Raw genomic sequence first — 144,179 nt, 5'->3', positions numbered from 1 at the left:
CAAAACAATAGCACATAATGTACATAAACATTATATCATGATTAGTAGAGGCCGATCTTTGATCGGGCGAGCGGGGGTGCTCAATTCATGACCTTCCCCTCTCGTACCTAAGTTCCTGAGCCAAGGCAACTTTGGTGATAACAGACATGTCGCCTTTGGCACGAGTTATGGGTTTCCTAAATTTCCTCCAAAATAAAGTATTTAGGTAGCGACCTTGTATTTGGGAAAGCAATCCAATTTTGGCATTTTTGATCCTAAAATCAATTTTTCAAAAGAATTGCCGGATTTAGACATTTTGGTGTTCATCAATTTCACATTGCACTTGTGAGATTAGATTTAGAACTGCGGGAGTCCGAACTGTAGGGCTTCTTTCGAGCTTCCGAAAGGGGGCGTGAAAAAGTTGAGCCACAGTTGGGCCTACCTAGACTCTGATTTGTACTGTGCCTATAACCTCTCTGCTTGCATTATCATATGCCCGAATTACTTAGGCAGTGGGCACAAAGTCTGCTGGTTTAAGACCAATGGCATAAGCTGTGCGAGAAGGACAAACATTGATAACTGAACCGATGTCGACCAATACCACTAGTACCCATTTGTCTCTGGACTCAACAGATATATACAGAGGTTTGTTGTGAGCTGAGCCTTCCAGTGGCAGTTCTTTATCAGAAAAGGTTAGGGTTGGCCCAACACCACCTGGGAAGACTAGTCCCACAAGCTGTTTTGGGGTAATGTCAATGGATAGTTTGGCTTTGTCCATTGTTGATAGCACAGCTTGTCGATGCACTCAGGAGGCCATAAGAAGACCCCAGATCGAAATGTCAGCTTGGATTTTCTTTAGTTGCTTCAACACTGCCTCTTCCTTCAACTGCTTGTCTTTACGTTTCTGAATCTCTCTATCTTTCCTAGAGGCCTCAGCCTGGTCTAAGTGCGGTGGCTTAAAATACCACCCATTTCTTGTCATATGATCAATCTCTTCAGTGTACCACGTGTTATCTGGAAGGCACTCACCCAAGTCCTCGTCGATGTGAGCCAGAAGTAGATCGTCATCCTCTCCCTATACCCCTCCGACAGCCGACAAATAGTTGTCCGGCTCCGTTTGAATTACTTTCACTTCACAAGTTTCCCCCGCCGGGCGTTAAGCCATTATAGCTTCCTGGTTGTCTTCAACCCTCTCTTGTGCAAACTGCTTCAACGCAGCTTCCTGTTCTATGTCCACAATACTCACAGTGCCCAGTTCCTGAATTGAAAGTTTCACGCCGGTATTCTCCGGCAGTTTCTCCTTTTCATCGGCCATTTCGGCCACTACAGCAATTCTTGCTTCCCTTTTTTTTCGATTTTGTTTCAGTTCCTTCTTCTTTGTCGGGTTCATCACTCAACCAACTTGAGTTGTTCGCTAATCCATTCAAATCGAACCAGTCAATTTGCACATCCCCTTGATCTTGTTCGTCAAACAATTGTAGGTTGTATAAGTCCTCCTCTAGCTCTACCAGATCATCCAAACCTTAGCTCGGGCCATCCTCCCTAACCACATTGACCTCCACTACTGTTGGAAATACTACTTTTGGCTTGACTTGATCAATTGGCACAATGTAGCATCTTGGATCATACCCCCTCCCCCTAGACAAGTCCTTAGAGCACTCAGGCAGTGAACTTGTACTCTTCTCTAAGGCTAGCTTCCCTTCTACGCCAATTGTCACCACCACTGATTTAGGTTGCAATGGGGAGATGCCCATCATGCACAAATTTATACTTTCAAGAATGAATATTGTCGGTCTGGGTAGATGGGAAGGGGTAATATATACGTTGGGGTCGTAGGGAAGGGCCAGTGTATGGATTAGGTTTAGGTTGTGAGGTGGGGGAACTTGATTGTGGGCCGAGAGAGGGTTGGTAGTTGCATTTTCTTTTAGGGGTGGTGCAATCACCTTGTTGTTTATGAGGTCTTGAATCTCATGACGTAACCTGAAGCATTGGTTGGTGTTGTGACCGTGCTACTAGTGAAATGCACAGTGGTTGGCTAGGTTGTGTTTTGACAGAAGAGGATTAGGTAGCGGGCGTGGCTCTAATGGTTTGAGGTGCCTCTTTTTGATCAACACCTTCATGGCTTGAGATAAAGGCATGTAGAGTGGGGTAAAGGTCCTCTGGGATCGGGCAGTGTTGTTTGAAGTTTGTAGAGTTGTGCTGGCAAAGGGATTGGCGGTATTGGTTGTGGTGGTGACAACACTCATATAAGACGGCCTCGTAGCTGTGCTACCATTGGTGGTTGCATTGGAACTGCTGTAGACGTCCCCGAACGCCCCGGGAGGAACGAGCTCCCGTTCCGTTCATTTGGGGTCACTACAGCTCAGGACTCTCAAATTTGTCACGGTTCTAAGTCTGAACCAAAGAGTCCAAATCCGGCAAATCGTTTTGAGAAAAACAGATTTTGAAAGAAGTGCCAAACATGGACTGCTTTGCCAGATACAGAGTCGCCACCTAAATATTTTATTTTGGGAAATTTAGGAAACCCTGACTCGGTGCCAAAGGCCACGTGTCCGTCATCACCAAAGTTGCCTCGGCTCGGGAACTTGGGTACGATTGGGGAAGGTCACTTCGTGAGCACCCTCGCTCGCCCGATCAAAGATCGGCCTCTACTAACCATGATATCTATTTTTGAAAACTTTGTGTGTCCTTATTCCGGTTATTAGCCTAGGTTACTATGTGATGCACACAGCATACAAGTATAGACCAGGTCGCCTGGATTGGAACAAAACATCTCATGTTTGTTTATTTGAAAGGTGGTTTGCTACTCGCAAGTAGGCTTAAAACATTTGATGATTTATTCCAATTTAAGTAACCCAACCTTCACCCACAGGCATTCAGGCAGTTATATCACGTAAGCATATAGCCTCATGGTAAGCATGCTATTCATGGCAGCACTCACACGCATGCAAGGATGCTAAAGCATAAAACTCACCAAGTACTCCAAGCCAAAAAAGAAACTACATTAGAAATCATGCATGATCCTAAGTATACAGAAATGCCTAATGCAACACATGTAAGAATGCAAACTATAGCAGGCTCGGCTATTCTAAACATGGCATATGGAATGCTATAGCTAACATGTATTCAACTTGAAATTCAAATACAAATGCAGTTAGTATGATGCGTCGAGCCCGGTGCATGCAAAACAGATGAATGAATGCAAACATGCTATCATACTGTATGCTAATTGAAATATGCCCTAATCTAACCATCATAAGCAGGTAAATAAAAGGGAATAAAGACGTGGGGTTGGAAGACATACATCACACTCACGCACACTTATTACAGTTGTGCCCTCGCGTAGAGGGTCCGAATAAATAATACAGTCCCGAATAAAAGAATATTACAGTCCAAATAATACAGTCCAAATAATGTACAAATTCCTAATTAATTAACAAATTAACTAAGAAAATAAATAAAACTGGCATGCAAGCCAAGGACTGCCTTGCTTCTGATGGATGATGCATGTCCGGGTTGTCTTGCGCGGAAATCCACCGGGATGCCCCAATTAGCCTCTGTTTAGCAGTTATTCTTGGAAAGCGTGCCGAGCTCCGAAAAGTTGTTGATTCTTCATTTTGCTGCAACAGAGAGCAGGAAAGGGGCATAGCAATGTATTTTCACAGATATATGCATGCCTCAATCCTCGTGCCACCAATTTGGCATATTAAGGCATGATGGCCGAGGAGTCGAATTGCACAATTTAATATGGGATGAATGCACATGAAAACACAACAAGACCAAACTCCATCATGGATGATTCGGAGTGTCGGTGACTGGGGAATTGAGATACGTTCCGTCACTCGGAGTACGGAACATACCTCGTTTCCCGTGCCCGGGCTAACTCCTATCCCGAACACGATGCAATATGCATGATATGCATGAATGTAACTAAGATACAGCCTAGTATGCACAATGCTATGAAAATGAGATGTCTTGAAATGCGTGCACACAGGTACGCAAACCGAGAAAATGACATACGCAATGCAAATGACATGAAAATATGATATGGGCTTACACTAACATGAGAGAGCCTCAGCCACACTCACATAGGATGCCGATGGATGAAAATGAAGTACCTCGAAATGCGTGCACACGGGCACGCAAACCGAGGCAATGGCATATGCAATGCAATGGCATAGAAAATGATATGCAAACATGATAATGGGATTTCAGCACTGAAATGTGGGGAAAACAGCCCCGAAATAAGGCGAAAACACACCCGATGCATGGAATAGTCCCGAAACATGGACTTTAGCACCCGAAATGGCCTATAGCCATACCAAATATGCACAATACGGACATGCAATGAAGAGACAGTAGCAAGGCAGCCCAAAAATAAGCATTTTTCCAGTACAAATCATGGCCAAACAGCAAGCAAAGATAGGGCAACAATGGCATGCAAAAACAGGGGCCAAGAGAGGGCAATGAAACAAGTGGTATATGTAAAGCCCAAACTGAAAAATTCCCTTCTACAACACTAAAGAGGGACCAAAAATATGCACATTTACAGTTTATGGAAACCCCAAAATCAGTATACAAACATGCTAGAAATGCAATGCAAAATGAGGCTCAAAAGTGGCTATAACACAAAGTATACAAAATATTCAACAAACAGCCAAAGACCCTTAATAAAACATGACAAGGGGGTCAAAATATGGCTGTTTTCAGTTTGGACCAAAGTCCAAAAACAGCAACATCAGGGGCTGCCAAAACATGCAAAAATGGGGACCAAAAGAGAGATATAACATGAAGTGTATAAAATATACCTCAAATCATGAAAGGCCCTTAATTAAACATGAATAATGGGCCAAAATAAGACTATTTCTAGTACTGTAAAAAGGCCAAAAACCGAAGCATAATAGGCTTCCAAAACATGCAAAAAATGGGGACCAAAGAGGGATATAACATGAAGTGGCATATGGAGGTCCCAAACCATGAAAGGCCCTAAATGAAACATGAAGAATGGGCCAAAATAAGACTATTTTTAGTACTGTAAAAAGGCCAAAAACAGAAGCATAATAGGCTGCCAAAACATGCAAAAATGGGAACCAAAAGAGAATATAAGGGCAAGTATAGCATGGAGGTCCCAAACAGTGTTGATCCCTTCTTCAATGTTGAAGAGGGGCTCAAAATAAGCCTATTTACAGTTTACATTATGCTCCAAAACAGATCACACACAAGCTAAAAATACTACGCAAGATAACGGTATTTAAGAAGGATATTGAAGCAAGTGCAATATGGGGAGCTCAAACAGTGTTGAGCCCTTAAGAAAAGGTGAAAAAGAGCTCAAAAGAAGGCCACTTTCAGTTAGGGTCGGAGGTCAAAACAGCAAGCATATATGGCTAAGGAATGTTGCAAAAATTGGCTTAAAAAGAAGGAAATGGCAACTCACCCTTGTAGACCAATCTTTGGTTGCTTCTTGGACCAAGTTGCAGCACCTTTAGCCTCTGAGAAACCCTCCTTGTTGCTGGAAATGGAGTGGTGGTGATGGTGTTAGGTGGTAGTGAAGAAAAGGGGATGAAACTTGGGTGTTTTAGGGTAGAAATGATAGAAGGAGAGGGGATATAATGCAAGAGGCTCAAAGGATTTTTTTCTAACCTCTAATACAAATGCTGGCCCCTGGTTATATGGAACAAAAAGAGGGAGTAAAGGTGGGGAAAAGGTGGGGGAAAAGGAGGCAAGTTTTCCCCTAAAAAATATCCCCCGGATTGAGATATTTTCTGGGGGATACAGCTATACAGCTGTAAAGTGTGTATTGCAAGGAACATGGCCGGCCATCTTTTGGAGCTGCAGGTGGCCGGCCGGTCACCCCCCCTAGCCGGCCGGCTAGGGGTCAAAAAGGTCAAGTTGAATTAATGGCCGGCCACCACTTTTTAGGGTCCTCCCATGTGTCCTCAATACAACCCTATGGTTCAAAATTGGCAACTGTAAGACAGGAGGGACAACAAGCCACTTCTAGGGGGGGTCAAAAGGGTCAGGTGACATTAGTGGCCGGCCACCAACTTTTAGGATCCTCCCAAGTGTGTACATCACAAATATGTGGTTGAAACTTCAAGAAAGTGGCCCAAGGGTGTTCAACATTGGCCCGGAAGTGAGAAAAACGGGCGTCGGAGGGCGCCGGAGGATATATAACTGGTTGCTGAAACAATTGCTGGCCTCCCACCCTTCTACAGCCTTCCCGGTGATAAAACAGAAGTACCTGCCAAAAATGAACGAAAACCGATGCAAAACGAATGTTCGGGGGCCAAAACGCGCAGTTTGGGGTCCCGAAAATGGGCTGTTAAGCACCGAAAGTGGCATTCAATCGGGAAGTGGGTTTTTCAGACCCCAGTGTCCCTCAAAAGGGAGCAAATAAGAAGTATGCCAAAAAACCGGGGCAAACAGAGATGGTTAGGCGGTCCCGAACCGAGGCACACGGCCAACAATTCCGAAAAAAATCGGAAACCGGGCTCCGAAATGGGCAAAATGGCCTACGGCCACAAAATGTAGCCCACGGCCACTGAGAGATGGTCTACGGGACCTCTCTCTCCCCTCAGGACAAGAAATAGAGAAAACCGAGTCTGGTTCGCAAACCGAGGCAAGGCACAGCAGAGGGTTCGGAAGTCCGGAGGCAGGGCTCGCAGCCGCGACTCTGAGACTTCTGAACAAGCACAACATGCAATATCACCGAGTGCTCAACTGGTGACGTTTGAGTCTTAAGGTCGGTCAAAAATGGGGTGTCTACAGTTGCCCCTCTTTGACAGAACTCGGAAGTCATAAGTGACGGGAGTGAATGTCAAAGCCTAGAGACGACCCATTTTTGACAAGGCCGAAGACTTAGACAAACGTACAAGATAAATAGAGATGTGCCCGCAGGCATGCCCGCAGGCAGGGGGCAAAATGCAAAGCGATAATGCAGGAAGCCGAAGGTAACTCAAAGATCGTGCAAATGCAGCAAGCTGTAATGAAACAAGTATTCGCAAATAGATGCAACAGTTTTAAGCAAGAATGCAAAGCAACAACTACATTTCATGCAGTTAAGAATGCGGAGGATTATTCAATCCTCGCCACGTCTCACACGGAGAAGATACGATACCTGAGCGATTCGTCTGGTCGCACCAGCCTCAAATGAACCGTACATACAATATCGTGCCTGCAAAAGAGAGAAATTCAACAAGCACAACATGCTAACAAGATATATTCAATGTGATTCTGAAAGTTCGACACACGCAGTGTCGGCAAGTGAATACATCGCGATGCGAGAAAGGAACGTGAGTGACAAAGCATGCTCAAGCGCGGAGGTATGGTAATATCAAGAAAAGCGCACAACAATGCAAGTATGCTCATGAGAATGCAAGTTATGTGCATGATAGTGAAAAACGAGCATAAATGAAGGTGCCCGTTCGTTACGAAACAACGAGCACAGAAACGCGTGTTTCGGCGAAGGCGACTCGATCACGGCCTCCGATTCACTTCCTGGAAAGGTTACAACACATTCAAAAGGGATACGCCTTGATTTCAATGAATGATGATGAGACACATGTCAGAACTTGAAGCTGAAGTCCCGGCGGATCATTTCGCGACAGAAAGTGCACTTTTCTTGAACTTTTTCAGGTCCCGGGAACTCCAATCTTCCTCAAAATTTGCAGAGAGCTAGGTGGGCATGTGGGGAACATGGCCGGCCAGTTTTATGAGGGATGGGAGGTGGCCGGCCAGTTTTGCAAAAAGGAAATGGCTGGCCGGCTGGAAAAGGTGGCCGGCCGGCCATCTGCCCAAATCCGAGGGCATTTTGGTCCTTTCACCTCCTTTCTTTATGCTCTTTCATCCAAAGACTTTGAGCCTATAAATGCAGCCGAGAGGTCTTCTTCTCTTGTCTCCTACACCATTTTCTTCTCCAGATCTGAGTTCCATACGCGTTTTCCAACGCCCCACGCAAGTTGTTTTCGCGAAAATAGTCAGTTTCAAGCACTTTGAGCTAATTAAATTTTGGTTTCGGAGCTTCTTTTCTCATTTTCGCCACTTGAGGTGAGTTTGTCTCAATATTTGGAGGATTTTCTCGGGAGTTGACTTTTGTTGACTTTTTCATTTCCCGAGAGTTTACTTTTGTTGACTTTTTCCAATTTTGGCTCATTTTCGCTCATTTTTGCTCCTTTTGCAGATTTTCTGAAAATGGCGGGTAATTCTCCCCATGGTGGAGGCTTTCCGGGTGCCGGGGACGATTTTGATCCCATGAATTTGCCCCCGAGGGTCCGACCTTTTATTCCCGGGAGGTACGCTCCACCAGCACATGTCCTTCCTCGTGCCGTTTTCCGTCATTTCACTGATTTTGATAAGCGAGCACTTGGGGATCTGCTTCTCCGAGAGCCAGAGCATCACCTCTCCCATGAGGCTCGAGAGGTATTTACTTCATTTTCTACATTTTTCGAACATTTCGCACCTTTGCCATGCTTGAACACACAGTTTAGCTTATGACATAGTACTTTGCTTGCATCCTGAACATGTAGTTTAAACACTTGAATTTCTGAACACTCGGCTCATTAATTGATTGCGAACGCACAGTACACATTAGTTAAGAGGTGAACACACGGCTCAAACACTGATTTGTCGAACACACAACCCGAATTTGAAAGTGAGCACACAGCACTCACTGACTTAGAGTAGAACACACAGCCTAAACTCCGATTTTCTGAACACGCAGCCCAGATTGATAGTGAACACGCAGCCCACACTAATTGAGAGTAGAACACGCAGCCCAAACTTTACTTTCCTGAACACGCAGCCCAGATTGATAGTGAACACGCAGCCCACACTAGTTGAAAGTTGAACACGCAGCCCAAAATTTAATTTCCTGAACACGCAGCCCAGATTGATAGTGAACACATAGCCCACACTAGTTGAAAGTTGAACACGCAGCCCAAACTTTAATTTCCTGAACACGCAGCCGAGATTGATAGTGAACACACAGCCCACACTAGTTGAAAGTTGAACACGCAGCCCAAACTTTAATTTCCTGAACACGCAGCCCAGATTGATAGTGAACACACAGCCCACACTGATTGAAAGTTGAACACGCAGCCCAAACTTTAATTTCCTGAACACGTAGCCCAGATTGATAGTGAACACGCAGCCCACATTGATTGAAAGTTGAACACGCAGCCCAGATTGATAGTGAACACGCAGCCCACACTGATTGAAAGTTGAACACGCAGCCCAAACTTTAATTTCCTGAACACGCAGCCCAGATTGATAGTGAACACGCAGCCCACACTGATTGAAAGTTGAACACGCAGCCCAAACTTTAAAATCCTGAACACGCAGCCCAGATTGATAGTGAACACGCAGCCCACACTGATTGAAAGTTGAACACGCAGCCCAAACTTTAATTTCCTGAACACGCAGCCCAGATTGATGGTGAACACGCAGCCCACACTAGTTGAAAGTTGAACACGCACCCCAAACTTTAATTTCCTGAACACGCAGCCCACACTGATTGAAAGTTGAACACGCAGCCCAAACTTTAATTTCCTGAACACGAAGCCCAGATTGATAGTGAACACGTAGCCCACACTGATTGAAAGTTGAACACGCAGCCCAAACTTTAATTTCCTGAACACGCAGCCCAGATTGATGGTGAACACGCAGCCCACACTAGTTGAAAGTTGAACACGCAGCCCAAACTTTAATTTCCTGAACACGCAGCCCAGATTGATAGTGAACACGCAGCCCACACTGATTGAAAGTTGAACACGCAGCCCAAACTTTAATTTCCTGAAGACGCAGCCCAGATTGATGGTGAACACACATCCCACACTAGTTGAAGGTTGAACACGCAGCCCAAACTTTAATTTCCTGAACACGCAGCCCAGATTGATAGTGAACACGCAGCCCACACTGATTGAAAGTTGAACACGCAGCCCAAACATTAATTTCCTGAACACGCAGCCCAGATTGATAGTGAACACGCAGCCCACACTGATTGAAAGTTGAACACGCAGCCCAAACTTGAATTTCCTGAACACGCAGCCTAGATTGATGGTGAACACGCAGCCCACACTTGTTGAAAGTTGAACACGCAGCCCAAACTTTAATTTCCTGAACACGCAGCCCAGATTGATAGTGAACACGTAGCCCACATAGATTGAAAGTTGAACACGCAGCCCAAACTTTAATTTCCTAAACACGCAGCCCAGATTGATAGTGAACACGCCGCCCACACTAGTTGAAAGTTGAACACGCAGCCCAAACTTTAATTTCCTGAACACGCAGCCTAGATTGATAGTGAACACGCAGCCCACACTGATTGAAAGTTGAACACGCAGCCCAAACTTTAATTTCCTGAACACGCAGCCCAGATTGATAGTGAACACGCAGCCCACACTGATTGAAAGTTGAACACGCAGCCCAAACATTAATTTCCTGAACACGCAGCCCAGATTGATAGTGAACACGCAGCCCACGCTGATTGAAAGTTGAACACGCAGCCCAAACTTTAATTTCCTGAATACGCAGCCCACACTGATTGAAAGCTTAACACGCAGCCCAAACTTTAATTTCCTGAACACGCAGCCCAGATTGATTGTGAACACGCAGCCCACACTGATTGAACGTTGAACACGCAGCCCAAACTTTAATTTCCTGAACACGCAGCCTAGATTGATTGTGAACACGCAGCCCACACTGATTGAACGTTGAACACGCAGCCCAAACTTTAATTTCCTGAACACGCAGCCCAGATTGATAGTGAACACGCAGCCCACACTGATTGAAAGTTGAACACGCAGCCCAAACTTTAATTTCCTGAACACACAGCCCAGATTGATAGTGAACACGCAGCCCACACTGATTGAAAGTTGAACACGCAGCCCAAACTTTAATTTCCTGAACACGCAGCCCACACTGATTGAAAGTTGAACACGCAGCCCAAATTTTAATTTCCTGAACACGCAGCCCAGATTGATGGTGAACACGCAGCCCACACTAGTTGAAAGTTGAACACGCAGCCCAAACTTCAATTTCCTGAATACGCAGCCCAGATTGATAGTGAACACGCAGCCCACACTGATTGAAAGTTGAACACGCAGCCCAAACTTTAATTTCCTGAACACGCAGCCCAGATTGATAGTGAACACGCAGCCCACACTGATTGAAAGTTGAACAAGCAGCCCAAACTTTAATTTCCTAAACACGCAGCCCATGTTGATAGTGAACACGCAGCCCACACTGATTGAAAGTTGAACACGCAGCCCAAACTTGAATTTCCTGAACACGCAGCCCAGATTGATAGTGAACACGCAGCCCACACTGATTGAAAGTTGAACACGTAGCCCAAACTTTAATTTCCTGAACACGCAGCCCAGATTGATAGTGAACACGCGGCCACACTGATTGAAAGTTGAACACGCAGCCCAAACTTTAATTTCCTGAACACGCAGCCCAGATTGATAGTGAACACGCAGCCCACACTGATTGAAAGTTGAACACACAGCCCAAACTGATAGTGAACACGCTGCCCACACTGATTGAAGTCGAACACGCAGTTCATTCATTTCATTGGCACACAGCTCATTCATTTCATTGGCACACAGCTCATTCATTTTATTGGCGCACAGCTCATTGATTTTGTTGGCGCACAGCTCATTCATTTTATTGGCGCACAGCTCATTCATTTTATACTGACACATGTATTCATTCTGAATGCAGGTTGGTTCTCGCATTGTACGGGGGTATGGCTCCACCGCCGCGCGGGATTGGTACGTTGAGCTCCCGGAGGCTGTCCGGGATTTAGTAGACTTGGCAGGGTTCGGGGCCTTCTGCATTCGATTGTCACGTTGTCCTGCCAGGAGGACACTGATGGCGGCTTTGGTAGAGAGATGGTGGGACACCACCAACTCCTTTCATTTCTCTGCCACTGGGGACATGACTATGACCCCTCTGGATTTTGCGGTATTGACTGGCCTGGACATAGGAGGTTGGTCCATTCCTTATGACGAGGACATGGGCGAGTGGGAGGCCGCTTGGATATATCTACTGGGAGCTCGCCCGCCTGTCGACAGAGTCTCCGGGAGAGTTCGATACACTTGGTTCTCTTCTCACTTCCGGCGGGCGGAGATGGAGCCTGAGACTCCTGAGGAGACAGAGCAGTATGCCCGCGGTTTCCTTATGTTCCTCTTCGGGACTACTCTGTTTGCCAATAGAGGGAACACGGTCGGGCTATATCTGTTGAGCGCTCTGGTTGACCTATCACAGGTCAGCCGATACGGCTGGGGTGGCGTCGGCCTGGCTACCCTTTACTACTATATGAGTGCCACCTCCCGCGGGCAGGGAGACTTACTTGGCGGTTATTGGAGAGCCTGGGAGGTACTTTTCTGTCCCCTTGATTTACATTTCTACTCTTCATTACTTGTACATTGCACACACAGCGCACTTTACAGTCTGTATTTTGCCCTCAGCACTTTGTACTTACATTTTGCACTGCTTTTCTCAGTTATGGGTTTACGTATACTTCCCAGTATTAGCCCTAGAGTTCGAGACGGCAGGCCCCCCCATGACCCCATATTCACTGGTGTTCGAGGGCCCGCACCGGCCGAGACCCCGAGAGACTCTCCTTTATCTTCGGCAGTACTTTGACACTGTGCGGCCATCGGAGGTACTTCAGAACCCTCAGTTCTTCCCATTTTTATCTCTGATTTGCCCTGCACGTTCCTGATTTTTGATTGGTTTATTCACTTGTTATCCGCAGATTACATGGCAGCCTTGGGCACCCTTGGGCGATGGTCTCCGATTTCAGTATCCTGGAGGATCGAGCACCTCCCAGTACAGGTTCCTGCTCGAAGGACCTGTTGGTAGAGCATGGTTTCTGGGGGAACACTTTCTGCGCCAGGTATGCGGGTATACTTCTCAGGACCCTCCCGCAGCACCCCCAGTCAGTATGCGGACTGCTGACAGGTTCTCTCACTAGGAGGTAGTCGGCGCTATGCTGGGTAGTGATACCCTGTTGCACCTCGAGGAGGGGGACTACGCCACTTACCGTCATACATATTTGATGCCTCCACTGGCGGGGGCTCGCACCCCGATGACGAGGTCTGCTGGTACGTCATCTTCGAGCCAGGCCCGGGCTCGGGCTGCAGACGCCCCTTCTACTAGTAGGGCTGGTACATCGAGAGGTGGGGGTAGATCGGTTCCTCTGACTCCTCCGACTTATCCTCATCCTGGATGGCCGGACATGCCGTCCGAGTTGATGGGATGGCGTTTCGAGACTCCTTACCCGATTCCGCTAGAGCCTCCACTTCCTGACCATAGATATGTCAGGGATCCTGATTCACCACCGGTATGATTTATAGCTTTGATTTATCAGTCGGGTACTTGGACATTCATCCCTTTACTGATAGTTTTGCCTTTGTATCTGCAGCCTCCGGTTGAGTATGTGGACGAGATGCTCAGGGTGATGGCCGCACTTGAGGGCATGGTCCTTCGGAGAGAGACACACCTATCCGTGATGGGTGTGAAGGTACCGTTTATCTTTCTTGTATTTATCACACTTCTGACGACACACTGGTTTTGAACATTCTTCTACATTGTAGAGTACATCCGACACACACCCCACTCACATACTGTACTCGTATCTGATTTTCATATTTGAACTGATGTATTGAACTTTTCATTTTCAGATGCCTCCTGTATATGCTCAGCCGCGAGCCGGGCCACCTGGGCCTCCTTGGGGAGCTGGGCCATCTGGGCCTTTTTACGGAGCTGGGCCATCTGGGCCTTCTCAGGGAGCTGGGCCATCCAGGCTTTTCCGAGGAGCTGGGCCATCCAGGCCTTTCCGAGGAGCTCGAGGAGGGTCGTCCCGCAGACGCAGGGCACACGTTGTAGAGGCGGAGCCCGAAGAGGAGGAGGAGGAGGAGGTTACCGACCGCCAGTCAGAGACATCTGCTGAGGAGGGGGGCTCCGGTCTTGGTTCGGGGAACAGAGGCGAGGCTGAGGTGGATCCTGAGGACGACAGCTCCGACCCGGATGATGATGATGGTGCAGAGGTTGTCCCGCAGAAGAGGATGAGGAGTGCTTCTCATTCCCGCTCCCGAGGACATTGATGCTGTTGTTTCCTGCTTTATTTTTCTTTTTGCTAGTAGTTTGTAGCACTTTGCACATTGTTAGGCAGTTTTATTTTTTTTTGTAAAACTTGTACCTTTTTTCGTTGTAAAACATGATGGAATGAAACAGCTTTTGAAAAGGTGTTTGTATTTTTAAACTTTTAGCATCGTATCGCATCATTTTATTTTGCACAAAAATGAAATTGAATGGGAATGTGCATTGTGTAATCACCAAGTCAGGTAGTGAACCGACGCAACAAACTAAGCAACTCAACTTACTAAGATATAACAGAACCTTAGGAAGTTTACAACTCAATAAGCAAAATACAACAGTGTTGACAACGTAAATAAACAAGACTTAAACAAAGATTGTTTAAACAGAGAGCAATGACTCGAAAACCCGAAGCACGTCCGCTCGACAAACAACTCGATAAGCAAAACAACAACTCGATAATCAAAACAACAACTTGATAAACAAAACTCCACAACAACAAAGTGCACTTCGGACGATCTGGGCACCGGAACGCATCCGAAACAGAGGGAAATGAAGGCCTTTGACTCTCCCATTGGATGTAAATGTTTGAAACTTTCCCTCGAAAGGTAAAACAGGGCCAAGGAGATACACTGGAGCATTGCCGGCCACCTTTGGGAGCCGGCCGGCCAATTTTATGAAGAGGGGGAGCCGGTCGGCCAGTTTTGAAAAAAGAGAATGGCCGACCAGCCAGAAAAGGTGGCCGGCCGGCCACTTACCCCTGCAGCCACCCAAATTTTGACACGTGTCCTCCTGAACAGTGTTTTTCCCTCTATAAAAGCCTCAACTTCGGGAACATTCATTTCATCTTAGTTTTACACAAAGATGGAGGCGTTTCTCGCAGAAAATCTCACATCTTGGATCTCTTCTCTAGATGGCTCGGAAAAGTTGAACTTCCGGGGTTTTAGCTTGAATGCACTATTCACGCTGAGCCGTACTCCGCTACATCTCCCTTTTCTCCATGCCGCGGCAAGGTTCTGGAACCCAGTGACGCACGTCTTTAGCTTCGGCGGCCAAGAGGTATGTCCCACTTTCGAAGATTTTCAGGTTTTGATGGAGTCTGAATGCTCTGAAGTGATCTTGCCCCAGCTCCGTTTTGGCCATGCCCAGGCTTTAGGGCGGATGTGTGGGCTCATGGCGCATGATGCTCGATCTCTGATCTGCAGTGGGGAACTGGATATTCTCGGCTTGATCCATCGCTTTTCCAACACCGGTGACCGCAACAACCATTATTAGCAGGGTTTCCGGCAACACGCCCTCTGCTTGTGTTTGTTGTCTCACTTTCTGCTTTCCTCGGGCTTCAGCGGAGCTAGCATCCGTCTGATTGAAGTTGCCTAAGGCTTGAGAGAAGGAAAGAGCTGTATCGCAATGACCTTGGCTGAGACGCTGATGGGCTTGGATTCTGTCTATCGCCAGGAGACGACTAGGTTTGTTGGGAGTCCACTGCTACTGCAGGTAATGTTTCCCACCCAACCTTACATATATATTTGCTCACATCACTCGACCCTCAGGCTCAGTTTTTCTCACAAAACCCTTGTCTTACTTTTCTCTCATTGTACACCTCTCTATTCTTTATTCTCTTATTTTTCATCCCTCCCCAGGTATGGTTAATGGACAAGTTACAGGTTGTGGACTCTTGCCCGGCCTATTCAGCTCAAGGCTACTTCTTTCGGCAGCGCCTAGTCAATACTCTTGACGAAAGGTGGTGGTTTGATTGGATGTGCAATTTGTCCGCAGACCGTATTGCTTGGTGTTGTCCTTGGCTCAACCTCCCGGCAATGAGCTATAGTATGTCCCGGCTGATTGGGATCCAATTGATTGGTCTAACCCACTGCGTATTCTATTTTCCGTTCCGGTTCCTGCATCAGTTCGGTCATGATCAGACCTGCCCACCGGAGGGGATTGAGTACCCAGCTGCTTTCCCGATCCGGGGTGCACAGCTTGCCCGATATGCCACAGCATGGAGGACTAGAGAGCTCCTGGGTCCTGCTCCCACTTTCAGTTGCACTTTGTCTGACGAGTGCTTGGATTGGCTCAACGAGGAGGCACAGGTTGGGCCTAGCTTGGCATCAGACGCTTCGACCAGCTCTGGGAGGAGGCGCAGAGATACTTGACTCGACTATGCCCCAAATTTATTGCTTTATTAGTATTTTCAAGTTTTCTTTATGAATGTAATAAAAAAGCAACCTCGATTGTATGCAAGAGCAAGAGAACTCTGTTTTGAAATCAATGAAATTGAAGGTTGTGGTACTGAAAATTTTCCGCTTTGGTCCAAAAATGGTCTTAGTCGTAAAAAGATTAATTTGAACAAACTCAACTTTTATTAAAACTTTTCAAAACTATTTTCGATGTGGATCAGAACTGGACACGCCGAAGATCTGTCACTGAGATGCACAACCCCAGATCCCTGCAACTGGAAAGTTGCCCCTAGTCTGAAGAACAATGAGGCACTGCATGGCAACGGAAAGTTGCCCCTAGTCTGAGTAACTTTGCACCGTCGCGGCAACGGAAAGTTGCCCCTAGTCTGAATAGTATTGTACCGGAGATCGCGATAAATGCTGATGGATAAAGATGACTGAGATGATCAAAATGGACAGAGTTGATCGGGGAAAATTTTATGGCTGAACTTCAATGTGAAGCTGCCTACGTATCCCAAAGATGGGAATCAAGCCTTACGTAGTTCAGGCTAAGGTTCACTCGAGTATTTTCACTCTCCTTTTGCGCTCTAACTTTTGCCAAGGCCGCCCTTTGCGGGTTTTCAACCTTGCGAGCTCAGTTTTTATATTTTCCAATTTTTTGTGCTCTAACTTTTGCCTAGGTCGCCCTTTCGCGTTTTCGGCCTAGCGAGCCTCTCAAGGATAATATTTCTTCAACTTGTCCATGTTGATCGGTTGTGAAAACTCTAGGCCATCTAGATCCATCAGAACCACAACTCCACCTGACCAGATAGCTTTGATGATGTAAGGACCAGTCCAATTGGGTTTGAACTTGCCCCTTGGGTCGTGGATGGGAACTCGGTTATCTTTGAGCACCAAATCTCCTTCTTTCAGATTCCTGGACTTAACCTTCTTGTTGAAAGCCCGGGCAATTCTGCGTTGATAGCCTTGAATGTGGTACAGTGCTTTCAGTCTTCTTTCATCAAAGACCATGAGTTCCTCAAATCTGCTCTGCTGCCAATCTGCTTCGGCTATTTGGCACTCAGCCAATACTCATAACGACGGAACCTCAATCTCGATGGGCAGAACAGCCTCCATTCCATAGACCAATGAATACGGAGTCGCTCCAGTAGAAGTTCTGATTGAAGTCCTGTAGCCCCACAGAGCAAATGGCAGCTTGTCTGGCCAATCCCGGTAGGTTCCCACCATCTTCTGCAGTATATGTTTGATATTCTTGTTGGCGGCCTCGACCGCTCCGTTGGTTTGCGGCCGGTATGTAGATGACTTATGGAAAGCCACATTGTATTTTTCCAACAAGTCTATTACTTCCTTCTTGAAGTGGGAACCATTATCTGAAATTATCTCGTTTGGCACCCCGTAGCGACAGATGATGTTGTTTCTGATGAACTTTGCGACGCCTTCAACACTGCGTATGATTGGGCCTCGACCCACTTTGTGAAATAATCTATCGCTACCAGGATAAACTCATGCCCGTTTGACCCCTTCGGGGTAACAGCTCCGATCACATCAATTCCCCAAACTGAAAAAGGCCATGGCGAAGTCATGTTGTACAGCTTTGACGGCGGGATGTTCATGCGGTTTGCATGAATTTGACACTTGTGGCATCGCCGAACAAAACTAATACAATCCTCCTCCATGGTTGACCAGTAGTAGCCCTGTCTGAGGATCTTTCTGGCCAGCATTACTCCATTCATGTGTGCACCGCACTCCCCTCCATGGATGGCCTCCATCAGGCGCTTCGACTCTTCAGCTTCTACACAGAGCTTATGCATTCCCAGATGACCCCTTTTGTACAGCTTACCCCCGCAGATGATGAATTGAACAGCCATTCTTCTGATGGCCCTCTTATCCTTGGCATTTACCCCTAGTGGATACGTCTCCTTTTCCAAGAAGTTCTAGATGTCGTAATACCAGGGGTTGTCGTCTTGAGCCTCATCTATGGCGGAAATCGACTCATATGCTGGCTCAAACTTTTGATCAATAATGACTGGACGCATCCGGACTCTGGACGGGATGTCTATCATGGAAGATAGAGTTGCTAGTGAATCTGCGAACCTGTTGTTCTCTCTTACGAGGTGGGTGAAATTTAGCTTCTCAAACCGAGGAATTAACAAATCCAAGGTTTGGTGGTAAATTATCATCCTTTCCTCCTTGACTTTCCAGTCTCCTTTTGCTTGAGATACAACTAGGTTTGAGTCCCCAATGACGTCCAACCGTCTTGTCCCTAGTTCTAGGGCTGCTTCCAGGCCAGAAATACATGCCTCATACTCTGCTTCATTGTTCGAGACTTTGAACCGGAGCTTGAATGCTAAAGGGATACGGGAATCGTCAGGCGCTATCAGCAACACCCCTATACCATACCCATACTGGTTTGACGCTCCGTCAAAGTACATCGTCCAAGTTTCATCTTCGACGTGCAGAATGGCTTCATCTGGGAATAGGTACTCAACCGCTTCAGCCCCCTCAACCGGGTGGTCGGCAAGGAACTCTGCTACCACTCTTCCTTTTACTGACTTGCGCGTTACATACTTCAAATCAAATTCGGAGAGCAACAGCAGCCAACGAGCTAGCCTACCCGTAAGTGCTGGTTTCTCGAAAAGATATTTGATGGGATCGAAACGTGAAACCAACATTACAGAGTGAGCTAACAGGTAGTGCCGCAGCTTCCTGGTAGCCCATACCAAGGCCAAACAAGCCTTCTCCAGCGGTGTATAGCGGGTCTCGTAATCCAGCATCTTTTTGCTCAGATAGTAGATGGCCCTTTCCACTTTGTCTTCTAACTCCTGCGCGAGCATGCAGCCCATGGTAGTCTCAATTATCGAAAAGTACAATATCAACGGTCTCCCCGGCTCTTGTGGTGACAACACGGGCGGGTTCTGTAGATATTCTTTGATCTGTTCAAAAGCTGCTTGACATCGGCCGTCCCATTGGAACTTCCTTCCTTTCTTCAGGAGACCAAAAAGTGGTTCACAAGTCAAGGTTAATTTAGAAATAAATCGTCTTATGAATTGCACTTTACCTAGAAAGCCTCGCACCTCCTTTTCAGTCCTTGGTGGTGGCATTTCTAAGATGGCCTTGATTTTGGAAGGGTCGACCTCGATGCCCCTTTGTGTAATCAGAAACCCTAGCATCTTCCCTGCTGTAACACCAAACGTGCACTTCTGGGGATTCAACCGCAGCCGAAACTCTCTGATCCTTTGAAAGAATTTTTGTAAGGCGGTGTAGTGGCCCTCTCTTTCTTTGGACTTGACAATCATGTCGTCCACATACACCTCGACCTCTTTATGGATCATATCATGCAATATTGTAGTTGCTGCCCGTTGATAAGTAACTCCAGCATTTTTCAACCCAAATGGCATCACTCTATAACAATATGTACCCCACGGGGTAGTGAATGCAGTCTTCTCCCGGTCTTCGGGTGCCATTACTATCTGATTATAGCCTGAGAAACCATCCATAAACGAAAGCAAGGCGTGTCCTGCCGTGAAATCCACCAATTCATCAATGTGTGGCAAGGGAAAGTCGTCCTTCGGACTGGCCCTGTTCAAATCTCTGAAGTCTACACAGACCCGAATTCTGCCTTCCTTTTTTGGCACCGAAACAATGTTGGCCAACCAAGTTGGGTATTCGGATACCAGCAGGAAACCTGCGTCAATTTGCTTGGTGACTTCTTCCTTAATCTTGAGAGCCCAGTCTGGGCGAATCCTTCTGAGTTTTTGTTTGACAGGTCGGGCCTCGGGGTCAAGAGGGATCCGGTGCTGTACAATCTCAGGATCGATTCTAGGCATGTCTTCGTAGGACCACGCGAAAACATCTTTGAAATCTTTTAATAAAGCGACTAAGCGCTCACGTTCCTCCGAAGACAACGTGGACCCGATCTGGACCAGCCGCGGGTCCTTCTCAGTACCAACATTTACGGTAGTGATTTCATCCATTAAGGGTTTAACAAATCTTTCCTGCTCTTGATCAATTATCCGTTGCAAAACCGGAGGAATTTCTCCCTCGTTTTCATCAAAATTTTGAAAATCCTGATTTAAGCAATAAATCAAAGGCACAGAAAAATACTCAGAAACCACATCCACATCATTCTCATTAAATATTTCCAAGCCGTCGGATTCCTCTGTTACAACAGACTCAAAAGAAAATGAAAATGACGACCTAGACAGGACTGTGGCATCCGGGTTATCACCCCTAGGAATACCGGACTCAGACTCAGTCGAGCTGGAACCTGATTCCGACGCACAAGATTCGGTGGAATCAGATTCCGGCTCACTACCTGACCCGGTGCTGCTAGATAAAAAGCCTTCTTCATATTGCCAGATGAGAGAAGGTGCGATGGACGCATCCAAGATAGTCGCCAGAAAGCCCGCATCTGTTTCATCCCCAATCATAGAAACCAAAAAGTTATCCCCCAAGCACTCTTGGTCGATCGAAGGATCTAAAAGTAGACACGCCAGTGCTACCCCCATTTCAAGCTCGGTGCTCTCAGAATCCACTGCTTTACACTGCTCAACCTCAGTTGGTGGGTCTGTCTGCGCTTCGGCAACGTCATCCCCAGGTAATTGTAAGTTGAAGAAGATTTCGAAACCAGGCACGCGCTTCCTCTCCACATTCAGCCATGGTTCTGGGAAGCCGCAGAATGGAAAGTCTTCCCTCTCCCGGACGAAGCGTCCGTTTAGGGTACCCCAGATGGGCCTATGCATTAACTCAAATGGCTTCCCAGCCTTCTTTGCTCTGGCTCTTCCGACCATTTCTTTCCCCTTCCTCACCCAGTCCTCTTTGGTGGGCAGATAACCCAATCCAAAGGTGTGAGGGTTGTGTGGCACTTCGGCCGATGCCGCGACGCCTTTCCGGCCGCTTCTTCCTAATCCCATTCCGGGGATATGTTGTAGCTTGTTCATGAGGTAGATAGATTGAGCACTGACGTACATACCCTCATTCATAGCCATGACATTCTGCACCACTCGAGCCTCGGCCAAAGTGAACCCCGATAAAAACATCCTCCGTGCCGTGCTCGATCTCCAAGACAGGTGTGGACACTTCCGGCGGCGGATGGATTGATGAATTCCCAAAAACGATCGCTACCCTTTTCCCGTGAGGGTACTTTAGCATCTGATGTAGAGTGGAAGAGACTGCCTTGACCTGGTGCAACCACGGTCGCCCTAAAAGTAGGTTAAAGGTTGCGGGAACGTCCAAGATATGAAATTCAATGCTGTGTTGTCCTGGACCAACCTTGGTTTGAATTTTAACAGTCCCCATCACTTCTCTGCTGGTATTGTTGTATGCTCTGATCACTTGAGTAGTTGGGACGAAGTCCACGGGCTTCAACTCGATTGCATATGCCGTTCTGGTCGGGCAGACATTAATCGCAGACCTGGTATCAACAAGTACCACCGGTATCCACTTATCTCTACATTCCACAAAAATATAGAGAGGTTTGTTATGATTTGTGCCCTCAGGCGGTAGTTCCTTGTCCGAAAAGGTTAATGCCGGGGAACCTCCTCCCGAAAAAACCAGCCCAACCAGCTGTTCAGGCGTGGTGTCTATGGAGAGTTTGGACTTGTCCATAGCAGACAGGACAGCTTCCCTATGTACTCGTGATGCCATTAGCAGTCCCCAGATGGAGATGTCTGCTTGTATCTTTTTTAACTGTTTCAGCACAGCTTCCTCTTCAATCTGCTTCTCCTTCTGTTTCTCTGCTTCTCTATCCTTCCCGGATGCCTCGGGTTGGTCCAGGTGTGGGGGTTTGAAGTACCGCCCACTTCTCGTCATATGGTCAACCTCATCGAGGTACCAAGTGTCATCCGGTTGATTATTTCCCCAGTCCTCATCCGTGTGGGCAAGACATAAGTCATTGTCTTCCCACCACATTCCGTTGGCAGCCAACAGACACCTGTCTGGCTCCGGTTCAGCATTCTCTATCTTCGTGCTCGCAGCACTTTCAGTCCCCTCAGGGCCCTTAGCTTTCCTAATTCTCTCGGCATCCTCAAACTTTTCTCGTTCCAGCTGCATCAGTACAGCTGGTTGTTCAACAATTCCCGTATCCATAATGCCCAAGTCTCGAGCGAAATTCTTAGCACCGGCGCTCTCCGGCGATACCACTTGACTTCCGGCCATTCCGGCCACAGCTGATACTCCTGCCCCTGCCGGGCTCTGTTCTGGTTGGGCTTGCCCCACTTCATCTGGTTGATCCTCGAGCCATCCAGTGGCCTCCACCGATTCCTCATAGTCGAACCAGTTGATTGACGCATCCCCCGGTTCCTGGTCATCGAAAAATTGCAGGTTGGCAAAGTCCTCCTCTACGGCTGTCAGATCATCTGCCCCTAGCCCAGATCCATCCCCTCGGATCATGCACAGCTCTCCTGTCTCTGGCAATTCTATACCTAGCCCAATTCGGCTCGTTGATAGGATGTACTCGCTTGGATCATAGGCTCCCCTAGCAAAACTCTGTCCAGTCCCAGATTCAACAATCTCATTCTCTCCCGAAATCTGCCCTGCCCCATCTTCGATGGTCACCACCGTCGGTTCTGGTTGGGTTTTGGAGATGTCCACCATGCACAAGAAGTCAGTGCAATCGAGGAGGAACACCTCCGGCTTGGGTAGGTGGGATGGGGTGATATAGATACTGGGATCGTAAGACGCGACCCCAATTTGGATAAAATTGGGAGAGGGAGCTTGGTTATGTGGTGGGAGAGGGTTGGTTGTGACATTGGGTTTATCGGGAGGCGCGATCACCTGTTTGTCGATAAGATCTTGGATCTCATGACGCAATCTGAAACAACGGTCGGTGTCGTGACCGTGTTGTTGGTGATACGCGCAGTACTTTGCTGGGTCATGGGAGGGAGGGAGTGGATTCGGTAGTGGCTTCGGCTCCAGGGGTTTCAAATGCTTTTTCCTGATCAATACCCCTAGAGCTTTGGACAGGGGCATATATAATGGGGTGAAGGTTCTTTGGCCTCGAGGTTGGAATCTGGTGGTTTGTGTGTTGCTTCCGGACGTGCCGGAGAAGGGTGTGGCAGCCATGGGCCTTGGAGGGGGAGGGGGAGTGGTGGTGACCATACTGACTTCCGAGGCTCTTGTATTTGCAGCGCCACTCGGGCCCGCATTGTTGTTACGGTTGAAAGTCCTCCTCGGTTGTTCCCTATCGTGGTCAAACAGACCTTGTTTTATTGCATCTTCGATTTGCACCCCCATCTCGTGTAAATCTGAGAAAGTAGGAAAGAGGATTACAATCATTCTCTGCATCAACTTTGGGTGGAGATTGCGCACAATCATTCGGATTTGGTCCTTATCCGTGGGCCTTAGAGTCATCACTGACGCCTTTGCCCTCCATCGGATTACAAAGTCCGAGAAAGTTTCCTTGGGCTCTTGCCTTGTCATTTCGAGATCACGAGTTGTAATCTCGATCTGAGTGTTGTACGAATATTGCGCGACAAAGGCCTCAGCCATTTCATCCCAATTCTTCTTCACTTCATCCTCTAACTTTGCGTACCAGTGGGCGGCCACACCCGACAGGGTTCGGCCGAATAATGAAAGCTTCTGTGGTCGCGTTAGGCCCATTGGCCGCAAGATGTCTGAGAACAGTCGAAGATGGACCATGGGGTCCCCGGACCCGTCAAAGCGGTCAATTTGAGGCATTTTGAACCTATCGGGCAATGTTACGGCCACGTCGGTATATCCGTCCTCGATATCCGGGATAACCTTGACCCCCTGGGATTTCTTGAAGAGCTTCTCAAGCTTGCTCAATTTCAGAGCTGTATGATCAATCTCGAACTCGAAGGGAGAGTCCGGGTGATTGGGTGTATGGATCTTGGACAGTTGTGGCGGAAGCGGGGGCGGAGCTGGCCCCGTTGGAAGATTTGTGTCCTCTTGCAAGTTCTGAATATTTGGCACGGTGTTCTGAGTGGTTGGGGGAGCATTCTGAACGGTAGGTGTTTGCTCGGGTAATGGAGCCCCTGCCGGAGGAGGAATTTGGTGTGAAGCAGATGCCGCATTCTGCTGTTGCAGTCTGGTGATTAGTTCGGCCTGTTGGGCCATGATCGCGGCCTGCTATTTGGAGAACTCCACTTGACGGACGGCATCATCATGCATCTGTCTCATGCTCTCCTGCATCTGGCGCATTAGAGCCTCCATCCCTGATGTATTTTGCTGATCCATCTGTCTAACTGGTATGTCTATTTCTATAGCAGTAATTGAGGCCTCAGTCCTACAGTCCTCTGATGAAGTAACCCACTGCTCTGACAACCTCTGTTCTGACACACTGCGCTTTCTCGGCTTTCTTCTGGTAACGGGGGGTAGAGAATGGAACACTGGCTGTCCGTCGATTAGATCCTCAGATCGATTGAGTCGACGACCTCGTGTCCAAAATGCTTGGGGAATGCCTGCTGGGTTGGAAGCAATTGTGCTAGAACTGACCTAGCAAAAGATAAATAAAGCGAAAAGGAAATAAATAAACAGATAAACGGACAGCATAACAGTTTAAAATAAATGCATGACACACAGTCTGGCATAACAACACACAGTCGATAAGCTGAATACACACTGTCCTCAAACACTGGTTATTATCCCTGAATCACTGTTCCCAAGGCTGAATCTGATACCCGCAGATAACTGATTCTCAAATGCTGACTGATGCCCGCAGGCCTGATACCCACAATACTGAACTGATGCCTGCAGGCTTGATGCCCAAACTCATACACTGATACATGCATTCCTGTAGAGACGCACTCTAAAGCAAATAACAGATAAGTGAGAGCCAAAACACCCCTATGTTGGGGTAGGGTTTCCCTGTCCTATTTTGTCAGGAGCTAGGGTTTCACTACGCACGCAGCGGTTTCAAACAACCTATAAACGGGTAAGCAACCTGTCCTAGTTTGGAATGGTCACTATGGATCTGAATATGCACTAGGTCGAATGGTCAAAGAGGGTGCCCCGGTAAAACCGGGGTTTGTGTTCCCATACTGGCAGAGCCCACAACCGGTCAGCCTTATGGTCATGCCTTGACAAGACAAGCCTCCGGCAAACCGTTCAGGAATAGCAGATGGCAAACACGGTGTCCTAGGCGCACCAATGCAAATGCAATGCAAAGAAACACACAAGTGTAGTCAAAAACAGATATCATGAATTCGAGTCAAGTTCTCTAAATCCCCAGCAGAGTCGCCAGAAACTGTAGACGTCCCCGAATGCCCCGGGAGGAACGAGCTCCCGTTTCGTTCATTTGGGGTCACTACAGCTCAGGACTCTCAAATTTGTCACGGTTCTAAGTCTGAACCAAAGAGTCCAAATCTGGCAAATCGTTTTGAGAAAAACAGATTTTGAAAGAAGTGCCATACATGGACTGCTTTGCAAGATACAGAGTCGCCACCTAAATATTTTATTTTGGGAAATTTAGGAAACCTTGACTCGGTGCCAAAGGCCACGTGTCCGTCATCACCAAAGTTGCCTCGGCTCGGGAACTTGGGTACGATTGGGGAAGGTCACTTCGTGAGCACCCCCGCTCGCCCGATTAAAGATCGGCCTCTACTAACCATGATATCTATTTTTGAAAACTTTGTGTGTCCTTATTCCGGTTATTAGCCTAGGTTACTATGTGATGCACACAGCATACAAGTATAGACCAGGTCGCCTGGATTGGAACAAAACATCTCATGTTTGTTTATTTGAAAGGTGGTTTGCTACTCGCAAGTAGGCTTAAAACATTTGATAATTTATTCCAATTTAAGTAACCCAACCTTCACCCACAGGCATTCAGGCAGTTATATCACGTAAGCATATAGCCTCATGGTAAGCATGATATTCATGGCAGCACTCACACGCATGCAAGGATGCTAATGCATAAAACTCACCAAGTACTCCAAGCCAAAAAAGAAACTACATTAGAAATCATGCATGATCCTAAGTATACAGAAATGCCTAATGCAACACATGCAAGAATGCAAACTATAGCAGGCTCGGCTATTCTAAACATGGCATATGGAATGCTACAGCTAACATGTATTCAACTTGAAATTCAAATACAAATGCAGTTAGTATGATGCGCCGAGCCCGGTGCATGCAAAACAGATGAATGAATGCAAACATGCTATCATACTGTATGCTAATTGAAATATGCCCTAATCTAACCATCATAAGTAGGTAAATAAAAGGGAAGAAAGACGTGGGGTTGGAAGACATACATCACACTCACGCACACTTATTACAGTTGTGCCCTCGCGCAGAGGGTCCGAATAAATAATACAGTCCCGAATAAAAGAATATTACAGTCCAAATAATGTACAAATTCCTAATTAATTAACAAATTAACTAAGAAAATAAATAAAACTGGCATGCAAGCCAGGGACTGCCTTGCTTCTGATGGATGATGCATGTCCGGGTTGTCTTGCGCGGAAATCCACCGGGATGCCCCAATTAGCCTCTGTTTAGCAGTTATTCTTGGAAAGCGTGCCGAGCTCCGAAAAGTTGTTGATTCTTCATTTTGCTGCAACAGAGAGCAGGAAAGGGGCATAGCAATGTATTTTCACAGATATATGCATGCCTCAATCCTCGTGCCACCAATCACGCATATCGAGGCATGATGGCTGAGGAGTCGAATTGCACAATTTAATATGGGATGAATGCACATGAAAACACAACAAGACCTAACTCCATCATGGATGATCCGGAGTGTCGGTGACTGGGAATTGAGATACGTTCCGTCACTCGGAGTACGAAACATACCTCGTTTCCCGTGCCCGGGCTAACTCCTATCCCGAACACGATGCAATATGCATGATATGCATGAATGTAACTAAGATACAGCCTAGTATGCACAATGCTATGAAAATGAGATGTCTTGAAATGCGTGCACACAGGCACGCAAACCGAGAAAATGACATACGCAATGCAAATGACATGGAAATATGATATGGGCTTACACTAACATGAGAGAGCCTCAGCCACACTCACATAGGATGCCGATGGATGAAAATGAAGTACCTCGAAATGCGTGCACACGGGCACGCAAACCGAGGCAATGGCATATGCAATGCAATGGCATGGAAAATGATATGCAAACATGCTAATGGGATTTCAGCACTGAAATGTGGGGAAAACAGCCCCGAAATAAGGCGAAAACACACCCGATGCATGGAATAGTCCCGAAACATGGACTTTAGCACCCGAAATGGCCTATAGCCATACCAAATATGCACAATACGGACATGCAATGAAGAGACAGTAGCAAGGAAGCCCAAAAATAAGCATTTTTCCAGTACAAATCATGGCCAAACAACAAGCAAAGATAGGGCAGCAATGGCATGCAAAAGCAGGGGCCAAGAGAGGGCAATGAAACAAGTGGTATATACAAAGCCCAAACTGAAAAATTCCCTTCTACAACACTGAATAGGGACCAAAAATATGATCATTTACAGTTTATGGAAACCCCAAAATCAGTATACAAACATGCTAGAAATGCATTGCAAAATGAGGCTCAAAAGTGGCTATAACACAAAGTATACAAAATATTCAACAAACAGCCAAATACCCTTAATGAAACATGACAAGGGGGTAAAAATATGGCTGTTTTCAGTTCGGACCAAAGTCCAAAAACAGAAACATCAGGGGCTGCCAAAACATGCAAAAATGGGGACCAAAAGAGAGATATAACATGAAGTCTATAAAATATGCCTCAAATCATGAAAGGCCCTTAATTAAACATGAAGAATGGGTCAAAATAAGAGTATTTCTAGTACTGTAAAAAGGCCAAAAACCGAAGCATAATAGGCTGCCAAAACATGCAAAAAATGGGGACCAAAGAGGGATATAACATGAAGTGGCATATGGAGGTCCCAAACCATGAAAGGCCCTAAATGAAACATGAAGAATGGGCCAAAATAAGACTATTTTTAGTACTGTAAAAAGGCCAAAAACCGAAGCATAATAGGCTGCCAAAACATGCAAAAATGGGAACCAAAAGAGAATATAAGGGCAAGTATAGCATGGAGGTCCCAAAAAGTGTTGATCCCTTCTTCAATGTTTAATAGGGGCTCAAAATAAGCCTATTTACAGTTTACATTATGCTACAAAACAGATCACACACAAGCTAAAAATACTACGCAAAATAACGGTATTTAAGAAGGATATTGAAGCAAGTGCAATATGGGGGGCTCAAACAGTGTTGAGCCCTTAAGCAAAGGTGAAAAAGAGCTCAAAAGAAGGCCACTTTCAGTTAGGGCCGGAGCTCAAAACAGCAAGCATATATGGCTAAGGAATGTTGCAAAAATTGGCTTAAAAAGAAGGAAATGGCAACTCACCCTTGTAGACCAATCTTTGGTTGCTTCTTGGACCAAGTTGCAGCACCTTTAGCCTCTCAGAAACCCTCCTTGCTTCTGGAAATGGAGTGGTGGTGATGGTGTTAGGTGGTAGTGAAGAAAAGGGGATGAAACTTGGGTGTTTTAGGGTAGAAATGAGAGAAGGAGAGGGGATATAATGCAAGACGCTCAAAGGATTTTTTTTCTAACCTCTAATACAAATGCTGGCCCCTGGTTATATGGAACAAAAAGAGGGAGTAAAGGTGGGGAAAAGGTGGGGGAAAAGGAGGCAAGTTTTCCCCCAAAAAATATCCCCCGGATTGAGATATTTTCTGGGGGATACAGCTATACAGCTGTAAAGTGTGTATTGCAAGGAACATGGCCGGCCATCTTTTGGAGCTGCAGGTGGCCGGCCGGCCACCCCCCCTAACCGGCCGGCTAGGGGTCAAAAAGGTCAAGTTGAATTAATGGCCGGCCACCACTTTTTAGGGTCCTCCCATGTGTCCTCAATACAACCCTATGGTTCAAAATTGGCAACTGTAAGACAGGAGGGACAACAAGCCACTTCTAGGGGGGGTCAAAAGGGTCAGGTGACATTAGTGGCCGGCCACCAACTTTTAGGATCCTCCCAAGTGTGTACATCACAAATATGTGGTTGAAACTTCAAGAAAGTGGCCCAAGGGTGTTCAACATTGGCCCGGAAGTGAGAAAAACGGGCGTCAGAGGGCGCCGGAGGATATATAACTGGTTGCTGAAACAATTGCTGGCCTCCCACCCTTCTATGGCCTTCCCGGTGATAAAACAGAGGTACCTGCCAAAAATGAACGAAAACCGATGCAAAACGAATGTTCGGGGGCCAAAACGCGCAGTTCGGGGTCCCGAAAATGGGCTGTTATGCACCGAAAGTGGCATTCGACCACGAAGTGGGTTTTTCAGACCCCAGTGTCCCTCAAAAGGGAGCAAATAAGAAGTATGCCAAAAAATCGGGGCAAACGGAGATGGTTAGGCGGTCCCGAACCGAGGCACACGGCCAACGATTCCGAAAAAAACGGGAAACCGGGCTCCGAAATGGGTAAAATGGCCTACGGCCACAAAATGTAGCCCACAGCCACTGAGAGATGGTCTACGGGACCTCTCTCTCCCCTCAGGACAAGAAACAGAGAAAACCGAGTCTGATTCGCAAACCGAGGCAAGGCACAGCAGAGGGTTCGGAAGTCCAGAGGCAGGGCTCGCAGCCGCAACTCTGAGACTTCTGAACAAGCACAACATGCAATATCACCGAGTGCTCAACTGGTGACGTCTGAGTCTTAAGGTCGGTCAAAAATGGGGTGTCTACAACTGCGCACAAAAGGCCCTTGGTTTGCTCTTTCTCATCAGTAATCATCCCTTGTTTCATGGCATCTTCAATCTGAACCCCATCTCGTGGAGCTCGGTGAATGTGAACAAAGGTAGGATGATTATCTTCTGCAATAACTTCCCGTGTAGATTGCGGACTACCATCCTCATCTGATCTTTCTCGAAAGGCCGTGTGGTCATCATTGAAGCTTTGGCCCTCCACCTTGTCACTAATTTTGAAAAGCCCTCCTTCGGATCCTGGCGCGTTGCCTCAAGGTCACAAATTGTGCCTTGATTTACGTGTTGTACGAGTACTCTGCAACAAAGGCCTCAGCCATCTCCTCTGAACTCTGCTTCACAGAATCTTCTAGCTTTGCATACCATATAGCCGTTATTCCCGACATGGTCCGGCCAAAGAGTGAGAGTTTCTGTAGTCTAGTCAGGCCCATCGGCCGCAGAATGTCTGAAAATAGCTGAAGGTGAACCATGGGGTCACCAGAGCCATCAAACCGATCGATGTGTGGCATTTTGAACTGGTTTGGCAATGTCACTACAGAGTCGGTATACCCATCTTCTATGTTGGGGATAGAGTTCACACCCTACGCCCTTTTAAGGAGCTTCTCCAGCTTGTTAACCTTAAGCACGGTTGGGTCAACCTCAAATTCAAATAGAGCCTCGGTTGGATACACAGGTGCTTTGGAGCCTATGGTGGATTCGGCTCTACCGGATTGCCTTGATTTTCAACATGGGCAGTGGCTTCAGGTGCTGGGATACTCGTAGGAGGTGTATGAGATACAGAAGCCACTGCCAGCTGTGGTTATTATTGTTACAACTTGTTTATTACCTCTGCCTGACGTGCTGTGACCTCAGCTTGACGAGTAGCGTCTTGCTGCATGGTTTCAACTGTTTGCTAAAGGTGGCGAACCAGATCCTCCATGTTGACTTGGGGATATTGTGCCATCAGAATTGGCAAGTGATCTCATACTAGACTAGATATAGAAGACTGAGCCTGACTAGATGCAGGTGAAATGAGGGATGATTGTTGTGGAAATGGAATTGGTGAACTCTGCCTTATTCTCCTTCGTCTAGTAACCAGGCGGAGCAAAGTAAACACTGGCTATCCCCTAACAAGATCTTCGTCTCTGTAAAGCCTTTTAACATGGGTCCAAAGTGCTTGAGGGATATCCGAACTGTCCGAAGCTATCGTGTTATACTACCTAGCAAAAAGAAATAAAGCAAAAAGAAAGTAGTAATTAGAAACCGCACAGCACCTCAACTCAGCTGTTAACAACACACAGATGTAATCAAAGTTGTAGGACTGCACTCAATACTGAATTCTTTGCCAAAAAAAAACTGATACCCAACTTGCAATTGATACGCACGTTCTTGTACGGTTTCACTGTAAAGCACATACTAGTTAAATGAGAACCAAAACACCCCTATGAGGGGGGTAGGGTTACCCTATCCTAGTTTCGTCAGGAGCTAGGGTTCACTATTCAAACAATTCGGTTTCACGCATTCCTGCATTCAGGTAAGCATCATGTCCTAGTTTGGAACAATCTCTATGGCTTTTGATATGCAACCAGGCCAAATGGTCAAAAAAGGGTACCTCAGCAAGACTACCTAATATACCTCTCACACATAACATCAAGAAATGAAAGGTGGATCAAATGGTACGGCGGTAGTCCAGGTCTAAGGGTTGTGTTCCCATCGTGGTAGAGCCCGCGACCGGTCAGCCTTTAGGCAAACCTCCAGCAAACCGTCCAGGAATAACAGATGGCAATCACAGTGACTTAAACAAACTAATGCAAATGCAATGCAAAGAAACATATAAGTGTACATAAAATTTCATATCATGAATTTCGAGTCAAGTTCTCTAAGTTCCCCAGCAGAGTCGTCAGAAACTGTTGCTCAGCTTTTTCACGCCCCCTTTCGAAAGTTCGAATATAAGCCCTATAGTTTGGACTCCCAAGGTTCTGAATCTAATCTCACAAGTGCAATGTGAAATTGATAAACACCAACGAGTCCAAATCCGGTAAATTTTTAGAAAATCAATTTTGAATCAAATTGCCAAAAATGGACTACTTTGCTAGATACAGAATCGCCACCTAAATATTTTTGGTAAATTTAGGAAACCCATGACTCGTGACAAAGACCACGTATGCGTCATCATTAAGATTGTCTTAACTTGGGAACTTAAGTACGAGAGGGGAAGGTCATGAATATATTTGGCCACCCCTGCTCGTCCGATCAAAGATCGGCCTCTACTAATCATGATCTGAATCTTATTCACATTATATGCTCTTGTTCCAATTTATTTAGGCTAGCATTATTATGTGATGCGCACACACAAGTATAGACTAAATCTCAAGAATTAGAACACTTGATTTCATGCTTGTTTTGAAATTTTTTTCGAAATATATACCACTTGAAAAATTGATCGCATATAAACATTTACTCAAATTATTCCAATTCAAGCAACAAGCTTTCATCCACAGGCATTCAAGCAGTTTATCATTTAAGCAATTAGTCTCATGGCAAGAATGCTAAACATGACAACAATCACATTCATGCAATTATGCTAAAGCGAGTAAACGCTCACATAGTACTCCAAGCCAAAAAAGAAATGAGTTTGAAAAATGCATGATCCTAACTTATGCACTATGACTAATGCAACACATACAAAGAATGCAATTAAATAAGCTCGGCTACTAATATGGCATATGAATCAATTTGTTAACATGCGGTCTAAGCACGTATTCAAAGAAGTATTAAACTAACAATGCAGTTAGAATGATGAACTGAGCCCCGGTGCATGCAATACAAATGGATGCAAACATGAAGTATGCTAGACAAAACATGATGTCCCTAAACTAACCATCATAAGCTAGTAATAAAAAGGGAGAAAGATGCAGAGTTGGAAGGCATACACATTATTACATTGCACTCTCACGAAGGAGAATCCGAATAAATTAAGCTAACTAGCTAACTAATTAAAGCTAAGCTAATTATTACAAAATAAGTTAAATTAGCTAAATTACTTAACTAATTATTACAACAAATGAATTAACTAACTATTCTAGTTAACTAACTGATTACAAAATGAAATTGAATAACTAATTAACTAACTAATTAGTTACAACAGGTATCGAAATTAATTAGCTACAATTAATTAATTACAACGGATAGCTAAGCTAAATATTTAAACTAAAACAGGCTTGGAATGTAAGGAATGATCATGCGCGTGCTCGGTTTTCACCCAAAAAGCTATTGTTTTGCTTCCAGAGAGCCTCTATTGCACAATAGAATACCAACACTGTTGCCCACTTCCAGAACAGCTCAACTTGACCTAAAGAACACACTGCTGAATTTTGCATCAGTGGCCGGCCGGCCAGTGATAAAGGTTGCCAACCACCAGTGATGGCCGGCCGGCCATCAATGGTGGTTTGTCGGCCACTTACCGGCCATGGAAAGTGGCCTGCCGGCCACTGCTGCCCAGTTCTCCTTGCTGCAACAGAGGACAAACATAGCATATATATGGTATTTTCAAGGGTTTGTTTACACAACTCACCTCTCTTTTTCATAAACAAATTAAAGGAGTAACAAGTTTGGTTCACAAACTATCAATGGATGCAATTTCATTGCATGATGGCTTATGAAACCAAGTGTGCAAGTTCAATAAATGCAACAAAATGAGACTCTCAAAGCCACCTCCCTATCATGAAAGATCAAGGAAAGTGGTGACCTTGGAGACTTGAGTCATTTCATCACTAGCAAGTATGAAATGGTCAAAGTTCCATGTGTTCAATTAATGTTCAATTGAACACAACCAAATTATTATCTTTTACCATTTTAGCCTCAATTTTAATTACTTCATTTTAGGTTACCAGTCATTCTTTAATCAATTGAGTCCAAAGGGTGAGTTTAAGTCCTCTAGTGGAGTAAAGTACCAAACCAAGAGTTAACTTAAGACATGAAAGAGATGTCATGTCGTTGATAATGAACCCCCTAATGAATTAAACCATTAAGCATGACAACCTCAATCTCATGCTTAAAAGAACAAGAGGCTTGAAATAACTCTCAAAGCAAAACAAAAGCCAAGAAAGGAGGGAGGTTGCAGAGATTATTAGTGCTGAAAATGAGTGAGAAAAGCATAAATAAATGCTATCAACTCAAAGGAGATGGTGTCTAAGGCCTAGAACACCAAACTCATGAGGACTATTACACTACAAGCATGCAAAACAAAGCTGAAATGCAACTAACAACCCAAAGCAATGCTAAAATAGTCTAGAACAAGTCCTAAAACATGCTAGATTTGAGCTAAAAAAAAGCTAGATTAATATGTTAAAACATGGGACAAACTAGGCTAGTAAGCAAGACACAAGGAGGGAAGGCTAACCCTTCCAAATTTAGACTTTCAAACATGATTTTCGCCACTAAAAAAGCTCTGAAAATCAGTGTTTAAAAGGTTAGAAAAGTTAGTAAAAAGGTGGGAAACACAAAGGCAAAGGCCTCCCAAATAAAGTACAAAGAAGGGTAGAACACCCCTCAACCTTTAATGGCCTTAAGACCCAAGTTTTAGCCCAAAAATACAGAAGTTTTATAGCCCAAAATTAGTTGGAAAACAACAAGAATAATAGTAGAGAAAGCAAGTAAAGAGACAAAGCCTTATACCTCTTGAAGAGAAGAAACAATTCAAGCAATAAAACCAGGCAAACAACACCCTCAAGAGCTCAAACAAGCCTCAAAGACACCTCAGCTCAAATATGAAGAGATTTGGTTAATGGCGTATAGGCAAAGGTTGAGAATGTATAGGCTAAAGTGTAAAAATTTGCTAGAGAGAGAGGAAAAATTTTGATCTCAAAATTTTCTAACCTTCAAACGTGAGAGAGGGGTCTCCTATATATAGAAAACATGAATTCTCTACAAGGATATCCAGCCCTACACGTGGGTGCAGATGGATGCATTTGTGCAAACAGTTGGCACAACTGTCACAAAATATCTGCAATAGCTCAAAAGTGATGGCCGGCTGTCGGCTACTAGAAGTTGCAGGCTTAAAGGACCAAGGCTTGGACCAAGAATGAGACAACAAGGGTATAGGGTTTGCAAGGCTCAAAACTATGATATTCCGCTAAGGACTTCGAGCACTTGGTGAGCATATAGAATCATTATCGGGTGTGCATGCAATGGTGTCGAAGTCGTAAGGGCCATCAAAAATGGGATATCTACACTTACTTTGATCTATTTATTATTTATTTTTAACTGTAACATTCAATTCTTTATATTTTAAATCAAGTTATAATGTTACTCTTCCATATATTTACCGTTAATAAAGCTAATTGAATTTGTCATATGAGTTAAAAGTGCCAATACTTTTTTTTGGTCTCATTAGAATTCTTACACTCTTATAAAAAGACTCACTTTAATCATTTCACTTTGATCTCTTTATTTTTAATTTTTATTAATGGTAGATAGATATTGCAACTTGACTTAAAATGTAAGAAATTGATAGTTACAATTAAAAGTAAAGGAACCAAAGTATCCTCAAATTATTATTTTCTTTGTTGATAAATATTTTACCTTTACTTCCCTCTATAAATCCCACATTTTCAATTGCGGTTTCAATATAGTCTCTCTATTAATTGCTGTTAATATTTTTTACAAGAAAACACGTGGTCTTTCTACTTTCGTAGGTGTTGCTTTTTCGTCTATAATGCTAACCGCAATTGACAAAAGGGGTACAATATTAATACATAATTGAAATTATAAAATTTAAATTATTGCAATTGCATCTCGCTAAAATTAGAAAAACCAACGGTGTAATTTATGCTTATTTTTGTTATTTCTAACATGTTTGATTATGGAAGAGTTGATAAATATTATGCGAACAGAGATGACTACTTCTGGAGTTGTAGGCAACATGTGTTATGACAATTAAGTGCATTATTACTGGGTACTTACGTGTAAGTCCTAATAAGTGGACTTATTATCTAATAGGTCCTATAGGAAAAATTTGTTATAAAAAAAAGGTTACTAATTATAAGTTTTAGCGATAATTTATAAAAATCATGACAAAAAGTCACTAATTGTTAATTTTTAGCGACATATATAACAAATTGTCACAAAAAAATTATTTTTAACGACAATTTTATCAAGACTTATTTTTAATAGGACTTGATGGGAATTAAGTCCAATTATTAAGACCTATTAGTAGTTTACCTTATAGAGTAGCTGTCTGCTTTCGTTTTTTGTTTTAGTTTTCTGTTTTTATGTTTTGAAAAATACATATGGTTCCAATTCTAACTGGAATATTTGCTGGACTTTTGTGCAGAGTCACAAATCAATGTAGAGATAGGGCATGGTAAGAAGAGGCTCTTATTCATTTCCAATTCTCTTTTTAATAATTCCTCCATTTCTATTTTTAAAAAATAAAATAAAATAAAAGTCACTTAACTCCCAGGATAAGGATATAGTCTCAGAGAAGTCATGGTTCGCCTTGTGTTTTTCAGACCCAAAACAAACATTCAAAATAGGACCCTTTAAGCATTGATTAAGTTCTTCATTTTGATTAGAATAATGTTATATGTACTAATTAGTATACTAACAAATAATGTGACATAATTTTAGAAGTTTTGGATATTTACAATTTGTATAATAGGTATGGTTAGTAATAATGGCATAACACTAATTGGTGCACTAGTGTGTACATTAATTGGTGCATGTAACACCACCGTTTTTCATTAATATGTTTTTCATTATCGACTGAACTTGAACTCTCTGTTTATTTTTGCTACTAAAAAATTTATTCAGAGCTCCCGTTTGAAATTAAGTTAATTTTTAAAGTTTTTACTTCTTTTTCTTCAATATACTTATTAGGAACCTTGATTGTAAAATTCAACTCACAGAGATTATCTAAAATTCAATAGAAATTCAATCCGTAATCCAAAGAGCACCCACAGAAATTTATGAACAATTGAAGAGAATATATGATCCAAACAAAACAAAGGCATGACAAAATTATATATGAATAAAAAATGAAAGCAACAAAATTAGATTAAAGGCACAAATCAAAATTAATAGCAAAGTCCTCAAATTAAATATATATAATAAAAAAAAAGAAAAAGAAAAGGAGATAAGTGAATTCAATAATTATAAAAAAAAAATACTAGATTCATAAGTGAAGTTCTCAAATTATAAAAGAGCAATAAATTTTAAAATTAAATTCAAGGCACAACTTGGGGGAAAATGTCATGAACCCCACCTTACAAATCTCGAACGTATTCTGAATGAGAATTGTAGGGTTGATATTGAATTTATATACCGTGAGGTCCATGTGTTGCACTAGAAATCAAATTGATAAGATTTTGTAATTTACAAACTTGACCCAATAGTCAGTAAAAATCTTTAACATTGATGTTGTAGTAGCACTTAAAAATGTCACTAAAGTGTCGCTAGTATTACCATGGCATGTGTATCAATGACATTTGTTAAAAACGTTAAACGATTAAAAAATGTCACTAAAAGAATTATTTTGTGACACTTTCAGATTATTGAACTAAGAATCTATTGTATTTTATATATAATAATCTGTCTAAGTTGTGAATTGTGGTGATTTGTGCTAAAATTGATAATTTTGATGTGCTATAATTAGGAATTTTGATTTGTGATAATTTGAGATAAAATTATAATTTTGATTATGGATTTTCATATTTTTTTAAGCAATCTTGGAGAAATACTTCAAAAAGAAAAACAAAGTTAAAATTATCTCTTCTTAAAAAAAAATAGGGTAAATTACATTTAACTTCATGTGGTTTACCGAAAAAACACGAAACCCTCTGTAGTTTCATTTATAACACTTAAAATTTTTAAACTTAATACCAAATTGAAATATTTAACAGAACGTGAGTTTCACGAGCATAAAAGTGTAGTGCAATACTAGGCAACACTTTCTCCCGTCAAAAACATTACACTCTTGAACCAGAACACCCTTTCTCTCTCCCTCATTATATAAATATGCACCACCATCACCTTCCATGCAAAAACGCCACCATCACCTTTTATTTCTCCTCTTAACTCACCACCATCACCTTCTATGCAATACCACAACCAACGAACATCACCACCATCACCAACACCATTTCTGTGCTCTCTACAAAATAGTTCATACTCACTTTCTCTTTTCTCCTTTTACTTCTCACTACAACAAAAAAGGTCTATGGTGACAAAAACGCGTGACGAAAAAATAGTTCGTCTCCAAATATACATGTTTTAGTGATGAAAATAAGATTTCGCCTCCAATTGTACTATTTTTAGAGACGAAAACCAAATTTCGTCACCGAATGCTTAAAATCAAATAAAATAATAGGTAACGAAAATTTTATTCGTCTCTAAATTTTATTTTTCGTCACAAAACAATTTCCTGCCCTTGGAAAATTTGGTGGAAGATTTGGCGCCATTTTGGTGATGAAATTTGTCGTCACCATTGTAAAAAAATTTAGAGAGGAAATAATTTCGTCTCCAAATGTATTATTTTTAGAGAGGAAAACCAAATTTCGTCACCAAATGCTTAAAATCAATAAAAAATACAAGAAATCTAGGCTATTGTGATAAAATTTGGTGACGAATTTTTTTTTGTCTTAAAATTTAAGCCAAAGATGACGAAATATTAATTTTGTCGTTTGTTTTAATTTTCCTCAAAAGTATAGGTGACGAAAACAAAATTTTGTGTGCAAAAATGAGGCGCCAATTTCATTTGCATTGGCGCGAATTATTTTAGCTCATTGGAGACGAACATTTTTGTCACAAAATATAATTTTTTTTTGTGACGAACGTAATTCGTCGGCAATAAATTACATACCTATTAAACGATGTCGTTGCATATTTCCATTTATTAGGCGACAAATATATTTTTGTCTGGGAAGGATAAGTTATGGAAGACGAAAATATTTCGTCATCAATAAACACTCCATCATGCAAACAATGTCATTTCATCTTTCTATTAAATAGGCAACAAATATATTTTTGTTTCAGAAGAATAAGTTGTGGGAGACGAAAATATTTCGTCACTAATAAATTCTAATTGATTGCGTGACGAATACATTTTTCATCTCATAAAGTTAAGTTGTGGAAGACAAAAATATTTTATCACCAATAATAAATTCTTTGTTCTGGTATTGAAGGATACAAAAATATTTTATCACTAATTATTTCTCTTTATTAAAATGCCATGGTTTTGTGTTTCGAAGTATTGAAACTGTGACCCCAAGCGATACACTCTAACGCTTATCACTCATTTTCATGTACACGGACCTTGAAGTCGTGACCCAAGAAGACACTTTCTACAAACCCTCATTTCTCTCTCGCACTTGAGTCTACTCCTCTCTCACAAGTATTGAAGTCGTGACCCAAGAAGACACTCTATAAACCATTTCTTCTATTTCGCGCAAAAGCCCCTCTCTTCTGTCTCACACTTAAGCCCTTCGTGCATGCCAACATTGAAGCTATTATCCAATAAGGCACCCTATGTACGCAAGCACTTTTTCTCATTGTCTGAACCAACTCTACCCTTTCCGTCTAGAACACCTATTTCAGAAAAATCAAAGGTCAAAACCTCTCTCCACAAAAAAAAAAAAAAAAAAAAAGATAATTAATGTAGCTATTTTTTTGTGAGAAAAAATACAGAGGAACAAATAATAAAAAATTTGTAATTTTCAAAATTAATAGAAAACATTATCTTGTTTAGTATGGAGTTTTCAATAATTAATTTTTAAAATTTGGTGATAAAATTTATTTTCGTTTTAGAATGTAACCCAAACATGACCAAATATTACTTTTGTCGTTTCTTTTAATTCTTCTCAAAACTGTAGGAGACGAAAAAATAAATTCATTAGAAAAAAAAAGAGGCTCCAATTTTTTTTCTTGTTGGCGCCAATTATTTTAGCTCATTGGAGACGAACATTTTCGTCACAAATTTTAAAGTTTTTTGCGACAAAAGGAATTCGTCACCAATAAATTCGAAACTTATTAGACGATGTCGTTTCATTTTCTTATTTATTTGGTGACAAATATATTTTTTGGCTGGGAAGGATAAGTTATGGGAGACAAAAATATTTCGTCACCAATAAACTCTTCATGCTCATTTTATCTTTCTGTTAATTAGGCGACAAATATATTTTTGTCTCGGAAGGATATGTTTTGGGAGACGAAAATATTTCATCGTTAATAAATTCTCCATGTGTCGTGTTGCATTTTGAGTGATTGTGCGACGAATATATTTTCGTCTCATAAGGTTAAGTTGAAGGAGACGAAAATATTTCATCACCAATAAATTCTCCATCCCCATACAACGTTGTTTTTGTATTTTTGTTGATTAGGCAACGAACATATGAGTTTGAGACGAAAATATTTTATCCCTAATTATTTCTCTTTATTAAAATGTCGTCAGAAACTAAGAGATTAATCTCACCTTAATCACTTACTTTCACACACACACAAATACTAAAGTCGTGACCCGAAAAGACACCCGCTACAAACCCTCGTTTCTATCTCGCACTTGAGTCTCCTCTCTCACAAGTATTGAAGCTGTGACTCAAGAAAATAATCTCTATAAACCATCTCTTCTATTTCGCACTAAAGCTCCTCTATTCTCGCCGTTTGTGCATGCAAACATTATTATCTAAGAAGACATTTTGTGCAAAGCTATTATTCTTTCTCATAGTAAACCCCTCACCACAATATGAAAATAATAATAATAATAATTAAACAAGGAAACAAAATACAAGAAATCTAGGCTATTGTGACAAAATTTAGTGACGAAATTTTTTTTGTCTTAAAATTTAACCCAAAGATGATAAAATATTAATTTTGTCGTTTGTTTTATTTTTTCTCAAACGTATAGGAGACGAAAAAAAATTTCATCTGCAAAATTTAGGTGCCAATTTTATTTGCTTTGGCGCGAATTATTTTAGCTCATTGGAGACGAACATTTTCGTTGCATATTTCCATTTATTAGGCGACAAATATATTTTTGTCTAGGAATGAGAAGTTATGGAAGACGAATATGTTTCGTCACCAATAAACACTCCATCATGCAAACGATGTCGTTTCATCTTTCTATTAAATGAGCGACAAATATATTTTTGTCTTGGAAGAATAAGTTGTGGGAGATGAAAATATTTAGTCACTAATAAATTCTGATTGATTGCACAATGAATATATTTTTCGTCTCATAAGGTTATGTTGTGGAAGACAAAAATATTTCATCACCAATAATAAATTCTCTGTTCTTGTATTTAAGAAGACAAAAATATTTTTTCACTAATTATTTCTCTTTATTAATATGCTATGGTTTTGTGTTTCGGAGCACTAAAACCGTGACCCCAAGAGACACACTCTGACCCTTATCACTCATTTTCATGTGCACGGACACTCAAGTCGTGACCCAAGAAGACACTTCCTACAAACCCTCATTTCTCTCTCGCACTTGAGCCTACACCTCTCTCACAAGTATTGAAGTCGTGAAGCAAGAAGACACTCTGTAAACCATTTCTTCTATTTTCGCACTAAAGCCCCTCTTATACGTCTCACACTTAAGCCCTTCATGCATACCAGTATTGAAGCTATTATACAAGAAGGCACCCTATGCAAAACTGACTATTCTTGCTCATAGTGAAGGCGCCTCTTGCATAAGCACTTTTTCTTATTGTTTGAACCAACTCTACCCTTTCCGTCTAGAACACCCATTTTAGAAAAATCGCAGGTCAAAACCCCTCTCCACAAAAAAAAAAAAAAGAAAATAATTAATGTAGCTATTTTTTTTTTTTGTGAGAAAAAAAAAACAGAGGAAAAATTAATAATAATTTTTTAATTTTCAAATTAATAGAAAACATTACCTTATTTAGTATGGAGTTTACAATAATTAATTTTTAATTTTTAATCTATATGTTTTTAGTGAACATTTTTTAATATTATAATTTTTTGTTCTTTTTTTTTTTAACTTTTTAAATCCCTTTAATTTAGATGAGAGCAAATTGCAGCAGTTGTCCCGATACTTTAGTCCTTGTGTCATATAAATGGTATGTGCCATATCTATATCTATCTATCTATCTATCGATCGATCTATATCTATCTATCTATCTATCTATCTATCTATCTATCTATCTATATCTATATCTATCTATCTATCGATCTATATCTATTTATTTATTTATATCTATATATATATATATATCTATACTATATATTAAGCAAAGGGGGGTTTTTAACCCCAAGGCCTGTGGGAGCTTTAATCTCCTAATCCTAATTTTCTAATTTTTTGATTTAAAAAAAAAATCTCAACATTTATTGATTTCTCCCAACCCAACCTCAGCATTTATTGATGCAATATGATATGGCCCTTGGTTGCTATGAGAAGCTGCATTAGAGAGGCCCATGTATGCTGAAGCCTACTGCAACATGGGTGTCATCTATAAGAATCGTGGAGACTTGGAATCAGCTCTTGCCTGTTATGAGAGGTTATCTACCTTTTAAGAATCATGTTTGTTTTGTGTTGGTGCTTAAAAATATTTGGTATTTGCTGATGCGATGTACGCTTTATTTTTTATTTTTGATAAGTGCCATGTATGCTTCTTGCTTGTGCTTTCTCAGGTGTCTTGCTGTGTGTCCAAACTTCGAGATTGCAAAGAACAACATGGCAATTGCATTGACAGATTTAGGAACAAAGGTAGTTTTTGAGACCATTGCTGGTGCCAAAAATAATCATCATCTAGTCACATGCTAAACTGCATTCCATAGTTACCTGCAGAACTTTTGCTATCCCCTGACAATTTTATTATTAGCTTTGGTCTATGAAGCACCGACACACTATCATCTCATGTATTGTTGTCCTAGATGTCTGAGACACATACTTCCAAACATGTCACCGACTTGTGTTTGAGAAGCCAAAAACAGTATCCAATTTTTCTTTTTTAATTTTTTAAATTATGGACATGTGATGGACAAGACCAGACACATTGCTGGACACTTGCTTTTATTTATTTATTTTTTCCCTCTAAAAGAAAGAAATTTATTGAAAGAAACTGACCATTGGTAAAACAAACTCTCGCTGCAATTGATGCCAGTGTTATTGGAACCCTAGATCGAAGGCTTTAACAACCACAGTTAAAACCCTTGTTGAAGCCCTAGATAGAAGCACCCATCATGATTGAAGCCCTCGCCGAAGCCCCCATTGCGATCGTTGCCCTAGAATGACCACACCTGATTGTGATTGAAGCCCTTGCAAAAGCCCCCATCATAATTGATTTCCTAGATTGATGACACCTCATCAAGACCCAAGCCCTCAGTGGAGGGGAGGCTATAGTTGCTCGAGTTGAGCTTGCAGAGACACATCTAGAGACAAAATGTACAAATCGTAGTAGATGAGTTGTGAAAGGAAGTAGTCAAAGCGATCGTTTTGAATTTTTTTTTTATGTTGTAGACTCATGTGCTTTGTTGGCTTTGTTAATGTAGTAGATCCTCGACCTGGCCAATTTTTGGCCACATGTTAGAGAATAAAAATTCAATTGTATAATGATTATTTTAGACAGAATTATTTATTGAAAAAAGTGATTTTATTTAATTTATATAAAATTATATATGCATATATAAAATAAAATTTTAATATATTATTTGACGTGTATATGTCCTTTTGGAAAAGTGCTCTACATGTTCTAGTCCTACTTCTGGAAAAATGCCATATCTGCTTGTCTGTGTCGTGTCCGTGTCCCGTAACCATATTTTTTCTTAGGCTTTGATTTGTGACTCCTGGCAGTACTATGGTCAATAATTTGGATGGTCTAATGTTAGATTAGTTCTAGTTGATGCAATTTTTTGGTGATTTTGTGGTAAAACACATTTCATGTTTCTTCAATATAATTGTTAGTCTTCCATTCATCAATGACACATATTAGATCTATTTAGATGACACAAGTTGATGTCAAAAATAAATTTTACTTTTTAGTGTTCACCTATAGGGGTCTTGAGAAACAACATAGTGCAATAGTGCCAAAATTCCCCCATAATAAACATGGATTATATTAAGGAAGAAGGAGAAAAACTCCAAGGATCATTTGTAATAGTTTATCTTCCTGCAATATTAACCTGGTGCTTCTCTTTTCTCTTTTTTCTTTTTTGCCCCTTGCAAATAGCGTGAAGATGTAGCTTATAATTCTGACTACGGAACCCCCATCCACACTCATTGATCTTCTTCCTTTCTCCAGTGGTGATGATAACTCAGCTTTAGCACCTGAGCGGTAAGCTATTACACATTAATGGGATGCACCTCGGGAGGGACCAATATAAGTTGTATGAACTTACGACACATTAATGGGATGCACCATTTGTGAATTAGCCTTAAAATTAATTTTTTGTTCTCATAATCTCAAAAAAAGTCTGTTACAGAGATAAATTGTATAATTGATCTAATTGTAAATTAATGAGTTACTAATGTTTTTAATCTTTTGTATAATTGATTAATTACTAAAACTTTTAATTTATTTTTTTGCAGATTGGATTAGAGTGACATTTTTGACGTGCAACAATGATGTAATTTGCTTGAATGTTTATTTTTGTTTGATAAGGATACACATATTTTTTGGAGTTGCACTAGTTATTGTTGGATTTTTGGTGGAATTGAACAAGTTATAACTTTTGGATATTTTGTGGATATTTCACTATTTTATTGTATTAGGATGAAATTATTTGTAATGATGAATGGATATCTTCATTTTGTTAATTCGTAAATGTGTTGATAACAGGTTAGGTTAAGTTGTGATGGAATTGTTATATTCAACAGGTTTCAACATGAGCAGGGTCATATTTGTTGAACTAAAATTTAGATTTTGATAAAATAGGTATATAATGTGGAAAAAAATATTATGGAATTATTGACAAAATTTTTCATCCCTAAAGAAGGTTTTTTTTTCTCTTATTTAGCTTAGGTGGATGATTAATTTTGTCATGAATTCTTTATTTCGTCGCTAAATGAATTTGTTATGACAAAAAATATTGTCACATTTTGTCACTATTACCCTCAATGTGTGACGAATTTTTTTTGACATTATTTCATTATTTTTAATGATGAATTTATTTTTGTCTCTATTGGTAGCTTCTTTGACAAAAAATTTTCGTCTTCGTTTATATTAAACGTGACAATTATTTTGTCTCCATTTTTTATTTTTATGACAAAATACTTTTGTCTCTAATTTCTCTTTAAATGACAAAATATTTTGTCGCTAATTACTTCCAAGTATGTTCCCAACAGAATGTATTGGAGACAAAAAAATTCGTCACAAATTTATCATTTTTAATGATGAATTTGTTTTTGTCTCTATTGGTAGCTTCTTTGACAATTTTTTTTTTTGTCTTCGTTTATATTAAACGTGACAAAATTATTTCATCTCTATTTCTTATATTTATGACAAAATTTTTTTGTCTCTAATTTCTTCCTTTAATGAAAAAATATTTTGTCGCTAATTACTTACAAGTATGTTCCCAACAGAGTGTATTGGAGACAAAAAAATTCGTCACAAATTTTTCATTTTTAATGATGAATTTGTTTTTGTCTCTATTGGTAGCTTCTTTGACAAAAAATTTTCGTCTTCATTTATATTAAACGTGACAAAATTATTTCGTCTCTATTTCTTATATTTATGACGAAATACTTTTGTCTCTAATTTCTCCTTTAATGACAAAATATTTTGTCGCTAATTACTTACAAGTATGTTCCCAACAAAGTGTATTGGAGACAAAAAAATTCGTCATAAATTTATCATTTTCAATGACGAATTTTTTTTTTCGTCTCTAAGACCCTTTAGCGACGACCCTTTGGCGACAAAACGGGTGACGAAAAATGTTCGTCGTAATTACTTTGGGTGACAAAATATATACATTTTGGGACAAATTAGTTTCGTCTTTAAATCCCAAATTTGTTGTAGTGTCTTATCACCGCCAATTCTCTCTCTAAAAATTATCCAAACCCACTTTCTCTATTTTCTTTATTTTTATTTCTCTCTCATCACACCATCACCACCCACTAGAGCATCCACAATGGATGTGTTAAAACTGTGTGTTAAAGTGTGTTATATGACAAAAAGTGATAAAAGTGGGACCCAAAAATGTGTGTTAAGAGTTTGTTAATGGGTAAATTACACTTTGCACCCTTGCACTTTACATCAAATCCCACTTTGGCCCCTACACATCAAATTGTGACACTTAACCCCTTGCACTTTTGGTCAAGTGTCACTTTGGCCCTTCTGTTAATACTTTCTTGTTTTTTTTTTTTTTTTTTTTTTTTTTTTTTGTTTTGTTTTGAGGATAAATTATACTTTGTACCCCTGCACTTTACACAAAATCTCACTTTAGTTCGTACACATCAAAATTGTGACACTTAGCTCCCTAAAGAATAACTTCTATTAGCCTCACTATTAACAGAAGGGCCAATGTGACACTTGACCAAAAGTGCAGGGGGTTAAGTGTCACAATTTGATGTGTAGAGACTAAAGTGAGATTTTATGTTAAGTGCAGGGGTGCAAAGTGTAATTTACCCTTTGTTAATTTAGTAAGTGATAGTGAGTGAATGGTGATACAATAGGTGTGTTAAGATATGTGTTAAGAATATATATATATATATATAATAAACTATAAAATAATAGAAAAGTGTAGTGGGCCTCCACCTCACTACACTGTCAGTGCCTTCCTCTCTCTTTCTATAGTGCATCTTTGCTTGGTAAATAAGCCGGCCGACCATAAAATCATTCGGTCGACCAAAAACAACTTTGCAATTTTTTTTTTTTCTCTTAAAGGGTCTGGATGTCTGGGGGGATGACTGGCCGGACTTCCCTACAACACTTCCCTCTCTCTCCCATACTAACTAAAACGCTGGTTGCAATTAACACACTATTTAACATCTGACACTAACTATCACCACTAACATTACCCTTAATAGCTCCATTGTGGGAACAAAATGAAGTTTGGCTGGTCAAAAGTTTAACATCTGACATTAGTAGAGGTTAACAGTTCCACTGTGGATGCTCTTACCAACAAACACCATCACTATTTGCATTTTTTTTGTGATTCAAATTAATAACAAACCAAACCCATGGAGTCAAACAATTAACAAGTGTAAGCGTTTAGATTTTTAAAATAGCATTGATGGGATTCATACCAACAAAACCACTTTATCTTCTTCAAACCGCATGCACGAACAGACCCGAAAATATCAGATTTTCAAATTCAAACCCTTATATCTCCTTTGTCATAACTCCGTTTTGCCTCATTTTTGCGTTGTTGGACTCACCTCACTACCTAATTTTCGTATTACTCCTCACAAGCCTCGTTCCGCTATTTTCGCGTACTGTCAAAGCTTTGAAAATTGATCAAAAACAATATTTTTCTTTTCATTTTTCAGGCCCATTTTTAGGACTCCATAACTTTCTCAATTCTCGACAGTTTTACCATGTTCTTTCACCAATCTCTTCACCTTACTTTGTACTTCATCCTACGCCACCTCATTTTCTCACTTCTTCCTGAAATGAGTGGTTTTGATATGCCGAAAGTTGTCCGAAGCCAACTTCACATATTCCAAATAAACATCTCCAAATCTATTTCTTTCTTTTTCATCATCCTCCCTCTTATGTTGCTTCATCTATAGCACTTTGTGAAGGGTGGTTCTTGGTTTCGATGGAGCCAGGCGATGGTGGTTGATGAATGGTTAAAAATGTATAATTATTTTATTATTTTTAATCATTAAGATACCTTCATTAAATTAATTCCCTCACTTTATTTTTAATTATGAAGTTAATGATATAATTTTACTCTTTGTTGGATAATTCACAATAAGGATAAGGATTGGGCAAGATAAGGAAAAGAACAGGGAAAATTGAAGTCAAACTCAATTCTCAGCAATCACTATAAATACATGTTAATTTGTTGAGGAGATTGGAGGAATTTCGGGGAAAAAAAGCACCTTTTAATACATATTATTTCCCCCCTTTTTTTTTATGATATTCTAAATCTTCTTCATTAAGGTTAGGAGTGAAACCCCAATGTTTTCTTTGTAAACATTTTATGATTCAATCATGGTTTTCAATATCAGATTTTTCTAATTGATTGATTTATTCATTTGGGAAGAGTTTTTTATTTTGCATAATATCTTGTTCTATTATAGACTCCGGGCACGATAAAAGCTTGATATTCCCCGCGCATCAAATAATTAGATTTTTATGGTGTAATCAATTAGTGAAAGTAATTGATTTTTTTTTATTAATTTTTATATGGAATAATCGTTTTATCTTCCAATTGAAAATACTTTTTGTGTATGTTTCAATTGAGTTATATAAATTGAATCTAAAATATTTTAAAGAAAGCATCGGTGGAGGATCCTTGATGCTTTAGCACCCTTTTTATAATCACCTTGTTTTATCTTTTAATTAATTATTTTTCTCAAATTATTCAACCATTTCAAAAATTCAAAATCATATTTTTCTTTACTTTATTTGAGTGTTTGGTAATTATTTTGAACAAATTGGTCCTTGTGGATTCAACCTCGACCCCACCAAGTTATATTACTTCGCGACATCCTACACTTGGGATTGCAATATAAAAGTCGCAGCAGTGGTCGTGATGGTCTAGTGGTGACGACGGAGCTTGCAGTGATGGTAGTCGTGGAGCTTAAGGTAGTGGTGATGGAACTTGATTGTGAAAATGGGTGAAGGAGGTGGGTTTGGTATTGAAATGTGGTGGGTGGTGATATGGTGTCCACGGTGAGACAGAAGGTAGAGAGAGATACAAAGACTATATTAATCAAATGAAATTGTTGAGTGTAAAATATTTAGGGACATTTATGATTTTGTTTTACTTCTGTTACATCCGTTTGAAATTATAGTTTGGTATGAAGTATAGAGGGAATTTGTGTTTTTTAGACAAACCACAGGGGTTAAAGTATAATTTACACAAAAAAATAAATTAAAACTCATTGGGTCAATTACAAAAGTTTACAAATGAAATGAATATTTATAAATTTTTGGATTGGATTTATCTCATGTAAGGATCCCAACATGATAGAACTTGAGGGGCTCGTAGGCCCCAACATAGGTCTCAGTTATTTTGTAGGGCCCATAATGTGTAATATCCATGAAAAGTTTTGGGGCAATCCGATAATCATAATATTTTTATTTTATCACATTTGTCTATAAAAAAATAAATGGTCTATTTCAAAAGTATATTTGTCATCCCATTTTCGGACATAAATACAATAAAATAAAAAATTTATGATTATTGAATCAAATTAATTTTTTTATGAATACTATACATTGCGGGTTCTACAAAATAAACAGTTCAAATTATTGAAACTAATGCCTAACTTAGCCTAATTTGTACACAAATGACCCTCTCACCTATAAATCCCTCAAATTGTGTCATGTTAAGACCTCAACGAGAATCTTGACTCTAAATTTTTATACTTAATATTAGTTGAACAAATTATTATTACTATATATCTTCTTATTGTTGACCAGAGGAAGAAAAAAATTGAGCTTCTAATTAGCCCAAATGTTACTAGTTCTTCGGTTACAAAACCGGCCCGTGATGTCACTACCAATCATTTCCCTAAAAATAAAAAAATAAAAATTGTCTCTACCAATCACAGTTGCACAGCCGTAGGTGCAATTAGTAATTTGGGTAGGCTCAACTTGAACCATTCGAATCTAAGTAAAAAACTTTTTATGATTTGAATAATATATTTTTAATTTGGTATGAGTAGAATTTAAAATTTTAAATTAAATTAAAATGGAGTTGGGCGAAGATACCAAACAAGCAAAGCAACCCAAAATCCAAATTATATATATAAATGGAAAATTCCATGTTTTGAGTTGTGTACTAATGCCTCAGTTACAACTTTTATGATCTTTGGTTATGGCCTATTGTAATAATTTGGATATGACTTGATTATATACATATTGTGGTGTCAATTATGACTCATTGTTATATTAATTATAATTTTAATTTAGTTATGATTCAAAACGTCTTTAGTTATATCTCATATATTGTTTGATTATGAATATTTTTAAGGATTTAATTATGATATTTATGATAATAAACTTCACAAATGTCATAACTTGCATACGATACATATCTAATGTGCAAAAAATATTCAAAGTGAGACAGCTAGATTAACAATTGTTATGAAGATTTGTAAAAAGAAAACTTGAATAACATGAACTACAACATAATTAAAATATAGCTTGACAGACATTCTTTTAGATATTTTGCAGAAATTATTTTTGGTTTCTTTAATTTATATTACACAGATTCCTCCAAGTTCACCTGTTCATCATCTACAAAAACTAAACATGTTGCTACAGACATTTTTGCTGGAAGAATGGGCAATGGAGCTTCAAAATTAAGCACATGAATTGCTTGGCTAATTGAAGGTCGAAGATTCTGATCTGGGTGAGCACACCAGAGGCCAACAATCATCAAGCATTCCATTTCCTTCGAATTGAAATCTGGGCAGATCTTCGTATCCACCACCGCTTCCAAAAGCCTATTGGTGCCATAGAGGTCCCAAACCCACTCCACCAATACCATCTGACTTTCTTCGACATTTTGGTCAATGGGTCTTCTTCCACAAGCTATCTCCAATGCCACAATTCCAAACCTGTAAACATCTGATTCTTTGCTAGCTTTGCCTGTAACTAAGTATTCAGGTGCCATGTATCCCCTTGTCCCTGCCAAAATGGTCATTTGGTATTTTTCCCGTGGTCGACAAATCTAGCTAATCCAAAATCCCCAATTTTAGTATTGAAATTTGAATCCAACATGACATTGTTCGATTTTACATCTCTGTGCACCATGCATTGTTCCCATCCTTCGTGAAGATACAACAATGCTGAGGCCAAGCCTTGTGCAATTTTATACCTTACTGCCCATGTCAACACGCTTTTTTCATTGAAGAGATGGTTATCTAAGCTTCCATTTTCCATGAACTCATAAACAAGTAGGAGTTCATTTTTGTCATGACACCAACCAAGTAGTTGCACCAAATTTCTATGCCTCAACCGACTAATTATCTTCACTTCAGATGCATACTCCTTTATTCCTTGTTTTGATCCCTTTGATATCCTCTTCACAGCAACATAGGAATTTGATTCCCTCAAGAAACCTTTATAAACCCCACCAAATCCTCCCTCTCCAAGCTTCTGTTTGTCCGCAAAGTTATTTGTTGCATGAAACAATTCAGCATACAAAAACTTCTTTGGTCCGATACCTGCATCGAATTCATCGTCCATGGACATATCAGGGGCAATATTCTTCCCATCCTCTTCTGGTGCTCTACTTTTCTTCCACTTGACAAAGCCCAACAAAGCCAACCCACCAACCAAAGCAGATGATCCAACACTCAACCCCATAACTAGAGCATTTTTGTTGTTTCCACCCTTCTTTCTTGAGCTAGAGGTAGCATTGGGGCTTGGAATGAGAATAGAACTTGGACTTGGACTTGGACTAAGACTAGGACTAGTTGGCACATCAATTTGCAAACTTGAATTGAACGACCATGATTTAACAATATGATTCTCATACAAATCTCCTGTTCCGGCTCAGAAGCCTATTGTAACCCATTCTGGTAAGTGCTCCCTCAAGTCAACCAAAAAACTGAGACTAGTTTCATTTATGTTATTATCTTTGTATCCAGTGAAAACAACACTCAAATTTTTTGAACTAGAATTATAACTAATCCAAGCTTCATTCTCTTTCCCATACGTTATGTTAGCGTGCCATACTGAAGTAACATTAGATGTAATAGAGTTGATATCGATACCTACATGAGTTTCTGCTGGATCCCAAAAATTTGGAAAGGTATCAAACTCCACAGCAACAAATGCAGTCGCTCTGGGTGGGGAAATTGACAAGATTGGAAGACCCATGGCAGCACCATATGCATTCATCGAAGCAGAATTGTTGGGAAGAAGGGAGAATGCGAACCCATCTGCAAAAGTTGAGTTTCCTTTTGAATCAATTATGAACGAGAAATGGGTGTTAAAGTCCGCCAGTGTTCCGGAAGCTATGTCCCCAAGTTGAAGAGGATCTTTATATGTGGCTCGACCGGCTTTCCAAGTTTCCTTTGGAGGGATGATTTGGATGCCTTGGGTGGAAACAGTAGCTTGCCCTTCTAATATGATGGAGCTATTTGTTTCATTAAAATTGGTGAAGTTGAAGTTCAGTGCAGTTGCATGGAGAGGAAAGTAGATGAAGAAGAAGAGAGAACAAAGCATAATAGGTGATGGGAGGGGGTTCCATGGCCAAGAGTTGCAGACAGCCATAGCCTTGATTGTTTGTGATGAAAATTAAATCTTTGATGAGTGAATTTGACATATACATATATTAAACAACAATAGGAAAAAGGTCATTCATTGTTCCAAAGTCTTGTTAAAGTCTTTTGTGTATTGTTTCTAAATACATTTTTTCTGTAGTTATGTGGGGAAGGTAATCCATGTGGGGTCATTTGGAAGAACCAATGTTGTAATTATCCGTGTGGGTTTCTTTGACCAGGTAAACTTTAAAGAGATAAATATCTTGTTGGGACTTTGTTGAATCAGTCTTTGTGCACTGTTTCATTGCTTGCATCTTTAGAGGTGTTTTTCTTCCGGATCATAATCTGAATTGGAAGGTGGACTAAATCTATCATGGGTTTCGTTTCGTTTTCTCAAATACTTATGTATTTCATTTACATAAAAAAACAAAAAACAAAAAAGGTAATCATAATATATTTAAGGGTAAATTACAAACACACTCTCTGAGATTTACTTAAATTATAAATTACCGCCGTGGTTTTAGAAATTACATTATGCCGCTTAAGATTTCTAATTTCATAACAAATAGATCATTTTATTAATAAATCATCAGGTTAATTAATAGTTTTTAATAATGTTAAAATTTTATTTCAATTAATAATTCAGATAATTTTATTATTGTATAGATAAACAGTTAGAAATTTTATTTTTTCAATTAATTCTGTTAAATAAAAAATTCGAACAGGAGGTATTTGTAATTTTTCAAAGTATAGGGGGCGATTCGTATTTTAAGCAAATCTTAGGCGATTTATTTGTAATTTTTCCTATATTTAATTTATAGCATTTGTCACCAAAACAATGGATGGTTTGTTTTCAAAAATATTATTGTCATCCATTTTTTTTGAAACAACGTGATGAATCGAATAAATTACAATTATCAAATCAGCCTAATTTTTTGAGTGGATGAAACATATGAAGTGTTCAACAAAATGAAAGGTTCAAATCATCAAAACAAAGCACGTGATAGGTCCCACGAGTCCCAACAATACCTTTTAATAGAGATTATAGACAACATAGAATCCACCTCCTTTTTTAATTACAAAAAAATTCGATGACAAAATAATCATTTTCTTATGTAAAATTTCATTTGATTAGGTAAAGTTTTATTGGCTTTGCAGCTTTCACGATTATTTTGTCGTTGACCAAACGTGTGATAATTGTATTCTGATAAAATAATAATTCAATTTCATTTATTTTAGTGAATCAAAAACTGCCTATTAGTCTAGAATTTTAGGTATTATCTTTTATTTACACTAGTTCAGCTGTGTTTATAATTATTCTCTATTTTTTTTTTTTCTATTTTTCGTTGGCCAACTGGCTTCATCTCTCTGAATCATTGTGTTCCAATCTGTCTTGAAATTCAACTGCTTGATTGGTGTATCAAATACTGCCTATTGGTCTAAAATTTTAGGAATTATCTTTTATTTACACTAGTTCAGCTGTGTTTATATTTGTTATTTTTTTTTAATTTATTTTTTTTTTCTATTTTTCGTTGGCAAACTGACTTCATCTCTTTGAATCATTGTGGTTCAATCTGTCTAGAAATTCAACTGCGTGATTGGTGTTTTTCGAATTGATTTGGATTAGTATTTGGCCTCAACACAGTAAATTAAGATTTAAAAATAAAATTATTTTTTTAGGACAGAATATTTTAATTGATAAAAGTGTCATTACTATATTTTTAGCAAAAAATTAGAAATTTAGTGTTGAATTACTATCATGTTGGGACTTAAATTTTCGCGTAAAAAATTAAACAATTTTGGAACGAAATTATTTTGACACTACAAGTGAATTTATTATTGATTTTTTTTCGATAATTTGAATAGTTCATTTTGTAGGACTCTTAGTAATTTGAACTGTTTATTTTTTAGGATTCGTTTAGTAGAATATGCATACAAAAAATCAATATGATCTGACATTGATAGTTATATGTTTGAATTACATTTGTATTACAAAAAATGAATAATTATTTTTGAAATTATAATTGTCATCAATTTTTTGAAAATAAAATTTGTATGAATATTTTATTTAATGTGTTAAAATAGATTGAGATGTATATTATTGATTGATGTTTTTACAAGATTGTTGTATTGATTTGTATGTTACAAGCTATTATATAGGAGAGGTGTGAGGTAAGTGAGTGGTGGTAGTGGATGGTAGTGGAGGTGGTGGGTGGTAGTGGAGATGGTAAGTGTGTTAGGTTTAGTGGGGTGGATGTAGTGGGTTAGGTTAGTGGGTTAGGTTTAGTGTACATTAACAGCCCCCCTCAAACTCAAGGAGGATAGGAACTAACCAACTTGAGTTTGAAGAGAGTAACAAAACAGAAAAGTAAACTGATAAATAAAATAAAACAGGATAGGAGACACGGTATGGTCGTGTCAGACCGTTGTAGAAGACACGGTATGGTCGTGTCGGACCGTTGTAGCAGACAGTTTACGGGGTCATGTCGGACCAATGTAGAAGACAGTTTACGAGGTCATGTCGGACCGATGTAGCAGGACAGTTTACGAGGTCATGCCGGACCGTTGTTGAAGCTGTGGTGGTGCACCGAGGAGGCGACTTAGGGAGTGCGCCATGAGCGACTTATACATGATACTGGTATAACCCCCCCTCAAACTCAAATAGGTGTGAAGATAGAAACCTATTTGAGGTTGAAACAAAGGGATTGATAAAGCTGTCCGGTGTAGAAGACACTGTATGAGTGTGTATATAGGCTGCCCAAAAAATATACATGGATGTAGATATCGAGCCCTCAAAAGTCGTGCCCTCAAAAGGTGTGCCCGCACCCTCAAAAGGCGTGCCATCAAAAGGCGTGCCCGAATGCATCAAAAGGCGTGCCATGAAAAGGTGTGCCAGTTTGTCGGCGAGAAGAGGCGCGCGATGCGCGTGGCTGTCTCTGTGTCATGGTCTTTATAAACCGAAGCGGAGGAGGCAGAAACTGAGACAGAAAAACTGAGAGAAACCTCTGAAAAATTCTTCATTTTGCTGAGAAAGAGAGGTCGTTTTGCTGAGAGAGATAGTCTGTAACACTCTGTTGCTGTTGCCCAGAAAATGGCTTCGTCGTCCCGCGGGCTGCTTACCCTCTTTCCCGACCTCAAGGAGTCCACAGGAGAGAGAACTGGTGCGGTGGCCAGTGAACCTCAACCAAACACCGCTGGGTTTGCTCCGCTGAACTTTCCGATGCGGTCTGTGGAGCAAAAAATGGCGCTGCAGACGGATGTGGAGGCCAATCAGTATACGTTGAAGGCATGTGTGGAGTCCATGACGGCGGTCACAAACTTGTCGCACCGGCTGCAGAGTAGGACAAATGAGGTGCAGCAATTAAACGCCCAGCTGGCTCTGCTCCAACGCATGTATAAGGATGCGCGAGCAGAGATAAGCGTGCTAAGGGCAGAAAACAAGGAACTGAAGCGGAAGGCCACCGTGATGTTCCGATTTGGAGGGCCGCCATATGCTGCAGTGGAGGAGCAGGGAGTAGTGGTCATGCCCAGTGGAGTGGGAAACACGGAGGCAACACCGGCAAGGGCCGCCCATGATGGAGGCAAGAAGAAGAGACCGGCGGCAGAGTAGAGAAGAAAAATCCCGTCGGTGGATGTGGTTGGTTTGTTGTTTGTTTGGGTGTCGATTTGTTTGTTTGTTTGTTTTGTTTTTGTTTTTTTTTTTTTTTTTTTTTTTTTTGGTGTAAAATTATGATCAGGGCGAAGGCCCGATAGAAATAAAATGAGTTTGTGGAAGGAGGAATGTTGTTTTGTTTTTTTTTGTTTTTGTTTTTGTTTTTGTTTTTTTTTTTTTTTTTTTTTTTTTTTTACAACTTACTTGGTGCTCCATTTTTTTTTTTTTTTTTTTATTGTACCAATTCCTCCTCGAGGGTTGTGTTGTGTGGGTGGAGACTAAAAAGGTGTGGGTGGAGACTAAAAAGAAAATAATAAAGAAAGGTGGGTGGTGGAAACAATGATGGTGGAGGGACAAAAAAACAGCTAAGGTGGGAGAGAGGAAATAGAATATATGGAGAAGCTTTTACAGGTTGTATCAGAGAGAGAGAAGAAGTTGGGTGGGTGTGTGTGGTGATTCTTTAAAAACCATGCTGTTGGTTGCTATTCTAACCGAGAGTCAGAGAGAGTGAGTTGTGTCGTGCATGGAGAGAGATGTGCACCGTGTGTGTGTGTTGAAGCAGCTTGTGTGTCGTCTTCTCCGTAACCTGAACTCAAGCTCAATACGGTGGCCGGAGGCGGCGCAAGGGGACCGAAGGCGGTGGCGCCGCCGCTTCTGGCGGAGGACGGTTCATAAACCCTTGTGGGTGGTGGTGGGTCTTTGGTGGTGGAAGGAGGTAGGAAGTCTTGGAAGGTGTAGTATGGGCCGGTGACTGTGAGTAACGCCGTGAGGTTTACGAATGGTGGTGCCGGTGCTGGAGCCGGAGTCAGGCTGAATATTGGAGATTGAGGAGTTTGGGCATATGTTGATGGAGATCCCTCATAAGCCTTCAAACGACCAAGTGCAGCTGCTCCGCGCTTAGTCTTGTGAGGAATCATCCCACGAATGGTGTGCCAGAGTATCTTAGCTGGGGCTCGGAAGTGGATGGGGCCATGAGAGGGCTAGGTGTTCATGCGCTTGCAGAGAAAGCGGAGGTACTTCATCTTCTGGCGGACGAGTCCTCCGGAAAGGCATATCTCCTCGCACCTCACAACCACCACTTTCTGGCCGTTCAAGAGCTCTTTCGCCAGAATCGAAGCCAGCCTCCCCAGCATGTGGTGCCGAGCGTCCACTACATTGGAAATGGGAAAGGTATGTGTAGAAAATAAGCGGAATAGGTGGAGGTCCGGCGGACGGCTAAGGTGAGGTTGCCGCCCGCCGGTGAAGCGAAAAATATTAGGTTCTAAACCTGCTCTGATACCATGTTAAAATAGATTGAGATGTATATTATTGATTGATGTTTTTACAAGATTGTTGTATTGATTTGTATGTTACAAGCTATTATATAGGAGAGGTGTGAGGTAAGTGAGTGGTGGTAGTGGATGGTAGTGGAGGTGGTGGGTGGTAGTGGAGATGGTAAGTGTGTTAGGTTTAGTGGGGTGGATGTAGTGGGTTAGGTTAGTGGGTTAGGTTTAGTGTACATTAACATAATGGATCCTCAAAAATAAATAATTCAAATCACTAAGGTCAATTTAAAAATGAGCTTATCCAATCCAAACGTTTTCTCAAGATAACTTGGGAATCCAAATCCAAAAATCAAGTTTATGTTATGGTCCAATTACGGTGTGGACTTTTGGCCAATCCAACGAGATGTTTGGTTTCCATGGAAAACGAAAGCTAATGCTAACGAATACTTTTCAAAATAATATATGACTGCATTCATTTATTTGGAAAATTGACTCTTTAGTCGTCTTCAAATTCCAAATATAAGAATTGACCAATCCAACAAGACGTTTCATTAGTTCACGGTGACCGTGGGTCGCGGATCTAATTCTTTAAATCATATCTATGAGAAAATTGATAATTTTTCTTATATCGTGATTATTTTTTAGCAGATTTATTTTTGTTATTTGTAATTCGATTATTTATTTGGTTTTTTAGGATAATGTTATTTTTCTTTTTAATCTGTATATTATTTATTTATTTCTTGTTAATATAACTGTTTTTGTTTTTCATGATTCTCAAAAAATAAAATAAATAACGAACCACGACGTTTCATCTTCATTATTGGAAACGAAAGCCTTTCGTCGAAAGGTAACTAACATGCCAGTGGAGACACGAATATGGAGCTTAGATTTGTACCCCATCACATGACTCATGGTGGGTCCACGATATTAAGTTAGGTCATATTATAATATGGTGTGATTATAATTAGTATTGTAATATTATGTTAGAAATGTAATATAATTTTGTGTGTGTGTGTTAATATAGTGGTATTAGTTAATAAGGATTAATCTACGAAATTGAGTGGCTCAATTATTAGATTACTTAGCCAATTGTCTAATATCCACACAAAAAATCTCAAAATATTCTTATTAGTGAAGGTCTTTGGGGCAAAAAACATTTAACCCCCTTGTTGTTTGGTTTGTTGTAGATGACTCCTGACGTTTGAAAATATACAAGCATCTCTTCTATGATTCTGGATTAATTTGCAATCATTACATTGTCTACATCAAAAAGACTAATTTATCCTTACACTGACACACTCACCTCCCACACACCCGTCACACACATGCACTTTCATTCTCTCATCTCTTTTTTTTTTTTGCTCTCTCTCTCTGTGCAATACATATCATATCACATCACTCATCTCACCTTTTTAATTGAAAAACAAAACAAATTTGACTCAATTTTATATTAATAAAACACATATAATTTTTTATATATAAATTCAATTTTTATCAAATAAATATTATTAAAAAAAATATCAAATTTTTTTTTTAAAAATAAAACTAATATTTAACATATTTAACAAAAATTTAAATTAATAATTCAATAAATATATAATATAAACTTACATAATTAAAATAATTTGTATGATTTGAAATTAATGTAAAAAACAATTATTTAGAATTATTTTTGAATAGAAAAATATTATTTTTGTTTACTAAAAAAAACGTAAAGACTTATAAAAAAATATTAACTCAAATTGTAAAAAATTAATAATAATAATAATAATAATAATAATAATAATAATAATAATAATAATAATAATAATAATAATAATAATAATAATAATATCCAAACTACACAAATTTTAACTTAAATTGTATAAATAACAACTACTAATAAACCATACAAATAATAATAATTAAATCATACAAATTTTATTTTGTATTTTTATTAACTCAAATCATACAATAAAAATAATACAAATTAATATATAAAAAAAAGTTCACTAAAAATAATCAAAAAATAGTCACATATATTTTAGCATTAAAAATAGTTTCAAAAAATTATGTCTTGAGAAATCCAATTCATCATATTTGATTGAATTTTGTCTCCTATTTTTCTAAAAAAATAAATAAAACTAATTTGTAAAGAAAAGATCATTTTCTTATGATTCTATAAACAAAGTATATAATAAAGTGTAATAAAATGTAATCAAGTGTTTCCCCTCCAGTATTATTTGCAGACGACATTTCAATATTTCTAATATTGTATAATAAAGTTAAAAAAAATAAACAATTAAAATAAACAATAAAATTAAAAAATGAAAAAGACACTATAGAGTGGAAGTCAAATTAAACAAATAAATATTTGATTAAATAAATAAATAAATAAAAGATAAAAATATAATTAAAAAAATAAACAAATTAAAAATAATAAAAATAAAAAGGGAGAGGGAGTACTAATTGTTCCAGGATTGTTCCACTTTTCTCTCTAATTTGGGTGGAATATAACATCCATTTCATAGCATTGTCTTATAGTGAAAGATATGGTCATTTTGGTCTTTTGTTCAAACCATTTTTAGAGAAAAAGTTGTAAAACGGACCAATATATACAAATGGAGCACGTGCAGTCCACTTGCCGTTTGTTTAGATAGAAAATGTAATAGTTACAGATCAGTCCAAAACTATAAGGGAGGTATCCATATATTTCTAAACATCAAGGGGCCATCTACAATAACCCAAAATCACGAGGAGTTAAGTGCTTTTTGCCCTAAATTTTAATAGGCACAATAAAATAAAACCTCATTTTTATATTTAACCTTGAGCCTCAAAAAATCTTGAGTGGTTATTGGTTATATAAAAACTCTCGTTATATTGTTGTTTCTATTTATAAAGTAAAGGAAATTATCATTTTACTTTCATTTCAATGGAATTGAATTTCAATACTACCACCCCAAAAAGCTATACAAATGAAGGGGAAAAAAGGAACAGTTGCAGAAGACGAGGTGAATTTGTAGGAATTTGTGTTGTAACTGTAACATGAAGAAACCTCTCTAATCCGTTATTAAAACTTTTTCTATTGAATTTAAATTTAATAAATAGAAGTGAGATTGAATTATTTCATCAAACATTATTAAGTTAAGAGTGAGTCAAAATTTTCACTACAAATAAATCAAATCATTCATCAAATTTTTAAGGGTAAATTACACTGACACTCCTTGAGGTTTGATCCAATTGCATTCTACTCCCTGACATTATAAAAATTACATTTCCACCCTTATGGTTAATAGTCTTATTTCACAAACCTCATACTTATATAAAAGGTAACAACTTCTAGTACAAATACAGAGGAAATTAAGTTGAAAAAAAATAATAAAGAAAAGGAAAGGGAAAAAAAAATTAGAGGAAGTAAAGCAAAGTAAGAAAAGAGAAAGTGTATGAGTTCAATATTTTCATTCCATCTAATAATTACAATAACAGAAGAGTTAGTGTAATTTTCCAAACGTCAAAAAGTGATATGTATTAAACTCAAACCTCAGGGGATGTAAGTGTAATTTACCCAATTTTTAATTGTCGTATTTTTACTCGTACATTATACATCAATTATGGCTTCACTTTTTTTGGTTTGTTTTTTTGTTTTGTTTTTTCTATCTATAGTTTCTTATTATGTCGTCCAACTCTATGTTAACATTTGTGAATGTCTATTTGAATGTTTTCAAGCTAATTTATTTATTTTTTTGTTGCACAACAGGTGTTTGACAAATTTGCTAAATGAAGGTTTCTTTTTGTTCTCAGCAATCACTTTCCTTTTACTCCGAAAACTGTAAGTTCAGTTCTAATTTTCATAAACTCTGTTGTCTTTTTTTCCTAATTTGATGTTAAATATGACCAATATTAATATAGGATTACCATTTTTTTTTTGGTTAGTTTGTGTTTGCACTTTACATATGTGATTTTTTTATTATTTCATGAGATTTTTATTTTTGTAATTGAAATGCATCTTCTTGGATTCTTATTGAATTTTCTTGATAGTTGATTCTCATTTCAACAAGTTTGATGAGGAACAATGGATTCTACAAGTATAAGCTCTTAAAGTGTGGATAGCTTCTTGTCAACCAGCTCAAATTCCTGCACAAAAAAAAAAAAAAAGTAGAGTCACTGCAGGAAATTCAGCTTTTAGCGGCGTTTAAAAAACGCCGCGATAAGTGCCAAAAACGCCACTAATTCTTTTTGTGACGCTTAGCACCAAACGTCGAGGACGCGGCCGTCGCTATAGCATTGTGGCGCTTTAAAAACGTTGTTAATTTTTTATAGGCGGCGTTTTTAAAACGCCGCTAAATGTGATACATAAAGGCAAAGTGACGTCATGACAATTTTTAGCGGCACTTTAGAAATGTCGTTAATTGGTATAGGCGACGTTTTTTAAAAAACACCTCTAAATGTTATACATAATTACAAAATGACGTCCTGACAACTTTTAGCGACGTTTCAAAAACGTCGTCATAGCCTTTTTTTAATTTTAAAAAACTAACCGTTAACTGTGGGGTTTTGAAAAATGCCATCTTTATGTTTTTAATTGTTTTTTTTTTTAAATTATGCTAATTTTATGTGGTTAAACTAAAAAAATACATGTAATAAAATTGAAAAGTAACACTAACATAAAACAATGACTCCTATTTCCATTCAAATGAACATTTGTCAAAAGAGCCGATTATACAAAAAGCTGTCAATTAGCAAATATATCATTAATTCACTTTCTCATTTAATTTAATATCCAATCACCATTAACTAAAAAATAATAGGAAAAACATCAAGACAAACCCCATGAGTTATGATTTAATTTAATGTCTTGCCGTTATTACTAAATTCACTGAACTCAACTGATATAGCATAGAATCTGTAGTCTTCACTGGTCTAGATACCTGCATCAGAACATGGAAGCCAAATCAATAAATCAATAACTGTAGAAGTGTTAAACATAAGATCTACATTACAACTCACCATTTGTTGAAGAATGTTTTGTACCTGGAAAACAATTTAAACAAATCAGTCATTTCTGAGGCTTTGAAATAGCAGGAAAAGGCAGAAAAATAATTTATTTCTAGGCATTAACTAGAAATAAGCTATCAACCAATTCATTTTATTCTTCATCATATACTTCTGAAGCCATGAACTCTGGTGTCCCTAATTAATCTCAAAAAATAGATAAAAACTAACTCAATGATTTCCAATAATTGTGTCAATCAACCAATCACTCACACAGAAAGTTACATATCATCACAAAAAGTCATTTTACAACAGATAAAAAGTCATTCTTGTGTCTAATTACAAGAATGAAATGAAACATATCTGGAAAACTCACATTAATATTCCTACTCACATATTCCCTTGCCATGGTTTTTGTGAGGCCAAGTAGCCCTACCTTTGCAGCATTATAATTGGCGTGCCCAACGTTACCAACAAGACCAACAATTGATGCTATGTTGATTATCCTTCCCTGCCACATCAGCAATTAAGATAAATGGGAGATTGAAAAGCAAAAAGATAATAAATAGCTACCAAATAATTGAATTTTTTTTCTCAATTGTTTCTCAAAATATCAAATTTCTTTCTCAATTGTAAGCAACTTGTGATGCATTATGAAAGAGCATGAAATGAGGAGAGAATTGAAATATTTTTCCAAAAACTATTTCTGCTGCAAATTTGAGAAACAAACTTTCAAGTGGAAACGCATATAAAAAATAGGTTGAAACTAAAATCCCTACCCACCCCCCTGCATGTGGGAAAAAAAGTGTAGCTGTCTGGCAAATACATTTTTAATATAAATAAAATTGAGTCTCTGAGAAAGGAATACCTTTTTCTTTTTCATCATAATTTTGGCCTGCAAAGAGTAGTAGAAAAGCTGCTTAGATCCAACTAAGAGGAAAGCTATGACTGCCAAAACTGAGCTTAAAATCTACATGCTTGTGTGCATAGGTATACACCAGTGAGATTTAGATCAATAACCTTCTTCCATTGAGCAGTCTTCATTCTCATCAATAAACCATCTCTAGTAATACCTGAAACCATTGTTGATCAGTTAGTGGACTATATCTGAAACGGTTAATGATGGAAGAGGAGGTGGAACATTCAAGAACCTACATTGTTTATCAATATATCAACTGTTCCCCATGCATCAACCGCTTGTAGATGCGACAATTATGAAGCAAACTAAAAAATATCACCATATTAAACTAAATATATATTATAATATTAATTTTATTATCAGCATTGCAAAGCAGATACACCTGCACATTTCCCAGTAGCTTCAAGCAAAGCAGCATTGCAAGTCTTCAGCTCTATGGAGGTGCCTGAGAACATTGAGGCTGCCTCCTCTCATCCTCCGCTATGTCCCATACACCTGCACATTTAACTTTCCGTCAAAATTCTTAATGAACTTTTTTATATATTCTTATATAAATTATGTGAGAAAAAAAAAACTAATAAGACAGAGATAAGAAAAACAAAGGAAAAAACAAGTGAGAATAAGTATCTACACCTGTATAGTCCTACTTGCTTCCTGCACAAGTACATTCTAAAACTAAATAAATTAGATTGTTATTGAAAAGACATCTATTGTCAAGAGAATTGCTTTCCTTAAAAAGGGATATGATGTGATGATCGTTTATTTTAACTAACTTAGAACTCTCACCTAAAATCGTCCGAACAGCTTCTAGGTAGGAGGGATTTCTCTTGGGCCCTGGACCGGGCGATCTGTAACAGTGGCACAGAGAGAAGGCAGAAACAAAGGTTACTGATGCAAAGAGCAGCATAGCCAATGGGCCTGCAAATCTCAATTGTTAATAGGAACTTTTCAACTAATATCACAAACTACAAAAACATTTGATCAATTGAAACTATTAGTTTCAATAGTAGCTTAAGAATAGAATATTTATCCATCATAACAACTCCATTTAGTAACAATGGTTGGATCTTAAAAAAAACATTTAGTAAGTATCTATAAAAAATAAAAATAAAAAAGGAACCATTTGGTTTAGTAGGAAATAAGAAAACATGTTTCAGACCACCGATTTGATGAGTCCATACACTCTAAGACGGTGTTTGGTTCACTGAAATGAAGGTAGAATGGAATGGAATAATTATTACTTAGCATCCCATTAGAATGACCATTCCTTTATAATGTTGAATGATGATTCTATTTGAATGAATTTTCTACCAATTTTTTGCTCTAATTGAAAGCTCATAAACTCACTGCAATATTGAATTTGCACTTTCACAATATCTAAGTGTGCAAATGGTAGTATAAATAATATTTTTCTTATTTTCATAATTAGTACACACACCTCCAGAAGAGGTGCCTGATAAAGGAACACAAATCATAAGCAGTTTCTTAACATGACACAAAAAACTAATTCACGGATGTGCCTAATTCACAGAAAAAAATCAGCATCACGTAACAAACATGGCAGCCACAAGATCAGTTCTGATTCAAGAGATGGAACACAAACCATAAGCAGTTTCTTAACATGCTCCTCAAACATGACACAAAAAACTTATGCTATATCCCTCGCCATTAAACTGAACAAGCATCCAGCCCTGCACCTAAGCAAGTCCCCTCTCCAAGGTGGTTAGGTGCTTCTCACTGTATCAAGTGGAATACAAAGTGAAGACCATAAAAGATGAACGAGAATGGTGTGATAGTATTTTCCAGTGCTTAACATCATCAAAAATGGACGTATCAGCACAAAAAATTCAAGGATACTAGAGAATTCAAACTAACAAGCTAGATCCCCACCAGCCACCATTGGTTGAGGAAGTGGTGATCTTAAGAAAGCTATTCATAAAGGTAGTCTCCTTCTCGGTCAATGCACTGTGCACAATTTAATTTATTTGTCCCTCAATAAAAGTGGCACGTGCATGATTGAGTGTCTAGTCCACTATTTGTACTGAGACTTCAGAAGAAAGGGCATGAAATAAGAAGTTGAGTTTGAAACTCAAGAAAACCAATACGATATTCTAAATTTACATAAATAATAAATTCATCTTTTGGTCATTTAAACTTCACTAATCTAATTTCATTTGATAGAGAACATGAGAAAGAAAAAAATAAGTTTACCCTTACCAGCACCCCACCCAATCTTGATGCCAATGGTTTCTTGATAATTCCCGATGAATTGCAAGAAATGCACTTAAGTGAGAAAAATACCATATACAGCTCAATATAATTACAGTTATGTTGTTGAGAAATTAAACCATATATTGCTTATAATGTAGGACTTTGGCAAGCTAAGAGACCAAGACACATAAGCAGCTGATAATGCAAAGACAAACAACGAAGTATGTAATATGAAAAATCACTAAACTAACAAATTATAGTAATTAACAACTATTAGCTGCATGTATTACTTACTAGCATGAAATGTATTCAAGTGCATAATAAAATCTGAGAGGCTCTTAAATAATTTCTTACAAAAGGCCGAAGAAAATGAACTAAAGAAACAATGGATCTAATCAGTTCTTGGAAAGAGGCCACAGACACAGCTACAATTTACTCAACTATTTAATTGTAGCAACTGACAACAAAGGGCGGCACATAGAGCTTCAATTCCTAATTCTTTCATAAAAATAATGATTATTACAGAGATTGGTTGTCATGCAAGAAGTCAAGTAAAATTTCCTTCACCACATGTAGTTGGAAATATATTATAAAGGGAATACCAATATTAAATATTAAAAATGATCAAAATTGGCAAGTAAACCATGAATTGAACAGCACTGTGACAAAGGAGTATATATATCTGTGTATGCATTATGCATTTGAACAAACAATATATGTTATGTATTATGTATGTATTATGCATTTGAACAAAGGAGTTGTCACAATAAGAGCAAAACAAATCCAAATGCCTGAAGTATACTTCATATCACCAGAAAAGTATCACCTCACCATGGCTAGATGAAAGCCACACAGTTACAAAAATTCTAATAGGGAGGACCATATATCACGCGACTTACAAAAACTGTCATATCAGCAGTGCTTTGCTTTGGATCTTTAGAATCTTGTCCATCTTGTAAGAAAAATCAATGAGATTACTGATTGATATCTGACTCAAACTTTAACCTAAGTAAATCAATCTGATTGATATCTGATATTGTAATAATATATTATATAAAAAGGATAAATAGAAAATTTCTTAAGGTAGTACATGGTATAATATTAATATAGATCTTAAAAACCCTTATTTTCATATTACTCTCTGATTGGATAGAACTCAGATATCTGAGATGCCCAGCTCTTTCCTCCTAGGACAGCAGCAGTAGTGCAAAATGCTTGTCCTCTGTTAACGGAAAAACATAATCAGTCCAACATAATAAAAATTAAATGTCGTTTTATTACCTTAACTGTATTTTCAATGAACAAAACATGGCATTCAAACTACAAATGCTAATAAATTGATATCAATTCCCAAACAATGAACAAAAAGCTAACACAGAGTTGTTCAATTCAAATCTAAACAAGATCAAAACCAGAACAATCATGTAAACAAATATATTAGAACTTACCTCCAATGAGAAAGGGCTTCTTTTCTCATAGGAGTTGATTTTTTCCATCACTACCGATCAACAATTGGATCATTTGAGAGCTTGAAAATAAAATAAGGATGATTATTCAATCAATACATATATAAATTCATATATATACTTGTATAGGGAGATTTTTAGGAGAAAAAAAAAATTATCCGAAAAAAGTACAGATAATGTATACGCAGATAACGAGATTGTGCGAGATCGAGAGAGATCGAGAGAGAGGGAGACAGAGAGAGAGAGGGAGAGAGAAGAATCGATGAAACTGAGATTGGAAGACCAACCCTCAGACGGCGCTGATCTTGCACAACCTGTTTAGCACGGGCCCTAACCTCATATGGATCAATCTTGGATTGAGGGCGAACTAGAGCATATACAACTCATCAATCATTGAAACGAGAGAGACGGGAAGGAAGAGCTTCTGAGAGAGAGAGAGAGAGAGAGACGGTGGAGCTCACCTTAGGAGACAATGGTGTAGATGATGATGGAGACGATGGTGCAGATGGTGGAGACCGATCTGAATCTCTGAATCTCTGCGATGAAATCACTGAGATGAAATCGCTCTGAATCTTTGTGATGAAATCACTGAGATGAATCTCTGAATTGCTCTGATAAGGGTTTAGAGAGGGTTGAGAAGGAGATTTAGAGAAAGAAAGAGAGACAGTGGTGGAGCTTCGAAATCGCTCTGAGATTTAGAGAGAGAGAGAGAGAGAGAGAGAGAGCTCGAAAATTTGGGTCTTAGGTGAGTCTGAGATTCAAAATTAGGCTTTGAAAAGAGGAGACCAAGCGCGTGAGGCACAACACATTTGGAGGCGTTTAAAACGCCACCTATTATTAAACGGTGTCGTTTTGTTAAACAAATATGCGACGTTTTATAAAACGTCGTTAAATGTTAAAAAAAAGTGACGTTTAAAAATGCGTCGTTAAAAAAACACCGCCTAAACCTCTTTTTCCTGTAGTGAGTGATTTTGTGACAACCACCTCCTTAATTAAGCAAATTAATTATATTAATTATATGCTTATTGTTAATTATGTGATTTTGTGTTAATTGTGCCGTATGATATATGCTTGCATTGATTGGTATTGTCTTGTGATTGTGAATGCGGATATGTATGATTTAGACTTGTCTGCTCGTTAATTTTAACAAGTTAGAATTTAGAAATTAGATAGGAATTAGAGCCTAATTTATCTTAATATAATTTAATCAAGTGTAATTAAGACTATTCGATGATGAGAGTAATTTAATTTGAATCAAGTTGATTTTAATTTAGTTAGTCTAATTAATTTGAGTCTGATGCATTTTACTCATCAAAAGAATATAGAAGATAGAGCTAGTGGATCTTGTTGGGTAGTCTTACACTATACACGTAGAGAGAGAGGAAGAAAAGACTTGGTGAGAGAGCTCAGCTAGAGAAGGAAGTTAGGAAGAACGAGAAAGTGAAAGGAAACTTAAAATCTTCACCAATTAACCAATTAAGGTAAGAAATTTCCACCAAATTTCATGAAATTGAAACGCTTCCCTGGTAATCCTTTAGACTTTGAACTGTTTTAAGTAAAGATCATGATTAATTACAAGAGTAGGGGTGTAAATTGATGTTAGGAATTCATATGATCACATAAAGAAGGAATTGTGGATATTAACTTGAATTAGCAACATGCATGGCATGAATTCAAGACACTATTGTTTCTATGCATATTTGTTGCACAAGTCTAAGGTTGCGTTTGGTAGAACTTTCTAACTATGATTTGAGAGTATGAGTTGTATTTTGAGTTTGTGAGTTTTGAAATTATACAAAAACTTACAACTCATAACCAAACATACAATTCAAAATTCTATTAAAGCACACAAAATTTTTTTAAAAATTTGGAAAATATATTTTTTGAATATATAAAAATTAACATATCAATTGCAAAAATAAAAAATAAAAAAAAATTTGTTTTATTCCGGTCAATCGGCCGAACGACTGGTAGGATGTCCGGTAGGACATCAGGTGGGACGACCGGGTAGGCCAAATTTCAAAAAAAAAAAAAATTTGAAAATCGCGCTTTACAGAGAGTTTTCTGCAGAGTTTTGTGTTTGTTGTGGAAAACTAGTTCCAAAACTCAATCCAAACATGATGTTCCAATAGGGGGTAGAATCAGGATTTGAAAATCCTTCCAAACAGAGCCTAAAAGTTTTGAAAGGATTTTCTCATCAATTTTTAAATTTGAAGCTTTGAAATACATGGTTTATGTGTCTATGTTTTATTTGGAGTCTTGAGCTTTCAAATTGGCAATTTGGACATTGTTTACAAGTTTTGATTGTGTTTCATGATCAAGGCTCAAAGTCAAGCATGTTTATATGTTTTTGTTTTGTTTTTGGGAGGAAAACTCCATGCATTTTAAAGAATTAGAGCTCAATTTGTATTAGTTATGAACTTGTGTTTACACTTTAAGAATGTGAACTCCTTGCATGATTTTGAAGCTTCAATTGAAGTTATGTATTTTGTTCCAAGCTAAATATGTTTAATTCAAGGTGTTATGTCAAGTTTTTGGAAGTGAAATGCATGAAAATGGGCCTGATTTTGTAAAGGAATGCATTGCCCAAAACAAGAGCATTTTTGGACAGTTTTTCACCTAGCGCCACACGTGCGGCTTGGAGCCCCACATGTGCGAAAAATAGGGCAGATTTGAGGAACATTCTGCTTAAATTGTAGGTGCGAGAGGCACGCACGGAGATGGTCCCGCACGTGCGGTAGTTAGGGTGGTCCCGGTTTTGTTTTTGCTCTTCTTTTCTACCTTTCGGGCCTCCATTTGCATGGTTTTAAAGTGCATTCGTTCATGTGCATTTGCATCTCATGAACACAAATGAATATATAACGAAAGTTAAAACTGAAGGATTGAACAACAAATAGAAATTGATCAAGTAAACAACAAACTGAATAGAAATAGAAATGATTGCGCAAAGGAATGGCATGATTGTAATTGAGTTGTGCTTGAATCTGTTTGTTTAGGTTGAATGCCGCAATTTTAGTGCATTTAAGCACCTATATCGAGGAGCCCACTGTGAGTAACAATGTTGTAAAACTATGTTCAATTATAATTATTTTCTGATTGATTGACTATATTACTTTATGAAATGAGATTGTTTACTGAATGAATGTTGTCCTACTTTTGTAAACTGTACTCGTGGCATCCATAGCAACTGACTGTTATTGCTACTGCTACTGCTACTATTACTGTTACTGCTACTATTACAGAGATCTCTGTTAGTTCCAATTTGTGGAACTACTATTACTGTATTAATGGCCATCAACTGCTTGTTTGGTTCTTAAGACCTACTGAACTGTTCTGTTATAGGATGTACCACGTAAGACTATAATGATTTCATATGACACTAAAATGTATGAATACTGCTTATTGAACTGATTTATTACTGAAATTGATTGTTTCAATTGTTATAAGGACATCATTCATAAACCTTTACGCATTTGTTATTCACTGTGATTTAGCTCACGGTTTATTATATATGTAGGTGGCCAAGCACCGGAGCAAAATTAGCGGCGTCAACCTAATCCCGTTTTGTCAAGCCAACCTATTGTGCCTCACTGTAAGGTTTCAAACCGTTATTGTCAAGGCTTTTTGGGGTGACTTAATTCCATCCTTTTTGAATGATTATATGACGTCAAGTGAATGTTTTCTAACTTGTTTTTGGCTTGGGATTTAATTCTCTAACATGTCTTTTATTTTGTACTTAGATGTGTTTTGGATTTAAGTGTTGATTATATGTTTGGACTTGGACTTATGTGTATATCGGTAAATATATATAGAAGTTGTCTGCTCATTTAAGTCCTCACAGCTCTTCGGACATTATGTTTTAATGTTTATTGGCTTCTGCCGGCCTCTCTTATTGTATAATTGTTATTACTGTTAAGCCGGCCTTTGGTAATCATAAATTACTGGCCGGTTACGATGCTAAACCCTTAGGGCCGGGTTTGAGTCGTGACAGATTTTTCATAACAGTATTAAGATTTGACCAAATTTCAACAAAATCAAGAAGCCCCCAATTAATTTTAACTTTTATAGCATTTGTAAGCTAAAAAATTAATATTCAGTCTAACTAATTTAAGTTCACAATCTAAAAAAGGATATGTATGGATTATGTAATTTTGATTACTAATTATGGATCTAAAAATACGAGAAAAATAATATTTAATTGATACTTTGTTGTAACTGATTTAATTCTTATTTGGTATTATAATTTTAGATATTTATTTATTTGTTTATTTTATGGATTTTTTTAAATTATAAAGCAACAAAATCATATTTTTCTTTCTTTGAGTTTTTGTAATGGTTTCTTCATGTCTTAATCTATCAATGCAAGTAAATGTAATATATAATTTTAGTGATTTTATATTAAAGTATCATTTTTATAGGTATTAGCAAATAAAAAAAATTATATTCCTCATTTTACCAACAAAAAAAAAAAAATCGTGTGATTATGTATTGAGGGCCCCATTTCAAAAATTTGTGTAGCCCCTTCACCAACTCAGGGCCAGCCCTACACTTTTGCCAATAACCAAATCCAACCACTCCTTTCACTTATTTTTGAAACATATTTTTAAAATATATGTGGACACCAAATGTGTTTGTAATCTTTTTGTTTGTTTCATATTTTCTGTCATGAACAAAAATGGTACTGTAAATGTTACCGAACGACACCTACCAGTCCTTCCACATGAAACTGGTCTGTGATGCCACTACCTATCACAGTTGTAGGGCCATAAGTTGAATATTCAACATCAAGGTTTTGGTGAGGAGTCATACAAGAACAAATAAAATTTTAATATATATCCAGAAACAGTACACTGTGAAAATGACATTTGTCGTGCGTGATTGTTAAGACTATTGTAAGCTTGTGTTTATTATTGACAAGGGCAAGCTTCTACCTTTCAACATGATTGACAACTTGCCAATTAATTCTGTATTTCAAATGTTCTGTAGATATGCAAAGAATATTAAAAAAAAAAAAAGGGATAGTTGGATTAACAGTTGTTCTGTAGATATGTACAAAAATTTAAAAAACAAATAGCTAGAATTAAAACATAATTGACATATAGCTTCATGGTCATTCTTCCAAATATTTTGTAGATATACAATTAAAGAATATTAATAAAAGAAAAAAAGAAAGACACAACTTCAATCACATGAATCTTCAAACATTTCAACCAATGTTTATTTGTAGTTAACATTCAGATATATATATATATATATATCTTTGTGTGCTAAATTTTACACAAGTTACGTCTTTGTAGGGAAAAATGAACAAAAACCATCTGCAAACTTGGAATGTACTAATGGCACTCCGAAAATCCTCTTTTGACAAGTACACTTTATATATTATATGTATTATATTGACCATTTTATTACTTTCTATGTATGTATATTTAACATTTGATGATCATGAATGAACATCTATATTTGGTGGATACATTATTTAGTACCTATACAAATTACAACAATAGTAAGAACTGTGAAATTAATATTTAAGAACTTTGATTTTACTCAGCTCGAAAACTTAAATATTGGACTGCATACTTTTTGAATCAATATACTTTTGTATACAAAAGTGATGTAGATGGAGAAGAAGTTGGGGAGGATGAGGCAAACTTGGAGGAATCTGTGTTGTAACTATGGCTTGAAGGCTGCACTTGACCGTTATTAGCAACAGTAATAGAACCATAGGTTAAGAAACCAATGGTGAAGTATTCATTGGAGGAGCAGAATACGTTGCATTATACGACAGAATGGGCAATGGTGCTTCAAAATTAAGCATATGGATTGCTTGTTTAATTGAAGGTCGGAGATTGTGATCCAGGTGAGTACACCAAAGCCTAACAATCATCAAGCATTCCATTTCTTCTTGAACAAAATCTGGGCACATCTTTCAATCCACCGCCACTTCAAGAAGCCTACTGGTACCATAGAGGTCCTATACCCACTCCACTATTCTCATTTGACTTCCTGGGACCTTCAGTGTCATGACCCGAACCCGCCCCCGTGGGTTAAGGACATAACCGGCCAGTAATCATGAGATTACCTATGGCCTCAAACCAAAACAAATGTATTTTTAACAGAGATATAGGGGGCTAAACAGAAGCAGTTCAAAACTTTGTCCATAGAGCTGTGCTTACATGACACATCCATACAACCAAACACATATACATTAATAACTCACAACAGAAATGCAGTAGCATAAGTTCTGTACAAACAGGATCATTCCAAAAACTAAGTCAACCCATGAAAACTATATACAACATATACAAAGACTTCGCCAATATGACAACATAAAACAAAATGAAAAAAGGCGAAGGCGAGTCTCATGCGTGAGACACATGGGCTGACTCTCTAAAACTCGGTTGTTCCACACGGACTTTACTGGGGCTAGGTCTGGACCTCTCTTGGCTCACCTACAAACACATGAATGAGCGTGAGCGATAGTCCAGTGAATAATATCAAATGAAAAGATACAAACGATATGTAGAACAACCTACTCCGAACGGCCTTGGGCCCAATTCACATTTTAGATTAGCATTTATATACACAATTTAAGTCAAGTCACTGTGGTTCCAAACAAACTGGCCTTTGGCCCATTTATCTTTCATTCCTTTCAAAACGGCCTCTAGCCCACTCATTTATGTCAAAACGACCTTTGGCCCATCAATTCATGTCAAAACAGCCTTTGGCCCATCCATTCATGACAAAACGGCCTTTGGCCCATCCATTCATGACAAAACGGCCTTCGGCCCATTCATTCATGTCAAAACGGCCTTTGACCCATCCATTCATGTCAAAACGGCCTTTAGCCCATCCATTCATGACAAAACGGCCTTCGGCCTATCCATTCATGACAAAACGGCCTTCGGCCCATTCATTCATGTCAAAACGGCCTTCGGCCCATACATTCATATCAAAATGGCCTTCGGCCCATTCATTCATGTCAAAACGGCCTTCGGCCCATACATTCATATCAAAACGGCCTTCGGCCCATACATTCATATCAAAACGGCCTTCGGCCCATTCATTCATATCAAAACGGCCTTTGGCCCATTCGTTTATGTCAAAACGTTTGCCCATAATTCAAAAGGAAGTAAGCAATTGGACAAACGACAAGTTTCAAATATTGATATTACTCACAGTGATCGGTTGGTTGGTTTGCCCTGGAGCTCGACCCTACACATTTCATGAACACAAAAGGGTCACCAACAATTCAATTCGTTCTTAAATTCACATTTTCCTCTTTAGGCTTTATTCTTATCTCTTTAACTCATTTACAATGTTTAACACATGCCTAAGAGTGCTTGCAAGTGAAAGAGAACGGAAAACGAAACATAGAATGCGAAAACAAAATTTCAGAAGACAAGGTCCCCGCTCGAGTGTGGACTTCCCCGCTCGAGCGGACCCAAGAGGCCTGCAAAAGTACTGGTTGCATGAAAAATAAGCTCGAGCGCAAAATAGGGCGCTCGAGCGGAAGGCCTGTCTACAAAAGCTCCCCGCTCGAGCGTGAAATATCCCACTCGAGCGGACACCAAGTTTGCAAAAAGTACTGAGAGCACGTATTTCCCGCTCGAGCGGCCATTACCCCGCTCGAGCGGACATCAAAATTCTGGGTTTCTCAGATTGTGTTTTTGAGTTCAAATTCGACCTTCAAGCTAACAATTCTTGCATGCAATGGCTCAAATCTCAAATATAATCATACTAACATGGTATAAGCCCCAAATTACAACCTAATGAAGCTCAATTTCACAAATATATCACATGCATGGCTCATTTTCCACCAAACTCATTACCAACATAACAATTTCATGCATTCAACACTTACATCTTCATAAATTTGTACATGCATGTGGTATACTACTCTCATTCCCAATTTATAAGATGAAGAGATGGTCAAGAACATGATCTTCAACTAAAAACTTACATGCATGAGTTCTAAGACTTCAAATTCGACAAAACCAACCCATCTCATGCTCTACATCATCACACAACTTTAAACACCCAAGATTACACATTAAATTCATGAATTCAAGAATCAATGCTTATCTAGAAGCCCAATCTATGGTTAATTCTTGAACTAGACTTCAAATTTCCAAGCTTGAGTCAAAAATTACACAATTCTCTCCCTCTCTCTCTAACAGTCGGCCCCTCTCTCTTTCTTAGAGTTTGATCAGCCCAAGTGAAGATACAAGAGGGAATGGAAGGTGTAGTGCTCTTACACAACAAATCCCACTAACCAAAATTACAAATATTAACAATTTGAGCACAAAGGCATTAAATAAATCAATTTAATCTAACCCGAATCAATTTTCAATTAAATTTCACCGTAGGCTCTAAAAATTACGCTAATCATAATGGCGCAATTAATTCCGGGTTCTGTGGTCGACAAGGCCTTCAATTTAATTTTCAAAGCAGATAATCAAACAGATATTCCTACAGTGAACAAGTAGAATTTCAAAACCACATATATTCACATAATGGCACACAAAATCATATCAATCACATAATCATACTCAAATTAATGACCAATTAGCATACCACGGAACAGGGGTATCACAGTCTTCCCCCCTTTAGGAAGTTTGGTCCTCCAAACTTAGTTTACCTTCGTCAGGAAACAAATGTGGATAGTGTAGTCGCATTTCCTCCTCTTTTTCCCACATGGCATCCGTCCCATAGTGTTCTTTCCTTTCAACTTTCACCATTGGGATGGACTTGTTTCTCAGTTGCTTCACTTGTCGGTCAACAACTCGTTCCGGCCATTCAGTGTACTCCATATTTTCATCCAAAGCTACCTGGTGATAGTCAATCACATGAAGTGGGTCTTGGAGGTAACCCCTCAACATTGACACATGAAACACAATATGGATTTGTTTAAATCTTGGTGGCAAAGCAACTCTGTAAGCAACTGGGCCAAGCCTTTCCAAAATCTGAAACGGCCCAATGTAACGGGGCGACAACTTGCCCTTCTTTCCAAACCTGACTTGGCCTTTCATCGGAGACACACGGATGAATACATGGTCACCAACCTCATACTCAAGAGGTCTTCTTCGAACATCTGCATAATTCTTCTGTCGGTCCTGAGCTGTTTCGAGCCTTTGCCGAATAATCTTGATTTTCTCAGAAGTGTGTTGCACAATTTTAGGCCCAAGTAAAGCTCTATCCCTGACCTCTGTCCAACAAATAGGTGATCTACACCTCCTACCATACAAAGCCTCGTATGGTGCCATACCGATGTTGGAGTCAAACTATTATTGTAAGCAAATTCTGCAAATGGCAAGTAATCTTCCCAACTCCCCTGAAAATCCAAGGCACACATCCGAAGCATATCTTCCAAAGTCTGTATTGTTAGTTCTGATTGCCCATCTGTTTGTGGGTGGAATGCAGTACTAAATCTCAATTCTGTTCCCATAGCTTCGTGCAAATTTTTTCACAATCTAGATACGAATTTTGGATCTCTATTCGACATAATAGATACTGAAACCCCATGTAAACGAACAATCTCATCAACATCAATAGTAGCCAATCTATAAGCAGTAAATGTAGTTTTGACAGGCAGAAAATGTGCAGATTTAGTAAGTCTATCAACTACAACCCAAATAGAATCCAAACCTCGAGAAGTCCGAGGTAGGACAACAACAAAATCCATGGTCACATGCTCCCACTTCCATTCAGGAATAGGGAGAGGTTGAAGTAGACCGCCTGGTTTCTGATGTTTAGCTTTGACTTGCTGACACTGAAGACACTTGAACACATATCCTGTAATCTCTTTCTTCATTTTAGGCCACCAATAGGTTTGTTTCAAATCTCGATACATTTTATTATTACCCGGATGCATAGCAAATACGGATCTATGGGCTTCATCTAAAACCCTCTTCTTTAGTTCCGGGATATCTGGAACACGCATTCGATATCGAAACCTCAACACTTCATTCTCAATGCTATACTCTACCTTCGGATTTGTCTCAAATTCATCAATCACATTCTTGAGGAATTCATCCTCCTTCTATTTCTGTTTAATTTCTTCAATGATTGCCGGTTCGGCTATAATAACGGCTATCAATCCGCCCTGTTCACACATTACCACTTCAATTTTAGATTTCTCAAAATCTTGCAAGATCTCTTTCTGTTCGGTAAGCAACCAAGCCATACTCCCCATTGACTTTCTACTCAAGGCATCAGCAATTGTATTAGCTTTCCCAAGGTGATATCGAATCTCTAGATCGTAATCCTTTATCAATTCTAGACATCTCCCCTGTCGCATATTCAACTCTTTCTGTGTGAAAAAGTATTTCAAACTTTTGTGATCCGTGAAGACTTCACACTTTGCTCCATACAGATAATGTCGCCAAATTTTCAGAGCAAAAACGACTGCGGCCAATTCTAGGTCATGTGTTAGATAATTCTTCTCGTGTGGCCTCAACTGTTAGGAGGCATAAGCAATAACCTTTCCGTTCTGCATTAACACACAACCCAAACCTTTATAAGACGCATCACTGAAAATTACAAAATTCTCCGTACCTAAAGGTAGTGTCAAAATTGGTGCAGTGGTCAGTCTTGTCTTCAATTCATGAAAGGCTAATTCTCTTTCATCGTTCCACTCAAAAGGTTGCCCCTTACGGGTCAGTTGGGTAAGAGGTACAACTATTTTTGAAAAATCTTTCACAAACCTCCTATAATTCCCTGCTAAGCCCATGAAGCTATAGACTTCTGTCACGTTTGTTGATGTAGGCCAATTCATTGTTGCTTCTATTTTCTAGGGGTCCACCGAAATTCCTTCCTTGTTAATTACATGCGCTAAGAAAACAACTTCATCCAACCAAAACTCACATTTCTTTAGTTTAGCAAATAATTTCCTTTCCCGAAGTATTTGTAAGACAGTTCTCAAATGGTGTTCATGTTCAAGTCTATCTTTACAATATATCAAAATATTATCGATGAAAACTACAACAAACTCATCAAGGTAGGTTTTAAAAATTAGGTTCATTAGATCCATAAATGCTGCCGGAGCATTAGTCACCCCAAATGGCATAAAGGAACTCAAAATGACCATACCTTGTTTTAAACGCCATTTTCTCAACATCCTCTGCCTTAACTTTCAGCTGATGATACCCGGATCTCAAATCGATCTTAGAAAACACCTGTGATCCTTGCAACTGGTCAAATAAATCATTAATACGGGGTAGGGGGTATTTGTTCTTTATTGTTACCTTATTAAATTCTTGGTAATCGATGCACAAAAGCAAAGTTCTATCCTTCTTTTTCACAAACAACACTGGTGCACCCCAAGGTGAAGTGCTAGGTCTGATAAACCCCTTGTCAAGTAGGTCTTGCAACTGTTCTTTCAATTCTTTCATTTCAGCGGTAGCCATTTTGTAGGTAGTTTTAGAAATGGGCTGGGTGCCCGGCACAGTTTCAATAGTAAACTCTATCTCCCTATCTACCAATTCCCCTGGTAATTCATTTGGAAACACATCTGAAAATTCTCTAACAATAGGGATATCGTTCAATTCAGCATTCACAGATTGTTCAGACAGCACATAGCACAAATAACCCTGGCACCCTTTCCTGATCAGTTTACATGCTTTCATTGCAGATATTAAATAAGGTGGAGGCACTACCCCATTACCCATGAACACAATCTCTTTTTGTTCTGGTGGTTTAAACACAACCTGTTTTGTCACACAGTCAATGGTGGCACAATACTTGGTTAACCAATCCATGCCTAAAATTACATCAAAATGCCTAAAGTTCAAGGGCAACAAATCTACATATAGGATAGCATCCTCAACACACATTTCACAAAACCGGTATATAGATTCACACAATACAGATTCCCCAGATGGAGTAGACACACATAGCAGATATGGCAATAATTCTAAGGGTTTATTCAATCTAGATGCGAATGCATATGTCATAAAAGAGTGTGTGGATCCGGAATCAATTAATACAAAAGCATCCTGATTACATATAGAAATGGTACCTGAGACAACTACGTTGGCATTCCGTGTATCGCCCGAAACAAGCGCAAAAACTCTCCCCTGTCTCACGGCATCCCCAGTGGTAGCGGATCTCAAAGTATTTCCCAGTTTCGGGATCGATGCAGTGGAACTAGCAGCTATCTTTTCCCCATTCTGATTACAATCTCGGGCCATATGCCCTTGTTTCCCACATTGAAACAGGCTCCTGACACACGGTAACAAACTCCATGGTGCTTTCTGCTACAAATATTGCACATGGGAGCTGTGTCTCGGGAAGAATTTGAAGTATTTGAGGAGCCTGTATTTTGCTTCTTTGAAAATTTCTTCTTTGAAAAGAAGCCTTGCCTTTTGTTACTCTTCCATTCTGTTGTTGACTTGGTCCGTCTAGCTATGTTAGCCTCTGATATGATAGCCCTGTCTAGCACCCCAATGTAGGTCTCTAGCTTCAAAACATTCACTCTTTCTAGGATGCCACTTCGGAGCCCACCTTCAAAGTGTCTCGCCTTCTTATAGTCAGTATCAATTACATGTGGTGCAAACCTGGCCAATTCGGTGAATTTGGCCTCATACTCAGCTACGGTCATACTGTCTTGCTTTAGTTCCATGAACTCAGCTACTTTCCTATCCTGAACACACTGCGGGAAGTACTTGTCGTAGAAAATTTCCAAAAATGTTGCCCAATTAGCATCTTTGTAATTCTCACGCATCAACATTCACTATCTTCTTGCTTCGTCTTCTAGCATAAAGGTGGCTAGAAGCACTTTCTATGTATCCAAACACGGAAACACTTCAAACACCCAAGCTTCAGCTTTCAAAGGATCTAATCCACCATGGAACTATGGTGGTTTCATTTTCTTGAACTCTTTGGTGAGAGCTATGATTCGGTCATCATTCTGATTATCTGGCATGGGTGGTGCCAGAGGTGGAGGTGGCGGATGTGGTTGCTGCCACTGTTATTGCCACTCCTGTTGCTGTCTCAAAGTTTCTGCCATTCCCTGTATCAGTCTTTCCATCCTGTCCAGTCTGGCAGTAGAAGATTTCTCTATCTCATCACCTCTTGTTCTCACCATCTGATTAAACTTACATTATACTTCATACAAAATATTTACAAGTATGCATATATTAAAGAGCATACATATTCAAAATAATTTGCACAGCAAGCAAATCACAAACTTATAACACATAGTTGTTCACATTGAAACATTTAGATGCATCCTCGATACTATCAAATTCAAACTTATCACATGAATGCATCCTATATCTTTTCTAGACGCTTATTGCTCTTTTGGACAGGTGTGTGAGTTATTAACTCGTGCTCTAATACCATTCTGTCATGACCTGAACCCGCCCCCGTGGGTTAAGGACATAACCGGCCCGTAATCATGAGATTACCTACGGCTATTTTTAACAGAGATATAAGGGGCTAAACGAAAGCAGTTCAAAACTTTGTCCATAGAGCTGTGCTTATGTGACACATCCATACAACCAAACACATATACATTAATAACTCACAACAGAAATGCAGTTGCATAAGTTCTGTACAAACAGGATCATTCCAAAAACTAAGTCAACCCATGAAAACTATATACAACATATACAAAGACTTCGCCAATATGACAACATAAAACAAAATGACAAAAGCGAAGGCGAGTCTCATGTGTGAGACACATTGGCTGACTCTCCAAAACTTGGTTGTTCCACACGAACTTTACTAGGGCTGGGTCTGGACCTCTCTTGGCTCACCTACAAACACATGAATGAGCGTGAGCGATAGCCCAGTGAATAATATCAAATGAAAAGATACAAACGATATGTAGAACAACCTACTCCGAACGGCCTTGGGCCCAATTCACATTTTAGATTAGCATTTATATACACAATTTAAGTCAAGTCACTGCGGTTCCAAACAAACTGGCCTTTGGCCCATTTATCTTTCATTCCTTTCAAAATGGCCTCTGGCCCACTCATTTATGTCAAAACGGCCACCACTCATTTATGTCAAAACGGCCTTTGGCCCATCCATTCATGTCAAAACGGCCTTGGCCCATCCATTCATGACAAAACGGCCTTCGGCCCATCCATTCATGATAAAACGGCCTTCGGCCCATTCATTCATGTCAAAACGGCCTTTGGCCCATCCATTCATGACAAAACGGCCTTTGGCCCATTCATTCATGTCAAAACGGCCTTTGGCCCATCCATTCATGTCAAAACGGCCTTCGGCCCATCCATTCATGACAAAACGGCCTTTGGCCCATCCATTCATGACAAAACGGCCTTCGGCCCATACATTCATGACAAAACGGTCTTCGGCCCATTCATTCATGACAAAAGGGCCTTCGGCCCATTCATTCATGTCAAAATAGCCTTCGGCCCATACATTCATATCAAAACGGCCTTCGGCCCATTCATTCATATCAAAACGGCCTTCGGCCCATTCGTTTATGTCAAAACGTTTGCCCATAATTCAAAAGGAAGTAAGCAATTGGACAAATGACAAGTTTCAAATATCGATATTACTCACAGTGATCGGTTGGTTGGTTTGCCCTGGAGCTCGACCCTACACATTTCATGAACACAAAAGGGTCACCAACAATTCAATCCGTTCGTAAATTCACATTTTCCTCTTTAGGCTTTATTCTTATCTGTTTAACTCATTTACAATGTTTAACACATGCCTAAAGTGCTTGCAAGTGAAAGAGAACGGAAAACGAAACACAGAATGCGAAAACAAAATTTCAGAAAACAGGGTCCCCGCTCGAACGTGGACTTCCCCTCTCGAGCGGACCCAAGAGGCCTGCAAAAGTACTGGTTGCATGAAAAATAAGCTCGAGCGTGAAATAGGGCGCTCAAGCGGAAGGCCTGTCTACAAAAGCTCCCCGCTCGAGCGTGAAATATCCCGCACGAGCGGACACCAAGTCTGCAAAAAGTACTGGGAGCACGTATTTCCCGCTCGAGCGGCCATTACCCCGCTCGAACGGACATCAAAATTATGGGTTTCCCAGATTGTGTTCTTGAGTTCAAATTCGACCTTCAAGCTAACAATTCTTGCATGCAACGGCTCAAATCTCAAATATAATCATACTAACGTTGTATAAGCCCCAAATTACAACCTAATGAAGCTCAATTTCACAAATAAATCACATGCATGGCTCATTTTCCACCAAACTCATTACCAACATAACAATTTCATGCATTCAACACTTACATCTTCATAAATTTGTACATGCATGTGGTATACTACTCTCATTCCCAATTTATAAGATGAAGAGATGGTCAAGAACATGATCTTCAACTAAAAACTTACATGCATGAGTTCTAAGACTTCAAATTCGACAAAACAAACCCATCTCATGCTCTACGTCATCACACAACTTTGAACACCCAAGATTACACATTAAATTCATGAATTCAAGAATCAATGCTTACCTAGAAGCCCAATCTATGGTTAATTCTTGAACTAGACTTCAAATTCCCAAGCTTGAGTCAAAAAATACACAATTCTCTCCCTCTCTCTCTCTAACAGCCGGCTCCTCTCTCTTTCTTAGAGTTTGATCAGCCCAAATGAAGATACAAGAGGGAATGAGAGGTGTAGTGCTCTTACACAACAAATCCCACTAACCAAAATTACAAATATTAACAATTTGAGCACAAAGCCATTAAATAAATCAATTTAATCTGACCCGAATCAATTTTCAATTAAATTTCACCGTAGGCTCTAAAAATTACGCTAATCATAATGGCGCAATTAATTCCGGGTTCTGTGGCCGATAAGGCCTTCAATTTAATTTCCAAAGCAGATAATCAAACAAATATTCCTATGGTGAACAGATAGAAATTCAAAACCACATATATTCACATATTGGTACACAAAATCATATCAATCACATAATCATACTCAAATTAATGACCAATTAGCATACCACTGAACAGGGGTATCACATTCAGGTCAATGGGTTTTCTTCCACAAGCAATTTCCAATAACGCAACTCCAAAACTATAAACATCTAATTCTTTACTTCATTTGCTTGTCATGAGGCATTCCGATGCAATGTAACCCATAGTCCCTGCCAAAACTATTGTTTGTAACTCTTTTCCATGGCCAACAAGTCTGGCTAACCCGAAATCCACGAGTTTAGCATTGAAATTTGAATCCAACAAGACATTGCTTGGTTTGACATCCCTGTACGCCACACATTGCTTCCTTTCTTCATGGAGATAAAGCAATGCCGAGGCCAAACCTTGAGCAATTTTGTGCCTTATTGCCCATGTCAACAAACTTTTTTCTTTGAAGAGATGGTAATCTAAGCTTCGATTTTCCATGAACTCATAAATAAGTAAGAGTTCTCTTTTGTTATCACACCAACCAACTAGTTGTAGAAAATTTCTATGCCTCAACCGACTAAGGATCTTCACTTCTGATGTGTACTCCTTTCTTCCCTGTTTTGATCCCTTTGATATCCTCTTCACAACAACATAGGAATTGGATTCCCTCAAAAAACCTCTATAAACCCCATCAAATCCTCCCTCTCCAAGCTTTGGTTCCTCCGCGAAGTTATTTGTTGCACAAAACAATTCACCATATGAAAACTTCTTCAACCCAGTACCTGCCTCAAACGCATTGTCTATGGACATATCAAGGGCAAACTCCTCATCTTCTTCTTGTGCTATTCTTTTCTTCCACAAGACAAAGCCAAGCAATGCCACCCCACCAACCAAAACAATTGAGCCAATTGGCAATCCAGCCATGGTTGGTTGTAAGGAAAATCTTTGATGATTTTGGAGGTATATATGCTGTTAGACATGTAAAAATAGACTTATCCAATTACTTATCAATTAATTGTTCAAAAGTCATGTGATTTGTTGAATTGTCTTTGGGTATTGTTTTCAACCATAATGTTACACTTATCATCTTTTTTACAATAAAGCTCTTTTTATCTTTGTTGATAAAAATAATAATAATAATCTTTTTATTATACAAAAATAACTTAAACAAATTTAAAAAAAAAACTAATTATGTAAAAATTAAGAGAGATACTTTTAATTTCTAATTTCTTATTATTAGAACTTACAATAAGTTGAACCAAATAAATGCCTTTCGAGCATCCATACTTCAAAACCCAATATACGATGCTAGCAATCTCATACATAAAAACAGTAATCCTTTAAATGATTAAGGATTGAAGATGTTTTTCTTTAAACCAAAAAAAAAAAAAAATGGTGTCCAGTCCATTATCATTCTATTTCAATTTGGATTCCTTTCACATTCAAAATTACTTTTTCTCTGTCTCTCTGACGACGGTCACTATGGCCACTTAGACCATCTTTAACGATACCCCTTATATTTTTCTCAAATTTAGCTAAAATATGTCTTTTTTATTTTGGAAAATGAATCACTTTTTTAACTATCATCTCTGTAATCCTCTTTATTTTTTCCTGTGTATGTTTTAAATATTTTTTTTTATTAGATTTTATCAAAAATATTTTTCCCTACTTTCTTCTCCCCCTTCCACCATTTGAAGAAAATATGAGAGATGAGAGAAAAAAAAATCATTTAATTATAGAGAGTAATTAAACTATGCTCAATGTAGGGAGGTGAAAGTACAGTTCCTTTAATTGAAAGTTGAAGAGGGAGGGATTTTTATTTTTTATTTTTATGAAGAGTAAGTGGATTGTTAGAGATGAATTTTTTGTGTTCTGACTTTTAAATTAGAGACAAAATGGGAATAAGAGGCTATTGAAGATTCTCTAACAAACATAAAATTATTGCTTCAACAATAATGCCATTGAAAACTCTTTCCCTTCAACAAGGAAACCACTGACTTCTCTCTTTTTGGGCCTCATACTCTCTTCTCATCGAGTACATCAATTACATATTTTTTTTAGAGTATATACCCTACTAATATAAAAACTTACTATTGGAATTGATAACTAACTTATAGTTGGCTCAAATACAATAAAATATATTGTCCGAGAAATTTTTGAAATCAAATTCAAATTTGCCCACCATAACATTATTATTCATATCTACAAAACTGATGTAGATGAGAGGTAGCTGCCAGAGTATGTTATTGTTGAACACAGTAGAAGCAACATTGAAAACCTGAAACACCCAAGTCATCATGACCATCTTGAACCTTGAATGAAAGCAGGCCCTCTACCTAAATTTTTGTTCTCCTGCACCTAATGCACTCTTAGTTGCACAATCATACCTCAAGATTCATGTGTGTTAAAGATTCCCACCACATCATATAATCAGGAATTTGGAGTGTATTAGGCACAAGGGGAATAAGGATCGAGTACAGAGGACCCCTTAGCTTATGAAAGTGGTGGTTATGTTTAAACTACTAGGGTTTGGTGTGTATTAGGCACAAAGGGAATAAGGATCGAGTACAGAGGACCCCTCTATTTATGAAAGCGATAGTTATGTCTACAACGACAAAACTACTAGGATTGTAGTGTGCTTGGAGGAGATGGTATGATAACTAGCGCTAGAGGATTCTATCATAATCCTCTTGGGAGCCGAGTGAGTTGGCATGGGCATTTTTGATGGAAGGCTAGGCAATGGAGCTTCCAAGTCAACAACTTGAATTGCTTGCTTTATTGAAGGCTTGAGATTGTAATCTGGGTGAGCACACCAAAGCCCAACAATCATCAAGTATTTTATCTGCTCCTCGTTAAAATCTCCCAGTTTCACTTCTGTTGCTCCAAGAAGGTTTCCTCTTCCATAAAGCTCCCAAACCCACTCTACTAGCCTTTCATGACCGTCCCTAGCTATGAGGTCAATAGGCTTTCTTCCGCAGGCAATTTCCAAAGAAACAACACCAAAACTGTAAACATCTAATTCTTTGCTAGCCTTGCTTGTCATGACACACTTGGGAGCCATGTAGATGTAGCCTATTGTTCTGGCTAGGACCGTGGTTTTTAACTCTTTTCCATGGTCAACGAGCCTAGCTAACCCGAAATCTCCAAGTTTTGCATTAAAATTTGAATCCAACATAATGTTGCTCGATTTAATATCTCTATGTAGCATGCATTGTTCCCATTCTTCGTATAAGTACAACAATGCCACAGCCAAACCTTTAGCAATATTGTACCTTGTTAGCCATGTCAAGAAGATGTTGCCTTTGAAGGGATGAGAACCCAAGCTACAATTGGGCATGAACTCGTACACAAGTAGGAGTTTTTTTCTTCCTTGCACCAACTGAGAAGTCGCACAAAATTTTTATGCCTCAACCAGTTGATGATCTTCACTTCTGACGCATACTCTTTAATCCCTTGTTCAGTTTGACACCCTCTTGATAGCAACACAAGCATTTAAGTCTCTCAAGAAACCTCTATAAACGCCGCCAAATCCACCGTGTCCGAGCTTCTCTCCCTCCACAAAGTTTCTTGTTGCAATGGCTAATTCTTTGTATGAAAACTTCTTAGGTCCTGTTTCTCCTTCAAACTCATACAAAACATTGAAATCATGATCATCTTTCATTTTAACCTTGTTGTGTTTCCACTTCTTGAAGCTAAACCAAAGCAAACCCAACCCACAAATTAGAACACAAACACTTACAATAGATCTAGCTAGTACCCCTTTTTTGTTTGTTCTATTTCTATCCTGGTTGGCAAATGCTGGCTCCAAACCAATTGGATTCAACAAATTTGGAGCGATTTGTATATTAGAAGTAAAATTCCAAAAGTGAACAACTTGTATCTTAGCTAACACTCATGTCGTTACAGTGAAGCCCAAAGTAACCCACTCTGGCAAATACGTGCTAAGATCAACTATATGATACAACTTTTGCAGGATTATGATGTTTTCATCAAGATAATCGGTGAATGCAATACTCAAAAATTTTCGAACTAGAATTGTAACTAATTCAGGCCTCATTCATTTTCCCTAAGGGGATTCGACTCAACCATGTCACATTTTTTACAGATTTAATGGAGTTGATGTCGATACCTACATGATCTGAGGGTGAATCATATTCCGGGTTGTGATATGATATGTGTCGAACTCCACTACCACAAATGGATTGGACGATGAGTTGAATGCTAGGTTGAATACTTGTTCACGGCTAACAAGGCCTATACCGCAGCCTTCTTGAAATGGAATTGGGAAACCAACCAGTGCGAGGAAAAATGTTATTCCATTAGCATATGAGGTTTTATTTTGTGAATCAATGACAAAGGAGAAATGGGTATTGAAGTCTGCAAGTGCTCCTCTTGAGGCCTTGTCCCAAAGCTGCATCGGTTTGAAGCACCTGGCCTGAACCACTTGTCATGGTTTTTTCATTTTGGTTTAAGGTTGGTTGGATGACTTTGTTGAAAGCTGAAGCATCTCCATCATATTCTTTGTCATGAATATTCAGATTGAAGCTAGTAAAGCTAAAAGAGAGTTGAGCAGCATCACAATAAAGGACTAGTGTAATAACCCTGACCCCTGATTAATGTAATTCGTGCTTAATTATGCCTAACAATAATTTAGGAAGGATTTGGATCTTATTTGCATGTGTATTGCATTACTTATGTGTTCCTATCTGTTTGCCATAAAATGATTTGTTCATGTTTTTGACTTTAAACTGCGAATTGAAAACCTTATCAGCGTCCGAATCAGAAATCGACTTGATTTATGTGCTAGTTAAGATTTATATATTTTTATGGTAGGTTTAATTAAAATTCGGTTCAGAGCGATTAAATTAGATTAAATTATGTTAATTTATACTTGTTTGAGTAAATTACCAAAATACCACATGGTGGGCCACTATCTAAACCAATGTTTAGACTTGAATTAGGTGTTTTGTTTTCATCACTCTTCTCCATCCACAAGACCAATTCGAGAGAGAGAGAGAGAGAGAGAGAGAGAGAGAGAGAGGAAGAGTAGGAGAATTTGAGTTCATCAAGAATTTGGCTAGGAAATTTGAAGAATTGAAGAAAGGATTGTATAATTAGGCTCCTACACCTTAACATTCAAGACATAAGGTAGAGAATTCATCTTCTCCATTGTGATTTTGAGTTACTTCTTGCATGGTTCATGGTGAATTAGAGTTTAGATTCAAGTTTTGGTTCTAAATGTTGAATTGAGTAGGAATTCTTGCATGCATGTGTATATCATGAAGTTTGAGGTTGTTTTCATAAGAATTCTTGCATGCATGTCCACATTTTTGTTATAGTCCATGAACTCACCATGTTTTGAAGTTAAATCTTGCATTTGATCTTGTTTAAGAACTTTGGAGTTTCAAGGAACCCATACATGTGTTGAATTTGCATTGTTCTTCATGTTCTTGAAGTCTATTTGAAAATTATGTTTAATTGAACTACCTTTGGGTTTTGATTTTTCAAATTGATCTTCAAAACATGTCATATTATGAGTTTACAAGTGTTTCCCAGAAAATTAGCCCAAAAGGATCAAATTTGATGCATTGTAGTTGAGTTTTTAGCTTGAGGTTCGAATTTGGAAATTCTAGATTTTGGACTCACACTCGAGCTGGAAACTCCACGCTCGAGCGTACATACTGAGTTCATGCAGTACGCTCGAGCGGGTAAAATGACGCTCGAGCAGGAATTTCGTGTATCCAGTGCTTTGCCTATGTTTACAGTCTGCTCGAGCGGGGTAATGCACGCTCGAGCGAGGACTTGTGTCTCACGCTCGAGCGGGTATCGATCACCCGTCGAACGTGAATTTCATGTATCCAGTACTTTTACTGTAGCTTAAAGTCCGCTCGAGCGGAGTAATCCACGCTCGAGCGGATTCCTTTTGTCTGCATGTCCGCTCGAGCGTATAAGGCCACGCTCGAGCGGGACCCCTGTTTCAGCAAAATTTTGAAAAGTGTTTTAAAGCGATCTCTGCATCCTCATTCCATCCTAGGCATTCCTAGGCCATGTTTTAGACTCTATAGTGAGGGCAAGAGATTGGAAACACACTAAGAGCCAATGAAATAAGTTTTGTACAATTAGAACGTGTGTTTCAAGTGTGTATTTGTTATGTGTTATGTAGGTCACGTGCCACGTCCTGTCTGATTGATCTGCTCTATCTGTCTGTCTCCAAGCCTACTGTGAGTAATAACTCTGTAAAGTTATGTTTAACCTAAGTATTTTCTAACTGGTATGGTATAATCTGTTTTCTGAAATGCTATCTTACTAATGATGAATGAATGTCCAATTTTCTGAAAAGTATTTGTGGCACCCTTAGTTCACGTGGCCCTCGCCCGGGGGTAACAATACCACGGCCAATCTGTATGTAGCCCTCGCCCGGGGGTAACAATACCGCGGCCAATCTGCACATGGCCCTTGCCGGAGGTAACAATACCATGGCTACTTGCATGCAAGCTATGGACCTTTGTGGTCGTTGGTACCAACTATGTATGTGGGTCTTTGGACCAATCTGTTCTGATAGCTAATGGGTGTACCACGTATGATCTTATGCGAAATCTGAATATGTAAATGTATATGAATCTGTTTCTGTTTGAAGTCTGATTATACTCTGATTTAAATGCTGGATTCTAACTTGTGCTGGACATCATTCATATAACCACTTTACCCTGTTATTATTCATTGGGCATTCACTCACAGTTTATATTATGTATGTAGGTGAGCCGGCACATGGCCAGGGCCAGAGTTGACGGCCTTTTGTACTGTTTTTGTCAGCTAACCGTTGTGCCTCCCGAGGAGGTTCCGATTGATGTCTCTTGCCATGGCTCTTTTTTTTTTTGTATTTCATGTTAGTCTCTGTAACTGTTTGTAAAGTCAGATCTTGGGAAGTTCACTTCTGTAAATATTCTGTAAATATTGTGTATCTGGACTGGCATGTTTATATATCTATAAAAAAATTTTAAAATGTTCCGTCCCATGTATGTTATCACAGCTCATTGGACCATGTCTATTTTGTATTATTACTTCCGTAGCCCCTTATTATTTGTTAATCTGTTCAGAGGCCTCTGGTAATCCATGAATTACTGGCCAGTTACGGTGCTAAGCCTACAGGGGCGGGTTTGGGTCGTGACAGAGTGGTATCAGAGCACGTGTTCTACCGCACACACAGGTCCGTTTGAGCTTAGGATGTCCTAGTAAGAGTTAGGGGCATTCCATCTGCATGTGTGAGTGTGTGGTAATGCAACTGAATATGAAAACTGAATGTACATTTGAATCAAATAAATTGAAGGGAACGAATAAGATTATGCCTGTGTTTATTATCATTTGATGTCTGTGTAGTAAGATGGACAATGCAAGGGAAAGTGGTGAAAGTGAATCTTCGGAGGCCAGCATGGGCTGAATGGAACAGATGTTGGCAGCATTGACTAAAGCCTGGACACAACAATAGAGACAACAACCTTTGCCCCCTCCGCCTCCACCGACACAAGCCGAGGTAGATAATGCTGACATCATCAATCTGACGCAGAAATTTATTAAAATGAAACCACCAACGTTCTATGGTGGAATTGAACCTTTGAAAGCAGAGACGTGGCTACTTGAAATGGAGAAGTTGTATGAAGTGTTCCCTTGTACCGAAACTCAGAAAGTCCTTCTAGCCACCTACACTTTGAAAGATGAAGCTCGCAGGTGGTGGTTACTAATACAAAATGGCATTGGGAATATGACATGGGCACAGTTTAATGCTATCTTCTACGACAAGTACTTTTCCCAATGTTTCAGGGATCGGAAGGTGTCGGAATTCCAAGAACTTAAACAAGGAAGAATGGCTGTAGCAGAATATGAAGCCAAATTCACCGAGTTGGCACGTTTTGCTCCACATATGGTGGATACTGATTACAAGAAAGCACGAAAATTTGAGGGAGGGCTGGACCTAGAAATATTTAACCGAGTGGGTGTCTTAAAATTACCTACTTATGTGGAGGTACTTAATAGGGCATTGACGACAGAAGCCATGATAGCAGCTAAGAAACAAACTACAACACCAACAACAGAATAGAGAGGAAAGAGGACCGGATTCAGTTTCAAGAAAAGCCGGTCAGTTTCGAAGAGGCAATATACAGGATCCTAAGGCAGCTCTAGCCAAAGTAGCGGGTCTACCCCAAACTGCCCCGACTGTGGAAAGAAGCACAGGGGTGCCTGTTATCGAGCATCAAGTGTGTGTTTTCGCTGTGGCAAGACTGGCCACATGGTGAGGGATTGCCCGATGAGAACCAATGAGGTTAACCGTCCTATGACAAGTTCCACCGGGTCTGTTTCCGCAGCAAGACCAAATGCAAGGACCGATGTTAGAGGGAATACAAACAATGAAATATTGAGGCAAAGAAGAGTGTTCGCCTTAGTGCCTGGTGACGTACCCAACACCTATACTGTGGTGTCAGGTACACTCTCTATATATTCTCAAAATGCATGTGTACTGATAGATTCTTGTTCTACACATTCTTTTGTATCGCATGCTTTCTCCCGAAAATTGACTAGACCACTAGAACAAATGACATATGTGTTATTTGTATCCACACCGTCTGGGGATTCTATGATGTGTACCCATGTTTATCCGGCATGTGATATTATGATTGGTGAGATGGTGTTATATGTGGATTTATTACCCTTGGATATTAGTCATTTTGATTGTATTTTGGGGATGGACTGGTTGACTAAATACTGTGCTACCATTGACTGTGCAAATAAAATTGTTGTGTTTAGACCACCGGGTATGCCTGAATTTACTTTTATTGGGAATGGGGTAGTTCCTCCCCCGTATTTGATTTCGACTATGAAAGCTGTAAAACTCCTTAAGAATGGATGTAGGGGTTACCTGTGTTGTATACTGACTGCACCATCTGACAGTACTACTGTAGAAACAATCCCTATTGTTTGTGACTTTCCTGATGTGTTTCCAACTGACTTACCTGGGGACTAAGTTGATAGGGAGATTGAATTCACTGTTGAAGTGTTTTCGAGGACACAACCTATTTCCAAGACTCCCTATAGAATGTCTATCTCTGAATTGAAAGAATTGAAAACCCAACTACAGGAACTGTTAGATAAGAAGTTTATCCGTCCGAGTACTTCACCTTAGGGTGCTCCAGTTTTGTTTGTCAAAAAGAAGGATAGATCTTTGAGATTGTGTATAGACTACCGAGAACTGAATAAAGTGACTATCAAGAACAAATACCCTTTGCCCCGAATAGATGACTTGTTTGATCAACTTCAGGGTGCCCAAGTGTTTTCCAAAATTGACCTCAGGTCCGGGTATCATCCACTAAAGGTTAGAGCTAAGGACATAGAGAAAACTGCATTCCGAACTAGATATGGACATTATGAATTTTCAGTGATGCCATTTGGGATGACCAACGCACCTGCAGCCTTCATGGACCTAATGAATAGGGTGTTTAAATCATATCTGGATGATTTCATTGTTGTATTTATTGATGACATTTTGGTTTATTCTAAAGACAGGGAAGAACATGAGAACCATCTGAGAACCACCTTGCAGATTTTGAGAGAAAAGAAATTGTATGCTAAATTGTCCAAGTGTGAATTCTGGCTTGACAGTGTGGCATTTTTGGGACATGTAATCAACAACGATGGAGTTTCTGTTGACCCTCAGAAAATTGAAGCCGTTGTGGATTGGCCTAGACCAACAAATGTGACAGAAGTCTGAAGTTTTCTGGGACTTGCAGGTTACTACAGGAGGTTTGTGAAAGACTTTTCCAAGCTTGCCCTGCCATTGACTCAATTAACTTAGAAAAATGTGCTATTTGACTGGAATGAACAAAGGGAGGCAGCTTTCCAAGAGTTGAAAACCAGGTTAGTGACTGCACCAATCTTAACTTTGCCTAATGGTACTGATGGGTTTCAAGTGTATAGTGATGCTTCTTATAAAGGCTTGGGGTGTGTACTAATGCAAAACGGAAGGGTGATTGCCTATGCTTCTAGACAACTTCGACCTCATGAAAAGAATTACCCAACACATGACCTTGAATTAGCAGCTGTGGTGTTTGCTCTGAAAATATGGCGCTACTATTTGTATGGGGTAACTTGCGAGGTGTACACAGACCATAAAAGCTTGAAATACTTCTTCACCCAAAAAGAATTGAACATGAGACAGAGGCGATGGTTAGAACTAATCAAGGATTATGACTTGCAAATCTTGTATCATCTAGGAAAGGCTAATATCATAGCAGATGCCTTGAGCCGAAAATCCGGTGCAAGTTTGTCATGTTTGTTGTCCAACCGAAAAGAATTGCCAAATGACCTAGAACAAGATGGGCTGTTATCTGCTATTTCTACTTAACCTGCTATTCTTGATGAGATCAAACAAAAACAATGTGAAGATGAATACTTGAAAAAGATCATAGAGGAATTTAATTCGAAGCCAAGGCTAGGATTTGTGTTTGAGAATGATGTGCTGAAATTTCAGAACCGTCTTTGTGTACCCGATTGCGATGATTTGAGGAAACGTGTTATGACCGAAGCTCACAGTAGTAAGTTTGCTATGCATCCGGGGAACACGAAGATGTATCATAATTTGAAACAAAATTTTTGGTGGCCTAGAATGAAGAAGAGTATTGCAGACTTTGTGGCTAGATGTCTACATTGCCAACAGGTTAAAGCTGAGCATCAATGACCCACTGGGTTGCTACAACCACTCCCAATACTGGAATGGAAATGAGAGCACATTACCATGGACTTCATTGTGGGATTGCCTCGTTCTTCTCGAGGTATGGACTCTATCTGGGTTATAGTTGACTGTTTAACTAAGTCTACCCATTTTCTGCCTGTCAAAACTATTTATAACACTGATAAATTGGCCAATATCTATATGACTGAAATTGTGAGATTGCATGGAGTGCCAGTGTCTATTGTGTCTGACAGGGACTCAAAGTTTGTATCGAGATTTTGGAAGAGTTTGCAACAGGCTTTGGGGACTGAATTGAGACTGAGCAGTGCCTATCACCCACAGATAGATGGCCAAACTGAATGAACCAACCAAACCCTGGAGGATATGCTCAGAATGTGTGTGTTAGACTACCAAGGGAATTGGGAGACCTACTTGCCATTAGCTGAACTTGTGTACAACAACAGTTACAATTCAAGCATTACAATGGCTCCATATGAAGCTTTGTATGGAAGAAAGTGTCGTTCTCCGATATGCTGGGCTGAAGTAGGTGATAGACCTTTGTTGGGACCAGAACTTGTGCAAGAAACAACCGAGAAGGTGAAATTGATCTAGCAACGTTTGAAAACTGCACAGAGTCGGCAGAAGAGCTATGTTGATGTTCGAAGAAGAGATAGGGAATATGAAGTTGGAGAGCATGTGTTCATAAAGGTGACCCCGATGAAGGGTCAAACTCGGTTTGGCGTTAAGGGCAAGTTGGCACCAAGATATGTTGGACCTTATGAAGTTCTCGAGAAGATCAATCCAGTATCGTATCGGGTAGCCTTGCCTCCAATAATGGAACATATGCATAACGTCTTTCATGTATCGATGCTACGAGAATATTTGAGAGATCCACTCCACGTCATTGAACCGACACATGTGCTTTTGAAAGATGACTACACTTATGAGGAAAGACCTATCCAGATTGTGAACCGTCGGATCAAAAGGTTAAGAAATAAAGAAATACTGTTGGTAAAAGTTGATTGGCAAAACCACGGAGGAACCTATGCAACTTGGCAAACCGAGGAAGACATGATGAAGACATATCCGGAATTGTTCCCACTGGACCCAATGTTGATTCAGAATGAAGGTAATTCGAGTTTGGGGGACCAAACTCTTTTTAAGGGGGGAAGACTGTAATAACCCCGACCCCTGACTAACGTAATTCGTGCTTAATTATGCCTAACAATAATTTAGGAAGGATTTGGATCTTATTTGCATGTGTATTGCATTACTTATGTGTTTCTATCTGTTTGCCATAAAATGATCTGTTCATGTTTTTTACTTTAAACGGGGAATTGAAAGCTTTATCGGCGTTCGAATCAGAAATTGACTTGATTTATGTGCTAGTTAGGATTTATAGATCTTTATGGTAGGTTTAATTAAAATTCGGTTCGAAGCGATTAAATTAGATTAAATTATGTTAATTTATACTTGTTTAAGTTAATTACCAAAATACCACTTGGTGGGCCACTATCTAAACCAATGTTTAGACTTGAATTAGGTGTTTTGTTTTCATCACTCTTCTCCATCCACAAGACCAATTCGAGAGAGAGAGAGAGAGGAAGAGTAGGAGAATTTGAGTTCATCAAGAATTTGGCTAGGAAATTTGAAGAATTGAAGAAATGATTGTATAATTAGGCTCCTACACCTTAACATTCAAGACATAAGGTAGAGAATTCATCTTCTCCATTGTGATTTTGAGTTACTTCTTGCATGGTTCATGGTGAATTAGAGTTTAGAGTCAAGTTTTGGTTCTAAATGTTGAATTGAGTAGGAATTCTTGCATGCATGTGTATATCATGAAGTTTGAGGTTGTTTTCATAAGAATTCTTGCATGCATGTCCACATTTTTGTTATAGTCCATGAACTCACCATGTTTTGAAATTAAATCTTGCATTTGATCTTGTTTAAGAACTTTGGAGTTTCAAGGAACCCATGCATGTGTTGAATTTGCATTGTTCTTCATGTTCTTGAAGTTTATTTGAAAATTGTGTTTAATTGAACGACCTTTGGGCTTTGATTTTTCAAATTGATCTTCAAAACATGTCATATTATGAGTTTACAAGTGTTTCCCAGAAAATTAGCCCAAAAGGATCGAATTTGATGCATTGTAGTTGAGTTTTGAGCTTGAGGTTCGAATCTGGAAATTCCAGATTTTGGACTCCTGCTCGAGCAAGAAACTCCACGCTCGAGCGTACATACTGAGTTCATGCAGTACGCTCGAGCGGGTAAAATGACGCTCGAGCAGGAATTTCGTGTATCCAGTGCTTTGCCTATGTTTACAGTCTGCTCGAGCGGGGTAATGCACGCTCGAGCGAGGACTTGTGTCTCACGCTCGAGCGGGTATCGATCACCCGTCGAACGTGAATTTCATGCATCCAGTACTTTTACTATAGCTTGAAGTCCGCTCGAGCGGAGTAATCCACGCTCGAGCGGATTCCTTTTGTCTGCATGTCTGCTCGAGCGTATATGGCCACGCTCGAGCGGGACCCCTGTTTCAGCAAAATTTTGAAAAGTGTTTTAAAGCGCATCTCTGCATCCTTATTCCATCCTAGGTATTCCTAGGCCATGTTTTAGACTCTATAGTGAGGGTAAGAGATTGGAAACACACTAAGAGCCAATGAAATAAGTTTTGTACAATTAGAACGTGTGTTTCAAGTGTGTATCTGTTATGTGTCGTGTAGGCCACGTGCCACGTCCTGTCTGATCGATCTGCTCTGTCTGTCTGTCTCCAAGCCCACTGTGAGTAATAACTCTATAAAGTTATGTTCAACCTAAGTGTTTTCTGACTGGTATGGTATAATCTGTTTTTTGAAATGCTATCTTACTAATGATAAATGAATGTCTGAAAAGTATTTGTGGCACCCTTAGTTCACGTGGCCCTCGCCCAGGGGTAACAATACCGCGGCTAATCTGCATGTGGCCCTTGCCCGGGGGTAACAATACCGCAGCTAATCTGCACGTGGCCCTTGCCTGGGGGTAACAATACCATGGCTACTTGCGCGCAAGTTATGGACTTTTGTGGTCGTTGGTACCAACTACGTATGTGGGTCTCTGGACCAATCTGTTCTGATAGCTAATAGGTGTACCACGTATGATCTTATGCAAAATCTGAATATGTAAATGTATATGAATCTGTTTCTGTTTGAAGTCTGATTATGCTCTGATTTAAATGTTGGATTCTAACTTGTGCTGGACATCATTCATATAACCCCTTTACCCTGTTATTATTCACTGGGCATTCGCTCACAGTTTATATTATATATGTAGGTGAGCCGGCACATGACCAGGGCCAGAGTTGATGGCCTTTCGTACTGTTTTTGTCGGCCAATCATTGTGCCTCCCGAGGAGGTTTCGATCGAAGTCTCTTGCCGTGGTTGTTTTTTTTTGTATTTCATGCTAGTCTCTGTAACTGTTTGTAAAGTCAGATCTTGGGAAGTTCACTTCTGTAAATATTTTGTAAATGTTGTGTATCTGGACTGGCATGTTCATATATCTATAAATAAGTTTTAAAATGTTCTGTCCCATGTACGTTATCACAGCTCATTGGACCTTGTCTATTTTGTATTATTGCTTCCGCAGCCCCTTATTATTTGTTAATCTGTTCAAAGGCCTCTAGTAATCCATGGATTACTGGCTGGTTACGGTGCTAAACCTACAGGGGCGGGTTTGGGTCGTGACAACTAGTAATAGAAAGAAGATGATGGAGAAGAAGATAGTCATTGAAGGAGAGCAATGGAGCTTCTAATTTTGATCAAAACAATGTGTCCTACTTTTTATGGGACTAGCTAGCACTCATGTTGGTAGTAATACTAACTAAGGATTACTTTTCAAAAGATTAGAACAACAATAAATTTTAAATTTTGGTAAAAGACTTGTGATCGATCCAATATTGACATTACCAATCAAACAAGATGTTTCTTCCCCATTAAAAAAAGAAAGGTAACATGAGACACAAACCACTGGAGCTAGACTTTTACCCGTCACATGAGACATAAACGATTGGAGCTAAACTTTTACCCCTATTGTGAGTTGGAAAAAATATTAAGACTGAAATTGGCGTATAAAATTCAACTGTAAATGATTTTGATTTTTAAATTTAAGTCTTAAAAAGAAGGAAAATTCTATAATACAAATCTCAAAATGGGATATATATCATATGCCCAATGATGACGTTTGTAGGATGTTTGTGGTTTTTTGGTATGATTTATTGTGATGTTAGTTATGATATGATTATGACTCATTGGGATATTGGTTATGACATGTAATTATTAAAATCTTTTTTTCGATAAAAAATAATCAAAAGTCACAAACATCATAACTGAAGCATATGATACACACCATTGTAGGTGTGTATTATAGTATTTCCCATCAACTTATTCATGTATAAAAAAGTGATGCAGAATCTCCCTCATAGGTTTTTGTATATATTGATGAATGTATAAAATAAAATCAATAGAAAAAGTATTGAAGCAATTGAAAAAATATATATATAAGAAAATATTTTTTAATAAAATATATTTGAAATAAAGAGGGGTTGTCGGAGTGTATAATAAAAAAATGACAAGTCAAAATAATAAAGTAAAATTTTAATTAACAATTTTGACTAGCATTGTTGTTGATGCTATAACAAACATAACATTATTGTTCAACAATAATACCACAGAAAACTCTCTTCAACAAGAAAACCATTGAGTAATTCTCATCTCATCAGGTACATCAATTACAACTTCATTTTTGTAGTATTTCTGATCTATAGTTTCTTATGTCTTCCAGCTCTATGTTGAGATTTGTCACTCAATGCCTATTTAAATGTTTTGAAACTAATTCCTTTTTGTTGTACAACAGGTGTTTGACAAAATTACTAGATAAGGTTTCTTTGTTCTCTGCAATCACTTTCCTTTCACTCCCAAAACTGTATTCATTCTAATTTTCATCAACTCTATGGCTCTTTTTCCTATTTTAATGCTAAATATGACCTTTATTTAATTAATGTTTACCCATTTTTGGTTATTTGGTGCTTGCACTTTACATAGTTACATGCAATGTGAATGTGATGTGATTTGACTATTACATTAGATGCCTATTTTGTTAATTTAGATGTATCTTCTTGGATTACTGATGTGAGGATAGCTCTTGTTAATCAGCCCAAATTCCTAACAAAAACAACATAGTGAACTTTCATAACAATATTAGGATAAGATAGTTACACACTTCAATACAAAAGTGCACAATCAGCTTCTTAAGTTCACATTATTTGTCTAAATTTTATTGGCATAATGTTTGGACCCCTTAGGATGAACTTCATGTAGTTTTTTTTTCCACACATTTCTATGGATCCCACTCCTATGTCCATTACCCCACACAAATGTATGGTTTTCTTGGGGTTGTAGACTCGTATAGATTTGCTGCTATATGGAAGGCGCTAATACATGATGTGCCTATCATTGGAAAATATCCATATTATTAGAAAAAATACTATTTGTGACCATCCACTTGTCACCGTGCCGCTACTAACAATATTTGTGATGACTACTGGTGTGGGAGCATGATTTCTTCCATTGGGTTTGCTCTGTGGTGTTCCTTTGTATTTGGTTCATGTTTAATTTGGTTGGTTTCTCAACAACGGCTGTCATTTCTTCGTGTTTGCATATGATTTGCATGTGTTCATGTGCCAACCTAATTGGGATGTGTTAACTTCACCATGATGCTGTTCTGCACCTTGGTGTTTTTATTGACTTAATCTTTGCAAGTTGCATTTATAAAATTATCTTTTTTGCTGATAAAAAAATAATATTTGTGATGACAAACAATAATATATGCAAAGACAGTTTGTTGTCACAAAAAGTAAACCCAAATGTTAATTCTTCAGGTATGAACTTGCTCATGATGCCATTGCGCGACTGTATGTTGATAACTTTTTGACATCAAGGATTTGGTAAAGAGTCATAGAAGAAACAGTATACTATGAAAATGCCATTATTTTGTCAGTCAACATAATTGAAAATTTGCCAATTAATTATGTACTCAAGATGTTCTGTAGATACATAAAGTATATATAAACACTACAAGAAATAACACCTTTGCCGACCAAAAAATTGGTCGTTAAAAGCCCATTTTTGGTCAGCAAAAGTTATCTGCGACCAATTTTTTTGGTTGCTACTTTGGTTGCCAATTTAGGGTCGGCAAAAGTAATTCACAACCAAAATTTTTGTTCGTCAGGAAAAGTTGGCTTTGCCAACTAAATTTTTGATCGCTAAATATATCATTATTGCGACTAATCCATTTTGTCAGTAAAACACTTTGGTCGCGAAAGTGATATTTTCCTGACCAAATATCTTAGTCGCCAATTGTCACATTCCACGACCAAACAGATTAGTCGCCAAAAGTCGAGGAATTGCCGACTAACAATTTAGTTGCCAAAAGGTAAGGAATTGTCGACTAATGATTTTAGTCGCAAAAGTGTAGAATTTGCCGACCAATTTTTTAGTCGCCAAATCTCTTTTTTTTTCTTTTCTTTTTTGTTTTAGAGCAATCAATTTTTGTTTATAAACATTCAAACCAATATCGAACAAAATTCATTCAATCCAACCGCAATTAAGGAACAATAACATTTAAAAAAGAAAATGCTTAGGAACAATAATTAACAAATTTTCTTTCTTATAACTTTACTAAATCATCAAACAATAATTGAATTCCATTTAAAATAAAGATGAAAATATGTAACCGTAGTGCAGCACATGGCATATTCAAGTCAAATTGAATTTAGTAAGCATGTCTTCTCAAAAGCTATTTCCTCTTTGAAGTCCAACATGACACAAAACTGAAATTCAAAATAGTTAAGTTTTGGATGTGTGAGGGGGAAAAAAAAAGAGTAAAAATGATGGCACTTGCTTGGTCCCCCAAGTTATTTTCAATTCTTTGTTTCCATGTTGAGACACGAGCAGCCAACTCAGTCTGTTTCTCAGTTTCAGCAATGCTAGCAAGGAGAGCATCCTAAATTCAGGAACACAGGTTACAAAAAAATTACTGCTCCAACAATAATCAAACAAAAGGTAGTAGACAAATTATGCAATATAACAATCAATTTTCATCATATCACATGTCAGAGAAATCTAATCTTATTAGGTGAGATCGACAAAGATCTTCTAGGCTGGCTTGAGAACTTGGATCTTCATGTTCATTGGTTTCAAAACAAACACCACCATCATCATGCTGCATAAATATCAAGAAATGAGCAATGCAACATAAATGTCGATTTTGTTATTGCCAGCTTCGTGATGTAAATATATCTGAATATACTAGAGGTCTGCCTAACCTTTTCAGGCTGCAGAGGTGCTTCTTCATACTCGTATGCATTCTCTGGCATGTCAAAATCAGATGGACCAAAATCTAAGCCTCCATTATCATGATCATTGTCTTCATTGGGATCACAAAATGATTCACAAGTTTTACGTCCTTCATGAATAAGTGAATTTCTTAACTGTAAATAAAACATCAGGCATCATTGAGTGAAGCCAAATATCTCTGCACTATTTAAAACAAATTGTGTACATGGCACGTCAACACTTTCATATACGACTTTGTCTTGCAAAGTACCACCCAATCTAATTTTCAAGGGAGAGAATGTTGCAATGCAATCAAAGTTGTAACTTATTTTCAATGCCAAGAAAATGCAATTATTTAGAGTGTTTATAACATTTACAAAGTGTTTGTAACACCCTCAAAATAACTACATTAAACCCATCAAATAAATATGCATTGATATATAAAAGTCCCACAACCTTACGTTCATCAGAGTTTCATTACAAAAGTATTACATGTTAACAACAAAAGCAAAATGCCCTACGGGCTTACAGCTTTCCAAGTTAACACTTGGTTACAACAAAAGAGTACTAACCCATTTACATATTTAGCCCTTGGCTTGAATTTACATGTAATACATCAAAAATAAAACGACAAAAGTATGTCCGCCTCTAGCCTCCCAAGCTATGTCCTTGGAGGTGGCATGCTACCTGTACCTGAAAATGATATTCCCATATAGGGTGAGCCACAACCCAGTAGAAATACACTAAACCAACCATGAACAATGACTAAAAGATTAGCAATTGATAGATGGCCAACACTGATACATTCACATAAATCACATATTTATGTCATACGACTTATGAGTCCAAGTTACTTTTCATTTTCCCTTTTTCAACAGATAAGCATATTAGCTCTATCATCCTCTCAACAGATATGTATAAAAACTATATCCCACATTCACAGATAAGCATATAAGCTATATCCACATTCTTAACAGATATGTATAACAACAATATCCCACATTCACAGATAAGCATATAAGCTATATCCACACTTCACAAAGATAAGCATACAAGCTCTATCTTCACTTCTCTAGACAAGCGTATGAGCTATATCTACGGAGTTCATCCCCTATCTCCTCCCAACACTATCTGGTTTAGAGGTACATCCCCATATCGTCCCCTAAACCGCGAAGTACATCCCCCATCTCCTCCTCTACGCATAACGTATACAAACACATTGGTTCTATATACAATCACTCAATACATACAATTAATGTATTCTATCAACCGTCAAATTTCATGACACATTCCATTGATTAGTTTCCGTTTGCCTAATCATCATGCATTGTCTACAACAATCACGACTATCCTCCACCGATAGCCCAAAATAATTATTTCTAAACAGAAAATAAATGCACAAATGGATATTCAATCAACATTTCAATTCGGTGAGTGATAAATAATTCAACTACACCCTTTTTCCCCATACATTCCCAATCTCAACAATTCCATTTCATTTCCTCATTTCTCACGATTAATTATCTCAATTAATCAAACAATGTAATTAGGTCATTTTCCATAATTACCATCCCAACCCTTAGGTCCCATTTTCATCAAGGATTCAACATTTATTCCATTTCTCTATACCAAACATGCTTCTAGGTTTATTATAAATAAAACCCCAACTTTTGTAAAATAACACAAAAGCCCCAAACTTTCACAAAATTACCAAACCAACCCCAACATCTCAAAATACCAAAATTTAAAGACAAAATCCATAGAGAGGAGTAGGATATCCCTACCTCAAAGTTTGAGCTCCAAAGGAGATGAAGACCAAAATCAAAATGCTCCAAAGACCAAGATTCTCGGATGAAAACGACGCCCTCGACGATCAACACGACTTTTACAAAGGCCGAAGGTGAGGAACTCACCCTAGCTAGATCAAAATCTAGAGAGAAAGCAAGATTTTGGAGAGAGGAGCTCTCAAAATGGCTTTTAGAAAAAGTAAGAGAGAGAAAGAAAAGCAAAAAGTGATTTGAAATCACCCAGCGGATAACTCATATACGCATGACCCGCTCGAGCGGAGAACACGACGCTCGAGCGCCAAGAACAAAAATCTGGACACGCTCAAGCGTAATAAGGCCCGCTCGAGCGCCAAGACACAAGAATAAAGCACTTCCGCTTGAGCGCGAAAACCAGTCCGCTCGAGCGTGGATTTCCCCCTCCCAGAACTTATACTCTGGAAGTACTACCCGCTCGAGCGCCCACCGACCCGCTCGAGCGCCACCGCTCGAGCGTAAACAAACCTGCTCGAGCGCAAAAATCACATCTGCAGAAGTTTTGCAGAGACACGAAATACTGGAAATGTGTAATCCCCGCTCGAGCGCAAGAAGACCCGCTCGAGCAGACAGGCCAAAATCTGGGCAACTAGTTTTGGTTTCTAAACTCAACCAACCCATAACAAACCTGCCCAACACATCCTATAACTCAAATACGAAGTAAAAAGGATGTAAACAAGATAATAATCAATTACCAACATCCACGGACACATGTTCGGATCACTGTTCAACAAGGGTAAACCCGGGATCGCTATAACCTCCCCCTCTTAAAGAATTTCGTCCCCGAAATTAAGCACAAGTTTTCAAAAACAAGTTTTCCTCCATTTTAAACAATGTTACATTTTAACATTGAACAATTCGACCCATTACCGGTCACCCCCTCCCTTAAACAAGAGGCATTTCACAATATGTAAACAACTTATGTACTTTCAACATGCATCAACATTACGCATTTCCTTTCCAATTTCAACAACATATTCAACATATATAATGTTACATTCAACTTCCACATGAGGCAAGTTCCAATAAACCAAACATTTTCAATGTTCCACAACTTAAGACATATATAAAAGCTCTTAAGTTCAACAATAGTTCAAAATCTAAATACAAGATTACATATCAACGAACAAGTCCGGATATTTTTCGCAGACTTCCAACTCACGTTCCCAAGTGGCTTCCTCCACTCCGTGATGTTTCCACAAGACTTTCACCAAAGGAATGGTCTTGCCACGCAGGACCTGATCCCGCCTATCCAAGACCCGAACCGGTCTCTCCTCATACGAGGCATCCTCATCTACCTCTAAATCGGTCCAATCCAATACATGTGATGGATCTGGCTCATACTTCCGAAGCATACTCACATGAAACACGTCATGCACTCCGGACAACTGTGGCGGTAAGGCGAACCGATAAGCAACCTCGCCAATCCTCTCAAGGATCTCAAAAGGACCAATAAACCGAGGGGCTAACTTCCCACTCTTCCCAAACCTCATCAAGCCTCGCCTAGGTGATATCTTTAGAAAGACATGATCACCTACCTCAAACGCCAAAGGCCTCCTCCTACGGTCAGCATACGATTTCTGACGACTCTGAGCTGTAACAAGCCTCCTACGGATAAGCTCAACTTTCTCCGTCGTCTCCCTAACCAACTCCGGACCTAACAAAGGTGCATCACCCACCTCGGCCCAACATACTGGAGACCTACACGGTCGGCCATACAAGGCCTCAAACGGTGCCATACCGATGCTAGACTGAAAACTGTTGTTGTAGGCAAACTCTACCAAGGGTAAGTGCCTCTCCCATGTCCCACTGAAGTCCAGGACACAACCCCGAAGCATATCCTCGAGGATCTGAATAGTACGCTCGGACTGCCCGTCAGTCTGAGGATGATAAGCCGTACTAAAGGTCAACTTAGTGCCCAAGGCACTCTGTAAACTCTGCCACAACCTGGCGGTAAAACGAGGATCTCTATCTGAGACGATCGTCACTGGGACCCCGTGCAATCTCACTATGTCCAGAATATACAAGTCGGCTAGATGATCTACCAAATCTCTCACGCGCATAGGAATGAAGTGCGCTGACTTAGTCAACCGGTCTACAACCACCCAAATAGCATCACTACCCCGCTGATTCCTCGGAAGACCTACAACGAAGTCCATAGTGACATGCTCCCACTTCCACTCGGCAATAGGCAAGGGTTGCAACAAACCCGCTGGCCTCTGATGCTCGGCCTTCACTTGCTGGAAAGTAAGGCACTTCGATACGAAAACAGCCACATCCCTCTTCATACCCCGCCACCAAAACTGGCGACCCAAATCCTGATACATCTTAGTACCCCCCGGATGCACCGCAAGGCGCGAATGATGAAACTCTCGGAGTACTTCCTCTCGGCAAGACTCCGGCACAAACAAACGGTCTTGGTATCTCACACTCTGGTCGGGATACACCGTCAAACCCTTCTCAACCTTCCCACTGGAGATCTTTTCTCGGAGGGATTCTACCTCAAGGTCACCTTTCTGTGCCTCTAACACTCGTGTCACAAGTGTAGGCTGCGCAACAACAGAAAACAAGGCCGCAGCATCAACGGATTCACTCAGAAGTAAATCAAACTCCCCAAGTGCTCCCAACATCTCCCATTCTCGGATGGCTATACTAGCTACATCACTAATGGATTTCCTACTAAGGGCATCGGCCACAACATTGGCCTTTCCCGGATGATAGTGCAACTCAAAATCATAATCCTCGATGAACTCCATCCATCTCCTCTGCCTCAGATTCAAGTCTCTCTGTGTAAACAGATACTTCAAACTCTTGTGGTCCGAAAACTCCTCGAACTTCTCACCATAAAGGTAGTGCCTCCAGATTTTCAAGGCAAAGATCACAGCCGCTAACTCTAGGTCGTGTGTAGGGTAATTCTTCTCGTGTATTTTCAACTGACGTGAGCCATAAGCTACCACCTTCCCTTCTTGCATCAACACACAACCCAAACCCTCTCGTGAGGCATCACAATAAACCGCATAACCCAACCCTCTCTCCGGAATAATCAACACCGGAGCGGTGGTCAATCTAACTTTCAGCTCTTGGAACGACTTTTCACAAGTCTCACTCCACACAAACTTGACTCCCTTCCGAGTCAGTCTAGTCAACGGTAACGCTAACCTGGAGAAATCTTTCACAAACCGACAGTAATACCCAGCTAATCCCAGAAAACTGCGGATCTCAAATACACTGTTAGGCTGTGCCCAATCCTGCACTGCCTCTACCTTGGATGTATCAACAGACACTCCTTCCCCGGATACCACGTGGCCTAAGAATTTGACTTCCCTCAGCCAGAACTCACACTTCCCAAACTTGCATACAGCCTATGGGCTCTAAGCAACTCAAGCACCACTCTCAAGTGTTCCTCGTGCTCCTCCTCAGAAGGCGAATAGATAAGAATGTCGTCCACGAAGACAACCACAAATCGATCTAAGAACTTCCGGAAAATCCGGTTCATCAAGTCCATAAAGACTGCCGATGCATTGGTAAGCCCAAATGGCATCACCAGAAACGCATAATGGCCATACCGCGTACGGAATGCCGTCTTCGGAATATCCTCTTCCCTGACCCTCAACTGGTGGTAACCCGATCTCAAGTCTATCTTAGAGAAACAACGGGAACCCTTCAACTGGTCAAACAAATCATCTATACGGCGCATAGGGTACTTATTCTTAACCGTAGCCCGATTCAACTTCCGGTAGTCTATACACAACCTCAAGGCACCATCTTTCTTTTTAGCAAAGAGGGCCGGTGCTCCCCACGGTGAAACACTAGGGCGAACAAAACCCTTATCTAGCAATTCCTAGAGCTGAACTTTCAACTCAACCAACTCTGCTGGAGCAAAACGGTAAGGTGCCATAGAAATCGGCGCTGTGCCGGGCACTAGATCAATAGAGAACTCTATCTCTCGGTGAGGTGGCAAACTAACAAGGTCTTCGGGAAAGACATCCGAATACTCACAAACCACCCTCAGCAATACAATCTAGGTCTCATCACACTCACCACTCTCAAAGCTAGCAAGTAGACCACTAAGCTCAGTTCGCCCTCGCGAATCATACCCCGGTGGCAAAACACTACCAACCCGGTCTCCCAAGAAATGGAACCACTCCCCGCTCAAGGTACATAACGTGACCCTCCGGCGGTAGTAATCGATAACAGCCCGGTATGACGATAGCCAGTCCATACCCAAAATAACATCAAAACCCTTCATGGGCATGACAACAAACGGAAAAGGAAGCCTATAGTCGGCGACCTCTATATCACAACCTCTAACACCCTGTTTCAGGATCAACTCACCACCAAGAGGTGACACTACACAAATAGGAGATGCTAACTGTGCTAACTCCAATTCCAAAACAGATGCAAATGCAATAGATACAAAAGAATGAGATGCACCCGTGTCTGTCAACACATTAGCAACCGAGTTGCAAAACAGAAAAGTACCTCTCACTACCAATGGAGCTGGTACTAAATCCTGCGCGGTAACAGCATACACGCGCCCTGTAGGCCCCTGGTCTACCTGTTCACCTCTAGGAGCATACGACTGTTGCACTGACTGGGACGACGAAGCCCCCGGATTGGCCCTCGAGGCCTGCACAGACTGAGCTGGCTGAAATCCCTGCGTCTGTCTAGAACCCGACGCTCCCGAAGTGGCACTCAACTGCGGGCAAAACCTCTTCAGGTGCCCAGGCTGTCCACACTGATAACAAGACAAGGGCTGCCCCCTGCCCAAACTCTGACTCTGCGGTCTAGCTGAAGAAGAAGCAGCTCTCTGACCCCCACCCTTCTGCGGACAAACTGAAACCTTGTGACCCAACTGGCCACACTTGTAACAAGCAAACTCCCCCTGATTGCCTCTCCCCGAGCCTGCACTTGGCACTGGAAAGGTCGATCTAGAAACTGCTCCTTGAGACTGCTGAGGGTTATAACCCCTCTGCCTCCTGCCATCACCCTGGCCATCTTGGCTCCTCTTGGAGCCCCTCTGCTCTTCCTCCTCTTCCTGCATCATAATTTCCATATGAGCAGCGGCATCTACCAGGTGTCTATACTCTCGGATGTAAGACCCACCAACTCTCAACTTGAGGCCCCGCCTCAACTTCCGCTCAAACTCATAGCAACGGCGTTCCTCAGACGCCACCAGTTCAGGTGCAAACCTGGACAGACTGGTAAAAGTAGCCTCAAACTCTACCACTGACAAGCCCTGCTGTTTAAGCCGGCTAAACTGATCCCTCAGCTTCTCCCTAGCTGCTGCAGACAAAAACCTCTCCTGAAAAGCATTCACAAACTCCTCCCAAGTACCACCAACACGAGCCTTCTCGTACTTCCACCATTGACCCGCATCTCCCTTCAGCTGGAAGGATGCCAAGGTCACTTTCAGTGCTCCGTCCTCGATGCCAAGCATCTCGAACGTCTTACTCATTTGCTCTAGCCACTCATCAGCCTTCAGTGGCTCCTTCGGATCCCTGACAAACTCATCCAGATTTGACCGGAAAAACTCCCTCTTCAAGAAAGAAGGCCCTGCCTCAGCTGCCTGATTCCCAGCTCTAAGAATACCCAAGGCTCCTGCTATCTCTCTGGCCAAGGCACCCATGGCCTGCTGACCCACTGGCTCGGCCACATTGGCCTGACCAACTCCCTCTTGCACTGCCGGAACCTCCTCCGGTAACGGTACCTCCTGCCTCGCAGGCCTACCACGCCTAGCACATCTTCCTCATCCTGACATCCTAATAAAGGTAATACAGAACGTTAGCACATTCATAAATGTGCCGAAACTAAACACTTACGTCCTAATGCACGGACAACTGTAATTCACTCCACGTAAGCACATAAACACATAAGCACTTACGAATTTCATTTTCGGATAATGATAGTCCCGAGGCGTTACTAGAGTTCCGGTTAGAAACAGCATTGATCAAGTGCTTTTCCAACAAGACTCCCAGAAACCCAAGGATCCAATCAACATCCAAGAAATTAAATCCCATACCCACATAGTCACATAAGCATGTTATCAATTAAGCACATAGCATATGACACTACATCTAAGTCTCTATCAAGCGAGACAAACCCATTGTGATCCTAATCACTTCCCACGTACCCAAAGTATTCGAACCCGGTACGCTCTGATACCAAGTTGTAACACCCTCAAAATAACTACATTAAACCCATCAAATAAATATGCATTGATATATAAAAGTCCCACAACCTTACGTTCATCAGAGTTTCATTACAAAAGTATTACATGTTAACAACAAAAGCAAAATGCCCTACGGGCTTACAGCTTTCCAAGTTAACACTTGGTTACAACAAAAGAGTACTAACCCATTTACATATTTAGCCCTTGGCTTGAATTTACATGTAATACATCAAAAATAAAACGACAAAAGTATGTCCGCCTCTAGCCTCCCAAGCTTTGTCCTTGGAGGTGGCATGCTACCTGTACCTGAAAATGATATTCCCATATAGGGTGAGCCACAGCCCAGTAGAAATACACTAAACCAACCATGAACAATGACTAAAAGATTAGCAATTGATAGATGGCCAACACTGATACATTCACATAAATCACATATTTATGTCATACGACTTATGAGTCCAAGTTACTTTTCATTTTCCCTTTTTCAACAGATAAGCATATTAGCTCTATCATCCTCTCAACAGATATGTATAAAAACTATATCCCACATTCACAGATAAGCATATAAGCTATATCCACATTCTTAACAGATATGTATAACAACAATATCCCACATTCACAGATAAGCATATAAGCTATATCCACACTTCACAAAGATAAGCATACAAGCTCTATCTTCACTTCTCTAGACAAGCGTATGAGCTGTATCTACGGAGTTCATCCCCTATCTCCTCCCAACACTATCCGGTTTAGAGGTACATCCCCTATCTTCCCCTAAACCGCGGAGTACATCCCCCATCTCCTCCTCTACACATAACGTATACAAACACATTGGTTCTATATACAATCACTCAATACATACAATTAATGTATTCTATCAACCGTCAAATTTCATGACACATTCCATTGATTAGTTTCCGTTTGCCTAATCATCATGCATTGTCTACAACAATCACGACTATCCTCCACCGATAGCCCAAAACAATTATTTCTAAACAGAAAATAAATGCACAAATAGATATTCAATCAACATTTCAATTCGGTGAGTGATAAATAATTCAACTACACCCTTTTTCCCCATACATTCCCAATCTCAACAATTCCATTTCATTTCCTCATTTCTCACGATTAATTATCTCAATTAATCAAACAATGTAATTAGGTCATTTTCCATAATTACCATCCCAACCCTTAGGTCCCATTTTCATCAAGGATTCAACATTTATTCCATTTCTCTATACCAAACGTGCTTCTAGGTTTATTATAAATAAAACCCCAACTTTTGTAAAATAACACAAAAGCCCCAAACTTTCACAAAATTACCAAACCAACCCCAACATCTCAAAATACCAAAATTTAAAAACAAAATCCATAGAGAGGAGTAGGATATCCCTACCTCAAAGTTTGAGCTCCAAAGGAGATGAAGACCAAAATCAAAATGCTCCAAAGACCAAGATTCTCGGATGAAAACGACGCCCTCGACGATCAACACGACTTTTACAAAGGCTGAAGGTGAGGAACTCACCCTAGCTAGATCAAAATCTAGAGAGAAGGCAAGATTTTAGAGAGAGGAGCTCTCAAAATGGCTTTTAGAAAAAGTAGGAGAGAGAAAGAAAAGCAAAAAGTGATTTGAAATCACCCAGCGGATAACTCATATACGCATGACCCGCTCGAGCGGAGAACACGACGCTCGAGCGCCAAGAACAAAAATCTGGACACGCTCGAGCGTAATAAGGCCCGCTCGAGCGCCAAGACACAAGAATAAAGCACTTCCGCTCGAGCGCGAAAACCAGTCCGCTCGAGCGTGGATTTCCCCCTCCCAGAACTTATACTCTGGAAGTACTACCCGCTCGAGCGCCCACCGACCCGCTCGAGCACCACCGCTCGAGCGTAAACAAACCCGCTCGAGCGCAAAAATCACATCTGCAGAAGTTTTGCAGAGACACGAAATACTGGAAGTGTGTAATCCCCGCTCGAGCGCAAGAAGACCCGCTCGAGCAGACAGGCCAAAAATCTGGGCAACTAGTTTTGGTTTCTAAACTCAACCAACCCATAACAAACCTGCCCAACACATCCTATAACTCAAATACGAAGTAAAAATGATGTAAACAAGATAATAATCAACTACCAACATCCACGGACACATGTCCGGATCACTGTTCAACAAGGGTAAACCCGGGATCGCTATAGTGTTTTCATACCTTTGATGGCATTCAACAAAATTGGATTGCTAAGATCCTACAACAAATAAATGAACAAGTAATAAGGAGACAATATTCTCAAGAAATATGTTCTTTATTTTACTAACAACCATCTTTACCAAAAGTCAGTTTTATTGAAAATGATCTCTATGAACATTTTAATAGATATTGAGAATATTGATGATGCCATTGGTAATTGCAGGTATTGTTATGATTTTGTACACAACATGCTGTGAGATGAACCGGCAATAGAAAACAGCCTGCCAGCAAGAGGGGACTATGATTCCACCTAACAGGTAAGACATATTTTCTCTTTATAAAGGGCACTAAAATCATTTCATTTCTATATATTTTTAGCAATTGGACCTTCCTTTATGGTTTTTGATTTAGCTTATAGTCGTATTTTGGTGAATTTCAAAATGTGTTTTGTAGAAGACTATAGAATTTGATCTAAGCATTGGTTTTTCTGTATTGCAAAAATGATGAATTTGTATTTTTTATTTACAAATTCAATATTTTGCCTAGGTATCAAATAGATTGTGACCTACTATTCAAATTGTTTATCTCTTCCACGCTGAACAATCATACTGGAAATTCAATCTCGAAGTCAGAGTTGTTTATCATAAACTAGTCTGAGAAAGAAGAGAGATCTCATATGCATAATAAATACAGAGTTCGATGATCAAAATAATTATGAAGTGGCATCAAGTGGTCAATGGTCATGAGTGATATGTTTATCGCTAAGAAACCATGAAAATAAAAATAAAAAAAGATGGAGCAAGTTATATGAGTACATGAATGTTTCTTGGTAGTTATTTATATGTTCTTTATTTTTTCTTATTATATATTCAACAACTTGACATTCAAAATCAAATGTAAAGATACACCTATTTTGAAACCCTCAAGGGTCACCCCTCCTCATCCCCTCAAAAGGGTCCCTTTTTAGCTTCCCTTATTATAAAAATGAAAAATAGGAATAATATAGTATACATGCACATCTTAACCACTTCTGAAATAGAAATTTGGAAACTCCTTGAAAATAACACTTTGCAATTCTTAATTACAGCCTATTGATTCTTAAAATATTATTGTTTCTTTGTTTAGATAATGCTCTGCACGGTCTCCAAGATGGTGCAACTTTCTAATATTTTCTTGACAATCAAACAGCAAATATCAAATAAAAGAGTATGAAAAATACATGTTTCAATGCCTACCACCTTGGATAAAAAAATTTCTTATTTTTTAGGTGAACCTTAATATATAGGAACAAGTACGTACTGGCAGCTTATTTTAAGTCAATGTCATAACATAAGGCAGTGCTGAGTGATGGTAAAAGTAGATGGCATGCATGTGATATCCATTACAAAATTGTTTCATGTCAATTTTAGTTGCTCTGCTAGAGGTTAAAATGACAAGGTTGAGAGATATAAAGACCCAAAACTCTTTGGTAACTCAATATACCATAACCAAACAAACATAAGAAAGAAAAAAAATAGGACATAAATTCCCCTTCCCTTTGGTTGGCAATAAACAGGACATAAGCAATTTCAGAATTCAAGCTTGATTCAAATAGGACATATGTTTTACAATCAGTAGGACCCAAAAGTATAAAGATTTAGTCCTTAACAATGATTTATCCAAAATACTAAACAAAATATACATTATTGCAAGGAGGGAGGCCAAGGTCAATCCTCTTGGTTGGAAAACTAACCAACCATGAGAAGGACAAGTCCTAGTTTCTGTTAGATTCACATTAATAGCTTTAATCAATCTCCATGTTCTGCAATCCATCAAAGATGAAGATGGATACCCTTGTGCCATTCACAAGTTTCATAATTCATAAATAAAAACTCAAAGCTACACTAGGCCATTAGAAAACATGCAATGACTAAAGCTGCTTCAAAAGTTGCTACAACAAAATAAATAACGGACTAGATGTCTATCAACAGCTATTTATCATTTGATCAAGTCATTACAAGAGAAAACAACAAAATAAATTTGGGCCACGTGCAGCTTTTTCTAAACCAGTGACTTATGATATGTAGTACAGTTTTGAGATGATAGTTTTCTGCAAGGAATCTGATGTAATATATTAGATTGTCTCAATTGACTAATAGATGTTAGTGGATATATGCACAAAGGATATCTCAGACCTCTCTCATCTTTTTAATATGGAAGAAACTATGAATACTTAAATAATAATATGTGTGATATTACACTAGATTAGATTCTCCCTGCTGTACTCAAACTAAGGATACATTGTTTTACCCATAACCAATAAAACTCCCTGGCTTTGGCATTTTATTATTTTTTTAATTTCAGGTAACATTAGCTATACCCTAAACTAATAAAATCTACATGTTCTAACTATGAGACAAAAAAGCATCCTAGGGAACAAAAGTGAAAAAATGGAAGCTTTACGTGCAACATGTAGGTGACTATTCAACCCTATCAAATGCAAAATAGAAACACATATTCAGTCCAATGTCAATCTCTTAACAAGAAGATAATCTTTTCTCAAGAAATATACATAGTATTTTGGAGGGAAAAATAAAATAAAAAAGTCAAGAATCAAACCTGTGTGTGAATGAAAATATAATTCCCTTTTACTGATTTCATTCCAACATATATGAATCAAAATAGAATTCAATCTTCTCAGTTACTAGTATATGCTACAACAATGAAAATTAATGAAGTTCCTCATAATAGCTAAATAACTTGGAGTCAAAATGAGGGCAGATGGGGGAAGATGTGTGCTTGTGCCACTTTTTATCTCCATTCGTAGAGCAATGTATCCTCTATAGAAGCAGCAGAGAAATCAATGAAGCTGCTTCTCTGCTCCTTTCTTTCTTTATTTATGCTTCTCGTGTCTAACTCACAGAACTTAACAAGACTTAGACTTGTAAGACTTTCTTGACGGGGTACGTAAGACAATATGCAATCATGTTAAAGTACGCAATTTGAAGCTAACTTAATAAAAGTCAAGATATGCGCATTCCTAGAACTCTACAACAAATATCCCACCGGTAACAATGTTGTTTACATGTTCACTTTTTTCATTTTTATTTTCCTCCCTAGTAAATTGCTACTAGAAAGACCTCTTTGAAGGAAGTAAATCTAGATTGCTAAAAAGATTATAAAATGCAAACACAATGATTTTTTCCCTGGAATGTGTCTTTGCATTTGTACCAATATCAATTACTAATTTTATGTATGTTTCTTAGCAATTTGTTAGGTGCGTAAGCGTAATGAAAAAAACAAAAGAACTTAACAATGATTTAGAACTAACGCACTATAAAATCAATTTCACAAACCCTAAACACACAATTAACACATAAGAATCATATCAATGGGATTAGGTAGGATTCTAATTCATTGCCATCACCAGTAACATCTAAGCAATCACCTTCAAGCACAACTAAATTTGCTAGAGGCTTTGCAAAGTGATTCAATTGAGCATCTTATAAAAAATGAGACAAATAAATATATATTATAAAAAATGCATATGTAAAGAACATATCTTTACTAGAGGCTTTCCACATTGACATGAAACGGTCTGACTATATGTAAAGGACATATCTTCTATTTTTTCGTACCTTTGTTTTTAAAATTTTCACAAAACATCGAATCAAAACACATATAACTCACCCTCTGTTCCATATGACCAAAAAATTCTTTTCCATCGAATTCTTTTCAATTTGTGATCCGTAAGAATATTTGGTTTTAGAACCAGGGAATTTGAAGTGAACCAATGGCATGATGGAAAATAAGCTGTAAATTAGGGTGGTGAAAGTAGTATCTACACTGATTTTTTTTTTTTTTTCATTGCATAACTCAGCAGAATGAGAACAAAAACCACACTACAAGGTCAGAAAGGAATTTAAGATTTCTCATCAACCTATCAGATTCTGAATAAATTCCATTTCATCAACAATTGAAAAATAAGATTTGAAATATGCTACTGAAGTTGATTCAGCCAAACTCCAATTACCAATTTGGGTAGAAGCTCAAAAGCATTAGAAGGAATTCTAGCTCTATCGACCGTCCAAGGTGCATCAACCGATTTGTTGCTATGAATGTCCTTTGCTCCCGAAGTTATGATCTCGTTCAACCTAGCCTGATGACAGATAAAGAGAAATAACTGCTAAGATAAGGAAATAGTAGCAAAGCAATTTTCAATCTGGAATTGTTAAGACGTGAAACATAGAAACAGAACTTTATTTGATCAGAAAATATGGTTTGACAATCACAAATATTCTTTTCAATTTAGTTATGGGAATATCAAATTTCCATCGAATTCTTTTCAATTTGTAACTCAATTGGAGTTCAATCGCTTCAAAACAAAATACCCACTACACACAATTTCCATTAGAGTTCTTCAAATTTGATTCTGAATCTGAATTACATGAACACACCACACAAAGGGCAGAGGAAGAGTAATTTAACTCACACAGAGATATGATCTGATCAATTACATATACAGATAGATAGATTATAGAGAGAGAGTACCAGGATCGAAGGGGGTCTGAACAACCAACTCATTTTTCTTTGTCAGAGAGATGGGAGACGGAAAGCCCTTGCGAGATTTAGAGGCCAGAGAGCTGCCTCTGCAGATTTAGAGGCGACAAACACCTACCTGAACCCAAATCACAGAGGGAGACAAGAAGACAGAGATACAGAGAAAAGACTGAACACAGAGAGAAAGAGAGAGAGAGAGAGAGAGGGGGGTTGTCGGTTGAGTGTGGTCTGAGGATCTGTGTGAGAGAAAGACAGAGGGCGATGGCGATTTACGACGGTGGCGATGTGCGACGGACGTGAGCAATGGTGGTGAGGGACTTCGGTGAGCTAGAGAGAGTGGGCACCGATTGAGAGAGACAACACAGAGAGGGAGAGGGCGGACCAACATAGAGAGACGTAGGGAGCGAGCTAGAGATGGGAGATTAGGGTTTTTTTAATTTTTTTTTCTATTTTCCTGGTATAGAACGACGTCGTTTTAAAATCGGCGACAAAATTTTTTTATCGCAAAAAAAACTTCAATTCCCCCCACCACATTTCAAATTTCCCCCCCAAACTTTTGGTGACCAAAAAACCATATTAGTTGCAGAAAAGGTACTTTCGCCGACAACCTTTTTTAGTCGCCAAATCTCAATCAACGGTGACTAAAATATTAGTCGCTAAAAGTACTAATTTGGCTACTAGTTTTTCTTGGTTGCAGAAAATAAGTTTTTGGCGACTAAATTTTTATTCGCCAAAGAATTTTTTTTTTATTTTTTATTTTCCATACGGCGACTAAATTGTTTTAGTAGCCAAAACTCAATATACGGCAACTAAAATATTTTTGGTTGGGAAAAATAAGTTTTTGGGGACTAAAATTTTGGTCGCTAATTTCACAACCAACTTATTTTTGATCTTCCACAACCAACTTATTTTTTGGTCGCCAAAATGTGACCTTTCGGGACCAAATTTCTAGTTGGTCACCAAACGCATATCACTTTATGCGACCAACTCATTTTTTGGTCCCCAAAATATGACCTTCTACGACCAACTCATATTTGGTCACCAAAAATAATGATCATTCGTGACTAATTAATATTTGGTTGCCAAAGGTAACTTTTAGCTACCAACTTTTATATTGGTCGTAGAAAGTGGTCACTAAAAGTGCAAATTCTTGTAGTGAAATTAGACAGCTTGATTAACAGTTGTTCTGTAAATATGTTCTTGCTTGAATGATAATGTAATTGAAATATAGGTCGATACATTCTTTTCAGATATTTTTCATATATACAATTAAAGAATATTAAAAACAAAAAGGGACAACTTGAATCTTAAAACATTTTAACCAAATGTTCATGCTTAACATTTAAATTTATTATTTATTTTTTTCATATCTTTGGGTTTTAAATTTTACATAAGCTACGTCCATGTAGATTGAATGGCAAAGTGACCTTGAACCATTTGCATACGTCAGATGTAGTCAGGGAAAAATCCTCTTTTGATAAATATATGTTATATGAATAAAGGTTGAGACCCCCTTTGGGGGTCACCCCCTTGACCCCCTTTAGTTTTGATTGGTCAATTTTTCCTTTTTTTTTTTTTTTTCTTCTCACCCAATCCCCAACCTCCATGTGTGTGAGGGGGTTATGGGGGTGAGTGTTTTAAGGGGGTCTAAATCAATGCCCATGTTATATATAGTTGTAATTATTATAAGAAGCATTATATTACTTTCCAAGTATATTTAACATTTGATAATCATAAACAATATATATATATATATATATATGGTGATAAATTCAAAACAAACACTAGAATACATGGGTACAATACATACTTACACATGGTACCAATATTAAAATTGGCTAGAAGAATTGGTAACTACTAAATTGGCTAGAAGAATTGGATCACCATATGTGACGCCCCAAATATCGCGAACTTCAGAGAATATATTATCAATTAAATACAGGGTTTATCTAAGGTTAAGAGTCTAGGAAACGACACTAATGAATCCTATGCCAATAACCAAGTAAGATCCCAGATCGCCGGAGGAGTCAAGTTAGCCTCCCTTCTAAGTCCAGCTTTCTTAGGTAGTGCACCACCCTTTTGATAGATCTTAAAAGGCATTGATGCAAGGTCTCATAAGCAACGCAAACATAGGCATAAGATTACAAAGTAAATAATAATTACAGCATCTCAAATTTTAAATTTACAAAACGAGTTCCATTACTATTACAATCCAAAAAGAATAAATAAAAGCACAATTAGACTAATGAGCGAAATGGTTCCAAACTTTCTCTAAGGAAAACTTAAGTCCTCAAATGTCTTTGACTCTTCGTTGGCTTCATACGTTTCTTCAATACCTGGCATGAAACGCCATGAGCTTTGAATGCCCAGTAAACGCACACACATCTCATCCCTTTTTCCCAATCCAATACACCATCACAATTATAACAAGCAAGTAATGAAGCATGACAATCATTCAATAATAAAGGATTACAAGGTTAGATGTTAGAAATCTAGAAATCCCCCAAAGAGACTTTGCCCTCCCAGCCACAAGAATCGGACACGGATTATTTGGTATGCCCCCTCTTTTGCTGCTTTGTTTCAAAACTAACCTCGAATGCCTACCAACGGTTATATACCGCGTAGCGCCAACCGCAGGGCCTCAAAAGAGACGGTAATAATGGACCTTGCCCAAATCCCTCCTTACACCAAATACCTAGGGTCCGAATACAACCGCTCCGTTCAAGGGTTCCGAAAACCACTTGCGCAAGATTTTAACTTCCAAATAGGGAACGCATCCCGTCAACCAATCAATATCTTAGTAATCTTGTCCAAAAATTCGCAACCCATTAACACCCATTAAGTTTCCCGTTTGAGTTAGATAATTTAAGTCAAAGTTAGGACATGCTCTTGAAACAACATCTATTGCACAAGTTTGAACAACTAAATAGTACAAACATAAGGAAATAAGGTTACAGCACATGAGGTTTACATATGAAGATAGGCACAAGTAGCTCTAGGCATATTCAAGTAGTTAAGGGAATAAATTCACACATGAATATAATTTCTAGATTTGCATAAGTGTGAGCACCATCGAAGGATTAAAATGAAATACATAAACCTATGACATGTGAAATATCATATCAAGACATGATCATAAATTAATAAGCATATTCATGAACACAAGAGCATAAAACACTAATGAAAACAAAATTTCCAAATTCAGTACTACCTAAAGATTATACTCAAAAGGGCTATTTCAGATTTTTTCCAAAGCCCGGCCTTTCTATGGTTCATAGGGAATTTTATCTAGTTTTCATAACATTTTTCGGAAATGGAATAGCTTTTCCAGATTTGTAGTTATTTCAGAAATACTCCAGCTCTGTCTAGATTCGTCAACCATTACGAAAATCAGATTTTCTCACAAACTGCTCACTCGTTTTCAATGAAACCAATTTTCCTTGAAAGATAACTCCTTAAGAAAGATTTTGACATAAAATGGAGTCTAGAATATTTTTATACATTTTTCAACAATTTTCGTAAGGTGGCTGTAAAATAGATTTTTCTGGCACAGTTCTTAAAAATAGAACGTTGGTGAGAAAAGAGGTCAGCTAGGGGAAAATTTCCACTTATCTTGTGATGAAAACATGCTAAATAATATGTAGTAAACTCATAAATTTAAGGTGAAGGTGTGCCTTTGAAAATTTTGAGAGATTGATAGGGAAAAATATAGTCCTATACCGATTAAGAGAAATAGAAGAAGGGTAGAATCAAGGCTCAATTCCTTTCATTTTTGACACAAGAATACCATTATAACACATCTGAAAATACCATTTTAAACTTCTAATAACATGTATTTGAAAAAGGAAAATGGAAGAGAGAGTTGTGTTGTGGTTTGCTTGAGGGTTGTTGGAATTGCCAGCAAACTTTTTCTTCTTTTCCTCTCTTCTACCAAGCTCACCCTCCTTCATTTCTTCTCTCTCAGCTGAATATAGTGTGTATAAGTGTTGTTCTTGTGTGTAAAATTCTAGGGGAGGGGTTGTTTATATAATGAATTTGGTGCAAAAGGTCCTAAAGGCCCCTTGGTTGGAATTGGATTGGATAGTTTGGATTTAGTTTGAATTCAATGCGATAGTGGAGGATTAAAGGTCTTAATTATGTTCCTAAATATGATCTAGTTAGGATTTTCCTCCTAATCAAACCAACCTAGTTGCTTATATATATGTATATAAAAGTTTGTACCAAGTCAAAGATTTTTCTTCCTTAAATCATGGAAAATTGTCTCATAGTACATTCAGTACACTTACAATAGTGATGGCTAGCCGTGTGATGATGAATTGATGGACTTATTTTATATTTTATTTTTATTTTTTATTTTTATTTTTTGTGTGTACAATTGTTGGAATTTGTAAAATAAAATGTTTTTAAAAAAGATTTTAGGATACAAGTGTATATACAAATATATAATGGTACTTGTTTTGGGGTCAATTTGTGATTAAATAAAAATGTGAGGGCTTGGGCTCAATTAAAGTATCTATTTCAAGTGTAGAGTTAATAAATTAGTGTTAGAAAAAATAATTCGGTTTGTATTATCTTGCTTTGAATTTAAAGGTAAATAACCGAACAAAAACTATGAAAATCGGAAGTTAAGGTTTAGAGTGATTAATCTAAAATTTGAGAGTTAAATAATTAATATTAGAGTGTTAGAAATGATTTCTAAGCTTCCAGGATCGATTAGGGTTTGTATGGGTTCGTCCGTGATGCGTTTTCGGTTCTAGGGTTTAATTTGCGAATAATCAACGAATTGAGGGATTTATTATAATAACTCAAAATTTAGGGACCTAATAAGGTTTACAAAAGTTAGGGGTCTCACACCATAGTACATATTAATTAACGTATTCGTGTATACAAAAGTGATGCAGATGGAGAAGAAGCGGCAAATGATAAGGTGACCTTTGAGGAATTTGTATTGTAACTATGGCTTGAAGACTGGACTTGGTTGCTATTACAAACAGTGGTAGAGCCATAGACCAAGGATAATGCATTCATTGGAGGAGCTAAGTATGTTGGCACAGACATGTTTGCTGGGAGAATGGGCAATGTAGCTTCAAAATTAAGCACATGAATTGCTTGCCTAATTGAAGGTTGAAGATTGTGATCTGGATGACCACACCAAAGCCCAACAATCATCAAGCATTCCATTTCTTCCTTAACAAAATTTGGGCATATCTTGGGATCTAGTGCAGCTTCAAGAAGCGTGGCAGTACCATAGAGGTTCGAAACCCACTCCACCATTCTCATCTGACTTTCTGGAACCTCCAAATCGATAGGTTTTCTTCCACATGCTATCTCTAATGCCACAACTCCAAAACTATAAACATCTAATTCCTTGTTCTCTTTGCTTGTGATTAGGCATTTTGGTGCCATGTAGCCCCTAGTTCCTGCCAAAATAGTTGTTTGAGAGTCTTTTCCAATATCGACAAGCCTAGCTAATCCAAAATTCCCAAGTTTAGTTGAATCCAACATGACAGTGCTTGATTTTAAATCCCTATGCACCACACATTGTTCCCACTCTTAATGTAAATAGAGCAATGCCGAAGCTAGGCCTTAAGCAATTTTGTACCTCATTGCCCATGTCAACAAGCTTTTTTCCTTGTAGAGATGATAATCTAAGCTTCCATTTTCTGTGAACTCATAAACAAGTAGGAGTTCTCTTTTGTCATGACACCAACCAAGTAATTGCACCAAATGCCTCAACCGACTAATGATCTTCACTTCAGATGCGTACTCTTTTATTCCTTGTTTTGATCCCTTTGATATCCTCTTCACGGACGTAGGAATTCAATTCCCTCAAGCAACCTTTAAAAATCCCACCAAATCCTCCCTCTCCAAGCTTCTGTTCCTCAACAAAGTAATTTGTTGCACGAAATAATTGTAATCTTGACCATACAAATAGATTTGTTGAGTTAATAGAATTATTCGAAATAGTGGACTCCATATTTGAAAAAGTGTATTGTCCCCATTTAAGATTGTAAGCCCTTTTACTTTTGACCAATGAGAATGTGTTTTGTTTACAAACATTTTGGAAGGTGAAGAGTATATCTTGGGACTTTGTTGTCATTATACTATATATAAAGAATTTTATTACAAAATTAAATACAATTTTTTTATTGGATAAAATTCAGACATTTTAAAAGACATATTTCATATAAAATGATTAAGTATCCTTAAATTTTTTTTATAAAATAAATAGGCACAACATTTTCTACCACTAAGGTAGGCCTAACTCCTATTATAACTCACATTGTGTTTTGTGACATGAGATTCACTATTATTCGAATATGGTGTGTTTAAGAAGTGTTGTGATTGATGGAAGAGATAAGACATATGATTTTGTATTAGGAGATGGGTAAACAATAAAGAAACTTGAGAGACTTGATCCCAAGATAAGGAATAACCAGTTACGAGGAAAGATGTGCTCATACATTTATTTGGAATGTGACCAAATTTCCAATGTAGACTTGACCAAGCCATTTGCTAGTGGTGATAGGTCACAACTGGAGCAGAATTTTTTAATTTATTACGTAACTTCATTCAATATAATTAAAAAGTATAAATTTTTTTAACAAATTAAATCATTTATTTTTAATTATTTTAATTAAAACTCTCAACTCTTAAAATGTTATCAAAACAGTAGGCCACATTATTGTTTTGATCAAAATTAGAAGCTTAGCAAATGGTAATCGCAATGGTAATGTAAATGAAATAAATGAACAACTCATTTATGTAATTTTGTAGTCTAATTGCTACCATATGAAATTTGAACTCTCATTAATTGATAATTATCTACAGCCTTGTGAAACACAAATCATTACAAGAAGAAAAAAGCTAATGCAGCTATAGAGAATGAGGTGAATTTAGAGAAATTTGTGTGGTAACTATAGTATTAGCTTGAAGACTAAAATCGACCGGTATTGGAAAAAGTAATAGAGCCACAAGAAACCAAAGACGAAGGAGTATTCACTGGGAGGCGTAACGTATGTTGGCACAAGCATTTTGGTAAGGAGAATGGGCAATGAAGCTTCAAAATTAAGTACATGAATTGCTTGCCTAATGGAAGGCCGAAGATTGTGATCGGGGTGAGCACACCAGAGCCCAACAATCATCAAACATTCCATTTCTTCTTGAACAAAATCTGCATATATCTTTGGATCTGGTGCTTCAAGAAGCCTATTGGTAGCATAGAGATCCCAAACCCACTCCGCCAATATCGTTTGACTTTTTGGGACCTTCAAGTCAATGGGTTTTCTTCCACAAGCTATCTCCAATGCCACAACTAAGAAACTATAAACTTCTGATTCCTTAATAACTTTTCCTGTAAGTAGGCATTCAAATGCCATGTATCCCTTGGTCGCTGCCACATTAATTGTTTTTGCATCTTTTCCATGGTCGGCAAACCTAGACAATCCAAAATCCCCCAATTTAACATTGAAATTTGAATCTAACATCATATTGCTTGATTTTACATCTCTATGTACTACACATTGATCCCATCCTTCATGTAGGTAAAGCAATGTAGAGGCCAAGCCTTGTGCAATTTTGTACCTTTTTGCCCATGTCAACACGTTATTTTCTTTGAAGAGATGGTTATCTAAACTTCCATTTTCCATGAACTCATAAACAAGCAGGAGTTTTTTTTTTGTCATGACACCAACCAAGTAGTTGCACCAAATTTCTATGCCTCAACTGACTAATGATCTTCACTTCAGATGCATACTCCTTTATTCCCTATTTTGATCCCTTTGATATCTCTTCACAACAACATAGGAATTCAATTCCCTTAAAAATTCTTTATAAACCCCACCAAATCCTCCCTCTCCAAGCTTCTGTTCGTTCCCGAATTTAATCGTTGCATGAAACAATTCAGCATATGAAAACTTCTTTGGTCCGATACCTTCATTGAATTCATCGTCCATGGGCATATCAGGGGAAATCTCCTCATCCTCTTCTGGTGCTCTACTTTTCTTCTACTTGACAAAGCCAAACAAAGCTAACCCACCAGCCAAAGTAGCTGATCCAACAGTCAACCCTACAACCAAAGCATTTTTGTTGTTTCCACCCTTCATTCTTAGGCTAGAGGTAGCATTGGGGCTTGGAATGAGAATAGAACTTAAACTTGGACTTGGACTAGGACTAGCTGGCACATCAATTTGCAAACTCGAATTGAACGACCATGATATAACAATATGACTCTCATACAAATCTCCTGTTCTAGCTGAGAAGCCTATTGTAACCCATTCTGGTAAGTGCTCCCTCAAGTCAATCGAAAAACTAAGACTAGTTTCAATTATGTTATTATCTTTGTATCCGGTGAAAACAACATTCAAATTTTTCGAACTAGAATTATAACTAATCCAAGCTTCATTCTCTTTCTCGTATGTTATGTTATTGTACCATACTGCAATAACATTAGATGTAATAGAGCTGATATCGATACATAAATGAGTTGTTGGTGTGATATCGAGTGGGTCCCATTGCCAATTCTGAAAGGTATCAAACTCCACAACAACAAATGGAGTCGATATGGGGAGGGGGGGAAATTGACAAGACTGGAAGACCCATGGTAGCACCATCTGCGTTCTTCAGAGTATAATTGTTAGGAAGAAGGGCGAATGCGAACCCATCTGCAAAAGTTAAGTTTCCTTCTCAATCGGTTATGAACGAGAAATGGGTGTTGAAGTCCGCCAGTGTTCCGGAAGCTATGTCCCCAAGGTGAAGAGGAACGTTATATGTAGCTCGACCAGCTTTCCAAGTTTCCTTCGGAGGGATTGGATTCCTTGGTTGGAAACATAAGTTTCTCCTTCTACTATTATGTCGGGATATTGATGTGTTATATTAAAATTGGTGAACTTGAAGCTAAGTGCAGTTGAATGAAGAGGAAAGTTGTAAAGGGTGATCACAAAGTAGAAGAAGAAGAAGAAGAGAGAACAAAGCTGAATAGGCGATTGGTGGGGGTTCCAAGGCCAAGAGTTGTAGATAGCCATAGCCATAGCCACAGCCGTAGCGATGGTTGGTTGTAAGGAAAATGAATTCTTCATGAGTGCGTTTGATCGTTGGAGATTGGACATTTATTGTTCCAAAGTCTTTGAAAGGTCCCTGTGTATTTATTTATGTTTTAGAATGTATGTGTACATGTTTGGGTAAAAATTTGGGTAAAGATTGTTTCAATGCAATCTGATGGTTTATTTGATTAATTTGAATGTGATGGAATGAAATGAAATGAAATGACATGGTAATTTTTGTTTTTTTATACAAATAATTATTTTTTTTAAATAATGAAAGATGATTTTATTTGTAATATATTTGTTATTATTTTTTTTTTCTCTAACTAAATATGAAAATAAATATTTTAAGGGACAATTTCAAACAAAATTCAAAGTTTGATCCTTCTAACAAAATAAAATTGTAATTTTGTTAATTTAAACCTCAATTTTTTTATCGCTTATTATTGTTAAGTAAAACATACAAAAAAATGTTTTAATTATTAAACTCAGTGTAGATGCAACGCCCTCAAAATAATACATAAAACCCATCATTTTAGACATGCAATAATACAAGAGAAATAAACATCTTTCCATTAATCAGAATGGTTCTTACAAAAGTATTACATGTTAACAACAAAAGCAAATGCCCTATGGGCTTACAGCTTTCCAAGTTAACACTTGGTTACAAAAAAGAAGAGTGCTAACTCAATACATATTAAGCCCTTGGCTTGCATTTACATGTAATGCATCAAAAGAAACAAACAACAAAAGCAGTCTGTCTGCCTCTAGCCTCCCAAGCTATGTCCTTGGAGGTGGCATGCTACCTGTACCTGAAAATGATGTCCCATAAAGGGTGAGCCACAGCCCAGCAGAAACACACTAAACCAGCCATGAACAATGACTAAAAGATTAGCAGTTGATAGATGGTCAACCCCGATACACCCACTTATATCACATTTCAGTTTCATGACATTTAAGTCCATATTACATTTCATTTTTCATTTCTTTTTCAACCTTGAGTTTGACAACCAGGCCCAAAACTTAGCCAAATAACTTAATGAGAATAAGACTCATCTTTAAAACACTTTCGAAATTCATGATTGTAGACACCCCATTTTTGACCGTCCTCAAGACTTGGACGTCACTGTTTGAACACTCGGTGATTATCCTTGTTTGTGTTCGTTTGGAGTTCCCGGAGGCCTCGGCTCGCGCGCCTTGTCTCAAGATCTCCGAACTTGACCGTTTAGTGTCTGGTTTTGCACCAAACACTTGCATCTTGCCTTTGAGAGGCAGGTTGGGGCTTGTAGACCATCCCCACCCATCACCGGCAGTGGCTAGATGCCACCGGCTGGTTTTTGCTGCCACCGGCAATTTAGTTTGCCGGTCGGCACTATTTGTTGCCGGTCAGCACTTTTTTGTGCCGGTCGGCACTTTGTTTGGCCAAGATGGCATTTTTTGCCGGCCGATTGCTGTTCATCTGCTTTTGTAGATATTTTAGGACAGCTGTATTGATTTTGCTCCCCTCCATACACGTGTATGGAGGGATCTCCCTCTTGCAAAGCTTGTTTGATAAGCTTTACAAGAGGCATATAGAGAGAGCTCTCTCTAAGGAAAAGGAGGAAGGGCTTTAGACATTTTTGAGGAGAGAAGACAGAGGAGAGCTCTGGTTTTTCCTAGGGTTAGGGTTAGATACACAACCTATCTCTCTTTTCCTCTCATTTTGCATACTAGGTGTTTTGTGCCTTACTATTGCACACAAACACCTAGTGTTTCACCTTCCTCTAGGAGCTGAGGTTCTAAAGAGTGTGTTTTGAAGTTTTGGTCTTAGATTCAAGCTCAAGGAGGCCATTGGAGCATCTTTGTTGAAGAAGGCTACAAGGGTGAGAAACTAGTCCCTTTTTCCCCCTTTTTTGCATTGATTTTTCATCTATCTTAGAGCTGTTTTTGTGATTATTGTATAACATAAAAAAGTTCTATTTTTAAGCCCTCTTTATTGTTTATTAAGAGTGTTTTGTTGTTTGAGGGCTGTTGACCACCCTTAGGCCTCAAAAGGCCTCATTTTGAGCCATTTTGTGCTAGCTCCGGGATTTTGGTGTTGAGGTCTATTCACCACTGAAATCTTGAGGGATTTCAGTGGTGAAGATGATGCTTTGAAGTCCCAAGAAGGAGAGGGCCACCCCCTCTCCTTGTTGTCCTTGAAAAGGGCACATTTTGGCCTCTTAAAGAAGCCTATGCTTGAGTGTGTGTTGAGCATGTTTGGTTTGTTTTTCATGCTTATATATCCATGATATAACATGATTTCAAGTTGGTTTTGGAACCTTATGCATGTTTAGCATAGTTGCCATGTAATGCCTTATTTGCGCCTTAACATGTTCTAGGTTGTTAGCCTTTGTTGGAGCATGTTTTAGGCTTGCATTTGTGAAGATTATGTGCTTATTTTGCCATGTTTTAGCTCTGTCCATAGTCGTTTGGGTTGATCTTTGCATGCATTATATAGCTCCTTTGCATTTGGGCTTGTTGGCCTTGAGTATGTGCATGTGTAGCATGCCATCTTTGCATTGTTTTGGTTATTTGGAATCATTCTACATGCTATTTCAGTCCCATTTCCATGCTCGTTTGATTGCCTTGCATGCCTCTTTAATGCTTTGAAAGCATGTGTTGCAATGCTCCATGTTTTGGCCATGATGTATGCCTTTGTATTTGGGCCACTTAGATGCCATCTAAGGAGTCTTTTGGCTTTGTTTTAACATGCTAAAAATCTGTTTTTAGTTGTTTAATGCATGCCATGTTTGGTCATGATAAGTGTAGTTCAATGCCTTATCGACTTGCCTTGAACACTTGGACTTTTTGTTGCATGCTTGACTTGATTTATAATTTGATTTGGCATCATTTTATAACATGATTTCAAGGCTCATGTTGCATGCTAATTTGTCCATGTTTCCTTCTTTCAAGTGTGCTTGAATGTTGTTTGATTCATGCTTAAGTGTTGGTCGTTATGTGCATGTGTGTGTGCATGCCATTTAGCTCTCACTCTTTAGCACTTTTGGCTACTGTTTTAGGCCTATTTTAGAGTCGCCTAATTCATGTTTAAGTCCATCTTTGCACTCATTTGTATTGCCATATGCATGCTTGTATGCTTGCATAAGTGCATTGCCATGTCATGTTGCATTCCTAGCTTGTATGCCTAGGTTGCATTGCATCTTGCATGCATGCCTTGTTCCTTGAATTGGTGATAGGAATAGGGCCTAATTTGTTTGATTGATTTGCATGCATTTGAAATCAAAGTTGCATACTTGGTTCCTTGGGCCATCATGCATGGAAATGCGTGATTGGTGGTCCGAGAACCGAGGCACATGTCCCTTTGAGTCATCACAATGATAAGAGACATGGTTGATGCATACATGCCTTGAAATATGCTGCCATGCCTTGTTTTGCCCTTTGTTGCTGTGAGTTGCAGGTTCTGCAGGAATACTCTGCCGACCGGCAGTGTAATGTGCCGACCGGCACAATTTTCTCTGCCGACAGGCCCTATTTTGTGCCGATGGCCATACTACACTGCCGGTGGAAGTTTCATTCAGCCGGTGATAATCCCCTCTGTCCAAGGATGCATTCCTGAGGCTTTGACAGCCTCCAGAGGAGGAAAGGAAGGAAAACAGAGGTAGCTTGCGCATGGTGGCGCGTCTCCCGAGACGCTTTCCTGCTTTAATTAATTAGTTAATTTGTAATATTAATTAGCTTGTGTAGTTAATTAATTTGTAATATTTATTTGGTCCCTCCGAGTGAGGGCAAATCTGTAATAAGTGTGCGTGAGTGTGTGTATGTCTTCCAACCTCACTTCTTTCTTCCCTTTTACTTACCTGCTTTGATGGTTAGTATTAGGGCATGTCTAATTCAGCATACCTTATGCTATGCATGTGTGCATCCATGCATTTGTATTGCATGCATTAGGCTCGGTACATCATGCTAACTGCATCATTACTTCAATTCCCAAATTGAATATGTGATAATTGTGCATTTTCACATGACATGTCTAGGATTAGCCGAGCCTATCTTAGCGACATTTTGTATGCGTTGCATTAGGCAATTTAACATGAACTAGGACATGCATGTTTTGCTAACTAGTTTACTGTTTTGGCACGGAGTACGATGTAAGTATTTCCGCTTTAGCATCTCGCATGTGTGTGAATGTTAACATGACAGTATGCTTGCCATGCGGCTAGATGCTCATGTGTTAAACTGTTTTGAATGCCTGTGGGTGAAGGTTGGATTGTTTGAGTTGGAAGAACTCATTGAAATCCGTGTTTTAGCCTACTTGCGAGTAGCAAATTCCAAAGCATTTTCAAACCGAACGGATATGCAATGTTTATTTCCAAATTAGGCAATCTAGTCTATACTTGTTTGCTGCGCGCACAACATAGTAATTCTAGGCTAATAAATGGAATAAGAACACATAAAGTTTTCAAAAACGGATATCACGGTTAGTAGAGGCCGGTCTTCGGACCGGGCGAAAGGGGGTGCTCATAGCTGACCTTCCCCGATCGTACCCAAGCTCCCGAGCCGAGACAACTCCGGTGATGACGGACATGTGGCCTTCGGCACCGAGTCAGGGTTTCCTAAATTCTCCCATAAAAAATATTTAGGTGGCGACTCTGTATCTGGCAAAGCAGTCCATGTTTGGCACTACTTTTTCAAAAATCTGTTTCTCAAAACGATTTGCCAGATTTGGACTCTTTGGTTCAGATTAAGAACCGTGACACAAATCGAGTCCGAACTGTAGCGCGAGGCCCCACGCGGGCGCTGTTACAGTTTCTGGCGACTCTGCTGGGGATTTTTAGAGAGTTTGACTCGAACTCGTGATATCCTGTTTTGATCTCATTTATGTGTTTCTTTGCATTGCATGTGCATTGGTGCGCCTAGGAACACAGTGTTTGCCATCTGCCATTCCTGAACGGTTTGCCGGAGGCTTGTCTTGTCAAGGCATGTCCATAAGGCTGACCGGCTATGGGCTCTGACAGTATGGGAACACAAACCTCGGTTTTACCGGGGCACCCCTTTTGACCATTTGACCTAGTGCATATTCGGATCCATAGTGACCATTCCAAGCTAGGACAGGTTGCTTACCCGATGCTAAGTTGTTTGAAAACCGCTGTGTGCGTAGTGAAACCCTAGCTCCTGACAAAATAGGACAGGGAAACCCTACCCCCAATATAGGGGTGTTTTGTTCTCTTTACTTGCTATGTGCTTTTAGAGTGTTGCTCTACAGGAACGCACATGTCAGTTTGCAAGTCAGAGTATCTAACCTGGGAACACCAGTATCAGTATCAGTTGTGAGAATCAGTTATCCGCGGGTATCGGTTCAGTTTTCGGGAACAGTGATTTCTGGGAACAGTGATCAGCAGTAGGGTACAGTTGTGTAGCTACACCCGTGTTTGATCAGTTTGGGCTGAAATGCTGTCTGTTTTTCCTTTCAGTTCAGAGAGTCGCAGAGTTGAAACAGAATAGCCAGTGTCCCCCTTTGCTGAGGCAAGATTTATGGCGGCACAAAGTTCAGAAGAAATTGTGGTTATGGCAGCTGTATCGGAGCAGGGGACCGCTCCGCAGAGTGAGGCCAATATCAGTATGTCACACCCGCCCAGGATGCCCGTTGTGCACCCGGTCTGGGCTCCCCAGTTATACCAAGCTCGTGAGCCCACCGCCTTCGAATTGATGGGGATGATAGGCGATCTCCAAAGGTCTATGGCAGACCTCGCCTATGGAATGTCGGCTTCACCGCCAGCGGCGCCGTACGCCGGGAATTTTGTACCACAGGAGCCCCCGCTACTGGGGCGGATTGTGATAGAGCTCAGCCAGCCAGAGGTGGCTTCCGGCTATAGCCACGACATGTCAGGACCAACCCCGACCCTTGATCAGGCTGAGGCCAAAGGAAAGGACAAGGCAAAGATAGACGCCGACCCCATTGAACAACTGCTGTGGGCAGTCGAGGCTCTGAAGGCCGGAGGGATGAACAAGCAACAAACATCTGCAATAGTGACCAAAGCTATAGATGATGCTTTCCCCGCTCCAACCAAAGGCAATTCAAGCCAGACAGAAAACCGGGATGGGCCCTGTCATGCCCAGACAATTCCTGTAGCTCCCACCCCTACACCGGGAAAGGTTCAAAAAGCCAAGGCAGCGCCAGCTGATCCTTTCGCCAGCGCATCTGGCAAGAATCCTCAAACTGCAAAGTACCTGCCCCGAGGGCGCAGGGTCTTTCATGACCTCCACATGCCTTTGTCTAGGGCATTGCTAATATTGGCGAAGAATGGGCATCTTAAGCCTTTGAAGCCTCGGCCACTCCCGAAGAATCTCCCCGCCACGCATGATGCTACCTTGTACTGCACGTACCATCAACAGTCCGGTCACAGTACCGATGGATGTTCCCGCCTTCGTCATGAAGTGCAGGATTTGATTGATAACAAGGTTATCCTACCACCCACCTCAGGCAAGCCCGTCACCACTCAGTTGTTAGATTTCGAGGGCTCAGATGCTGCAAGTATGTAAAGTGAATCGCCTGCGGGCAACATTTGGTACATTTTTGATGAAGCGTCTGGCACGCATTTTTGAGCATCGGTGAAACCGAGTTTTTTTTGTAAATCCTGGCTTGGATGTCGAGTCAGTCTTGTGTTTTGAGTCTGTCTCTTTGTCTTGAGTCAGTCTTTTTTTGCTTAAGGGTCTGTCTTGTTGTATCGAGTCAGTCCCCGTTGTATATAATACCAGGTGATTCTGGGGTTGTTGCCTCGAACACCGTTTTGTTTTGTAATTATCTGTTTTTGTTTTGAGTCTGTCTCTACCGAGGGGCCAGTTGCACCAACAAAGCCGATTGAAACAGCTGTTGCTATCTCAACCTTCATGCTTGCTTTCAGCATAAGGACCAGAGAATTTGAATGGGCTGACAGTACATCTCGCCTGCTCTCCTGCGCGCCAAACTCATAGCATTAACCTAAGTTTTTCAAAAAAAAACTTTTGAACACTGCGGTGATGAAAACGAAGGGGAAGGAATTCCTCGGGTTTTGCAAAATTTTGATCATTTTGAGAGAAAGAGAGGCGTGCTAAGCCTTTTTATGCATGAAATCATGCTTGTCGGCGTGAGTACTGAGAAGGACCCTGGCCTGATCCAGATTGGTTCCACACTATCTTCGGCGCGAGCGATTTGTCGCTTTCTTAAAAACTTTCAAAAGCAAATGTTTTATGCAGCCCTGCGAAGACCTGTGTGGAATCGCTCTTGGGATTGCGCAGCCTAGGATCGCTCTCAGCCTCGAGATTCCACCTATTTGTTTTCCGAGTTTGAACCAGTTCAGAATGTTCAGAAAGTTCAACGGACAAACGCCATGAAAGGCCCGTGTGGCCAGTTTTGAGGTAGCCTTCTATCAAGAAGCATCAAGGCCGAATCAGAAGGAGTAGATCTCGCCGGGAGAAGCTCGTAGAGTAACCCTGATGGATTCTCCGCAAATCAGTGCAACAGCCGTTCTCCTAGACACAGAGAGGCTTCAATTTCAAGAAACCATTTGGCATGGACTTGCTACACTTTTACCCTTTGAGAGGCTCGCTGGGCTGAAAACCCGGAAGGGCGGTCCAGGCAAAAGTTAGAGCAAGAGAAAAATACAAAAAGAAAAAAAAAGAGAAAAAAGGAAAGAAGAAAAGAAAAAAAGAGAAAAAAGGAAAGAAGAAAAGAAAAAAAAAAAGAAAAAAGAAACGAACAAAAGAAAATGAAAAGAAGCTCACAAGGTCGAAAACCCGCATTGGGCGCCTTGGCAAAAGTGAGAGCCAAACAAAGTGAAGGTTAAAATACCCGAGTGGACCTTAACCGGAACTACGTAAGGCTTGATTCCCATGTTTGGGATACGTAGGCAACTTCATCATGAAGTCCAGCCCCCAACGCTTTCATAAGCGTCTCAGTCCATGCAATGGTTTCGATTTCATCCCAAAGTCCAGTGGCCAACGCTCCCAAGGCGACTGTGTCCATATATGTGTTGTGACCGTCTTCGTCATCTCTGTGTCCGCGAGTTCGACCACCGCCAATGAAGACTGTCTGCGGACTGCTGCGGCACCATCCAAACAAGGGGCAACTTTCCGTTGCCACGAGCCTCTGTGAGCCGCCTTTCAAACTAGGGGCAACTTTCCGTTGCCTCCCACCCCCTTCAAACCAGGGGCAATTTGCCATTGCCTCCGATCCGAGGTCGCGCATCTCGAAGAGTAAGTTCCATGCTTGTTGAGCATCAGCTGTTTGAAAAATAGTTTTTGAAAATTTTTACTGAGGTTGACTATTTTCTCGAAAACTATTTCATTTTCCAAAACCGGACCATTGTCTTGGACCCAAAAGGAAAATTTTCAGTGCTCATAGCCTGACTTGCATGTTTTTCAAATCAAAGATCGAACAAGTACGTTAATCCGACCCTCGTTTTGATCAAAACCGTTTTAGTAGAAAGCAAAAACGAAAAAATGGTTAAAATGATGAACTAGGGGCACAGTTGAGTCAGGCGCTCTCTTTCCCCCGTCATCAACGTACTTACCAGAAGAGCACTCTGCCTGCCGGAAGAATAGCTGTGAGCTAACGGCATCGGGCGTGAACCCACACCTTGCTATTTATCCATCAATCACCCCGGGGAGGGATGAAAAATGAGAGAATGAAGAATAGAGAGGTGTAAGTTGAGAGAAAAGAGAGGAAAAGGGTTTTGAGAGAAAATCCGAGCTTGAGAGCCGAGTGATGTGAGAATCACAAATCAGAAAGGGTGGGAAACAATACCCAGATTGAACTGGCTCCTCGTGGTCCGAGGTCTCCCATCTTTGGTTACGCGTCTGTGTGTCGTGTCTCTTTCATTTGACGGTCTCGTCTTTTGTTTTGAGTCTCTCCCGAGCGTGTCTCGTTGTGTTTAGGTCGTGTACCTCTTTGTTAAAGTCCTCCCCGCTGTGTTCAGTGGTAGGCTCGATATCCCGGTTTGAAAAACCCTCATTTGATTTCAAAAATCATTTATGCTCAGAATGCTGTGCCATTCTCTACATTCGAGCGTGTTTCGACTCCAACCGGTTCCGTCTTTGAGCTCCGTCTTGTCAGATTGGGTCGTTTGTTTGGAATTCGCTGTGTGCATGATGAATCGAATGCTGTGTTATGGGCTGTAGGCAGATTAATCCCCAACAGAGTAAGGGCTGTGTGTCCAGAATCAGGCAGTGGGTTGCTTGGGTTATTTTGCTGTTGGCTGTTTAGTTATCCGATTATTACAGTGCAAGTGTTCAATTTTCAGATAACCAATCATTCCATTTACATTGAGGTGTAACATGATGAGATGCGATGCAATGCATGAAATGTGTAAATGTAAACACTTTTTCAGATAAAAAGTCCGTTTCATTTCATTATCTTTTCAAATGTACAAGCTTTGGAAACAAAACCTGCCTGCGGCAGTACAAGGTAATCTATCTACCAACCAAAAAGAAAAGTACAAGGAAAGAAAGAAAAGATAGCAAAAATCTGCATCTATGTCCAGCGAATCCAAGGGCTGTCAGTCCGTCCTGATCCTCTTCCTGGACGAGGGTCCAGGAGCATCAACAGCGTCGTCATCAGAGCCCGAGCTAGAGCCGTCTCCGGTCTCCTCCTCCGATGACCCTGCCTCCGCCTCTGACTCCTCGTCGTCATCATCGTCCGGGACTGGAGCTCGCGAGCTGCTCCCGACGTGAGTACGCCCACCCCTAGTGCGGGGAAATATCCGGCCCTCCTAATCTCTCCCCCGAGTAGGGACAGCAGGTCTAGCTGGAGCACCTCCCGCCATGGGAATCTGGAAAGGAGGCTGAAAAAGTGCACAAAAGGGAAATGCATCAGTATGCCGTGAGCAGTTTATCAGTGCAGAATGCAGTGTGTGAGCACAGTGTGTGAATGCCGTGAGCAGTTTATCAGTGCAGAATGCAGTGTGTGAGTACAGTGTATGAATGCTGTGAGCAGTTTATCAGTGCAGAATGCAGCGTATGCAGTGTTCAGATACTGTGGGATCAGTGTATCAGGTGTTGTGCCGTGCATCAGATTATGCGAAGCAGTGTATGAATGGTTTGAGGCCAGTGTCAGAAGGACATACCGGTATGCTGTAGACGGCTAGGAGGTCAAATGTCCCCTGGAGCATCCCCATCATCGAGGCATTCAACGCCAACGACTGACGGGTGTACTCAGAAGAAGCCTGCAAAGGTATCAGATGCATTAGTATTCTGTGGAATATCAAGTAAACTGAAATGAAATAACTGTACGAAGTGCAATGATACATACCGGCGGAAGGTCGGGGATGTCAGTGAACTCATGACCAGCTGGTGGAGGGGCGAAGGGGATCTGATAGGTCGCCCCACCCTGCCCCTGGAAAGTCAGCACAGCAGGAAGGGCAGGCCAGCCCGCTCCTCGTCCTCCTCGCACTCCGCCCCTGCCACGGACCCGGGCCCTCCTCGAAGATCCAGCCCCTGCTCCTGCTCCGGCCTCAGCCGCCGATGCCACAGGCCTGGCCCCCTCTGCTCGACGGCCGCTCAAAGGACGCATCAGGTACGTCCGCACGTACTCCTGATAGTCTCCAGTGCCTCGGAAGCCAGCCTCCTCCCAGCCGATGGAGTAATCATCCAGCTGCTCAAGGGTCAGCCCCTCGGTCTCCCTCATCTCTGCAGGAGGGTGAGCCGGGACTATCTGCTCAGGTAACCCGCGGGTCTGGCGTAGAAAACGCTCCCCCAGGTACCAAGCCCACAGACCGGGCCCTCTAGCAAGATCCGAAAACGCGAGGTCTCCTCAGCACCAGGGAACCGACCCCGCATCGCCGACGGCAAGGAAGCCCATGGCTGCCAAGTGATCTGAAAATGGCAGACAGTTTGTTATCTACTGTTATTGAAATATGCAGTGGGAAAGCGAAGCCTAAATGAACTGAAAGTAAAGCATACCTCCGTGGGGGTGATGGTGTCGAAATATCGGCGGAAGAAGCCGAACGTCTCCCGTGGTCGCCGGGTGCACCCCCCGTCAAAGCGACTCGAAAAGGGAACAGCCGGAGGAGGCTCCGCAACTGGCACGGGTGCAAGCCTAGGGAAGTAGGCGTAAACCCACAGCTGCAAAACAGACGTCAGTATGACCATCAGATAAAGCAGGATATACAGAATGAAGCAGAAATGGCAGAGCCGTGTGTTGAGCCGTGTATTGTGTGCAGTGTACAGTGTGAACAGTGTACAGTCAGTGTAAGGCAGAATGTATGTGTGTGCCGTGTGTACAGTATACAGCAAGTGTAAAGCAGACCGCAGTGTGTGCAGTGTACAGAGTACAGAAAGTACGAGACAGAAATGAAAAAGTGGAGAAGAAATGTACCTCCCAAGCCCGCCAGTAACCTCCAAGTAGCTGGCCGCTGCCGCGAGAAGCCAAGCTCATATATCCGTACAGGGTGGCCAGAGCAGCGCCGCCCCAATCAAAGTGCAGAATATCTCGGACGTCCACCAGTGCGCTGAGAAGGCAGAGAGGCACGGTGTTCGCCCGGTCGGCGAAGATAGTAGTCCCGAAAAGGAACATGAGGAAGCCCCGAGCATACCTCTCCACGTCCTCCTCGGTCATCTGCACCTCCTCCAATGCGGGCTAGACCCGAAACTGTGTCTCGAACCAGGAGTAGCGGACGAAGCCTGGGCGAGCTAGCGGCGGGGCCTCCCCCAGTAGATGAACCTGAGCGGCGGTCCACTCATCCATCGCTATGTCGAAGGGGATCGGATCACCCCCTACCCCGATGCCTGTGAGCATCGAGAAGTCATGAGGGGTCATCGTCATATCCCCTGTAGCAGAGAAATGGAAAGAATCGGTGGTGTCCCACCACCTCTCCGCCAAAGCGGCGAGAAGAGGTCTGCAAGTGGAGAGCCTGGAGAGTCCTCGGCAGAAGGTGCCGAAGCCCGCTCGGTCCACGATGCGTCGGACCGCATCAGGGAGCTCATCATACCACTCCCGTGCACCAGTATTCCCATACCCGCGAATGGTATGGGAACCCTCCTGCAAACAGAAAATGACAATTGCAAGACAACATTCAAAATGCAGTTTTGAAAAGATAGATATGGCATGTATGCAAGTTTGTCAGATTCAGGCAGATACCGGGTGCCGGTGTGCTTACAGTAAAATACGTGTGCTGTGTCAGCGTGTTTGAGTGTTTCAGAACAGATGTGGCATATGTGCAAGTTTGACAGATTCAGACAAATACTGGGTACCAGTGTGTGTGCAGTAGAATACAGTGTGTGCCGTGTGTTTGGGTGATTCAGGGCTAGTGCAGTGTGTGTGCATGTGTCAGTCTCAAGCAGATATCAGTTGTATGTATGTTTACAAGTCAACTATGGTCTACGGCATATCAGATTTCAGCAATTAAAGAATACAGCTAACTATGGCAGTTTTGTATCCTACATTGCAGAAAGTAAAGCAGAAGATGAAGAGTTACCTCGGGAGTGCCGAATGAAAGGTGGGAGGTAGGCTCGCGTAGTAGTAGCTCAGGGGCCGCGTACCTCTCAAAGCTCCGGAACTGACGCAGGCCGTCTGGGGGCAGAACGTGGATCGCCGGCCGGTAGGTCGCCGGGTCGAACGGGCGCTCGCTCAGTGGTAAGACCTCGACCCCGGGGTCCATCTCGTGGTCCGGGGGAGTCCCGTCACGTGGAATGTCGTCCGCCATGTAGAGAGTGGTGTGAAAATGGCCGGAAAAGGAAAACCGACCCGGAATATGAAGAGTCAACTGAAAAGTCAACTCCCGAGAGGGTCGAAAATGGCCGGGAAGGCCGGAATGTGAAGAGGCACGGAAATGAAGAGGAAAGTGAGGGGAACAAACCCCGAAAAGGCGAGAACGCCGAACGAGGCACCGAAACGAAAATGTGATCGGTGGAAAATGTCCGAAACGCGAAGAGGATCGCGAATCCGACGACGAAACGAGCGTAGAACGCGAAGAAATGGACGAAAAAGGAGAAAGAAGCACTCTAGAGAGAGAGAGTGAAGGATTTCGGCGGTAGAAAAGTAAGGAAATAGGGCATGAAGCCCTATTTTATAACACCCAAGGTGAAAAGACAGAACTGCCCCGATTCAGCAACTGTTTGCCGGTCGGCAATGTTTTGTGCCGGCCGGCACCTTTTTGTGCCGATGGAATTGTTTTTGTGCCGATGGCCAGCCGGTGGCCTCCTCTTTCTGCCGGTGGGGTTCCCACAGCCTTGTTTAGGCCATTTGAGTTGTTTTTGGTCTTCATAGCTGAAGAAAGTGCAAGAAAGTGCATCTCCGACATTCAACCGGCCTCCGTTCTGACCGCAAGCCGTGTCTTCAGTGCGTGGCGCTCGAATTCGTGCAAGGTGTATCCTTTTTGTATCCTTTTGAATTCAAAAGTTGCCCCATGTGTGTTGCACGAACTCATCACACTACTTCGGTGCATTACGTCGCACTGTCGTGCGCCGCACATTTGCATTGCTATGCACGTATTACATGCGTTGCAACACGCACCCCCTTTGCATTGTCGTGCACATCTCCCATGCATCATTGCATTTCCATTCCATGCATTGTCATGCATTCCGGAATACGTGCGTTGTTGCGCATTTAAGCCCATTTACACTCCGTGTGGCATGCACGTCACACTTGGCGTCGCACTGTTTTGTGCATCACATTTTCTTCGCGCTATTTTGCGCATCGCACTATTTTGTGCATTGCATTTGTTCGCGCTATCTTGCGCACCTCAATTGCACTTGTTAGTGCATTGCATTTGTTCGCGCTATCTTGCGCACCTTACTTGCACTTGTTAGTGCATTGTATTTTGTTCGCGCTGTTCTGCGCATCGCACTGTTTTGTGCATTTCAAACCTCGCGCTGTTCTGCGCATCGCACTGTTTTGTGCATTTCAAACTATCGCACCGTTTTGTGCATTGTTTTGTTCGCGCTGTTCTGCGCATCGCACTGTTTTGTGCATTTCAAACCTCGCGCTGTTCTGCGCATCGCACTGTTTTGTGCATTTCAAACTATCGCACCGTTTTGTGCATTGTATTGTCCGCGCTGTTTTGCGCATCGCACTGTTTTGTGCATTGTATTGTTCGCGCTGTTCTGCGCATCGCACTGTTTTGTACATTGTATTGTTCGCGCTGTTCTGCGCATCGCACTGTTTTGTGCACCTCAATTGCATCTAGCATATATCCCCTCGCGTTATTTTACACACCTCACTTGTACTTGTTAGTACATTGCATTGTTTTGCATACGAACCGGCTTCGCGAAGCGTGTAAGTCCAATTTTCAAAATTTTGCATTCCGTGTGGCATACGTGTCACACATGCATACATTTAATACCCACGGTCTGGCGAGACCTTAAACACGCATGGTCTGGCGAGACCTTAAACACGCACGGTCTGGCGAGACCTTAAACACGCACGGTCTAGGAGACCTTAAATCCTTTGGAGGTGCGAAACCTTCAGCGCATTGTCACGCGTCTTGTAAATACCCACGGTCTGGCGAGACCTTAAACACGCACGGTCTGGCGAGACCTTAAACACGCACGGTCTGGCGAGACCTTAAACACGCATGGTCTGGCGAGACCTTAAACACGTACGGTCTAGGAGACCTTAAATCCTTGGAAGGTGCAAAACCTTTATTGCATTGGTGTGCACACTATTGCTTTGTACATATCTTAAGCCGCGTGTTGTCGCGCATTCCATGCAACATGCATTTCACTTACATAACTTGCATTTCAAAAAAAAACAACAAACAAAAACATGCATTGTCATGCATACATTTTGCATTCCGGTCTAGGAGACCTTAAATCCTCTGAAGGTGCAATTCCTTCGGTGTTTGTCGTGCCCGAACGACTTTTCGGTGGTCTGGTAAAGCCACCTGCCTGTGCTTGCGATGAGTTCCTAGAAGACCAACTGGGACGGTGGAAACTAGAGTTCGAACGGCTTATGCCTAGAACGCAAAGGTTCGGGAGTTCCGAGACTAAAGTCTGGTTTAAATACCCAGAGGTCTACCCTCGGCTTGAAATCTGTATGGAAGCCCCATAGGTTGAGGCGGCATGTCTACGCCTCAATTCTGGATACTGAACCAACCTAGTATATCACCCTGTTGGTAAGATAGGGAAAGTTGCAATCACAGTCATTGCATATTTGCATTGTCTTGCATTTGCATTGTAGTTTGCATGCATTCATTGCATCACCTTCCGCCTTTGGCTTGCGCCTTTCCAGGTTGAGCTTGGTCTGGTATGTGTCCTTACATTTCATGTTAGAACACAGTTCTGTATGTGTATCGCGCCGATTCCACGTTGATATGTTGGTTGAGGGTTGCAGCACCTTTTCTGTGTTACACATGGCTCGTACGTGTGCATGCCTTTCCTAGGCAAGATTTGGTTTGGCTTGCGTGCCATGTCCATTGTATCCATTCCATTGCATATTTGTAAATATTGCATTGTAGATTGCATGCATTCATTGCATCACCTTCCGCCTTTGGCTTGCGCCTTTCCAGGTTGAGCTTGGTCTGGTATGTGCCCTTACTTTTCATGTTAAAACACAGTTCTGTATGTGTATCGCGCCGATTCCACGTTGATATGTTGGTTGAGGGTTGCGGCACCTTTTCTGTGTTACACATGGCTTGTATGTATGCATGCCTTTCCTAGGCAAGATTTGGTTTGGCCTGCGTGCCATATCCACCCATTACATTGTAGTGTAATTTTTGCATCCGACATTAGGATCGTAGTCCTTTCTCCAGCGGGTTGTTTCCCCACTTATGTCAATTCCACCCAATACTTGTTCTTGCGTCTGTCTACAATGCTCACAGTTCAGTTGACCGTTCTGTGGTAGACAGACTTGTTATCTCCATCAATCTATTTGACATAGATGTGGTTTCGAACCGCTCGTGATTGGATCACGATTCAATTGCTTTGCATGTAGCTTGCATTGTTTCAATTACATTGCATCTGCATTTGCATTGTTTATACATTGTTTTGTATATATCGCATATCGTTTTGCATCCATTTTGCATTGTCATGCATGTTGCTAACAATATTGTACCTGTTAAGTTTGTTTTCTTTGCAGGCACGATATTGTATGTACGGTTCATTTGAAGCTGGTGCAACCAGACGAGCCGCACAAGTATTGTATCTCCCGAGTGAGACGTATTGAGAATTCCATAATTCTCTTACATCCTTTCTGCATTGTAGTGTAGTTTGGTATGCTAGCTTAAAACTGTCGCATGTTTGCTTCATTACAGCTTTCTTTGCATGATCATAAGTTATGTATGGCCTCGTGCATTGTCTTGCATCTTGCCCCTGCCTTCGGGCGCATATCTTATTTGTCTTGCATGTTTGTCTAAGTCTTCGGCCTTGTCAAAAATGGGTCGTCTCTGGGCTTTGACATTCACTCCCGTCATTGTTATGACTTTCGAGTTCTGTCAAAGAGGGGCAACTGTAGACACCCCATTTTTGACCGTCCTCAAGACTTGGACGTCACTGTTTGAACACTCGGTGATTATCCTTGTTTGTGTTCGTTTGGAGTTCCCGGAGGCCTCGGCTCGCGTGCCTTGTCTCAGGATCTCCGAACTTGACCGTTTAGTGTCTGGTTTTGCACCAAACACTTGCATCTTGCCTTTGAGAGGCAGGTTGGGGCTTGTAGACCATCCCCACCCATCACCGGCAGTGGCTAGATGCCACCGGCTGGTTTTTGCTGCCACCGGCAATTTAGTTTGCCGGTCGGCACTATTTGTTGCCGGTCAGCACTTTTTTGTGCCGGTCGGCACTTTGTTTGGCCAAGATGGCATTTTTTGCCGGCCGATTGCTGTTCATCTGCTTTTGTAGATATTTTAGGACAGCTGTATTGATTTTGCTCCCCTCCATACACGTGTATGGAGGGATCTCCCTCTTGCAAAGCTTGTTTGATAAGCTTTACAAGAGGCATATAGAGAGAGCTCTCTCTAAGGAAAAGGAGGAAGGGCTTTAGACATTTTTGAGGAGAGAAGACAGAGGAGAGCTCTGGTTTTTCCTAGGGTTAGGGTTAGATACACAACCTATCTCTCTTTTCCTCTCATTTTGCATACTAGGTGTTTTGTGCCTTACTATTGCACACAAACACCTAGTGTTTCACCTTCCTCTAGGAGCTGAGGTTCTAAAGAGTGTGTTTTGAAGTTTTGGTCTTAGATTCAAGCTCAAGGAGGCCATTGGAGCATCTTTGTTGAAGAAGGCTACAAGGGTGAGAAACTAGTCCCTTTTTCCCCCTTTTTTGCATTGATTTTTCATCTATCTTAGAGCTGTTTTTGTGATTATTGTATAACATAAAAAGTTCTATTTTTAAGCCCTCTTTATTGTTTATTAAGAGTGTTTTGTTGTTTGAGGGTTGTTGACCACCCTTAGGCCTCAAAAGGCCTCATTTTGAGCCATTTTGTGCTAGCTCCGGGATTTTGGTGTTGAGGTCTCTTCACCACTGAAATCTTGAGGGATTTCAGTGGTGAAGATGATGCTTTGAAGTCCCAAGAAGGAGAGGGCCACCCCCTCTCCTTGTTGTCCTTGAAAAGGGCACATTTTGGCCTCTTAAAGAAGCCTATGCTTGAGTGTGTGTTGAGCATGTTTGGTTTGTTTTTCATGCTTATATATCCATGATATAACATGATTTCAAGTTGGTTTTGGAACCTTATGCATGTTTAGCATAGTTGCCATGTAATGCCTTATTTGCGCCTTAACATGTTCTAGGTTGTTAGCCTTTGTTGGAGCATGTTTTAGGCTTGCATTTGTGAAGATTATGTGCTTATTTTGCCATGTTTTAGCTCTGTCTATAGTCGTTTGGGTTGATCTTTGCATGCATTATATAGCTCCTTTGCATTTGGGCTTGTTGGCCTTGAGTATGTGCATGTGTAGCATGCCATCTTTGCATTGTTTTGGTGATTTGGAATCATTCTACATGCTATTTCAGTCCCATTTCCATGCTCGTTTGATTGCCTTGCATGCCTCTTTAATGCTTTGAAAGCATGTGTTGCAATGCTCCATGTTTTGGCCATGATGTATGCCTTTGTATTTGGGCCACTTAGATGCCATCTAAGGAGTCTTTTGGCTTTGTTTTAACATGCTAAAAATCTGTTTTTAGTTGTTTAATGCATGCCATGTTTGGTCATGATAAGTGTAGTTCAATGCCTTATCGACTTGCCTTGAACACTTGGACTTTTTGTTGCATGCTTGACTTGATTTATAATTTGATTTGGCATCATTTTATAACATGATTTCAAGGCTCATGTTGCATGCTAATTTGTCCATGTTTCCTTCTTTCAAGTGTGCTTGAATGTTGTTTGATTCATGCTTAAGTGTTGGTCGTTATGTGCATGTGTGTGTGCATGCCATTTAGCTCTCACTCTTTAGCACTTTTGGCTACTGTTTTAGGCCTATTTTAGAGTCGCCTAATTCATGTTTAAGTCCATCTTTGCACTCATTTGTATTGCCATATGCATGCTTGTATGCTTGCATAAGTGCATTGCCATGTCATGTTGCATTCCTAGCTTGTATGCCTAGGTTGCATTGCATCTTGCATGCATGCCTTGTTCCTTGAATTGGTGATAGGAATAGGGCCTAATTTGTTTGATTGATTTGCATGCATTTGAAATCAAAGTTGCATACTTGGTTCCTTGGGCCATCATGCATGGAAATGCGTGATTGGTGGTCCGAGAACCGAGGCACATGTCCCTTTGAGTCATCACAATGATAAGAGACATGGTTGATGCATACATGCCTTGAAATATGCTGCCATGCCTTGTTTTGCCCTTTGTTGCTGTGAGTTGCAGGTTCTGCAGGAATACTCTGCCGACCGGCAGTGTAATGTGCCGACCGGCACAATTTTCTCTGCCGACAGGCCCTATTTTGTGCCGATGGCCATACTACACTGCCGGTGGAAGTTTCATTCAGCCGGTGATAATCCCCTCTGTCCAAGGATGCATTCCTGAGGCTTTGACAGCCTCCAGAGGAGGAAAGGAAGGAAAACAGAGGCAGCTTGCGCATGGTGGCGCGTCTCCCGAGACGCTTTCCTGCTTTAATTAATTAGTTAATTTGTAATATTAATTAGCTTGTGTAGTTAATTAATTTGTAATATTTATTTGGTCCCTCCGAGTGAGGGCAAATCTGTAATAAGTGTGCGTGAGTGTGTGTATGTCTTCCAACCTCACTTCTTTCTTCCCTTTTACTTACCTGCTTTGATGGTTAGTATTAGGGCATGTCTAATTCAGCATACCTTATGCTATGCATGTGTGCATCCATGCATTTGTATTGCATGCATTAGGCTCGGTACATCATGCTAACTGCATCATTACTTCAATTCCCAAATTGAATATGTGATAATTGTGCATTTTCACATGACATGTCTAGGATTAGCCGAGCCTATCTTAGCGACATTTTGTATGCGTTGCATTAGGCAATTTAACATGAACTAGGACATGCATGTTTTGCTAACTAGTTTACTGTTTTGGCACGGAGTACGATGTAAGTATTTCCGCTTTAGCATCTCGCATGTGTGTGAATGTTAACATGACAGTATGCTTGCCATGCGGCTAGATGCTCATGTGTTAAACTGTTTTGAATGCCTGTGGGTGAAGGTTGGATTGTTTGAGTTGGAAGAACTCATTGAAATCCGTGTTTTAGCCTACTTGCGAGTAGCAAATTCCAAAGCATTTTCAAACCGAACGGATATGCAATGTTTATTTCCAAATTAGGCAATCTAGTCTATACTTGTTTGCTGCGCGCACAACATAGTAATTCTAGGCTAATAAATGGAATAAGAAC

General features: G+C 39.9%; 3 protein-coding genes, 1 long non-coding RNA gene and 3 pseudogenes across 4 annotated transcripts; 2 read left to right on the top strand and 5 right to left on the bottom strand.

Annotated features, from left to right (window-relative positions):
- Positions 1 to 42,298: 42,298 nt before the first annotated feature.
- LOC114311074 (uncharacterized) lies at positions 42,299 to 44,722 on the top strand. The gene is made up of 4 exons (XR_014345918.1): positions 42,299 to 42,432; positions 42,566 to 42,641; positions 44,104 to 44,208; positions 44,463 to 44,722. It is a non-coding gene; the product is annotated as an uncharacterized LOC114311074 (long non-coding RNA).
- A 5,421-nt stretch (positions 44,723 to 50,143) lies between these two features.
- On the bottom strand, positions 50,144 to 52,370 carry LOC114311084 (L-type lectin-domain containing receptor kinase IX.1 pseudogene; annotated as a pseudogene).
- An 8,886-nt stretch (positions 52,371 to 61,256) lies between these two features.
- On the bottom strand, positions 61,257 to 63,527 carry LOC145803939 (3-oxoacyl-[acyl-carrier-protein] reductase, chloroplastic-like). Its single transcript, XM_082897320.1, has 6 exons — positions 63,455 to 63,527; positions 63,150 to 63,226; positions 63,022 to 63,048; positions 62,530 to 62,664; positions 62,030 to 62,089; positions 61,257 to 61,295 (listed from the first exon to the last, which is right to left on the bottom strand). Exons 1-6 carry the CDS (start codon positions 63,525 to 63,527, stop codon positions 61,257 to 61,259), a joined length of 411 nt encoding a protein of 136 aa, XP_082753446.1.
- Positions 63,528 to 82,786: 19,259 nt separating this feature from the next.
- LOC145803938 (L-type lectin-domain containing receptor kinase IX.1 pseudogene) lies at positions 82,787 to 83,515 on the bottom strand (annotated as a pseudogene).
- A 1,681-nt stretch (positions 83,516 to 85,196) lies between these two features.
- Positions 85,197 to 86,252, bottom strand: LOC114311094 (L-type lectin-domain containing receptor kinase IX.1 pseudogene; annotated as a pseudogene).
- A 3,978-nt stretch (positions 86,253 to 90,230) lies between these two features.
- On the top strand, positions 90,231 to 90,686 carry LOC145803937 (uncharacterized). The gene has a single exon (XM_082897318.1). The coding sequence runs from the start codon at positions 90,231 to 90,233 to the stop codon at positions 90,684 to 90,686; it is 456 nt and encodes a 151-aa protein (XP_082753444.1).
- Positions 90,687 to 123,152: 32,466 nt separating this feature from the next.
- LOC114311092 (L-type lectin-domain containing receptor kinase IX.1-like) lies at positions 123,153 to 124,004 on the bottom strand. Its single transcript, XM_028257165.2, has 2 exons — positions 123,431 to 124,004; positions 123,153 to 123,325 (listed from the first exon to the last, which is right to left on the bottom strand). The coding sequence occupies exons 1-2, from the start codon at positions 124,002 to 124,004 to the stop codon at positions 123,153 to 123,155; spliced, it is 747 nt and encodes a 248-aa protein (XP_028112966.2).
- Positions 124,005 to 144,179: the final 20,175 nt, after the last annotated feature.

This window comes from Camellia sinensis, chromosome 12 (assembly GCF_055761805.1).
Source record: "Camellia sinensis isolate YWXY chromosome 12, ASM5576180v1, whole genome shotgun sequence".
NCBI lineage: Eukaryota > Viridiplantae > Streptophyta > Magnoliopsida > Ericales > Theaceae > Camellia > Camellia sinensis.
Note: the sequence above shows the minus strand (reverse complement) of the source record. Positions and strands in the feature narration are given on the sequence as shown.

Coding starts and splice junctions, on each gene's coding strand:
- LOC145803939 (XM_082897320.1), bottom strand. CDS start 63,527: ATGTTCTCAGGCACCTCCATAGAGCTGAAGACTTGCAATGCTGCTTTG. Junction 62,665..63,021: donor TTATGATGAAAAAGAAAAAG/GTATTCCTTTCT, acceptor CTGATGTGGCAG/GGAAGGATAATCAACATAGC. Junction 62,090..62,529: donor ATGTGAGTAGGAATATTAAT/GTGAGTTTTCCA, acceptor GTTCTGATGCAG/GTATCTAGACCAGTGAAGAC.
- LOC114311092 (XM_028257165.2), bottom strand. CDS start 124,004: ATGGTGCTACCATGGGTCTTCCAGTCTTGTCAATTTCCCCCCCTCCCC. Junction 123,326..123,430: donor TGGATCAGCTACTTTGGCTG/GTGGGTTAGCTT, acceptor AATTCAATGAAG/GTATCGGACCAAAGAAGTTT.
- LOC145803937 (XM_082897318.1), top strand. CDS start 90,231: ATGGAGAAGTTGTATGAAGTGTTCCCTTGTACCGAAACTCAGAAAGTC.